Genomic DNA, 144,179 nt, shown 5'->3' on the forward strand with positions numbered 1-144,179 from the left:
GCAGCTCTCAGATTCCTGACCTTCAGAAATTATGTAAGGTATTAAATGTTTATCATATAAGCTGCTAAATTTTCAGGTAATCTGTTACTTAGCAACCAATAACTAGTGTAGAGTCTAAGACTAAATCACCCACTTCTCCTTGCCCCTTCAAAAGCATTATTCTGTCATCTTTTCACCCTATATTTCCAGCTTTTCTATTCTGCCTCCTACCCTGTATGAGATTGCTCCAAGTCTCCGTTTTCTCAAAAAAAAAAAAAAAAAAACAACCACTCCTTGGGAATTCCCTGGTAGTCCAGTGGTTGGGACTCCAAGCTCTCACTGTTGTGGTCCAGATTCAGTTCCTGGTCAGGGAACTCAGATCCCACGAGCTGTGCAGTGTGGCCAAGGGAAAAAAGAAGAAAAAAAAATCACTCTTCTATCCCTTATGCTGTCTTTTGTTGCCCCCTTACCTCTCCCCTCACCTTCATATCAAAATTCCCAAAATGATGACTGGCTAGCCACAATTTCTAAACTGCCACTGGCTCCTCCACCCTCAGTAGACTGCTATTCACAGGCACAGTTTCCCTTAAGTTTCTCACTGAAGCTGTTAATGCGCTCAGTGTTGCCAAGGGCAATCGCTATGGTAAGGAGTTTGGATTTTATTCTAAGGGCAGAAAGAAGCAGACAAGAGGCTGCCAACTGCCGTGGTTAGAAGCACACACCTCATTGCCAAAACGCCTGGGAAGCAGAAACAGCAGTTAGAGCAAGGGCTATAGTAGCAGCCAGGAGGGAAGAGATGATGACTTACTCCAAGGTTGTGGCAGAGGGACTGGAAAGAAAGACTGTGTTTTTGGAGACTGAAACAATAGAACTTGCTGATGGATTGCTCATGGGAGGAAAGAGAAAAGAAGAAATTGAAAATGACTTCCAAGTTTGGGGCTGGAGTGACTGGTGACAACTGATGATTTTATTAAGATATAAGGCTGGGGGAAAATACGTTGGGGAAGAAGAGGTAAGTGAGAAGACTTTTGGCATTATGTTTGAGATGCCTAGCAGACATCCAGAAATAAAAACATGTGGAATAGTATCCTGACCACTAATAACTCCTGACCATTTTTAAAATATGACAAGTGAATTCAAAAACATCTATCAGAACCAGCTCATTATTTGTATATTTTAGCAACTGTAAAGAAACTACTTTCCATAGGTTCAGCAGTACTTGAAATTTTTGTTTGGTTCACATTTCTTGAAATTAAGGCTCAACTAGGGTTTAATATTACATGAGCAATCAAACACAGAGACAGAGTTCAAAATTGGTGACTTTCAGAATCAAACTCTGCAGGGATTTTAGGCTTCTGATTAAAATATATTGACAGCACATAATTTAGGGTTAAATTTATCTCAGTTCTAGTACTGTAACTTTAGTCCCAGAGGAGAAATAAGACCTAGCATATTAAGCATCCATCAGGGAGTCTGAAAACCAAGATCTAATTTGAGTAAGTCTTTTATTGGATCACCATGTCCTGCTGCTGCTGCTAAGTCACTTCAGTCATGTCCAATTCTGTGCTACCCCATAGACCGCAGCCCACCAGGCTCCCCCATCCCTGGGATTCCCCAGGCAAGAACACTGGAGTGGGTTGCCATTTCCTTCTCCAATGCATGAAAGTGAAAAGTGAAAGTGAAGTTGCTCAGTTGTGTCCAACTCTTCGTGACCCCATGGACTGCAGCCTACCAGGACACCACAAAAAGAAGAAAACTAGAGGCCAGTGATTAACATAGACACAAAAATCCTCCGTAAAATGTTAGCAAATCAAGCTTAACAATACATTAAAAGAATCATAAACTATTATCAAATGGAATTAGCCCCAGAGATCCAAAGATAGTACATCTGCAAATCAATCAATTTGATATACATGATTAACAAATTAAAGAACAAAAATCATTTGATCATCTCTAGATACAGAAAAAGTATTTGACAAAATTCAACATTCATTTGTGATAAGAACTCTCAGAAAGATGTATATAGAGGGAACACACTGCAATACAATAAAGGCCATTTATGATCAACTCATAGCTAACATCATACCCAATGGTAAAAAGCTGAAACTTTTCCTCTAAGATCAGGAACAAGACAAAGATGCCCACTCTCATCACTTTTATTCAACATAGTATTAGAAGTCCTAGCCACAGCAGTTAGGCCAGAAAAAGAAAAAAAATAGAGGCATCTAAATCGGAAAAAGAGCAGTAAAATTGTCACTCTTTGCAAATGCATATTATATACAGAAAATTCTGAAGATGTCACCAAAATCTATTAGAACTAATAAATTAATTCTGTAATGTAGGACACAAAGTTAGTATATAGAAATCTGTTCCACTAACAATGAACTATCAGAAAGAGAACTGAAGAAAACAATCCCATGTATGACTACATCAAAAAAGAATAAAATAACTGGAACTAAATCTAACAAAGGAGGAAAAGATATACACTCAGAAAATTCTAAGACATTGAAATAAAGAATTGAAGATGACACAAATACATGGAAAGATATATATCATGTTGGGTCTTCCTTGGTGGTCCAGTGGCTAAGACTCCATGTTCCCAGTGTAGGAGGTCAGGGTTCGATCCCTGGTCAGGGAACTAGATTCCCACATGCCACAACTAGAGATCCAGCATGCCTTAACTAAGACCTGGTACAGCCAAATAAATAATTTTTTTAAAAAAACAAAACAGATATACCATATTTATGGGCTGGAAGAACTAATGTTGTTAAAGTGACCATACAACCCAAAGCAATCTACAAATTTATACAAGTTCTGTCAAAATACCAGTGGAATTTTTCACAGAATAAATCTAAACTTTGTGTGAAAATCCAAAAACGTCTCAACTAGCCAAAACAATCTTAAGAAAGAAAAACAAATTTGGAAGTACCACACACTCTCTGATTTCAAACTATACTACAAAGCTACAGTAGTATAATCAAAGCAGTATGGTATGGGCACAAACTAATCAAACCAGTATGGTATCAGAACAAAAACAGACACGTGGATCAACAGAAAAGAATACAGAGCTCGGAAATGAACCATACTTGTTGTTTTTGTTCAGTGGCTAAGTCGTGTCTGATTCTTTGCGATCCCGTGGACTGCAGCACGCCAGGCTCCTCTGTCTTCCACTATCTCCCAGAGTTTGCTCAAATTCATGTCCATTGAGTCAGCGATGTTATCTAACCTTCTCATCCTCTGCCACCTCCCTCTCCTTTTGCCTTCAGTCTTTCCCAGCATCAGGGTCTTTTCCAATGAGTTGGCTCTTCGCATCAGGTAGCCCAAGTATCGGACCTTCAGCTTCAGCATCAGTCATTCCAATGAATATTCAGGGTTAATTTCTTCTCGGATTGACTGGTTTGATCTCCTTGCAGTCCAAGACTCTGAAGAGTCTTATCCAGCACCACAATTCAAAAGCATCAGTTCTTTGGTGCTCAGCCTTCTTTATGGTACAACTCTAACATGGCCAATTAAACTATAACAAACGAGGCAAGAACATACAACAGGAAAAAAAGAGCCTCTTCACTAAATAATGCTGGGAAAACTAGACAACTACATACAGAAGAATCATACTGGACTGCTTTCTCACATCATACATAACACACACACACACACACACACACACACACACACAATCCTTTTTATGGACAAAGACTTGAATGTTAAACCAGAAAGCATAAAACTTCTAGAAGAAAACATAGGCAGCACACTTCTTTGACTTCAGTCTTAGCAATATTTTTTTGGATGTGTCTCCTTGGGGAAGGAAAACAAAAGCAAAAATAAACAAATGGGAGCAAATGAAACCAAAAATTTTACACAGTGAAGAAAACTATCAACAAAATGCAAAGGCAGTTAACTGAATGGGAGAAAATATTTGCAACTAATATATCTGATAAGAGATTAATATCTAAAATACACAAAGAGTTCATAAACTCAACATCAAAAAACCAAACAACTTTATTTAAAATGGGTTGAAGATCTGAATGGACATTTTTCCAAAGAAAACATGGTTAACTGACACACAAAAAGCTGCTCAATATAACAAATAACAGGGCTTTCCCAGTGGCTCAGCAGGTAAAGAATCTGCCTACAATACAGGAGATTTGCAGGAGACATAGGTTCAATCCCTAGGTCAAGAAGATGCCCTGGAGGAGGAAATGTCAACCTACTCCAATATTCTTGCCTGTAAAATCCCATGGACATAGGAGCCTGGTACACTACAGTTCAAAGGGTAGCAAAGAGTCAGACATGACTAAGCATGCACAGAGGCACAAATCACTAATAATCAGGGACATGTAAATCAAAGCCACAGTTAAATTTCACTTCACACCTGTCAGAATGGCTATTATCAAAAAGACAAGAAATAACAAGTGTTGGCAAGGTTGGAGAGAAAGGAGAACCCTGGTAGTGTTGGTAGTATTATAAATTGGTACAGCCACTGTGGAAAACAGTATGGAAATTCCTCAGAAAATTAAAAATAGAACTACCATCAGATTCAGCAATTCCATTTCTAGGTATTTACATGAAGAAAAAAATTCTAATTCTAAATTCTAAAAAAAAAAAAAACCCACTAATTCAAAAAGATACATGTACCCCTATGTTCATCAGGTCGTTATATACAATAGCCAAGACATGGAAACAACTTGTGTCCACTGATAAATCAACAGTTAAAGAAGGTATGGTGAATATAATATACATACCGTACCTATACTACATATATATATACACATGAGTATGTGTGTATGATAGAGTATTACTTAGCCATAAAAAATAAAATCTTGCCATTTTCAAAAGCATAGATGAACCTAGAAGATATTATGCTAAGTGAAATAAGTCAGATAACAGACAGATACTGTTTAATCTCACTTACATGCGGTATCTAAAAGCGAAACAAGCAAGCATCTTATAGAAATAAAATAGAAATAGAGTCATAGATTCAAAGTACAAACTGGTAGATGTCAAAGGGGAAATAGTAGGGAAATGGTTAAGGAAGATTAAGAAGTCTGAACTTACAATTATAAAATATATAAATCACAGAAATGTAATGTAGAGCCTGTGGAACGTAGTCAAATAATATTGTAATAACTGTATGATGACAGATGGCAACTAGACTTCTCATGGTGATTATTTTGTAATATATAAAAATATCAAATCACTATGTTGTATATATGGAGAAGGAAATGGCAACCCACTCCAGTGTTCTTGTCTGGAGAATCCCAGGGATGGGGGAACCTCATGGGCTGCCGTCTATGGGGTTGCACAGAGTCGGACACGACTGAAGCGACTTAGCAGCAGCAGCAGCATGTTGTATACATGAAACTACTATAATATTCTAAGTCAATTATACTTTAATAAAAAAGAAAACAAGAATGTCCACAATCAGAATTTTCTTTTTGGCACTGCAGTAGTTGAAAGATATAAACAATCTGTTAAGCGTAATCTAAGGAAAAGACTTATAAAATGATAAATTAGACTGAGAATCTGTAACAATAGATGCTGGAGATAATATTGCAAAAGCACTCATGGAAAATAGTTCAACTTAATGTGCTATTTCCATCTGAATTAAGATAGAGGAATTCATGCAAAATAAAAACATCTTTAGAACATCAGAGACTGAGAGATTTACACTCATAGAGCCTCTCTGAGAGAACTACTAAAGAACATACTTTAGCAAAAATGAAATTAAGCCCAGGAGGAAGGAAAAAAGAATATGAAGTAACAGTGAGGAAAAAAAATTATATATATATATGTGGGTAAATATAAGTAAGCAATGACTTATTTATAATAATAATTGACTAATTTGGCCAGGGTATGAAAAACAAGTTTTAACTAACTTAACAGACAAAATTTAAATTGAACAAGGTTGCCACTTTATGGCAAATAGATGTGGGGAAAATGGAAATAGTGACAGGCTTTATTTTCTTGGGTTCCAAAATCACAGCAGACAGTGACTGCATCCATGAAATTAAAAGAAGCTTGCTCCTTGGAAGAAAAGATATAACAAATCTAGACAGCATATTAAAAAGTAGAGACATTACTTTGCTGACAAAGGTCCATCTAGTCAAAGTTATGGTTTTTCCAGTAGTCATGTATGGATGTGAGAGTTAAACCATAAAGAACACTGAGCATTGAAGAATTGATGTTTCCTAACTGTGGTCCTGGAGAAGATTCTTGAGAGTTCTTTGTACAGCAAGGAGATCAAACTGGTCAATTCTAAAGGAAATCAACCCTGAATATTCTTTGGAAGGACTGATGCTGAAGCTGAAGCTGCAATAGTTTGGCCACCTAGTTCAAAGAGCCAACTTATTGGAAAAGAGCTTGCTGCTGGGAAAGACTGAGGGCAGAAGGAGAAGGGGGCAACAGAGGATGAAATAGTTGGATGGTATCATTGGCTCAATGGACACAAGTTTGAGCGAGCTCCGGGAGATAGTGAAGGACAGGGAAGACTGATGTGCTGCAGTGCATGGGTCGCAAAGAGTCAGATACAACTAATCAGCTGAACAACAAGCTTGTTGGAAGAGGCTGAGGAGCGGAGTTAAAACTTTCTAAACCCCTCCCCCAAAACTGTTCCAGAGGAAAATAAAGAGACTGATAAACTTTAAATATTATAAAGTTTAGGATAAATGTTAATTTTAGGGGAAATAGGTAAGAAAATAAAATGTATAGCTTCCAAAACAGCAAATGGATAAAAAGGAATAAAGAAATCTGCATCAAGCTACAGAAGGGGAAAGGGAAAGTGAAAGTTGCTCAGTCATGTCCACTCTGCAACCGCATGGAGAAGTCCATGGAATTCTCCAGGCCAGAACATTGGAGTGGGTAGCCTTTCCTTTCTCCAGGGGATCTTCCCAATCCAGGTCTCCCATGTTGCAGGCAGATTCTTTACCAGCTGAGCCACAAGGGACGCCCAAAAATACTGGAGTGGGTAGCCTATCCCTTCTCCAGGGGATCTTCCCCACCCAGGAATCGAACCCGGGTCTCCTGCATTTCATGCAGATTCTTTACCAACTGAGCTATCAGGGGAGCCTTACTGAAGGGAAAGGGAGTAAGCAAGGAAAAAGCAAAGTAAAATCTATGTAATAAATAAGTATAAATATAGCATTAATAAAAACTAACGCAATTGGGTTAAATTATCTATTAAAAGGTAATCAATTTGAAACAGAAACCAAGCCAGTCATAAACTTCTCAAAGATATTTTTAAAGTAAAATTAACAGAAAAGGGATAGTTACATACCAGGCAAATACTAACAGCCAAAGAAATATAGACTAGAATGTTAATATTAACAAGGGGGAAAAAAAGCACTAATAAGAAAAAGAAGGGACACTATAATGATAAAAGGTAACAACTGTGAACCAATAAGTACCTAACAGCATATCTTTTTCATATACTCCTTATAGAAAGCAACAGAGTAAGCAGAAAAAGTTAAGGAAATATAGAAACAACACAGTAAACTACTTGAACTAACATCTATAAAGAATCTTTTCTCCACAGATACCAAATATGTATTCTTTTCAGGGATGCATTTACATAAATTGACAAGGTAATAAAAATTGAAAGAAGTATTAATAAAGTTTAAAGAACTGATGATAGGAAAAAAAATTGATCAGAACACAGGGCTATTAAAGTAGAAACAAATATTTAACAGGATGTATTGTAAATGCATCTTTACAATGTCCTAAAATTTGCAAACAAAAGTCCAAAATAGAAGAATAAATAAATAAAATGTGGTGTGTGTATATATATATAATAAAATATATGGAAATATGACAGGTCTCCAAAATACAATAATGAGTAACAAAAGCAAGAGGATGAATGGTAAGGTAAGTATGGTAAATTTATGTTTATTTATGTAAATATTGAAAACACATGAGAAAACGTCACAGTTGGATATATACGCCTTAAAATATCAAAACATAAATTGAAAGGATACTTGCCAAAATAATGATAATGGTGGCCTCAGAATGAAGGGAGGTGTTGGGGACTGCAAAGAGGCTTTATAAGTATGTTCTATTTCTAGAAAGGCAGTAATGGATCATGATTAAGAGTGCAGGTTCAGGGGCTGGGCTGCCTGGGCTCAAATCCTAATTATGACACTTTCTGTGTCCCAGTGTCCTCACCTGCTAATTTTAGTTAATAATATTCCCTACCTAGTAGGGCTGTTTGGGTTTAGATAAGCTAATGTATGTAAAACACTAGAACAGTGTTCGGTACATTGTAGCCACTCAAGAAATAAATGTTAATTTTTCTTTTGGTTGAGAATTTGTAAAGATGAGAAATTGGAGAGAGAGCTCAGAAAAAACTCTTTGGAGAAGTCTGGCTACAAAAAGCAAAAAAGTATAGCTTTGCAGCTAAAGCAGTATATAGAGTCCAGAAGAGTTTATCTAAAATGGGAGATAATTGAGTGTGTTTGTAAACAAATGAAAATGAATCAAATGAAGGGGAAAGACTGATGGCACTGAGGAAAGACTGAGGAAAGAGCCTAAGTGACTGTCTTTAAGAAGGATACGGCTTTGATAAGGAATAAAGGTTCACAGCACATGTGGAAAAATAATTCCTTGTGGGAAGGAGAAACAAACTTCTATTATTTCAGGAAAGGAGAAAATGATACAGACATAGAAGTTTGAGAGGAAAGGCTGATGACAGTCCCTTTTGATGATTTTTGTTTTCTCAGTGAATTTGAGAAGCAGTCTTCAGTGGAAGTCTAAAAAATTGGAAGTTGTAAATCCATGCAGCATATTAAAGATTGAGCTTACTAGAGAGAAGCAGCAAGAGAGTATACAAAATTGAACTGGCACTGTTGGGGTCCTTTAATGGACCGGGACCTGGCGGTCCCGAGGCAAAGATAAGAAAGTGACAGAGAGAAAGAGGCTGATACTCCCTGGTTTACGCAGAAAACCAATAAAGTCCTTGAGGGACTTTGAGTCTCTCATGAAGGCACCAGGCGTCCTCTCAAGGTGGGTGAAGGCACAGGGCGCCTTCTCCAGAGACTCTTAGACGTCCGGGCAAGAGAGTGAGCAAGACGGTCTCTGCGCTCCAAGGAATCAGTCAAGGAGAGTAGGAGAGAGAGAGAAAGAAAGAAAGAAAGACACGGGGACCCAAGCTCTCATGGAGCAAAGGTGTTTTAATGATTTTTCTGTGAGTATATATAGGCTGTAGTACAAGAATTTTCTTTCATCAATGATAAACATCAGAAAACCAAACGTATAGTAATCGTTACCAAGGGAACTAGGGATGATGATGGTCAAAAAGTCAGGAGACAATCCATATCTCAAGAAAGGGGATCAAGACTAAGCAGTTGTGTCATAAAGAGAATGTTTACTAAAGGAGATTCAAGCCAGTCTCACACAATAACCCCAGTTCCTGGGAGCAGCGTGCTGTTCTGCTTAAAAAGAAACAAAGGACTTGTGAGAAACAGCAGGTAGGAATCCTCCTGTTAAACATTCCCTGACATGGCACTGAAGGTAGTGGTCATGAAGTGACACTTTTTCCAACCTGCCTGTCCGGAAGCAACACTTGGCTGTGTGGGGCATATGCATGGAGATAGTAGAAGGCTGGATCTACATGGAGTGTAGATTTTGTCAGGAGCTGCTTTATTGACTATGCCAAAGCCTTTGACTGTGTGGATCACAATAAACTGTGGAAAATTCTGAGAGAGATGGGAATACCAGACCATCTGACCTGCCTCTTGAGAAATCTGTATGCAGGTCAGGAAGCACCAGTTAGAACTGGACATAAAACAACAGACTGGTTCCAAATAGGAAAAGGAGTACATCAAGGCTGTATATTGTCACCCTGCTTATTTAACTTCTATGCACAGTACATCACGAGAAACGCTGGGCTGGAAGACACACAAGCTGGAATCAAGATTTCTGGGAGAAATATCAATCACCTCAGATATGCAGATGACACCACCCTTATGGCAGAAAGTGAAGAGGAGCTTAAAAGCCTCTTGATGAAAGTGAAAGTGGAGAGTGAAAAAGTTGGCTTAAAGCTCAAGATTCAGAAAACGAAGATCATGGCATCCGGTCCCATCACTCCATGGGAAATAGATGGGAAAACAGTGGAAACAGTGTCAGACTTTATTTTGGGGGGCTCCAATATCACAGCAGATGGTGATTGCAGCCATGAAATTAAAAGACACTTACTCCTTGGAAGAAAAGTTATGACCAACCTAGATAGTATGTTCAAAAGCAGAGACATTACTTTGCTGACTAAGGTCCATCTAGTCAAGGCTATGGTTTTTCCAGTAGTCATGTATGGATGTGAGAGTTGGACTGTGAAGAAAGTTGAGCACTGAAGAATTGATGCTTTTGAACTGTGGTGTTGGAGAAGACTCTTGAGAGTCCCTTGGACTGCAAGGAGATCCAACCAGTCCATTCTGAAGGAGATCAGCTCTGGGATTTCTTTGGAAGCAATGATGCTAAAGCTGAAACTCCAGTACTTTGGCCACCTCATCCGAAGAGTTGACTCATTGGAAAAGATTCTGATGCTGGGAGGGATTGGGGGCAGGAAGAGAAGGGGACAACAGAGGATGAGATGGCTGGATGGCATCACTGACTCAATGGACGTGAGTTTGGGTGAACTCTGGGAGTTGGTTATGGACAGGGAGGGCTGGCGTGCTGCGATTCATGGGGTTGCAAAGAGTTGGACATGATTGAGTAACTGAACTGAACTGAACTGAACTGAACTGAAAGTGACAATTCTATTATACTAAATATTATATGATTAAAATTATCATGGATTCAAAGTGGATGAGGAGGAGGGGAACAAAGACAAAAGAGGGCTGAGGGACAGATAGAACATGGGTTAAAGCTCTCAGAGTCTTCTTAGAATTGTTTCTATAGGTGACTAAGGAGGTAAACAGGAAAGACATTACTCAGAGAATGAGATGCATGAATTTACTGTGAAATTTTTACTTTAAAGCAGTGAGAGAATACATAGCTGACTTGGAGTAGAAGGAATAATAACTGGGGATGAGATGGCCAAGACACTGGGTAGTCAAGAGTATTGGTTAAGTCAGCTACAGGACACTGACAGTGCTCAAAACTGAGAAGTGGATAAAACGTCGTGATCAGGTTTGTATTTTATCAGTAGAAACATCCCAGCTACAACAAGGATGGTGGATCTGAAAGGATCAAGACTGGAGAAAGGGAGACCATTCCTGCAAACCTGTAAGATCATGGCGGTTCAGATTAAGATGGTGGGAAAGCGGGAAAGAAATGGATGTTTTCAAGAGATGCTGAGATGGCAGAAGGGCTCTGTGTTTTGTGGCAGGAGGTGGGAGTGAGGAAGGAATCAAGACACCAAGATAAGGCAACTGAAGTGAAGTGAAGTGAAGTCGCTCAGTCGTGTCCTACTCTTTGCGACCCAATGGACTGTAGCCCAGCAGGCTCCTTGGTCCATGGGATTTTCCAGGCATGAATACTGGAGTAGGTTGCCATTTCTTTCTCCAGGGGATCTTCCCAACCCAGGGACTGAACCCAGGTCTCCCACATTGTAGGCAGACGCTTTACTGTATGAGCTACCAGGGAGATGCTAACACCATTCTCTGGAAAGGGGGAAAGAGAACGGTGTTAGCCATCTGCCCCAATTACCTTATCTTACTGCTCTGGGGACCACCTAAACTGGAGATAAATCACCTAATCAGTATGGATATAAAAATAGCACAGCAATCACAACAAATAATATCTAAAGGTCAAAATTCCAGTTAAGGTTTAGAGTTCAAATGTTGATAATACATTTCAGTGGTTTGATACAGTTTCTATATAATAGCAGCATACAGTGAAGTCTTTCAAGTCTAGAAGAAATTTTAAATTATTAATGAATTAGGTCTGGACATAATTGCTTTCCTGAAGATTAAAGAACTCCCAAACATCATAAAGATTAAATATTAAAATAAGTTACTTCCATTTCTTGATAGATGGGTCAATATCTGGTTTTTAAATTTGCATTTTAGAAATCAGTTAAGAAGCATAACATCAGTGCAACTTGATTGGACTAATATTTTGAAACTCTCACTAATCAAATTAACATGGTTCCCCACAATACATACCTTAAATATTTTTAAAATGAATATATAACTTTGTTACATGCTGTATTTTCTCAGTGACAAGTTGATGTTGTGAGCACAGGTTTTAGAAAGAGCTGTGTTTCTAAAAATTTACTTTCATACATCTTTCATTTGCTTAATCTTAACCTTCTGAATATAATGGAAAAGTCAACCTGCATAGTAAGAATTTCTGGTTCATTCAAATAATAACCCAATATCCATGTTAATTATGGTGATTTAATTATGGCATCTTCCCCCTTTCCAGAATATTTATGAATTATTCTTTGTGTAATCCCAAGGTATGTTATTAATGCAAATGAAAGGACAGTTTAGTTATAAATATTAATGACCTGGGTAAAGTAACTTTGGCCCTGGAATTTTATAACACAGTTAACTTCTGTCTTTAATTTCTCATATTGCTTGATTATAGATGTTTCAATCAGGCATAGATTTTTGTTTTATTCTATTTAATGGAAAGTTAGAAATAATAGTATTATAATAATCAAATTTTTTTAAATACAGCATAATGTAATCTGTGGTAGTTTTTGAAATTTCCATTTGGTTGTAAAATATGTTCTCCTGTAATAATTAAGTACATAATGAATTTAAGGGCTAAAGAACAGCTGCTTTATAACATTTACAAGAAGTAATTTACATCTCTGAGAGGAAGTAAGAAATTTTTAACATAAACGTAATTAGAATCTGCTGGACCCCTTTTCTATTAGTCTTTTAAAGACAGATTTCTCTGATACACATTTTTCAACAGCTATTAAAGAAATTCAGTACTTTCCTTCTCCACATGTAATATAAGTGTTTAAGGGCATATGAAATTCTTCAGGCACTTTACTTTGAGGTTTACATGACAAATTATCAGGGTGACTATAACTACTATAGCTTCAATAATTCATAGCTAATTCTCAATTATTGTTGTATGCAGGTTTAAACACAGAAGTGTATTCCAGGAAAGCCTGCAAATAAATATTCCATTTACCATTGGGAGTCCTAAAATGTAATAAAGATGTCAAAGACTTGAAGAGCTCTCTATTTGAGGCTAGAAATAACTAATATTTAGTAAGTATTTTGGGTAAACAAGATTGCCAGATTCTGAATCAATTTCTTCCCCAAATAATTAGAAAGTTGTTAATAACAGTAACAGTACTTGAAATTGTATTAAAATTGTAAACCATCTGTATCATTCTTACCATAACAGAGTATGAGAAATGGGTAAAAGCCAATTATAATAGCAGTGTTCATTCAGTTCAGTTCAGTCGTTCAGTCTTATCTGACTCTTTGCAACCCCTTGCGCTGCAGCACGCCAGGCCTCTCTGTCCATCACCAACTCCTGGAGCTTGCTCAAACTCATGTCCACTGAGTTGGTGATGCCATCCAACCAACTCATCCTCTGTCATCCCCTCCTCCTGCCTTCAGTCTTTCCCATCATCAGGGTCTTTTCCAATGAGTCAGTTCTTCACATCAAGTAGCCAAAGTGTTGGAGCTTCAGCTTCAGCATCAGTCCTTCCAATGAATATTCAGGACTGATTTCCTTTAGGATGAACTGGTTGGATCTCCTTGCAGTCCAAGAGATTCTCAAGAGTCTTCTCCAACACCATAGTTCAAAAGCATCAATTCTTCAGTGCTCAGGTTCTTTATAGTCCAACTCTCATATCCATGCAGGCTGCTGCTGCCTAGTTGCTTCAGTAGTGTCTGACTCTGTGCGACCCCATAGACTGCAGCCCACCAGGCTCCCCTGTCCCTGGGATTCTCTAGGCAAGAACACTGGAGTGGGTTGCCATTTCCTTCTCCAATGCATGAAAGTGAAAGTGAAGTCACTCCGTCGTGTCCGACTCTTCACGACCCCATGGACTGCAGCCTACCAGGCTCCTCCACCCATGGGATTTTCCAGGCAAGAGTACTGGAATGGGTTGCCATTGCCTTCTCCATCCATACATGACCACTGGAAAAACCATAGCCTTGACTATTTGAGGCTAGAAATAACTAATATTTAGTAAATATTTTGGGTAAACAAGATTGCCAGATTCTGAATTAATTTGGACCTTTGTTGGCAAAGTAATGTCTCTGCTTTTTAATATGCTGTCTAGGCTGATCATAACTTTCCTTCCAAGGAGTAAGCATCTTTTAATTTCATGGCTACAATCACCATCTGCAGTGATTTTGGAGCCGAGAAAAATAAAGCCAGCCACTGTTTCCACTGTTTCCCCATCTATTTGCCATGAAGTGAGGGGACCGATGCCATGATCTTCGTTTTCTGAATGTTAAGCTTTAAGCCAACTTTTTCACTCTCCTCTTTCACTGTCATCAAGAGGCTCTTCAGTTCTTCTTCACTTTCTTCCATAAGGGTGGTGTCATCTGCATATCTGAGGTTATTGATATTTCTCCCGGCAATCTTGATTCCAGCTTATGCGTCATCCAGCCCAGCGTTTCTCATGATGTACTCTGCATAGAAGTTAAATAAGCAAGGCGACAATATACAGCCTTGACGTACTCCTTTTCCTATTTGGGACCAGTCTGTTGTTTCACGTCCAGTTCTAACTGTTGCTTCCTGACTTGCATACAAGTTTCTCAAGAGGTCATTTTTAAAAACACGGTCTGCCTCATGGTGGTTAAGAAATCTAGGGAATTGCTTAAGTAAACTACACAGGGTCCCTTCCAAGTCTGATACTGAGAAACTTGATCCTAACATCGTGAATTCTCTTCACTTTAGAAGTCAATAGTAACAAAAGCAGATTGACAATCAAGAGGATGCAAAGAGAAAAGTGTAGCCACTTTTTCACATGCACCTTTATTCTACTTTGAGCCCCTGATGCTCAGAGCCTCTAACTGTCCAGTCATATCTTTCCACAACTGGATACAGGGACATTGACTCCTGAGATCCAAGGAAAGCAGGCCCTTTTTTCCCATTATGCTTAAGAAGCACTAAGGATTCCTCTGGCTTCATGGCAGCTATTTTTTATTTCCACCCTTGAAGAATATTAAATGTTAGAGTCAAAATGCTATAATAGAACTTTCCTGGTGGTCCAGTGGTTAAAAATCCACCTGCCAATGTAGGGTACATGGGTTTGATCCCTGGTCTGGGAAGATTTCACAGGCTGTGAGGCACCAAAGCTCAAGGGCCACCTAAACCCATGTGACACAACTACTGAGCCCATGCTTCAGAGTTTGAGAGCTACAACTACTAAAGCCCAAGAGTCTAGACCCTGTGCTTGAAAAGACGAGAAGCCACCACAAGAAACCTCTGTACCACAACTACAGAAAGCCCATGTGCAGCAATAATGACCCAGTGCAGCCATAAATAAATAAAAATCTGGAACAGTCTTCCAAGGTTTTCTGATTAATAGCTTTAAGTTCAGGTAAAAATATCCTCCTCTGGTCAGCGTGTCCAGCCTATGTGTGAATCTTCCAGGAACCAAATCAGCTTAGGAAGAGGACCATCCAAACATAGAAAAGTTCTAATTATTAGCCTCTTTATTCTGAGCCATCATCTGCTTCCATTTTATTTCCATCCTCTGCACTCAGGCAAATCTCTTTCACGATCAGCCTTTCAACTTTTGAAGACAGCAATCAAATCTCCTTTTAGCCTCAAATGCTCCAACTCATCCCCAAATCCTTTGAACATTTATCATTTGGCATGGATAGCCAGACCCTCTACCAATTCCATCAACCTATTCCATTGGTGGCCCTCTTAAAATGTGTTCCACCCCCAGAACTGCACAGAATGCCACAGACATTATCAAATGAGAATCAAATATAATGGTGACAATACCTCCAAATAGTCAGGATGTCATGATTTCATGGATGCAACCTGAGATTATATTGAGTTTGGAGCAGAAAAATCGCATAGGTCAGACATTGAGTTCACACAGTGCTGACCATGAATTCATGGTATCATGTTTACAATTACTTCATTATGTATGCCGTGTGTATTATCAATAACCTAAGCACCTTCCAGTTCTACAGCCAAAGCTTTACTCAAAATTTACTTTCCCATTAATTTCCCCTATGAATAACTAGATACTCGCCCTTTTTTAAAATTTATATCTAACATATATTGAGTTTTTCCTACATGCAAGAGTTGTGCCTGTGACATAAATGCCTCATCTTCTGGTACTTCCCCACAGGATAGAGACTTTCTCATCACATCCGTTTTTCAGACGAGGAAAGTAAGGTTCAGAGGGATTGAGTGAGTTTTCCAAGGTCACAGTGCTAAGCAAACAGCAAAGTCAGAATTTAAACCCAGTTGTGTTGAAGCCCCAGAGGCTCCACAAATCTTGTTCTTTTTATGTCACAACCATGATGTCCTCAAACATATTCTGTTTTGCGGTTGCAGCTGCTTGTTTTCTTCCTGCCCATTAAGTTACAGTGCAGAGTCCTCTGGGTCCATTTGGAGATCTGCCAAGCTCTTCTCTGATCCTCCAGGAGTTATCTGGAAATAGCAGGATGCCTGATCTACCACTGTAGAATGAAAACCTCAAACTGTTTACTACACAGTTAATTCATGCAAAATTAAATACAATAAATTATAAACAATATAAAGAGAGATGCTAGTATAATTAATGCCTATTTCTCAGTCCACAATAATTCTGATCTAGCTGCCTGAGATAAACTGTCTCCATGAGGAAATATTCTGGTTTTCTCCTCTTTCCTTTTTGCTTGGGTTTTGCTAAACCTCTTCTGCTCTTGCCATTTGCCAACCTGTTCTGGGACATTCCCATCATAATGCCTGGGCCTTGATCACCATCTGTACAAAATTACTAGTATTTACATCTGCAATTGTAAATACATGATATTTATCAACAATATTGCTAAGGAGGTTTTCCTTCTTTCCCATATGCTCTGCAAAACAGACCTGACATTAATTACTACTCCTTGCTGGAGATGTGTATCTCTTCAGTTTGTGAGGACTGTGGCTCTTCTGCCTGGGGGTCCCTTGTTCATTATGTTTGTGTTCTGTCCCTTCCCTTGACACAGAGGGAGATTATGTTAACTTCTCTATTTGGTAAAAAAGAATATCTTAAAACCCAGATGCCAGCTAAGACAAAGTTCCCCATTAGGCAAAAAGTCAAGGCCGCGATACTTCCTATGGATTAAAACTCAACATCTTTACTGATGGCAGATTAGAGTTTTGAGTTTAACCATTTATACCTGGTGCTCATGTGAACTACTTATACCTCTTCAGGTTGTATAGTATGCAATGATAAGAGTACTTCCCATTCTCTTCCTACATGCTCCCTTTCTTCTGACAAACTATATAGACAAAGAGCTAAAAGCCACAGAAAATATGGCATAAAATCAATAGCACGTTACACTGTGCAGTGGACAATTATGTCTTTGGGCAGATAAACATGAATTATTCCCTTCTTTTAATAACAGCATTGTGGTGTTCTTTTAAGGAATTATCCCTCCTCCATTGGATACAGTGGGATAAGATCATTCAGTAAGAAACCCTGTTGGCACCAATCATGGGAGGAAAGGAGTAGAGAGTTATGACCCTGCTGATCCAGTAAGATCTTCCCACAAATCTGACCCTAAGCCCCCATTCATTCTAGCAGCAGCACTCTGATGAGCCCATGGATTCCTGAAGCCCCCTCAGTCCTTTTCCTGCTCTGAATCTAGTTTTCCAGTCCTGCTGCTCCTCTATAGCCTTCCAATAAATTCTCCTTTTACCAAGAGTCAGTTTCTGTAGCTTTTATCCAAATATCCTTGACTGGTACACATCTCTTTTTAATGCCACCTCTTATGGACATAGCCTGTGTCTTAAATAGCATCATGGATACTAGATCATATCATCATCTGGGGAAAGAAAATGAAAACTAAACTGATTATTTCCATCAGCTTTAGCATTTTCCCCAAATGAAACTGTTATGCAAAATTTGCCAGCAGCTCTCACAGGGTTTTTCTTAAGTATGGCACTATTTTGTGTTTTGTGTCAATTTATGCAGACAGTCCACCACTTAGGGGTCCTCTTGGAAAGGGAAACCTCCTTTCATTGACTTACATTCCTATCAGAACCACTCATATTTGAGTTCTGAGCTTGTGGCTTATTCACCTTTCGTTCTAGAGAGGGAAGGGGTGGCATGAGGAAAAGAAATGAGTTTATGGTCTATTCCCATTTTAAGTAAGAGCACAGATTAGAATATTCCTATTAAAATACTAAAATATGAGGAGTGAAAGGTAAAAACACCTTATTACCTCTTGTTGTTTTAATTCATTTCAAACAACCTAAAATTAGTACATATTTCCAGGCAGGCTGAATTTTTTTCTATCCAGACAACCAGTGACTAGTTATGGAGCCCAAACAAGCCTGTAAGGACAGCCTTCTAGAGGTCTTCCTACTGCATCTACCTCCGAGTCTGGAGACTTCACCCCAAGTTCACCCTGAATTAGGCAAGAATTTGTGTTAGGTATGAGGGTCAGAGGCCAGGAAGTCCCAGAGACTGGTGGAAGTGAGAATTTAGCCAGCACTGTACACCTTATTTTGTGTGTGTCAGAATGTTTATATTCATTCAGTACTGTTTCCTTCCTGTCTGGGAAGTGTCAAAGCCAAGAATTCAGTTTATTAACTCAGTGTGATCTGTTTTTCATCTTTTTCCTCACGCCTGAAACATCTGCTGTCAGTTTATATCTTTACTGCCATATATGGAGAACTCTTGCCATTTATAGAATCCGAGGAAGCCATATCCATAATCTTATAAAATAAACCTCATTTTTAGCCACTTGAATATTTTTTTCTGCCTCACTCATGTGACTTTGGCAGAAATACAACATAAGGGTATTGCACTATAATAAAGCAATTAATACTACTCGAGGCCAACAAAAGATGTAATGGAATGGTTCTTTCACCTCTGATACATTAGGTGTGGGCTGTAGAATATGAACTATGGTTGCCTTCATTTTTATACTACCAAAGAAAATCATAAAGAATGACAGCATCTGAGAAACTGTTAGCATTTCCAAACCTACCTGTCATTCAAAATGGCAGATGAAATGGAGAAACAGACTAGAATGGAAGCCAGCAGACAGAAGAAAGGAATTGGGAAGGAAAAAAAACACTCTTGATGTCCCTCATTTCTTAAAAAGAATGGTTTTAATATCGTATGGTCTCATGTTCATTACAAAGGAAATTAGAACAATATGCCTTCACGCACCAAAAGGGAAGAAGGAGGGAAAGGGGCAAAGCGGGGGTGGAAGAGACTGGAAAGGAAATCTGGAAAGATAGGTCACAGACATTTCCTGAAACAGAGGATGAAAACTGGGCTTCTGAGCCATGATAATTTCTCAGCACCCTGTGCTGTTGTCACGTGAACTGCTGTGATTTGTGAAGCTATTTACTTAGGCCTTATTTTTGAGCAGTCTTGGCCTATGAAATTTTCCATTTTAAAGACCTGGAATAAAATCTGAGTTTGGAACCCATCAAGAGACACAGCACATTGTATTAATATATTCTTTCCCATTATATCATTAAAAATTAGAGAAACCAGCAGCTGCTTGTTCTATTCTCCAAAATGGCAACTAACAGAGCCTAAATCAGCAAGCAAATGAAATATATATATTTATAAATATATCTATGCCAGATTCTTATGGCAAAAGGGACAATATTTAGTGGGAATTTGATTTATGCAGATCAAATTCCTTCTCATTCTTGTTTTTTAAAGAAAACAAGAAACACTTCATATGGAATAGTTGGATACAGCTTCGCAAACATATGGTAGTTCTTAGAAAAATAAGCATCTTTCACCTCTGCTCATTCCTTTCTAATGAGATCTTCCCCGTCTATATTCAAACCATGGTCATCTAATATCTTCTTTCTGTTGTGCATAACATTTATTTTAGAAGTTATAGTCTAATTATTGTGGCAAGGCTAACTCAATATTTTCTATCAAAATGTGTACTCTAGAAAATAGAATCAATATGTTCATATTTTACAGCTTCACTTCTTTTAACTCTTTAGTAGCTAAACTTATTATAACAGGCAATTTTAATAATTCTTTGCATTTTACACCCCCTTCTTGTATAAGATGTCACTTTATAAAAACTGATTACTCCAGAAATTAAAGTTATTTCTAGATGTATTTTTTTCACTGAAATAAAATATGTAAAATGTGTAATCCAACATCTTAGGTTTAGAGATACATAAAAACACATTGGGCTTCCCAAGGGTCTCAGTGGTAAGAATCCATCTGCCAAGTAGGAGACCTGGGTTCAATTCCTGGCTCTGGAAAATCCCCCAAAGAAGGAAAAGGCAACCCACACCAGTATTCCTGCCTGGGAAATCCCATGAACAGAGGAGCCTGGTGGGCTACAGTCCATGAGGTCACCAAGAGTCAGACACGACTTAGCAACTAAACAACGACAACAAAATCACATTAGCAAGACCATGTAGGCCAGTAGGAAAAGGCCCAGATTTGGAGTTGAATAGAATGAGCATCACAAGGTCTATGAACACTATGTGATGTTACTAAACTTCTCTAAGGCTTTGTTTGCTAATAATTAACAGCGGCCAGGAGGACACACCCCGCGTCCAAGGTCAGGGGTGGCAGCCGAGAGGAGCTATCTGGTGCCCGAGGTCAAGGGCAACCGGGAGGAGACACCCTGCATCCGAAGTCAGGGGAGGTGGCTGGGAGGAGCCACCCACGCCCAAGGCCAGGGCCGTCAGCCAGGAGGAGCAACCCGAGGAGCGGTTGCTCCTCGGTTCCCACCTTGAAGGTCAGGAACGGAGTTGGTAAGGAGATACCCCTTGTTCAAGGTAAGGAGCAGTGGCTGTGTATCGCTGGAGCAGCCGTAAAGAGATACCCCACGACCAAAGTAAGAGAAACCCAAGTAAGATGGTAGGTGTGGCAAGAGGGCATCAGAGGGCAGACACACTGAAACCATACTCACAGAAATCTAGTCAATCTAATCACACTAGGACCACAGCCTTGTCTAACTCAATGAAACCAAGCCATGCCTGCAGGGCAACCCAAGACAGGCAGGTCACGGTGGAGAGATCTGACAGAATGTGGTCCACTGGAGAAGGGAATGGCAAACCACTTCAGTATTCTTGCCTTGAGAACCCTATGAACAGAATGAAAAAGCAAAATGATAGGATACTGAAAGAGGAACTCCCCAGGTCATTAGGTGCCCAATATGCTACTGGAGATCAGTGGAGAAATAACTCCAGAAAGAATGAAGGGATGGAGCCAAAGCAAAAACAATACCCAGCTATGGATGTGACTGATGATAGAAGCAAGGTGCGATGCTGTAAAAAGCAATATTGCATAGGAATGTGGAATGTCAGGTCCATGAATCAAGGCAAATTGGTAGTGGTCAAACAAGAGATGGCAAGAGTGAATGTCGACATTCTAGGAATCACTGAACTAAAATGGACTGGAATGGGTGAATTTAACTCAGATGACCATTATATCTACTACTGCAGGCAGGAATCCCTCAGAAGAAATGGAGTAGCCATCATGGTCAACAAAAGAGTCCGAAATGCAGTACTTGGATGCAATCTCAAAAACGACAGAATGATCTCTGTTCACCTCCAAGGCAAACCATTCAATATCACAGTTATCCAAGTCTATGCCCCAACCAGCAACGTGGAAGAAGCTGAAGTTGAATGGTTCTATGAAGACCTACAAGACCTTTTAGAACTAACACCCAAAAAAGATGTCCTTTTCATTATAGGGGACTGGAATGCAAAAGTAGGAAGTCAAGAAACACCTGGAGTAACAGGCAAATTTGGCCTTGGAATGCAGAATGAAGCAGGGCAAAGACTAATAGAGTTTTGCCAAGAAAATGCACTGGTCATAGCAAACACCCACTTCCAACAACACAAGAGAATACTCTACACATGGACATCACCAGATGGTCAACACCAAAATCAGATTGATTATATTCTTTGCAGCCAAAGATGGAGAAGCTCTATACAGTCAACAAAAACAAGACCAGGCTGTGGCTCAGATCATGAACTCCTTATTACCAAATTCAGACTGAAATTGAAGAAAGTAGGGAAAACCGCTAGACATTCAGGTATGACCTAAATCAAATCCCATATGATTATACAGTGGAAGTGAGAAATAGATTTAAGGGACTAGATCTGATAGATAGAGTGCCTGATGAACTATGGAATGAGGTTCGTGACATTGTACAGGAGACAGGGATCAAGACCATCCCCAAGGAAAAGAAATGCAAAAAAGCAAAATGGCTGTCTGGGGAGGCCTTACAAATAGCTGTGAAAAGAAGAGAGGTGAATAGCAAAGGAGAAAAGGAAAGATATAAGCATCTGAATGCAGAGTTCCAAAGAATAGCAAGAAGAGATAAGAAAGCCTTCTTCAGCGATCAATGCAAAGAAATAGAGGAAAACAACAGAATGGGAAAGACTAGAGATCTCTTCAAGATAATTAGAGATACCAAGGGAACATTTCATGCAAAGATGGGCTCGATAAAGGACAGAAATGGTCTGGACCTAACAGAAGCAGAAGATATTAAGAAGAGGTGGCAAGAATACACAGAAGAACTGTACAAAAAAAGATCTTCATGACCTGGATAAACACGAGGGTGTGATCACTCACCTAGAGCCAGACATCTTGGAATGTGAAGTCAAGTGGGCCTTAGAAAGCATCTCTATGAACAAAGCTAGTGGAGGTGATGGAATTCCAGGTGAGCTGTTTCAAATCCTGAAAGATGATGCTGTGAAAGTGCTACACTCAATATGCCAGCAAATTTGGAAAACTTAGCAGTGGCCACAGGACTGGAAAAGGTCAGTTTTCATTCCAATTCCAAAGAAGGGCAATGCCAAAGAATGCTCAAACTACAGCACAATTGCACTCATCTCACACACTAGGAAAGTAATGCTCAAAATTCTCCAAGCCAGGCTTCAGCAATATGTGAACTGTGAACTTCCAGATGTTCAAGCTGGTTTTAGAAAAGGCAGAGGAACCAGAGATCAAATTGTCAACATCCGCTGGATTATGGAAAAAGCAAGAGAGTTCCAGGAAAACATCTATTTCTGCTTTATTGACTATGCCAAAGCCTTTGACTGTGTGGATCACAAGAAACTGTGGAAAATTCTGAAAGAGATGGGAATACCAGACCACCTAACCTGCCTCTTGAGAAATCTGTATGCAGGTCAGGAAGCAACAGTTAGAACTGGACAGGGAACAACAGACTGGTTCCAAATAGGAAAAGGAGTATGTCAAGGCTGTATATTGTCACCCTGCTTATTTAACTTAAATGCATAGTACATCATGAGAAACACTGGACTGGAAGAAACACAAGCTGGAATCAGATTTCCGGGAGAAATATCAATAACCTCAGATATGCAGATGACACCACCCTTATGGCAGAAAGTGAAGAGGAACTAAAAAGCCTCTTGATGAAAGTGAAAGAGGAAAGCGAAAAGTTGGCTTAAAGCTCAACATTCAGAAAACGAAGATCATGGCATCTGGTCCCATCACTTCACAGCAAATAGATGGGGTAACAGTGTCAGACTTTATTTTTGGGGGCTCCAAAATCACTGCAGATGGTGACTGCAGACATGAAATTAAAAGACACTTACTCCTTGGAAGAAAAGTTATGACCAACCTATATAGCATATTCAAAAGCAGAGACATTACTTTGCCGACTAAGTTCCGTCTAGTCAAGGCTATGGTTTTTCCTGTGGTCATGTATGGATGTGAGAGTTGGACTGTGAAGAAGGCTGAGCACCGAAGAACTGATGCTTTTGAACTGTGGTGTTGGAGAAGACTCTTGAGAGTCCCTTGGCCTGCAAGATCCAACCAGTCCATTCTGAAGGAGATCAACCCTGGGATTTCTTTGGAAGGAATGATGCTAAAGCTGAAGCTCCAGTACTTTGGCCACCTCATGCGAAGAGTTGACTCATTGGAAAAGACTCTGATGCTGGGAGGGATTGGGGGCAGGAGGAGAAGGGGACGACCGACGATGAGATGGCTGGATGGCATCACTGACTTGATGGATGTGAATCTGAGTGAACTCTGGGAGTTGGTGCTGGACAGGCAGGCCTGGCATGCTGCGATTCATGGGGTCGCAAATAGTCGGACACGACTGAGTGACTGAACTGAACTGAACTGAACTGAAAATAGGCAGGATAATGCTTATATCTGAAGATACTGTAAAGTGTAAATGAGAAAATATACAGTGCCTAGCAGAGTACTTTTTCAATAAATATTATTGGATGAGCAAATCTCACACCCAGTTATAAACCCAAGAGAAAGAGTGCACAAAATATTTCCACAAGAATGTACTTAACACTTTATTCAGAATAACTAAAACCTGGAATCAACCTAAATGTCCATCAACAGGAGAACATATAAACTATTTGGATTTTTAAGCATTAGAGTAACATTCTGTGTATGATACGCAGGCAAATAACAGCATTTAAACTAAGTATGTAGCACACAGTACCGAATTCCTTCACTTCAGTCTGCATGCTTTCCTGTACAAACATTTACCCGTACAGCAAATCTCCTTTGTTAGATGAAACAAAGGAAACAAAGTGGGATACCCTCCCCATGTCCTCTGCCTGCCTTTTGTCTGTAGAAAAAACATTAGTCAAAGAATAGATTTAATCAGAGAAGTGAGAAAATGTAGAAGCAAAGGATAAGAGTCAAACACGACAAAATAATAATAATTTAGTCATTAAGCAAAGGTTCCTTGAGGAGGAACCTTTAAAGGCTATAGAAAACATTCTGAGCTGTCTCCTTTGAGCTATCTTGTAGATACTGAAACCCTCACCAGGTGGAAGAAGTTAACTGGCTTCTTCTGACCAGTCTGTAGCCATAACATAAGTTGCCACACTTCTGAGAACTGGACTCAAAGGAATGGGAACAAATCAACCCTAGAATTAAAGATTATCTATACTCAACACAATCAGGATGATTCTGATCAGACCACTGCACAACCAATTTCAAGATGACTGTCAGAACTGACTGTGCTATTTCTGCATATAGCCCCCTCCTGCCTGTAGCCTACACATCCCTGAAACTCCCCTTTATAAGTTCTTGCTCACTGACTGTCAGTGGGGAGTTGGCCTCTGGACATGAGTCCACTTTCTCCCCCAAATTGCCAGTCTAAGAAATAGAGAAAACTTTCCTTTCTATCAACCTTGCCTCTCAAGTATGACTTTCAGTGGTGAGAAGCCAGACCCCACTTTCAGTAACAAGATCCTAGAATGGGCTTGATGAAGCTTCAGCAACATTTTCTCCAAACCCCTCATCAACATGAAGTAACATGCTCAGCAGACATGGGGATAAGCAGAGTCAAGGCAAGTACCCAGGTAACCTGACTCCTAATTCAGTGCCCCTTCTGCTGCTCCACGAGACAATACAACATGGTGTAAAGCACTCTGGAATCACTGACCAGCTATTTCATCTCCATGTGGCTTCGATCTCTCTTAGCCTGTGTACTCCCTATGTTGTAGAGATGCTAACAGAACTGTGTCAAAGATTTGCTGTACGGGTAAATGAAACAATACAAGTCACTGGTACAGTAATTAATCAATGAAAATAAAGTGTGCTTTACCCTTTAAAGCAAAATTCCACCTGTTATCAAGTAAGATGAGAGCTGAGTCACAGCCACTTCATGAAAGCTTGTCATCATATCCCCAACCAGAAAATTCCATCACACTCTACTTGAAAGTTGAATGTATTTAAATATGAATTCTCACTGGCCCTTTCCAAGAAAATAGCCCAGGTTCTTCTAAAAGCAAATGTCTTTGAATAAGTTTGTAAATATTATATTTTATATTCTAACCGAAGAGGTTGATTTATTTCTTTCATCAAGGAATATATTTGCATCTCAAAAAGCATACTAGATTACCTAGTATCAAACCATGGTTTGATTCCTAGTGTGGAATTTATACTTTTATCAAGTTATTGAGCTTAAATGTTTTGAAAACTGAAGGGATACATGCAATTAGTAGGAGGGTGGAAAGCACTTTGAAAATACCACCCAAATAAACAATATATATATATATATAGTTGTCATCTAAAACCATAAATAGAAGCTGAAAGCAATGCCTCACCTTACAAAATGCAGTTTTTCATAAAATCAGAGATCCTACAAATGGTCCCATTTCTTTGCAGACTCTGGAGTTGTCCTTTGTTTTTACTAAACAAGACCTAAAGCTGATTGGTGCACAGGCCACTCCCTGATGCTGAAACATCAGAAATGGTATTGCTTTATTATATAACACTTTCGGAGTCTATAATGGGTGGTGGAAGGCAGCAGTCAAAGTCCCTAAAGGGCATCACCAGACATGTGTGGTCCTCTGAATGGACCACGTCAGTCCATTAAGAACCAAGTACCTGTCCTTGTCAGAGTACAATTTGATGGAGGTAAAGGCTTTATACATCCTTTGTTGTTTCCGAAAAGAAGTAGGAAATATACTATTTAGATTCTAAGGCAACTAAAATAGAAGCATTTTGTGGCAGATGGGATTTTTATGAGCTGTTTGTCACCATATACCAGTCTTGTTAAGAAGCAATCGTTTTCTGCTTCATTACACTAAGATAGCTCTGTTTAGGGTTCCACTCAGCTGTGAAATGATTTTAAAACTTCTGTGAGAAGTAGAGATGGGTTTTTTTTTATATAATAAAAGATTGTTGACAAAAATGTACTAAAACACAAAAAAGTGGTCAAATGCACTATTTTTGTGTCAGGGAAATAGAGATATGCTGAATCTCCTACTTATGTTTAATCTACTCATTTATGCCAACAGAGAAAACTACATAATACCTTTATTTTCTTCGCCTAAGAAAGGTAAGCGTTCCTTTTATGATTTTACATAGTCTTCATGGCATATATCATATAAACAGAAAGGAAAGAGTATTTGAGGAGCAGTTTCAGCTTACAATATGTAAAAAGAAAAAAATTAGTAAATACATTAAAACATATTTTAATGGCTTTATTTTCCTGAAAACTAATCTACTTCTAGGTTTCTTTCCTATTTGGCCATATGTTTAAAGAATAACCATCGGGGCGGGAGGAGGGGGGTAGTGCAGAGGATAACCATTGGGACCAGGAGGAGACAGAGCTTGTTATTCAAAGATGATAAATTTATCATATCACCTTTTCTGGCTCTAATCCCGATTCAGTGTAATTTGCGGGAGTCAGGAAGGCTTAGATTACATTCTGACCCAGTCACTTACTTATGTAACCTTAGGTACATCAATTAACCCTTCTGAGCTTCAGCTCCCTTATGAATAAAAAGGTGATTGGCAATACAAACCTGGCAGTATCAGTGATTTATTGCCCCAATAATGCTGCTTCCCAAGTGGCGCAATGTAATAAATCCGCCTGCCAATGCAGGAGACGCAGGTTTGATTCCTGGATCGGGAAGATTCCATGGAGAAGGAAATGGCAACCTACTTCAGTATTCTTGCCTGGAAAATTCCATGGACAGAGAAGCCTGGCGGGCTACAGTCCATGGTGTCACAAAAAGTCAAAGACAACTGAGCAACTGAGCACACACACAGCACAAAGCTATACAAGAAATAACCACAAAATCTCAGTGGTAGACAATGGTCAACAGTTATTTAGCTGGTAAGTCTGCTGGGCTTGGTTGGTTTAGGCTGAGTGCAACCAGGCTCAGCTCTGCACACTCACGTGTCTGCAGCAGGGCTGGCCTGTGCATGTCTGTAGGTTGGCTCTGCTAGGGCTTGGCTTGCAGTTGGCTGATCTAGGATGGCCTCAGCTTATCCAGTTAGGGCAGTCTCGCCCTGCTTCACGTGTTTCCCATCCTCCAGCCAGCTAAGCTAGCCTCATTCTCATGACATGGTAAAGGTGCTAAGAGAGAACAAACCCAATCACACAAGTTCCTTTTAATCCTTGCTTGCATCACATTGGCTTACCTCAAATGGCCAAGGCAAGCCACACACCATAGTATAGAATCAGGTTGGAACAGTTTTACAAAGTGGCAAGGCAAAAAGTGAAGAATTGGACCATTAACACCATCAATCTGCACAGTTGTTGATGTCTGTAAAAACTGAGGCATCTTGTGAATGTTTACAAAGCCGTAAGAAGAGCACTCGGTACACAGCAAACTGAAAGTGTTAGTCACTCAGTCGCATCCAACTCTTTGCTACTCCATGGACTGTAGCCTGCCAGACTCCTCTGTCCATGGAACTCTCCAAACAAGAATATTGGAGTGGGTAGCCATTCCCTTCTCCAGGGGATCTTCCCAACCCAAGGATCATCCCAGGTCTCCTGCATTGCAGGCCAGATTCTTTACCATCTGAGCCACCAGGGTACCCAACAGGGCCTCAGTAAATGCTTGTTTCCCTCCCTCCTAAATGCTCCCAGGCTCTTGAAGCCCCATCTCAATTAATCTCCTGAGATTTTTGTCTCTTCAAAAGACCAAATGAAAACAAAAGTTACTATATACAATTCTTGTAGTTTTCTTTCCTTCTCAAACCAGGGCACTTAGCCTCAGGGAGATAACAAACTATGCGATACATCTTTATTGGATATTTATGCAAATCTGGGGAAATGAAATATTTTTATGCTGAAGTAGCTGCAGATATTGTATGGACTGCTTTGGGCTCCACTGGAAGTGGGCAGCATGTAACATGTTCTCTCTGCTCTGCCCTCTGGAGAAAATAATGTGACAATCTAGAAAGCTGAACTGCTAAATTTGAGCCCGTTCTGCAGTAGCCAATGCTCCCTATAAACCTTCTGCTTCTGAAACTTTTCCTAAAATCCAAGGCTTAAACCCAGTAAAAGAAGCTCTGAAACAAAGTCAAATAGTAAGAGAGGAAAAGCACACCGTCTTCACCTTGCAAGCAAATAAAGTTTGGATAAGCAAAGGGTAGGATTCTGGGGAGAGCCTATTTAGAGGAAAGCTGCTGTTGCTGTTGCTGCTAAGTCACTCAGTCACTTCAGTCATCTCCGACTCTGTGCAACCCCATAGATGGCAGCCCACCAGGCTTCCCCATCCTGGGATTCTCCAGGCAAGAACACTAGAGTGGGTTGCCATTTCCTTCTCCAATGAATGACAGTGAAAAGTCAAAGTGAAGTCTCTCGGTCATGTCCGACTCTTAGCGACCCCATGGATTGCAGCCTACCAGGCTCCTCCGTCCACGGGATTTTCCAGGCAAGAGTCCTGGAGTGGGGTGCCATTGCCTTCTCCATTAGAGGAGAGCAGGAGTGCTTTTTTCTCAGAAAGAAGGAGCAAGCACACTGAAGGAGAGACGATGGATTCTCTAGTCCTTGGTGGTTCTGTGGGAGCTTCCACAGTCCCCAGAAAGCTCCATAAATCAGTCTCTACCCATCCTACCTCACACACACCACTCAGGCTAGTCCTTAGCAGGACTAGACCATCTACTCTGGCAGAGAAATGCTATGGCTTCAAGTGCTTTGATGTATGGACCAAAAAGGCCACAGAGACAGAGGTGAGCAATAACCAAGCCCTTCCAGAGATGAGATACAGCCCCAAGCAGCTGTTCCTCATTCACCAACCTCCCAACTCACTTCAAGACTCTCTCCCATCATGAACATACTTGTAAATTCTGAACTTTACTTCATAACGTCCCCTGCAAGTTTCAGTCAAGTAAATATTTTTTCTCTCCAGAACAGATGCACTGGGAAAAAGCACCAAATAACTTTGCCTGTGTTTTGCCCAGATGCCAGAATTGAGCACTAAACTCCAAAGCTAGAACAAAAGAACAAAATAAACCTGGAGAAAGCAGGATGGAATTAAATGGTAAAAGTATTTAATGGTAAACTGACTAATTAGAAAACTGGAAGACAACAAAATTTATAGCATTTGCATCTAAAAGCTACTCATCAAAAACACACATAGAATAGAAAAATCTACACAATCAAGGAGAAGATCCAGCTTGCTGCCTATGCTAATAAATCCAGTTTATCAAGCATTAAATATCAGAGCTCAATAGATTGGGAGCACCAAAAAGAAACAACTTAGGGAAGAGGAGAAATTTAGTATTTATTAGTGCCTGGAGAATCCCAGGGACGGAGGAGCCTGGTGGGCTGCCGTCTATGGGGTCACACAGAGTCGGACACAACTGAAGCGACTTAGCAGCAGCAGCAGCAGTAGTAGAAGTATAATCAGTATCCTCAAAGTTATTAGTATTTTCAACTGATTGTGAAGAAAAATGAACAATCAGAGACAAGAAAGAGTTTTCAGAGATGAAAAATGTGATTGCCAAAATTTTAAAATTCAGTTTGTATGGCATAATCTGATTTTGTTAGTAGTATATATGTTTGCATTCAAGGAAATCTGAAGTTTATAACCCAGACCATTGACAGAAAAGTGTCTCTGAAAACTGAAATCGGATTGGTGACCTGAGCAGGGGATAAACTTTTACTATTTCATTCAGTGTTTAAGAACAGATGCATGCATGCATGCTTAGTCACTGAGTCGTGCCCGATTCTTTGAAATCCCATGGACTGTAGCCCACCAGGCTCCTCTGTCCATGGGATTCTCCAGGCAAGAATACTGGAGTGGGTTGCCATTTCCTCCTCCAGGGGATCTTCCCCACCCCGGGATCGAATCCATGTCTCCTATGTCTCCTATATTGCAGGTGGATTCTTCACCCACCCTACAAACTCGAAAGAAGCAGATATCCCGCTTAACTCTGAGCAAGCTACTTAACACACGTAAACACACACACACACAATGGAATATTATGCAGCCATAAGAGGAGAACACTGCCATTGGCAACAACACGGACGGAACTTGAGGACATTGTGCTGTGTAATATGTCACACAGAGAAAGCCAAATACCTACGTCTTCACTTATATATGGAATCTAAAAAACTCCAAACTCCTAGAAATAGAAACCAGAATGATGGTTTCCAGAAGCTGGCAGTTGGGGGAGATAGATGTTGGTCAAAAGGTACAAACTTCTAATTATGAGTAAGTTCTGGAGATTTAATGTACAGCATGGTGATCACAGTTAACAATCTTACATTATTTACTTGAAGGTTATATACTAAGAGAATAGATCTTAAATGTTCTCACCACACACACACCCACACACAACGGTAGTTATGAGGCTTGAGAAAAGTATTAGCTAATGCTATGCTGGTAATCATTTTGAGATATATGAGTGTATCAAATCAACACTTTGTACACCTTCAATTTATGCAATAGTACATGTCAATTATATCTCAATAAACCTGGGGAGGGGGATAAGTGTAGCTCTCAAACACATTAATTTATATAGTTATGCCTCTAAGAAACTGAGCATTTCTGAAACTTGGCTTAAACCGATGGCCCAATGGGAAAGAAAGAGCAGCTGTAGATGCCCTTCATTCAGATCATTCTTACACAGAAGCAAGTTCAGACCAAGCTCATACTGCTACTGAGAGATCCTCCTCACCCTGCACAAAATTCTGATCATTCTGGGTAGGTACAATTATGTAAATCTAGCACATCTGAAGTATGCTAGGGGAGTGTGAATTTTAAATAATCTTATGGTGAATCTTTCTGTAAAGCAAATTATTAACTCTTAATTTTCTTGTTTTGTAAAATCAGATCTTGATATGTGACATGTTAACAGTTGGATAAATCTATAAGTCTGCTTCATAAAGTGTGTAATCTTCTGCAACTGCAGGCATCAACATTCATGGTTCCATGAGATATGCAACCTCATGCGTTGGATTAAGCAAATGCCGTTCTGCATGCCTAATTAAGGGCAGGGATGGTGGCCTGCTGTTTCCCTTCTTCAGCCCCATTCCATCTAGAGACTCTCGATCACCTGAGGAAATTATACAGACATCCCTGTTTCTGTGCCTCGTGTACTCAAAATCAAGCCCTATAACCGAATTAGCTTCACTCTGCTCAGAACTCCGCATCTTCTCTGCTCAGAACTCTGCATCTTCTGGCTTTTTAAAAACTGGCTCTCTTACTACTCTCATTTGTATTTTCAATTATTAAAGAAGAGACATTCCTTATCAAAACCACAACTCCTCTCATTAAAAAAAGGAAAGAAAGAAACCTATGTCTCTCTCTTTTAGGCACAAAGCCAACACTTTTAGAGGCCTGTCAGTTTGAGTTAGGTGTGGGGCTGAGTTGCTGAAACATATTGCATTCACGTGTACCATATCCTTAAAATGAAAACGCAATAACACTGACTTAACTCAGAAGCCCTAATCAGGACTTCCCTGGTGGTCCAACGGTTCAGAATCCACCTGCCAGTGCAGGGGAAATGGGTTCGATCTCTGGTCTGGGAAGATTCCACCTGCTGCAGGGCAACAAAGCCCACGGACCACAACTACCAAAGCCCATGCACATAGGGCCTGTGCTCCCAACAGGAGAAGCCACTGCAGTGAGAAGTCACAGACCGCAACTAGAGAGCAAGCCCATTTGCTCCAACTAGAGGGCAAGCCCATTTGCTGCAACTAGAGAGTAAGCCCCATTTGCTGCAACTAGAGAGTAAGCCCATTTGCTGCAACTAGAGAAAGCCTGTGCAACAACAAAGACCCAGTGCAGCCAAAAATATAAACATTTTTTAAAGCCCTAATCAATATAACTCAATATTTTAATTCGCCAAAACAAACATGTTTTAAAAGCTCATTTGAGCTAGAGAGTCCAATAAAGAAGCAAACGTTAGTGAAGCAAAGGGGACCGAGGTGGCAAAGGAGAAAAAAGTTACATATTATAAAGCCACAAGATGGCATTTTGATGGTCAAGAAATTCCTTCTATTGTGCCAGATGCCTTAAAACCACCATTTCAGATATCTATGGGTGCTTTTTTGGAAAAAATAAATGTCACTAGGCCACTTTGTATTATAAGATATGCATTGTAATTTTTAAATTACATTAACTAGCTTTTAGTTTTTACATGAAAAACATTTTAAACCTCAGAATCACACTGGCTTAAAATCTCTATCTGGCATATGACAAATGATGCGTTTGTGAGCTGACCTTGATTTTGAGAATTGCCTTTAAAAAATCATTATGAGAAGGAGAAGACCTGAAGGAATTTCTTCCAATATATTAATAGCTCTCACCAAGACAATTAGGTCATGGCTGAATCAAGTCAGAAGCACTTTCATCTCTGGAATATATTGAATTTTTTAAAGAATTTTTCAGTCATGCATTTTGCAGAACACGTTCAAATGCAAAGCATGACTCTCTCCTTAGAAACTGGGTTCTTTGGGACCTTTCAGAGAGTCAGAGGCCAGAGACAATTTCTATTCTATTGCGTCTCTGCTAAGCACTTCAGATGGGAAATAACATGGCCATGGGTGTTTCAGGGAATAATTCAAATGACAATGTAGAAATAATGAGGTTCTGAACTAGGGCAGTATCCATGGGAATGGCAAAGAGGGAATGAGTCAAGAAATCCTGAAGATGCAAAATGAATGTGGTTTAACTAACTAGATGCAGGATATAAGGGGCATGACAAAATGTCTAGGTTGAGTGAATAAAAGAGGAGGAAAATCACACTTAAGGAAGGAAATGAATTCTACCTAGACACGTTGAGTTTTAAAAGCTTTTATTGCACAAAACAAACAATTGTAAATACAGATCTGAAGTTCAAGAAAGAGAAACACATCCTAAAGAATAAGATCTGGGGATGTATAATAAAGTTCAACCCAGGAAGGAATAGGAGATTCCCTGAGGAAAGGAGTGGGAAAGACAGCTTAGAGTAGAAGTTTGGAAATGGCTAAGTGCAATTAGCAGGCAGGAGAAGATAAGCCATTCCTTCATTCAATAAACAGTTTGAATTAAACAACCTCTCTCTTCCACTTTGTAAAGAGAATTTGTTTGTTGGGTAGGTGGGTTGGGAGGAGATGCTACAAAGTTCTCTGTCCTGCTGTAAGACTGGTGTAGGATGGTAAACAGCCAAAGGTGGATGAACTCAATGAGCACAGCAAGCGCTGCGAGGGCTACAGCGGAAGTCTCTGCACAGGGTCAAGCAGAAACAACTCCAATCACAAAGTCGAAGGAAGGGGGTGAAGTTAGTGCGCCACCTCGCCTCTCCACACCGCCCCACCATTGCTAAACACCACCACCTCTCACCCTCTTCTCACGCTTCAGGGCTTTCTTCCAAAAGTCGACAAAGCTTAGATCAAAACTTCAGGTATCTTTCAGGTAAAGGGGAGTATCTACCTGTTTAGGATGGTAAAATCACTCAGAGTAAAGGACCATGGCTTCCTGCAGTAAATGCACACAGGAAACACACATAAACACACACCTCTGCAAGTATATTCACAGCTTCCTTCCTGGCCTCATAGAAGTTTCCAGAATTTCTTTACGCTACCACCTCCTTCTCCCACTGCTCCACTCTCTCTCTCTTCCATCACTGTAGCTTAATTCTAATGTATCCCATGCTTTTTGTTTCTTCATGTATCTGAATGGTCATCTCCAGATAAGCTGCTCTGCACTTGTCTCTGGCTCTCTGTCCCTCGATTCACACTCAGCTCCTGCTCTTGTTTCTTCTTCCATACATATGATGACCCTAAAAAGCACAGAAGGTCTTGGCATACCATTAACACTTAAAACCTACACAAATCAGCCAGCCAAGTCTGTCAGGCAGTGTTCCTCCTAAACCAGCTGCAAGGAGGGTACATAGAGTAGTTAATGTGGATATAAACTCTCATATTAAAAATTCAGAGTGCAGTTGTGGCCCAAGCCAAGGAACCTCCAAAAACACATCAGAGATAAGCAGCCTTCAGAGAGTCATACTGCTCTGAAGATATACATAATTATCTGAAGTAGAATCTTCCTTTTATGAGCTAAAGCATAAATCCCCATTTTTGCCAATTGTTCAGAATTATCAGGTCAGAATAACTACTTTAAGTAAACATTCATAATATTTTCATTATTTTATGTGTAAAGAGCTGTTCTGATTCAAATATATACCCTATAACTTTGCAAATCGTTGTTTTCATCATTACTGTTCATACGCTTTTACTACAAAAGCTCACTGTTGCTGATCTATGGTATTTTTCTTGCCATCAGGTTATTTGCTAAATCTATCTAATCCTTTTGCCCTCTGTATAATATTTCAATTTAGAAAGAAATATCAATATGTTGACTCCTGTGCTGAGAATACTTTTTATAGTGAAAAATCTAATGGCATATTCAGTCACCCTATTATTGTTATCAGTATATCTGGATCCAGTGGTAAATGTCTTGAGAAAGCTAAAGTCTTGAGGAAAAAAAGTGAGGTCATCCACAGGGGACACATATATAGTGATTATTCCTGGGCTCATGTTTTCAATTTAATCACTCCCTATGATCCATTTGCCCTAAGGATATGACTGTTGAAACAAAATTATTTCACTTATACTCCTGTTAATGGGAACTGTAATTCTAGTCAGCAGCCCTTTGTGTTACAAAAGACTAAACTTCTTCCTAATCATTCACAAGGTTTAGGAATGAATTAAAATTCAAATAAAATTTCTTCCATAAGGTAATAGAGCACGTGATGCTTTTATGATAAACTATAACGCTGGGGTGCATAATACAATTGCTCCATCATTTGCTATTCCCAGAAGTAAAACATACAGTAATAGTAATATATGCTGCTCTATGTATTTCATACAACACTACCTAATAACACATCCTTTTATTTTCTCGACAGTGATTTAAAAGTATTACAAACTTCTATATTCAAGAAAGAATATTTTCATAGTCTTAATCTTCTTTCAATCTCTCTAGCATAATATTCCTTAGATTATTCTTTATCACAAGACAAAATAGGTCCCAAAAAAAGTTCAAGTAGTCATCTGTTTCTTTTATTCTTCTATTTACTTTGTTTCAACAAAGCAAACACCATAGGATCAGAACTGAGTAAAATGAGACATCTTTGAAGTGGCTTTCTTGTTGTCTCAGCCCACCAGTCAGAACAAAAACACTTTTCCACTAGCTGTGGGTCCAAAAGACAAAATTCTGAGTGCCTAAATCCAAGAGCATCTATCTGTCATGATAGCCCACAGCAGCCACTTCCTCCAGCACCATGCCCAGTTCACTTCCATATTTCCCTGAAGATACAAGCAAGAAGACACTCCAGGAAAACGTGTGTAGTGGCTGGCCACCTGACCTTGCCTCCTCCCACCTGTGGTGAGTTGGGCCAGGCCAGGCATGAGCCTCAGACTCTCTCTCGTCTTTGGCACAGGTCTGGATGATGAGCTGCTTCCTCCACCTCCACCTCTCCTGCCATCTGGGTCCCACTGTGGTCCCGCTTCTTCCCTGGGGGAAGAAGGGACCTCCAGGTTAGAGGCAATCCTAGCACCAGCTTCCCAAGAGAAAAACAGGCAGAAATACAGATAAGCGAATGCCTTCGAGCAAGTCCCTGATCAAAGCAGGATCAAATTGTCCACTTCCTGGTTCCTTTCCTTGCGTTGATCTCCAATCCCCACTCAAACCAGGCCTGGCCTGGCCTTCCAAATCTCTGATGACCTGCCAATGAGAAATATTCCTGGCATATCTTATCACAGTTTTACCTCACCATAACTGCTTGTGGAAGGGAAGAGAGGAAGGGGGAGGGAAGAAATGAAAGGATAGAAGATAGCAAGGAAGGAAATGGGGGTTGGGAGAGAAAGCAAAGGAGGGAAGGAGGGAAATGAGAGTATATGCTGAAAACACTCCCAGCTCAGCAGCCTCAGATAAAACCAGCCCTTGTCCTCAAGCGTCTTTCACTAGATGGGATGAGGCTGTTCGTAGCTGTTGATAACTCCAACAGAGCCATCTTTTCTGGGGTGGGTCTATGGTTAGTTTCGCTGCTCACTGAATATGTTCAAAATTTTCAAACTATTTTTCTTTCATGAAAATAAAAGAGAAAACAAAAAGCAATAAATGATAAAATGGAAAACATTAGAAATTTTAAAAAGCAAACATTGACCTCCCAAGGTAACACTAGTTTGTCAAAACCAAACTATTTTATATATTTATTAAAATTATATTTCAACTGGAATCCATTTTAGACCTTGATGATTCCAGGAATCATTCAACCAGGATGTCTAGTTGAGAACTAAATTTAATGAGTGTCACTGGGGATAAAAGAGGAGGAATCAGATACCCACTCAATCATTCAAAGTTTAATAAAGGAAGAAGAACCAGCAAAAATTGTGTGTGTACGTTAACAAGGAATTGGTTTATGCAATTGTGAGGACCAGTTAAATAACTCCATAGGGTCGACATTCAAAAAAGAGAAGAAATGAAAAAGCTGCTACCTGTGAGCACAGGCTGAAGCTCCTATCCACAGGCAATCACAAGGAAAGATTACAAGCAGGATGAAGCCGCCAAGGCACAAGCCGAAGTTTACCACCCCCAGGCCATTAAGAAAGGGAAAGTATAAGCAGGCTGCACTCCTAAGATCCAGTGTGTGTTAGTTGTTAAGTCGTGTTCGACTCTATGACCCCATCAACTGTAGCCCGCCACACTCCTCTATCCATGGGATTTGCAAGGCAAGAATACTAGAGTGGGTGGCCATTTCTCCATGGGATCTTCCCAACCCAGGGATCAAACGTGCATCTCCTGCATTGCAGATTCTTTACTATCTGAGCCACCAGGGAAGCAAAATCCAGTGAAGAAGAGCAAATGCAGACCCAGCAGCTGCTGGGGTCTTGAGTCCAGGGAGGGCCTCTTTGAAAGGGCTCACTTGACTAAGCCAGGCCCACCAAGGGTAGTCTTCCTTTTGATTAACTTCAAGTCAACTGATTAAGGACTTCAAACTTCAAACTCCTTTGTTGTAGCATCTAAATTAGTGTTTGATTGAATAGCTAAGGACTATTGTTCAGTACAGCCAAGCTGACACATCAAGAAGATATCATACCCGCTGTCTCCTAAAACTAATTGGGGAACTCTACTAGTCTACATTTATTCAATGCATAAGCATTTACTTTATGCAAAGCCCCATGCTATGCACAAAGGTTCATATAGTCAAAGCTATGGTTTTTCCAGTAGTCACGTATGAATGTGAGAGTTGGACCATAATGAAGGCTGAGTGCCAAAGAATTGATGCTTTTGAACTGTGGTGTTGGAGAAGACTCTTAAGAGTCCCTAGGACTGCAAGGAGATCAAATCAGTCAATCCTAAAAGAAATCAATCCTGAATATTCATTAGAAGGGCTGATGCTAAAGCTGAAACTCCAATACTTTGGCCACCTGATGTGAAGAGCTGATTCATTAGAAAAGACCCTGCTGCTGGGAAAGACTAAAGGCAGGAGAAGGGGACAAGAGAGGACAAGATGGTTGGATGGCATTGCCAACTCAACAGACATGAGTTTGAGCAAACTTTGGGAGATGGTAAAGGACAAGGAAGCCTGGCTTGGTGCAGTCCATGGGGTCACAAAGAGTCGGACACAACTGAGCCACTGAACAACAATCATGCTATGCACTAGAAGAAAGTGACTTTATTATACAGAATCCTACAAAAAGCCTTCTGAAAATGAGGTACCAGCAAGAGCAGAAATATTTAATGAATCACTTTGCTATACAGCAGATATTAACACGACATTGTAAAGCCACTATACTCCAGTAAAAATTAATTTAAAAAATAATTTTTTAAATTAATTTTTAAAAACAGAATTAATGACAAGGAGCAAAAGATTTAAAAATAAGATACATACAGATTTTTAAAATTATATTAGGAACCAGTGCAAAAAAAAAAAAAAACCCACCTGATTTCCATTAAAATAAAAAGAAAGGAAAAGACATTCACATTGGTATGGTATCAAAGTCATGTTTACATTGGCATGTAATAACATTCTCAGAGTACAGACTATGGCTTAGTTTTGCTTTTCCCAATGAAGTTTTCTCAAGTCTTAAAAATTTATAAATACTTAAAATATGTTAAAGAGAAAAGCATACTTAAGAGTTTGTGAGAGGAACCACTCCAATTCCAGACTATAAAAATTAAATTAACCCTCAATAGAACTGCATATTATAAAAACAACATGTCTATCATTGCTATTCTGGTTGTGCTCAAGAGAATGAGAGATAATGCAAAACCACAGCACAGAAAAGAAGTGAGGAAAGAACAAAGTCATGAAGATTTTGCATATAATTAGTTGTGAGAACTGTCACCCTTAGGAATACTGATCCCTCTGTGTTTAACAATGTAACCTTCACAAGAGTGGGCTTCCTGGAGTCCAGCCTGAGCACAGGGTACATCCTATGTCTGTCTCTCCCCTCCCAGCTCCTCTTCATCATAATCCCAGATTTATACACTCTTATTGTCTGTCTGTCTGTCTGTCTGTCTCCCTCTCCCTCCCCCTCCACTCTCTCTCTTCTTCCCTCCCTGCTTCTGCCCTTGAATCTCCTTGTCCTCTCCTCTCCTTTCTAACAGAGTATGGGCTAAGTTGTTTCAGTCGTGTCTGACTCTTCGCAACCCCATGTTCTGTAGCCCACCAGGTTCCTTTGTCCGTGGAATCCTCCAGGTAAAAATGCTAGAGTGGATTGCCATTCCCTTCTCCAGGGTATCTTTCCAATCCAGGGATCAAACCCACATCTCTGACATCTCCTGCTTTGGCAGGCAGGTTCTTTACAGCTAGGGCCACCTGGGAAGCCGTTGACATAGACTAACCGAGATTATTCCTAACTCTGCCTTTGTCCTCCCCACCCCCCACCCTACACCTCAGTCAGCACAACAGAGGCCCTGTCTCAGGCCAAGAGACCAAAGAACCATTCCTCCATGGAAGGTAAGGGGAGCAAACAGTTGCAAATACCCATTACTTTATATAATTTTTTCCTGACAGAGCAGTAAATCTCCAATGAATTTGCAAGTAATGAATCAGAACAAGTTCTTTCATTTCTCAGACACGGTGTGGGGGGGGGGGGGGGATAAAAATACCAGGAAAAAAAAAGATAAATATACCCATCCCAGGTGTCACACTGAAATTTTAAAGAATATATGTTTTATTTGCACATTTGCTGAACTGCTGTTAAGATTTTTATTTCTCTAGATGAAATACCAGGTATTGGGGACCAAAAAAGATACAGGTTTATTCTTTATTGGATTATGTTTAAAGTAATAGAAAAGGAATCTTAAGGCTGGGAATGGTTCTGAGATGGAAAAAAATAAAAATACAGAGTTGATGCCCAGCATTATTCGTGCCTGAGATGAAAACCAGATTTGTTACAGCTGACTCTCAATTATTTCAGGAGCTGACTGGGCAATTTGTGAATTAACTGGAATCTCTGCTTCTCTTTATGCCTCCCCTTCAGGGCTCTTGGCCACTGCACTGCAGGTCGGGACTTTTGCAGGAAGGTGAATACAGAGGAGAGAAGCCATCAGTCCATTCTGCTCGCCTGCTACTTGCTAAAAAGCTTAGTGAGATTGAAAAAACAATAAAATTAGATGTGTAGATGCGGGGGGGAGGGCACTTCAATTACCTCTGCTATTCCTGTCCCTCGTTATTTTTCACATTCAAGCATAGATTTCTTATTCAGATGTAATTTCATCATCCAAATTCATTACCCAGGCTGAATTAAAGCAAAACTTTCACTTATATCAACAAGTTAATATTTAGTGTAATAATTTCAACATTATAAGTCAAAGGATTAAGGTTCAATAAAAATATTTAACATTTTTATACTAGAATTAAGATGGCCCATCCTGCTTATTCATTCAAGATTTTCTCTTGAGATGTTTATTTCTTGAGGTGCAAAACCTTCACTGTTCATTCAAAAAATTGTATTTAAAATTTTTTAAATCTTTGTCAAAACCTTTAATGCCTGCCTTATTCAAGCACAAAATAATATATACACAGTAATGAAACACAAGAAATGGAAAGTCTTGAGAACTCAGTTTAGAAATGTGTAAGGAAAAGAGACTGAAAAGAAAGACAAAAGTTTCTTTGCATGAGATAAATTGGTGTCAGAGTTCCATAATGCTGGATGCTTCCCTGACCTTATCAATGTGCGTACAGGTGATACGTCTCACTCCTGTATTCATTCATTCATTCATTTAGTAAGCATTTCTTGACTATCAACCCTATACCAGGCATTGTGCTAGATACTGAGGATACAAATATGAGATAAGATACATGGGAAGAATGTGAAGGGCTACAAATAGGAAGAATGGTAGCTGTGAGGGTTTTGAACAGCATGTTGACAGAGGCTGGTTCCGGAAAATACCCAAGGACCTCAATAAGCAGTGTTTTGTTGAGTTGGTTATGAAAGAAAGGGGACTCGTGTACCTGCAGCAGGGAGACTGTGTGCATGCAGACTCTGAGCTTCTGTGAAACGCCAAAGCACATAGTGAGCCCTATCCAGAAACAAGCTGACAGGAAGAGAGAAAAACAGTGAGAGCCGGCCTGCCTTGGACCTCTGCTCTCAGCAATGGTCCACATTTTCCTCGCAGCAATGGTCCACAGTCCTCCTGACTGTGTTTTTGCTATTATATATATATGTAATAGCTCCCTGCTGAATCTACCCACAAGCAGTTGCTTCTCTATCACTAACCCAGACCATGAAGGAAGCAGCAAGTCTATCTGGGGCCTCCATGCCACCATCCAATGGGGACAGTTGTGGTTCCTGTGGCTCTTAGCCGACCCAGCACCTGGTGTGTGAGAACCGAGCCTAAATATCTGAGTGGCCCTGCTCTGACCTCCCACTCCACAGTCTGCCCAATACCACTGCCTTCTCCTATTCAATAGTCATTAATTCAGGTCTTCCTTCTATACATATTTACTGAGCACTTCAGTTCAGTTCAGTTCAGTCGCTCAGTCGTGTCCAACTCTTTGTGACCCCATGAATCGCAGCACACCAGGCCTCCCTGTCCATCAACAACTCCCGGAGTTCACTCAGACTCCCATCCATCGAGTCAGTGATGCCATCCAGCCATCTCATCCTCTGTCGTCCCCTTCTCCTCCTGCCCCCAATCCCTCCTAGCATCAAAGTCTTTTCCAATGAGTCAACTCTTCGCATGAGGTGGCCAAAGTACTGGAGTTTCAGCTTTAGCATCATTCCTTCCAAAGAAATCCCAAGGTTGATCTACTTCAGAATGGACTGGTTGGATCTCCTTGCAGTCCAAGGGACTCTCAAGAGTCTTCTCCAACACCACAGTTCAAAAGCATCAATTCTTTGGCGCTCATGTGCCAAACACCATACTGGTGCTGGGGGTCTAGAGATAAACAGAACTGAAGCGGTCCTGTCTTCCTGGAACATTCATTCAGGAAGACAGTTTCTAGAACTGGAGCTCCTATCCTCAACTCGAAGTCATTTGGCTCAACTCTGAAACCACACTCTCACTAGCATTCTGCCCTAGGAGGTGCCATGCTCCCTTATACAGTCATGCTGTTGCTGTTTAGTTGCTAAGTCGTGTCTGACTCTTTGTAACCTCATGAACTGTAGCCAACGAGGCTCCTCTGCCCATGGGATTTCCCGGCAGGAATACTAGAGTGGGTTACCATTTCCTCCTCCAGGGTATCTTCCTGACCCAAGGGTCAAACCTGAGTCTCCTGCTTAGCAGGTGTATTCTTTAGTACAGAGGCACCTGGGAAGTATACAGTCATGGTCAGGCAATAATATTGAGCTGTGGGAGGAGAGAGGGGGAAATGGTGATATGAAATGAAATATTTTCTGCTCTTCACTCTACTAGTAAACAAGCCTTTTCCAAATGCAAATTTCTAGCCCAGGTGAAACAAAGCCAGCTATTTGGAGGCTATCAGCTACTTCTTCCCTGGTAAGCTCTAAGGAGCTAGGCAGGGACAGGAGAGGTGGCCATGTGCCCTGTCACCATCTCTTATGGTAAACAAGGAATGAGTAGATGAACAATAAAGAAAGCAGGATTGGCCTCAGACAGCTAGATGCATATGAAAGAAATGATTTCAGCAAGGCTGGATGCTTGCATCTTCCCAGACATAGAAGATTGCTAAATCTCTTCATGTGAGAGATTTAGTTCTCTCTTAATTAACAGTGGGCTTCCCTGGTGTCTCAACCGGTAAAGAATCCACCTGCAATGTGGGAGACCCAGGTTTGATCCCTGGGTTGGGAAGATCCCCTGGAGAAGGGAAGAGCTATCCACTCCACTATTCTGGCCTGGAGAATTCCATGGACTATATAGTCCATAGGGTAGCAAAGAGTCAGACACTACTGAGTGACTTTCACTTTTACTAATTAACAATAATCTCTTCATATTCAGATTGACTGCCCCTTGAGGCAAACTTGTACATAGTCTGGCCCCTCCCCTCCTTCCTCGGAATCAGCTCTCTCAAGGTCATCTGAGGTCTTTTGGGCTCCAGTCCTAACATTCCCGGTGAATAAAACCTAACTCTCAACTTTTAGGTTGCATGTATTTTTTTAGTTGACAGAGTCATTTTCACTTTTAGCTATGGAGAAGGCTGTATCACCAAGCCAGGAGAATGATCTGAAAACAAATCTGAATGTACTTGGGACACACGGGCCATGATACTCAGTCATCTACATCACCAAATCAGAGAAGAGTTTCTGATAACAGCTCAGGAAGCCACTGGGCTAAAGGTTAGAGATAGGTCCAGCAGACAGGTGGGAGAGGAAATGGAAGAAGTCTAACCCAGCATAGCGGAATAGCCAGGTGCTCTGACCTGCTATGTACCACAGCTTATCCATTTGTAAAATGGAAACAAAAATACAGGCATAGTTGGGAGATATTGCGGGTTCAGTTCCAGACCACCATAATAAACTGAATATCGCAATGAAGCAGTCACATTTTTTTTTTTGCTTTTCAACGCATATACATGTCATGTTTATACTATATTAAGTCTATTAAGTATGCAATGAGCGTACCTCATGGCTCAGATGGTAAAGAATCCTCCTGCAGTGTGGGAGACCTGGGTTTGATCCCAGGTTTAATTAATATAGCTTAATTAACTTTCTTGTTAAAAAATGCTAACCATCATCTGGGTCTTAAGCAAATCACAATCTTTTTCTGATAGAGGGTTTGAAATATGGCAAGAATTACCAAAATGTAACACAGAGATATGAAGTGAGCAAATGCTGTTAGTAAAATGCTTGATGCAAGGTGGTCACAAACCTTCCATTTGTTTTTAAAAATACAATACCTGCAAAGTGCAATAAAAGGAGGTCTGCCTGTAGTATACTCATGAGGGTGTTGTAAGGATTCAATGACTTAATGCATTTAAATTATGGTGCCTGAAACACAATAAGCTCCCTAATAAATGTTAACTATTACTGTTCCTCTCCCTGGGGAGGTCAGAGAAACCAACGAAGAAGGCTTCTTTGAGCTCAGTTTCAAGGGACCTTTCTCTTCTGCTCCACAGACTACATGCTGCATGACATAGTCATAAGAAAACAATTGAGGTGTGATAGCTTCCCTTGGTGGATAACAAGGCTGACAAGCAGTCAGAATCTTCAGGCAAAGTGACATGGAAAGTTCTTTGATAAACTATAAGATATTAGGAATGCTGAGTGTAAGATGGGCAGGAGGACCTCTCATGGAGCCAGGCAGAGGGGCTGGTGGTAGGAAACCCAGCCAGCTTCTCACTTCACAGACCCAGCCTTGGCCTTCCTGGAATGGAGTTGCTAGTAGCTCATCTTCCTGAAGAAAACCCTTTCTTTCTAACTGCCCACCATTTAAAGGGATCAATCTGTTTTAAAATTTGAGTAACACCAACTTACACTTCCAAGTTTTTGCTTGGCACAGGCTTCTATATCTTGCTTCTTTCAACTCTGTAAAATGTTTTCCTTCCATGAAGCATTTTCAGGCACTTCAGTTTGTTTGCCCTGTATATCTCTGACTTCTTTGTCTGCTCCTCAGTCACCTGCTTTGTTATGGATCCAATTTTGTGGCTCACAAACAAAATCTGCTCCGAAATGTCCTGTGAAGCAGCCCCCACAGAGCTGCCTGGAACTTGAGAGCTTTCATTTCCACCCCCGTAGAGAGCGGCAATGACGCAGCATGGAGACCAGAAATGAGGGAAGAGGGGGAGGGGCGCACTTGGTGTCAGGCTTATACCTGCGGTTTGCCCTTTTAGCTGCAGTGATTCCTTCGCTCTTTTCTGGGGTTCTGAAATACATTTTTGACCTCATATCTTAATTGGCATATCAACATAAATTTACTAGAAAGTAAGGCATCTTCCAAGGGGCAGTTTGAATTTTTGCTTAATTCATTATACCTATTTATATTATTTAAGGTGATTCTGTTCAACTGTGGTTTTGCAAATAGATGGAATCATTTCTGGAAAAGTAATAATAACAAATCAATGTCTTATTTCGGAATTATAAAAGCATAAGCCTCTTTTTAAATAACTATAGTTGCACATCAAGAAATCTAAACAAATGTGTAGTTAAGAATGATTGCTATACCTTGGGGACTTCGCTTCTACAAGACAGATTAGCAAGATAGGAGCCTCATTATGCATGAAAGTCATTTGTTTTTCCATGAATCCAGCACAGCACAAGTTCTGGGGTTGCAATTCATAAAGAGAGTAAATGTGAAGACTGAGAGCTGCTATGACATTAATCTTCATGAATATGGAAACAAGCGAATTATTATCTTTCTCTTTACAAGATGAAAAGCATTGTCGCAACAAATTTGAATCTTGGTGTTTGTTGGAAGGTGAGAGCTGAAGGGCCTTAGTTAGTCTAGCCCTTCTTCTCTTAAGAGATTCACCCGCCTTTAAATGGTCAGTCTGTGGCAAAACTCCCCAAATCAGGGATCTTTTCGTTGACCCAAAATGAGCCAATTTTCTCCTAATCTCATTTTTTCTAATCAAGAGGCCTCTTGGGATATCTCTGGTGGTCCAGGGGTGAAGATTTCACCTTCCAGTGCAGGGGGTTCAGGTTCAATCCCTGGTCAGGGAGCTAAGATTCCACATTCCTCATGGCCATAAAACCAAAACACAAAATAGAAGCAATATTGTAACAAATTCAATAAAGACTAAAAATGATCCACATCAAAAAACAAATCTTTAAAAAAAGCAGATCTCGTCAACATACTTAATATGGGATCTTAAACTACATATAAGTAATCAATTTTTGACTGCTTGTCTTGAGCTAACCCACTTTTTGGTATTTATCTTCATTTTGCCTATATTTATGCTACACAAATTCCACTGTCAATAAACTCTCAATTCTGTTAATGTCCAGAATTATGAATCTGAACCTTTCTGTTCAGGAGCTCAGCACCATGCTTAGTAAGGAAGGATTCCAGGCAGCTCAGCTTTGGCTGTGCCCTAACACATTCACATTTGAGATTTTAAAATTCCACTGAAAATCCACTGATATTCCATTAAGTGTAAAAAATTGTTATTTCTGGGGAGCTGTTAATGTCTTTTTGGAGAAGCAAGATTCCTTTAAAAAGAACTAAAAAATATATTTTTTAAAGTAAAGCAGGCAAACAAATGGTTCAGAGTCCTTCAAAATGCCTTAGAGTCCTCTCTCATTGGAACTATTACTAATTATCCACATGTATTCTATTAATTTATGTGAGCTCTATTAACCTGTTAAAAGGATTAGCAGAAGAAAGGCATTTAGAAACTAGACTAGAAATCAAAAGACTTCAAATATGAGCATGATATTTCCTTGCCAGGGAATACAGTGAAAGGAAAATGGTATAATGATGAGAAACCAGTCTGCCTCCCAAGTCTTATTTGACCACCTACCGCTTGTGTGCACTTGAACATGTTTTAATCCCTGGGCCTCAGTTGCATCCTTGTTAGTAAAAGTAAGCATAATTCCTACATCAAGGGTGGATGTAAGAAACTGGATAACATATGTGAAGGCAACAGAAAGCCAGAATCATAATAGGGGCTCCATGAATGCTAGTCATCTCTTTCAGGGCATCCCTACTTTCATTCTCCCTAATCTTTCTGTTCCTAATCCAGATAACCTATGTTACAAGAGAACTATAAGGACTGATTTTAGGATGATGCACAGAAAATATATAGAGCATCTATGTTGCAAAAATCATATATAGAGCATTTATATTGCAAAAATCCTTCCATAGACAAAAGAATTGCTTAAAGAAAAATACACAACAAAAAGATCTCCTTCCAAGACAAGACACATGGAGGAGGCACAGGAAATAGAACTAACTGGTAACTGCAAGGTGAGAAGAACTGGTTGAGGGGAGAGAGAGCCTTCTTCTGGCTTAAGCAATGGAGTGACCAAAGATGCATTGAACTGAGGTGGGCAAGGTAGAGGATAGGACAAGCAGAGGCTGTGACGAGGGATGATAATGGGTTTAACTTTGGATGGTAATGAATTGAGTTCTAGACCTGGCTATGGTCTAAATATCTGTGTCCCCCTCAAATTCCTATGTTGAAATCCTAATCCCCAGGTTGATGGCATTAGGAGGTGGGTCCTTTGGCAGGTGATTAGGTCATGAGGGCAGACCCTCCTGATTTAGATTAGTGCTCTTATAAAAGAGACTCCTGCAGAGCTGCTTGGGTCCTTCCACCATGTGCTGTGTGCTCAGTTGTGTCCAACTCTTTGCGATCCCACAGACCATAGCCCACCAGGGTCCCCTGTCCATGGAATTCTCCAGGCAAGAATACTGGAGTGGGTTACCGTTTCCTTCTTCATCTACCATGTGAGGACACAGCAAAAAGACACCAAAAAGGAACCAGAAGTTGGGTTCTCACCAGAACCTGACATGCTGGCACCCTGGCCTTGGACTTCCAGCCTCCAGAATTGTGAGCAATAAATTGCTGCTGCTTGTAAGCCACCCAGTCTATGATCTTTTGTTACAACTACCCAAACAAACTAAGACAGACATGTTGGGTCTGAGCTTTATGATTCTCTAATCAGCCCCCTAAATAGACAGTCTCTAAACAAATGTTTCAAGCATGTGCATGCCCTTAAAATAGCCTAATTTACAAGAAACCCTTTTTATACAAAGAGTCATTTGATAAAGCATCTCCTTGACATATCTGTTTTGTCAATTCCAGTCTCAGTATATCAGGTTTTCCTCCAAGAAAACAAAACCTGCACATATGCTAATTATGGTCTTTAAGAATAGATTTTCTAATTTATCACTCCAGGAATGATAACTGCCAATTCAGAAACCTGAGTCATATATCACAACTTCTATTTCATCCTGTTTATCATTTCAAAATTAAGTTGGTGTCTTTGTCCAGAAGGAAAGAACTAGGTTTTTAAGAAGCACTTTTGAAGTCACTTATGTGGTGGCTGTGCGGGCGCAGGAGGGCCTAGAGGAGCCATCCCACGTTGAAGGTCAGGAAGGGCAACAGGAGGAGATACCCCTCATCCAAGGTAAGGAGCAGCGGCTGTGCTTTGCTGGAGCAGCCGTGAAGAGACAGCCCACGCCCAAGGTAAGAGAAACCCAAGTAAGATGGTACATGTTGTAAGAGGGCATCAGAGGGCAGACACACTGAAACCATACTCACAGAAATCTAGTCAATCTAATCACACTAGGACCACAGCCTTGTCTAACTCAATGAAACCAAGCCATGCCTGCGGGGCAACCCAAGATGGGTGGGTCACGGTGGAGAGGTCTAACAGATTGTGGCCCACTGGAGAAGGGAATGGCAAACCACTTCAGTAGTCTTGCCTTGAGAACCCCATGAACAGTATGAAAAGGCAAAGTGATAGGATACTGAAAGAGGTACTCCCCAGGTCATTAGGTGCCCAATATGCTACTGGGGATCAATGGAGAAATAACTCCATAAAGAATGAAGGGTTGGAGCCAAAGCAAAAACAATACCCAGCTGTGGATGTGACTGGTAATAGAAACAAGATCCAATGCTGTAAAGAGCAATATTGTGTAGGTACCTGGAATATCAGGTCCATGAATCAAGGCAAATTGGAAGTGGTCAAACAGAAGATGGCAAGAGTGAACGTCAACATTCTAGGAATCACTGAACTAAAATGGGCTGGAATGGGTGAATTTAACTTAGATGACCATTATATCTACTACTGTGGGCAGGAATCCCTCAGAAGAAATGGAGTAGCCATCACGGTCAACAGAAGAGTCCGAAAAGCAGTACTTGGATGCAGTCTCAAAAACAACAGAATGATCTCTGTTCACCTCCAAGGCAAACCATTCAATATCACAGTAATCCAAGTCTATGACCGAACCAGTAATGCTGAAGAAGCTGAAGTTGAACAGTTCTATGAAGACCTACAAGACCTTTTAGAACTAACACCCAAAAAAGATGTCCTTTTCATTATAGGGGACTGGAATGCAAAAGTAGGAAGTCAAGAAACACCTGGAGTAACAGGCAAACTTGGCCTTGGAATGCTGAATGAAGCAGGGCAAAGACTAATAGAGTTTTGCCAAGAAAATGCACTGGTCATAGCAAACACCCTCTTCCAACAACACAAGAGAAGACTCTACACATGGACATCACCAGATGGTCATCACCAAAATCAGATTGATTATATTCTATGCAGCCAAAGATGGAGAAGCTCTATATAGTCAACAAAAACAAGACCAGGAGCTGACTGTGGCTCAGATCATGAACTCCTTATTACCAAATTCAGACTGAAATTGAAGAAAGCAGGGAAAACCACTAGACCATTCAGGTATGACCTCAATCAAATCGCTTATGATTATACAGTGGAAGTGAGAAATAGATTTAAGGGACTAGATCTGATAGATAGAGTGCCTGATGAACTATGGAATGAGGTTCGTGACATTGTACAGGAGACAGGGATCAAGACCATCCCCATGGAAAACAAATGCAAAAAAGCAAAATGGCTGTCTGGCGAAGCCTTACAAATAGCTGTGAAAAGAAGAGAGGCGAAAGCAAAGGAGAAAAGGAAAGATATAAGCATCTGAATGCAGAGTTCCAAAGAATAGCAAGAAGAGATAAGAAAGCCTTCTTCAGCGATCAGTGCAAAGAAGTAGAGGAAAACAACAGAATGGGAAAGACTAGAGATCTCTGCAAGAAAATTAGAGATACCAAGGGAACATTTCATGCAAAGATGGGCTCGATAAAGGACAGAAATGGTCTGGACCTAACAGAAGCAGAAGATATTAAGAAGGGATGGCAAGAATACACAGAAGAACTGTACAAAAAGGATCTTCACTACCTGGATAATCACAATGGTGTGATCACTCATCTAGAGCCAGACATCTTGGAATGTAAAATCAAGTGGGCCTTAGAAAGCGTCACTACGAACAAATCTAGCGGAGGTGATGGAATTCCAGTAGAGCTATTTCGAATCCTGAAAGATGATGCTGTGAAAGTGCTACACTCAATATGCCAGCAAATTTGGAAAACTCAGCAGTGGCCACAGGACTGGAAAAGGTCAGTTTTCATTCCAATCCCAAAGAAAGGCAATGCCAAAGAATGCTCAAACTACCACACAATTTCACTAATCTCACATTCTAGTAAAGTAATGCTCAAAATTCTCCAAGCCAGGCTTCAGCAATATGTGAACCATGAACTTCCAGATGTTCAAGCTGGTTTTAGAAAAGGCAGAGGAACCAGAGATCAAATTGCCAACATTTGCTGAATCATGGAAAAAGCAAGAGAGTTCCAGGAAAACATCTATTTCTGCTTTATTGACTATACCAAAGCCTTTGACTGTGTGGATCACAAGAAACTGTGGAAAAGAGATGGGAATACCAGACCACCTAACCTGCCTCTTGAGAACTCTGTATGCAGGTCAGGAAGCAACAGTTAGAACTGGACATGGAACAACAGACTGGTTCCAAATAGAAAAAGGAGTACATCAAGGCTGTATATTTTCACCCTGCTTATTTAACTTCTATGCAGAGTACATCATGAGAAACGCTGGACTGGAAGAAACACAAGTTGGAATCAAGATTTCTGGGAGAAATATCAATAAACTCAGATATGCAGATGACACCACCCTTATGGCAGAAAGTGAAGAGGAACTAAAAAGCCTCTTGATGAAAGTGAAAGAGGAGAGAGAAAAAGTTGGCCTAAAGCTCAACATTCAGAAAATGAAGATCATGGCATTTGGTCCCATCACTCCATGGGAAATAGATGGGGAAACAGTGGAAACAGTGTCAGACTTTATTTTGGGGGGCTCCAAAATCACTGCAGATGGTGATTGCAGTCATGAAATTAAAAGACGCTTACTCCTTGGAAGGAAAGTTATGAGAAACCTAGATAGCATATTCAAAAGCAGAGACATTACTTTGCCGACTAAGGTCCGCCTAGTCAAGGCTATGGTTTATCCTGTGGTCATGTATGGATGTGAGAGTTGGACTGTGAAGAAGGCCGAGCACCAAAGAATTGATGCTTTTTAACTGTGGTGTTGAAGAAGACTCTTGAGAGTCCCTTGGCCTGCAAGGAGATCCAACCAGTCCATTCTGAAGGAGATCAGCCCTGGGATTGCTTTGGAGGAATGATGCTAAAGCTGAAACTCCAGTACTTTGGCCACCTCATGCGAACAGCTTACTCATTGGAAAAGACTTTGATGCTGGGAGGGATTGGGGGCAGGAGGAGAAGGGGATGACAGAGGATGAGATGGCTGGATGGCATCACTAACTCGATGGATGCCAGTCTGAGTGAACTCCAGGAGTTGGTGCTGGACAGGGAGGCCTGGCGTGCTGCAATTCATGGGGTCACAAAGAGTCGGACACAACTGAGCGACTGAACTGAACTGGTGATTTTCTCATAAATTATCACATTTAACACCATGGCTTTTAACTTGGGTCATAGTTTTCAAGAAATTTTCCTTCTGTCCAAAACCTCATCCCTTCCTTTCACCTTACGCCACCCTCATTCCCACCTATCCTCCACCACCATTGCCATCAAAAACCCTTGAAAAGTCTAGGAGTTCTTACTTCAGAGGTACTACCACCTTTTCAAACATACTAAAATGAGTCATTCAAATCACTTATAACCTGACTGGTTGAGTTGCAGAAGACTAGATGATATAATGTTATATTCTAGACATATTTAAATTAAAGTGTTCACATTTTTTTTTCTTTATTTTTTAAGCACAAGCCACTTGTTGTCCATACTTGGCCGGGCAACAAAATCTTCTCTCCTCAAAAAAAAAAAATATATATATATATATATTTAAATGTTAATTAATATCAATTTTATCAAATTGAGCTTTTTAAATTTGGAAAAAAGAGAGAAACTTCAAACATTGTTGTCGGGCATTGAAAAGTGTGTTGTCATTAAGCTCTTTTTCAATAGCTGATGGATAAAACAGTCCCACAACAAAGCCTTCTCAGAGAAGTACAAGGCACTAGCATTTTCTGAATATTTTTGCTGAACTTTTCCCCCTCACATATAAAGGACTTTTATTATTTTAAGTGTTTCTTATCATGGGCTCTTCTGTCCTCAGGTAAGAGATGGCATGAAGCACAGTGAGGATTGGGAATTATTACCTCACTTGTCCTGGGGATGGGAGGCCACCTCTTCCTGGCCCTGGAGTCTCTACTGTACTCAGGCATGATGTGGCATGAGAGCACACCTGGCCATGTATGGACACCTCCATCCTGTTACAAGACCTCTCAGCAAATACCGCAGGGCCTTCTACATGATCCAAGTGAGGCCTAATGTAGAGTGAGCATGGTCTTCTATGAGATTCCACTCCAAGTATTCTGAATTTTGAAAGATATTCACAGGACAGGTGTTAGCAAAAGCAAAATGTGATTATTTAAAAGACTTATCTCTTCAAAGTATCAAATATGCCATAGGTATCTGCCTTGGCAGAAATCAGTAGCAGAAACGTACTGAAAACAAAGCTTCTCTAAGTTCACAGCTGACTTCAGAAGCTACTTTGTCAGATTCCTCCCGAAGCTGAAAAGCCAAGGATAGGAAGGACCAAGGATAAGAAGGACCCCTGTTGCTCCTTCCCTGCCAACTGCAGTCACTCTGCTAACCCTGGTCACCCTTGGGAAAAAAGAGAACAGGAGGCAAGCAAGGGAGAGGGATAAATGGCAGGGGCTGCAAGCTGTGCAAAGACTGCGTCTCCTCCACCTTACGCTCAAACCTATATGCCTCTCTGTGACGACAATCTGAGTTGAGAGAGCAGGGGACAAAGGCCTGTTTAGCCAATAATTTGATAATATTTTTTGGACACCCCTTATCTCTAATTAGATAGCCACTTTCTTTTGACAAGGAAAGAAAAAGTAGTTCTTACAATATTAACTTCTCAAATAGCAAGGTTGTGTTGATTTACTGTGCTCATTTAAGCTGCACATTTCACTCCATGAGAGACAGCGTTGAGAGAATTGATTTTATAAAAAACTGTAGCACATGATAATTGCAACTTATTGATGGTATTAATTATCTCAATTCCTGTTTTGTCATTTGGTATACAATTTAAAGGCTTGAGAACTTAAATGTAAAAGGGGGAATTGATTTTAAAATAAAGCTAGTTAGTTATTTATTTTGACAAAAGAGAAAATCAAAGGGTTTTTTTTCTTATTTATGAACAGAAATTCTGTGTAATGTTATCACTAATAGAGTATTGATTTCCCCCTTTTGATTTTTGCAATGTGCTTTGGATCTGCCTTTTATGTATTTTAAATATACGGGTTTTGTGTTACATTTGGGAAAACATGCAAATACAGAGAATATATTTTCCCAAATAGGTCTAGATATTTCGGTTGTCAGAAATCAATTTCACACACATTAATCTAGCATCAGACCAACTGTGACACGTAAAAGAAAAATAAGTTGAAATTGAAAAACTCAGCAATAACTGCTCAATGAAAAAAGATTGATTGCAAACCAGGAATAATTTCAACCTGATTATAATTTTTTTAATTTTATTTCATTTTAATTGGAGGATAATTATTTTACAATATTGTGTTGGTTTTCTGCCATACATCAACATGAATCGGCCATAAGTATACATATGTCTCCTCCCTCCTGAAACTTTCTCCCACCTCCTTCCCCTTCCCACCCTTCTATCAACCTGGTTTTAAGTTAAAGGCAAAAAATATATATGTGGAAATGATTGTGAATACTTATACTTCCTGAAAAGCTTCCCCTCTTCTCTCCACACTCCCGCCCACCCCAATCACATTATTTGCACACTGAAAAATAATTAACTTTGGTAGCAGAACTGGCAGCCCCTTAAACCAACACTCATCTTCAATCTTCTTACCAATCCCTTCTCTGAGGACAAAAATGTGAGATGCAAAAAAAATAAAATTAAATTAAGAAGAAACTGTTACATATTTGAATGAGACTTTGTAACATACCCCTTACCCTACTGCTCTCCACCCGGGTGCCCTTTCCCATCCACCCAGGTGCCCTTTCCCATCCACCCGGGTGCCCTTTCCCAATAAAATCTCTTGCTTTGTCAGCACATGTGTCTCCTCAGACAGTTCATTTCCAAGTGTTAGACAAGAGCCCAGTTTTGGGGCCCTGGAAGGGGTCCCTCTTCCTGCAACAAATGGCAACTCTGGTGGGACTCTTCTTCGCTGAGACTGACAGCCTGACCACTCGGAGTACTCAGGGGCCAGCTTGCCTGCCAATGGACCAGACAGAGCAGCCGCAACTGGGACCCTTTTGTCCCTGGTCTCCTCCTGACGTGGACAACTGGCCAGAGTGCCCCGACTGGTAAGGAACAAGAGATTTTATTGACCTCTCTCCCCTTCCCCCTCTCTTTCCTCTCCTTCCCTCCTATCCTTCCCTGTTTTTCTAGTCCCCTGGTCCTGAATGCAGGAATCGGGTAGAAGGGCCCTCAGCCTGAACTGAGGATTGGAGACTGATCACCTCCTCTTGACAGAGAACTCGAATTCTGGTTCTGGTCTGGTCTGATTTCTGGTAGGGCTGAGTTCCAGTCCTCCCTTCTCTGGAGGCCCAGGGGAAAGTCCCAAACGCCTGGGTATCTGTAGGTGGCAGGAGACGTCTGTAAGTCCACCCCTTTCGCCCCCCCTCTCCCACCTCCTCCCCCTTCTTCTTTCAACCTGGCTTCCTTTCCTCCCTTGAAATCTTTGATGTTAATACTTGGATCTGAAGTTCTGTGTCACTATAGGAGGTTTTCTGAGAGACTGTATTTCTGCCTGCAATGTGGGAGACCTGGGTTCGATCCCTGGGTCACGAAGATCCCCTGGAGAAGGAAATGGCAACCCACTCCAGTATTCTTGCCTGGAGAACCCCATGGGTGGAGGAGCTTGGTGGGCTACAGTCCACGGGTCACAAAGAGTCGGACACGACTGAGCGACTTCACTTTCACTTGGTAACATACAAAAGTCAACATGATCTCTTTGTATTAACTCAGTCCAGAGTCCCCAACTTCTAACAATTTTGGGCATGGCGAAATCCTCAAGGGAAGTCAGTGATTTACATCTGCCTGTGAATCTGAAGGATGAATTTGGAAGCAGTTCCCTGGTGGCTCAGATGGTAAAGAATCCACCTGCAATGCGGGAGAGCTGGGTTCGATATCTGGGTTGGGAAGATCCCCCGGAGGGAGGGCATGGCAACCCACTCCAGTATTCTTGCCTGGAGAATCCCCATGGACAGAGGAGCCTGGTGGGCTAGGAGTCCATGGGGTCGCAAAGAGTTGGACACAGCTAAGCCACTAACATTTTCTTTTTCAAAATCAGGAAAAACAGCTTATTTAGAAAGCAGAAAAGCCTCAGACTTGGAATCAGATGTCTTTGGCTTGGTATCTAATTAGCTGTGTTGCCTTGGGCATGTCGCTAAGCCTTTCTGAGTATTTTCCTCCCCAGTGGTGTGGATGAATTGGACAGGATGATAGCCACATTCTCTTCTAGTTAACTGTCAGCCAAAAAGCACTGATTGAGCAACTGCCTTGATTCCAACTCAGTGCAGAATAAAGTAGAAGGCTATGAAAATACTCTGTGTGTGTGTGTCTACCTCCCCTATCGGTCGTCTTTAACTTAAAGGCAAATCTGTGCCCAGTTCTTCTTTCTTTCTCCTAGCATTTTTCACAATGCCCTACAAAATAAAAGCACCCAACAATTTCTTTGGTGAGTAAATGAACACGTGAAGGTGTTCATAGTAGTTTTATGGTCTCCCTGGGAAAATACCAAAAATATATTCTGTCTTTGGCAGGGATGGGGGAGGGTAGTAAAGGTTACAACTAGTAGAACTGAGAAATACATTGAACAGAGCAATTTCGTTTATCCCACTCAGAAGCAATAAATTAAAATAGGATATTACAGTACTCTCCTGAATTTAAGACCATGAGCCCATTTTATAACTGGAAAAGCATCCACATGAATAGGTAACATTGCTCACCTCTCCAGCCACACCTAAAATGACTGATGCTTTAAAAGAAAATTTCTTGCTAATAATCATGAACTCAGTTGATGCCTCAAAAAGCTTTCCACAAAGATTGCTACCTTGGTGAATGAAGTTTCCTTACAAAATGGGAGATTTTAATCCCCAGTGAAGTCGTCATACAATTGCAAACATCGGAATTTATTTCAGGAGTCTTGAAAATCATCTTTCTCTAAAATAACAAGCTTAACTTTTAAGGAGAAAGGACATTTAAATAGAAGGGAGGAAATCTTTTCCAAACACAATTTTTCAGTTCTCACAGTTAAATAACTGAAACTAAAGCTCCACTTGACTTAAAAGTAAGCAGTATTCTAAACCTAAGCCACAGCCACTGCAACACACAGTTTACTCCCCCAAGAGCTCTTTGGCGAGGAGATGGGGAGGCCTCTTATTTGTCAGTCAGGGCGAAAGACAGAAAACCAAGGTGTCAGTTAAAGAAACAGATCCATGCTTCTCTAATGCCTTCTAAAAGTCCCCTGTCAAAAAATCTCCACACATTGTAGCCTTGCTCATTTCATCTCCTTAGACATCACATATCATTAATCATCTCAGTCTGTCAAGACAAAGAGCTGAAAAACATTTATATTCCAAAATCTCTCAAACATCAAATAGTTCTCAAACACAAAGTGCACTCTGGTTATCAATTATGATTGGGTACTTAAGGTGACAAGTTCTGTTTCAGGCTCTTAGCTTTCCCCTCCCACCATCAGGCTCAGAGAATTGCACATGAGAGGCACAAAATATAACCACACTCAGAAGCGTGATAAACTTCTCCCTAAGGAATGAACAGTCTCATTCCTATGACATGGAAAGGCAAGCAGCACCCACTGTGACCAGACTTCCTCCTAACATTCCCCTCAGTGTATTACTGGTTCCAAGATGGTGTCCTGTGAGGAATGGGAAAGCCCACCTGCCCCTCCCTACCAGCCAAAGCTGCCACCTGCAGTAGCCTGCCACACGGGGGTCAATCTTTGAGTGACAGTATTTGCTCATAACCAAACATCCAAGACACAGTAATGCTATTAAGGACAAAGTTGAGTGGACAAACCAGAGAGAAGGTCTGTATAGTTACCACGGAAGAGTGGGTGTCTATGAGAAGGAGAGAGAAAAAGGAAGGCTCTGGAAAGAAAAGACATGGGGTTGACTCAAGACAGTCTTAACCTACCTTTACAACTTTGACTTCTTTACAGCTCTGAGACCTGGAACAAGAGCCTTAGGGTGATGAGAAAACATCAGGAGTCATTGGGTGTGGAGGCAGCAAGCAGGGAACCCCTCCTTTCCTTGTACCTGTTTCAGGACTCGTAAACACCACCCCAACACAAGGTTTCTAAATGTTTGACCCTACATACGTTTTCACCCTCAACTCGCAAGTTCAAACCTGCAGGCTGCTTATTTTATGAAACTGTAGCTTTTTCATTTATAAATACATTTTGCTCCAAAGATTCAAGTGTGTGCCCATCTTAACTTTATCAATTTTGTTACCTCTGCGAGAAAACCCTCCCACCATAATGGTTTAACTAAATAGCATCCATCATTCAAAACTCAACTCCTATCTCATCCCCTCTGAAAAGAACCTCGTTAAAGGGTGATATTTCCCCCTTCAAAGCCTCTACAATATTTTCACATAAATCACACAGTCAGAGAGAGAGTGTGTGTCTGTGTGTGTGTAACAGCATATCAACACTGCACAGAGTTCTTACCTAACTTCTGGGTGTCCAGGTTGGCTGGGCAGACAGAGTACAGGGTACTCCCATCCCAGTTCCAAGGACAACCCAGGATAGGGCACTCAGTGCATTTTAGTACAGGTCTCCAGTCTAACCAATCCCCCTCAGGAATGATTTCCCAGCATCCAAACACTGTACAGTTCTAAAGAAAATTACTCTAGCCTGAAACTAATGACAGCAAATAATTTTTCCCAACATTGAAACAACGCTGCTTCCTCATAACTGGGAAATGAGTCTTCTCATTGTTGCACGTCTGCGTGTTCTACTGTTTCACTTAGCTTTTATACGAGTTTTTCCATTTTGCCTTCATTACTGTACTATCAAATCTTTCAAATGAAAGAGCTAAAGTAGATTTTCTTTTTCTAAATTTTTCCTTAAAAATTTATTTCAGACTTAGAAAATATATGCAGTTATCAAGTGAAAGTAAGTAATATCATTTCTGTATTAGACTATTTTTCAAACAGTAAGATGACTAATTTTTAAATGTTTCTAATTTGGTTTAGTTCTAAGAAATTAGATTTCCCTTATCTATAATCTATTATGTGACTAATGTGTGTAGTGTTCACTTTTGAAAGAATCCAAAATAAGGAAATTAGAATATTAGTTCATTATTTATATTCACATTAACCAACCATTTAAATTGACTTTGTTTATCTTTTTAAAAATTTTTTCAAGTCTTTGATTCCTACCATTATGCTTCATTTTTTTTTCCAGGCTTCAGTGATATTTAATAAAAAAGAGTTTTCCAAAGATTCTTAAGGAAATGATATATCTTCATGCCCTCCACTAAAATTGCTTATTTCCTCTGAGCTTAGATTTCAGGATGAGTATTGTAAAACAAACTTAACAGAAAACAAACAATTTAAAGACAAGTACTCCTCCAACTAACACATAGATAAATTACATAAAGGGTAAAAAAAAAAGTCCATGGCAAAAATACTCTTTAAGGGTAGAAATGTACGTGAGAGTCATGGAATAGGCATTTGGTAGATTTATTTTGTTCACTGAGAGTTTTCTTTCCCAGCTTTTTTCTTTTTTTTTATTGAAGGATAATTGCTTTACAGAATTTAGTTCCTTTCTGTCAAACCTTAACATGAATCAGCCATAGATAAACATATATCCCCTCCCTTTTAAACCTCCCTCCCTTCTCCCACTCGATCCCACCCCTCTAGGTTGATACAGAGCCCCTGTTTGAGTTTCCTCAAACAGCAAATTCCCATTGGCTATTTATTTTACATATGAAAATATAAGTTTCCAGATCACTCCACATCTCATCCTCTCCTTCCCTCTCCCCATGTCCATAAGTCTATTCTCTATGTCTGTTTCTCCATTGCTGCCCTGTAGATAAACTCTTCAGAACCTTTTTTCTAGATTCCGTGTATGTGTGTTAGAATACGATATTTATCTTTCTCTTTCTGACTCACTTCACTCTATATAATAGGCTCTAGGTTCATCCACCTCATCAGAACTGACTCAAATGTGTTCCTTTTTATGGCTGGGTAATAGAACTGGAAATGGAACAACAGACTGGTTCCAAATAGGAAAAGGAGTACGTCAAGGCTGTATATTGTCACCCTGCTTATTTGACTTCTATGCAGAGTCCATCATGAGAAACGCTGGACTGGAAGAAACACAAGCTGGAATCAAGATTTCTGGGAGAAATATCAATAACCTCAGATATGCAGATGACACCACTCTTATGGCAGAAAGTGAAGAGGAACTAAAAAGCCTCTTGATGAAAGTGAAAGAGGAGAGTGAAAAAGTTGGCTTAAAGCTCAACATTCAGAAAACAACGATCATAGCATCTGGTCCCATCATTCCATGGGAAATAGATGGGGAAACAGTGGAAACAGTGCCAGACTTTATTTTTTTGGGCTCCAAAATCACTGCAGATGGTGACTGCAGCCATGAAATTAAAAGACACTTACTCCTTGGAAGAAAAATTATGACCAGCCTAGATAGTATATTCAAAAGCAGAGACATTACTTTGCCAACTAAGGTCTGTCTAGTCAAGGCTATGGTTTTTCCTGTGGTCAGGTATGGATGTGAGAGTTGGACTGTGAAGAAGGCTGAGCACCGAAGAATTGATGCCTTTGAACTGTGGTGTTGAAGAAGACTCTTGAGAGTCCCTTGGACTGCAAGGAGATCCAACCAGTCCATTCTGAAGGAGATCAACCCTGGGATTTCTTTGGAAGGAATGATGTTAAAGCTGAAGCTCCAATACTTTGGCCACCTCATGCGAAGAGTTGACTCATTGGAAAAGACTCTGATGCTGGGAGGGATTGGGGGCAGGAGGAGAAGGGGACGACAGAGGATGAGATGGCTGGATGGCATCACAGACTCGATGGACGTGAGTCTGAGTGAACTCCGGGAGATGGTGATGGACAGGGAGGCCTGGCGTGCTGCAATTCGTGGGGTCGCAAAGAGTCGGACATGACTGATCAATTGAACTGAACTGAATATTCCATTGTGTATATGTACCACAATCTTTATCCATTCATCTGTCGAAGGACAACTAGGTTGCTTCCTTGTTCTAGCTATTATAAATAGTATTTCAGTGAACAAAGGGATACATGTGTCTTTTTCAATTTTTGGTTTCCTCAGGGTATATGCCTAAGAGTGGTATTCCTGGGTCATATGGTGGTTTTATTCCTAGATTTTTAGGGAATCTCCATACTGTCTTCTATGGTGGCTGTATCAATTGACATTCGCACCAACAGTGCAAGAGCATTCCCTTTTCTCCACACCCTTTCCAGCATTTATTGTTTGTAGACCTTTGATGATGGCCATTCTGACCAGTGTGAGGTGATATCTCATTGTGGTTTTGATTTGCATTTCTCTAATAATGAGAGATGTTGAGCACCTTTTCCTGTATTTATTAGCCATCTGTAAGTCTTCTTTGGAAAAATGTCTGTTAAGCTGACTCATTTGAAAAGACCCTGATGCTGGGAAAGATTGAGGGCAGGAGGAGAAGGGGACAACAGAGGATGAGATGGTTGGATGGCATCACCAACTCAATGGACATGAGTTTGGGTACTCTGGGAGTTGGTGATGGACAGGAAGGCCTGGCATGATGCAGTCCATGGGGTTGCAAAGAGTCAGACACAACTGAGCAACTGAATTGAACTGAACTGAGGTCTTTTTCCCAATTTTTGATTGGGTTGTTTGGTTTCCTGGTATTGAGTTGTATGAGCTGCTTGTATATTTTGGAAATTAATCCTTTGTCAGTTGTTTCATTTGCTATTATTTTCTCCCAATCTGAGGGTTGTCTTTTCACCTTGCTTATAGTTTCCTTTGCTGTGCAAAAGCTTTTAAGTTTAATCAGGTTCCATTTGTTTACTTTTGTTTTTATTTCCGTTACTCTAGGAGGTGGGTCATAGAGGATCTTGCTTTGATTTATGTCACTGAGTGTTCTCCCTATGTTTTCCTGTAAGAGTTTTATAGTTTCAGGTCTTACATTTAGGTCTTTAATCCATTTTGAGTCTATCTTTGTGTATGGTGTTAGGAAGTGTTCTAATTTCATTCTTTCACACGTAGCTGTCCAGTTTTCCCAGCACCATTTCTGAAGAGGCTGTCTTTGCCCCATTGTATATTCTTGCCTCCTTTGTCAAAAATAAAGGACCCATGGGTGCATGGGTTTATTTCTAGGCTTTCTATCTTGTTCCATTTGTCTATATTTCTGTTTTTGTGCCAATACCATACTGTCTTGATGACTGTAGTTTTGTAGTATAATCTGAAGTCAGGAAGGTTGATTCCTCCAGCTCCTTCTTCTTTCTCATAACTTCTTTGGCTATTTGGGGTCATTTGTGTTTCCATATGAATTGTGAACATTTTTTATCTAGTTCTGTGACTAATGCCATGGGTAATTTGATAGGGATCACATTGAATCTGTAGATTGCATTTGGTAGTGTAGTCATTTTCACAATATTGATTCTTCCTACCCAGGAACATGGAATATCTCTCCATCTGTTTATGTCATCTTTGGTTTCTTTCATTAATGTCTTATAATTTTCTGTGTACCGTTCTTTTGTCTCCTTAGATAAGTCTATTCCTATTTAATTCTTTTTGTTGCAATGGTGAATGGGATTGATTCCTTAATTTCTCTGAATTTTCATTGTTAGTATATAGAAATGCAAGTTATTTCTCTGTATTGATTTTGTATCCTGCAACTTTGCTAAATTCACTGATTAGCTCTAGTAATTTCCTCATACTATCTTTAGGGTTTTCTATATACTGTATCATGTCATCTGCAAACAGTGAGAGGTTTACTTCTTTTTCAATCTGGATTCCTTTTATTTCTTTTTCTTCTCTGATTGCTATAACTAGGACTTCCAGAACTATGTTGAATAATAGTGGTGAAAGTGGATACCTTTGTCTTGTTCCTGATCTTAGGGGGAATGCTTTCAGTTTTCCACCAGTGAGAATAATGTTTGCTTTGGGTTTATCATGTATGGCCTTTACTCTGTTGAGGTAGGTCCCTTCCATGTCCATTTTTTGAAGAGTTTTAATCATTAATGGGTACTGAATTTTGTCAAAGGCTTTTTCTGCATCTATTGAGATTATCATACGATTTTTATCTTTTAGTTTGTTACTATGGTGTATCACATTGATTGATTTTCATATATTGAAGAATCCTTGCATCCCTGGAATAAAGCCAACTTGATCATGGTGTATGAGCTTTTTGATGTGTTGCTAAATTCTGTTTGCTAAAATTTTGTTGAGGATTTTTGCATCTATGTTCATCAGTGATATTGGCCTGTAGTTTTCTTTTTGTGTGTTGTCTTTGTCTGGTTTTGGTATCAGAGTGATGATGGCCTCGTAGAATGAGTTGGGAAGTGTTCCTTCCTCTGCAATTTTTTTGAAAGAGTTTTAGAAGAATAGGCACTAACTCATCTCTAAATGTTTGATAGAATTCTCCTGTACAGCTTTCTGGTCCTGGGCTTTTGATTTTGGGGGAGATTTTTTAACACAGCTTCAATTTCAGTGCTTGTAACTGGGTTGTTCATAATTTCTATTTCTTCCTGGTTCAGTCTTGGAAGATTGAACTTTTCTAAGAATCTGTCCATTTCTTCCAGGTTATCCATTTTATTGCCATATAGTTGTTCTTAGTAGTCTCTTATAATCCTTTGTATTTCTGCATTGTGTGTTGTAACCACTCCTTTTCCACTTCTAATTTTGTTGATTTGATTCTTCTCTTTTTTTCTTGATGAGTCTGGCTAAAGGACTGTCAATTTTGTTTATCTTCCAAAGAACCAGCTTTTAGTAGTGTTTCTTTCTTTTTCAATTATTTCTGCTCTTATCTTTATTATTTCTTTCCCTCTACTAATTTTGGGGATTTTTGTCCTTCTTTTTCCAGTTGTTTTAGGTGTAGAATTAGGCTGTCTATTCAATGTTTTTCTTGTTTCTTGAGGTAGGATTGTATTGCTATAAGCTTCCCTCTTAGGACTGCTTTTGTTGCATCCCATAGTTTTTCAGTTGTCATGTTTTCATTGTCATTTGTTTCTAGAAATATTTTTATTTCCCTTTTGATTTCTTCAGTAACCTGTTGGTTACTTAGAAACCTGCTGTTTAATCTCCACATGTTTGTGTTTCTTAGTTTTTTTCTTGTAATTGATATCTAGTCTCATAGCATTGTGGTAGAAGAAGATGCTTGATATGATTTCAATTTTCTTACATTTACTGAGGTTTGATTTGTGACCCAAGATGTGGTCCATCCTGGAGAATGTTCCATGTGCCCTTGAGAAAGTGTATTCTTCTGCATTTGGATGGAATGTCCTGAAAATATCAATGAGATCTATTTCATCTAATGTATCATTGAAGACTTGTGTTTTCTTATTAATTTTCTGTTTTAATGATTTGCCCATTGGTGTGAGTGGGGTGTTAAAGTCTCCTTCTATTATTGTGTTATTGTCAATTTCTCCTTTTATGTCTGTTAGTGTTTCTTTTATGTATTGAGGTGTTCCTATGTTGGGTGCATAGATATTTACAATTGTTATGTCTTCCTCTTGGATCTATTCCTTGATCATTATGTAGTGTCCTTCCTTACCTCTTGCAGTCTTCTTTATTTTAAGGTCTATTTTGTCTGATATGAGGATTGCTACTCCAGCTTTCTTTTGCTTCCCATTGGCATGAAATATATTTTTCCATCCTCTCACTTTCAGTCTATATGTGTCTTGATATCTAAAGTGGGTTTCTTATAGACAGTATATGTATTGGTCTTGTTTTAGTATCCATTCAGCCAGTCTGCGATTTTTGGCTGGAGCATTTAATCCATTTACATTTAAAGTAATTATTCATATATATGTTCCTATTTAAATTTTCTTCATTGTTTGGGGTTGATTTGTAGCTCTTTTTTCTTCTCTTGTATTTCTTGACTATATAAATCCATTTAATATTTGTTGTAAAGCTGGTTTGGTGGTACTGAATTCTCTTAACTTTTGCTTGTCTGGAAAGCTTTTGATTTCTCCATCAATTTTGAATGAGATCTTTGCTGGGTACAGTAATCTTGGTTGAAGATTTTTCCCTTTCAGCACTTTAAATATATCCTGCCATTCCCTTCTGGCCTGCAGATTTTCTGCAGAAATTTCAGCTGTTAAGTGAATGGGTTTTCCTTTACGTATTACTTGTTGCTTCTAGCGCGATACTTTTAATATTCTTTCTTTGTGTTTAGTCTTTGTTAGTTTGATTAGTATGTGCCCTGGCATGTTTCTCCTTGAATTTATCCTGTATGGGACTCTTTGTGCCTCTTGGACTTAATTGGCAATTTCCTGTTCCATGTTGGGGAAATTTTCAACTATCATCGCTTCAAAAACTTTCTCATACCCTTTCTTTATTTCTTCTTCTTCTAGGACCCCTATGATTCTAATGTTGGTGCATTTGATATTGTCCCAGAAGTCTCTGAGACTATCCTGAGTTCTTCTCATTCTTTTTACTTTTTCTGCACTTCAGAAGTTATTTCCACCATTTTATCTTCCAGCTCACTGATTCATTCTTTTGCTTCAGATATTCTGCTATTGATTCCTTCTAGAGTATTTTTTAATTTCAGTAATTCTGTTGTTTGTCTCTTCATGTTTATTTTTTAACTCTTCTAGGTCTTTGTTAATTGATTCTTGCATTTTCTTCATTTTGCTTTCAAGGTTTTTGATCATCTTTACTATCATTATTCTGAATTCTTTTTCAGGTAGTTTGCTTATTTCCTCTTCATTTATTTGGACTTCTGTATTTCTAGTTTGTTTATTAATTTGTGCAGTATTTCTCTGCCTTTTTTTTTTTAAACTTCTTGTGTTTGAGATCTCCATTTCCTGGGCTTCAAGGTTTAATTCTTTCTTCCTTTTGGTTTTTGCCCTCCTAAGGTATTCTGAAAGAGATGGGAATACCAGACTACCTGACCTGCCTCTTGAGAAACCTATATGCAGGTCAGGAAGCAACAGTTAGAACTGGACATGGAACAACAGACTGGTTCAAAATAGGAAAAGGAGTACATCAAGGCTGTATATTGCCACCATGCTTATTTAACTTATATGCAGAGTACATCATGAGAAACCCTGGGCTGGAAGAAGCATAAGCTGGAATCAAGATTGCCAGGAGAAATATCAATCACCTCAGATATGCAGATGACACCACCCTTATGGCAGAAAGTGAAGAGGAACTAAAAAGCCTCTTGATGAAAGTGAAAGAGGAGAGTGAAAAAGTTGGCTTAAAGCTCAACATTCAGAAAACTAAGATCATGGCATCCGGTCCCATCACTTCATGGCAAATAGATGGGGAAGCAGTGAGGAAAGTGTCAGACTTTATTTTGGGGAGCTCCAAAATCACTGCAGATGGTGACTGCAGCCATGAAATTAAAAGACGCTTACTCTTTGGAAGAAAATTTATGACCAACCTAGACAGCATATTAAAAAGCAGAGACATTACTTTGTCAACAAAGGTCCATCTAGCCAAGGTTATGGTTTTTCCGGTAATCATGTATGGATGTGAGAGTTGAACAATAAGGAAAGCTGAGCACTGAAGAACTAATGCTTTTGAACTGTGGTGTTGGAAAAGATTCTTGAGAGTCCCTTGAACTGCAAGGAGATCCAAACAGACCATCCTAAAGGAGATCAGTCCTGGGTGTTTATTGGAAGGACTGATGTTGAAGCTGAAACTCCAATACTTTGGCCACCTGATGTGAAGAGCTGATTTATTCAAAAAGACCCTGATGCTGGGAAAGATTGATGGTGGGAGGAGAAGGGGACAACAGAGGATGAGAGGGTTTGATGACATCACCAACTCAATGGACATGGATTTTGTAGACTCCAGGAGTTGGTGATGGACACGGAAGCCTGTCGTGCTGCAGTTCATGGGGTCACAAAGAGTTGGACACGACTGAGCAACTGAACTGACGGGAACTGAAGGTTGGTCCAGTGGCTTGTGTAAGCTTCTCATAGGGTGAGATTCATGCTGAGTTTTTGTTTGTCTGTTTGTTTGTTTTCCTCTGATGGGCAAGGCTGAGTGAGGTGGTAATGCTGTCTGCTGAAGATTGGGTTTCTTTTTTTTTTAATTGTTGTTTAGATGAGGCATACTGCACAGGGTGCTACTGGTGTTTGAGTGGTGCTGGGTCTTGTATTCAAGTGGTTTCCTCTGTGGGAGTTCTCACTATTTGATACTGCCTAGGGTTAGTTCTCTGATAATGCAGGGTCTTGAAGTCAGTGCTCCCACTCCAAAGGCTCAGGGCTTGATCTCTGGTTAGAAACAAAGATTCCACAAGTGGTTGATTATGGCATTAACTGAGATTAAAACAAATATACAAAAACAAGAAATCAAAGATGAACCCCAGACAAATGTCAGCTACAAAATCAGGCAAATAATAACTAAAATAATGGAATATACACATATACATATACACCCCTGAGCAAAGTCAAAACAGTCCATCAAAAATAAAGTACAATAGATTGACCTGGTGAACAAAGGAAATCAAAAATTATATTTACCAGGTAAGAGCGATGCTAACTAAGCACAAACTGGAAAACAAAGCTAAAGCAAGTTGCCAAGTGAGGAATAAAGCAATGAAAACAAAACTAACAATATGTTAAGAGGAAAGGAAAGAAAGAAAAGAAGGAAAGGATAGATATGCAAAGTTAAATAAAGGTAGATGAAGAAGATTTATATACATTGAAGATTAACTGCAAGGGGAAAGAACAGTAGGAAAGGCAAACAAAGGAATAAATGTAGAAAAAATATAATAGGTTTAAGAAAATTCAAATTATAAAATAGAGAAAAGGAAAAAAAAGAAGAAGAAAGAGAAAAGGAAAACTCCACAGAATTGCAAATGCCCAAAGTAGAGGCAGAGGTTTATAACAACAATAAAAAGTGTGACTGAATATACACATATACATATACACCCATAAGCAAAATCAAAACAGTCCAACAAACTAAAGTACAATAGTTGACCTAGTGAATAAAAGGAACCAAAAAATTATGTCTACCAGAACAAACCTAACTAAAGCACAAGCTGGAAAACAAAACTAAAACAAGGTGCCAATTAGCGTTTAAAGCAATGAAACAAAACTAACAAATATGTTGAGACTAAAGTAAAGAAAGAAAATAAATAAAGAATAGATAAGCAAAGTTAAATAGAGGTAGATAGAGAATATTTTTATATATATATATTAAGGATTAGCTGCAAGAGGAAAAGCAAAGGAATAAATGTAGAAAAATAATAATAGGTTTAAAATTTAAAATTAAAAAATGAGGGAGAGAAGGCGGGGGGGAACTCCACAGAACTACAAAAGCCCAATATAGAGGCAGAGGTTTATAACAACAATAAAAAATGTGACTGGGGAAAAAAAAGCTCAAAAGCTTAGTTAGATTTCATACTGCCAATAAAATTGACAACTACAAATGGAGGAGTGGGGTGGGGGGATAAAAAATGTTCCCCAAAAAGATAAAACAGAACAAGTTAAAACATAAGAATAATAAGCATTTCTGTTGAGTCACTGCTGTCAGAGTCCTTTTCTCTGAGGGAATCATAGCCCACTTCACCTCCCTAGGATGCCCTCTAACACTGTTGATCTCTGGACCTGCCATGAGGGCAGCTCAGATCCTAATCTGCTCTTACTACTGTGTGTTCTTGCCTCCAATGTCCACAGCTGTCAGAACTAGTGGGTTTTCTCTCGTGGGAGCTTTCAATGTCCTTTATATATTCCAAAGACATAGAGTCTGCTAGTTGATCATGTGGATTTAATCTGCAGCTTGTACAGCCAGTGAGAGGATTTGGGGTCTTTTTCCTTAATCACACTGCCCCTGCATTTCAACTATAGTTTTATTTCCACCTCTGGATATGGATTGTTGACTGGGGTTTGTTCCTGAGGCTGCCCTGGAGGATTTGAGTTTGCCCCTATGAGGGCCAGGTGTGGAGGTGGTGCAATTGCTTGGGTCACAGGGGTTCTGGCAGAACCAGGTACTCAGGGGAGTTGGTGGCTAGGGCAGCAGGAAATATAGCGCTCTGGAAAGGTATGGCAATCAGTATTGACCAATACGCTCCAGTATTCTTGCCTGAAGAACTCCCCTCCCTGACAGAGAAGCCTGGCAGGCCACAGTCTTCAGGGTACAAAGAGTTGGACATGACTGAAGTGATCCTGTGTGCAAAGATAGATGCAAGATTTTTTTGCCTGTGGCAGCTCCGCCCCAGTGAGAGTTGAGAGTGAAGGTGGCCCTGCTGCTTGGCTTGTGGGGACCCTGGTGGTGCCAAGGGTGCAGGGACACAGGACTACCTCTGCCGCAGGAGTTATGGCCCTATCAGAGTCTTTTATCAAGCCTCTTGTAGCTGGTGGTCAGAAGGCCTCTTTGGCCAGTCTTTCTCCATAGCTCCACCCATTCAGGCCCTTAGAGGGCTCCCTTGCCTGGGATCCTTCTCTGTTGTTTGGCATGTCAGGCGCATAGAGAGGCCCCCATGGCTGGGATCCTACTTTGTAGATCTGTGTTTCAGGCACTTAAAGGGGCACCCTGGGTGGGGTCCTACTCTGTAGTTCAGTAGGTCAGGCATTTGATAGGCCAGCCTCTCTATTGTTCAGCAGCTGGCATGTGTGGGGAAGCGGGCTGTGGAGAGAGGCTTGGTGATGGCTCCACCCCCTATGCATGACTCAGCAGCATCGCCTTGCTTCTATGGCTGCCCAGCTTTCCCACCACAACCTCCTCCCTCACCTCCCCGCAATTTGTCTCTCCACTGTCAACAGCAGCCCTCGCCCTGGGATTGCTCCACAATCTCTTAACTACAGCTCCCGACCACTGCACTGTCTAGAGTACATATGGCTGCCGCAAGGACCGTCTGATTTCATTCCATTTAGGCTGCCACAGATCAGCTGTTTCCCTCTCAGCCTTAAATGTTTCTCTTCTGACTCAGATGCCCTGATGCATGAATTGGACCCCTGCTTCAGGTCCCCTATCCACCAAGGGCAGGCTCAGTCCTACTAACACTCCAGTTTTTCCTTTGTGCTACCAAGTTTTGTGGGGGTCTATATATTCTTTTCTGCTTGTCAGGTACTCCTGTCCTCTTTCAGCTGGTGCTCTGCATGCACTTCTGTGTCTGAAGGTGTTTTCCTGATGTATCCATGGAGGAAGATGTATTCCATGTCCACCTACTCCTCTGCCATCTTGTTCCTCCCGATTCCTACCATTATGCTTCCTAATGGTTATAGATGTTGACTGACAATCTGAAAAAGGAGTTTAAAATGATAAATCTTTACAAAATAAACAATTGTAGTTTTTAAAATATAATCTATACTAAAAGACAAGCAACTCATGGCACTCCACACTTTCTATAGGAAAGAACAGCACATTCATGGGTGTGTGTGCACCCATTGAAAGTCCATCAAACATTTAAACACTACCTTCATAAGATTTTGTTGTTCAGTCACCAAGTGGTGTCTGATTCTTTGCAACCCCATGGACTAATGCATACCAGGCTCCTCTGTCCTTCACTATCTCCCAGAGTTTACTCAGATTCATGTCCATTGAGTCCATGATGTCATCCAACCATCTCATCCACTGTCATCCCCTTCTCCTGCCTACAATCTTTCCCAGCATCAGGGTCTTTTCTAATGAGTCAGGTCGTTACATCAGGTGGCCAAACCATTGGAGCTTCAGCTTCAGCATCAGTCCTTCCAATGAATATTCAGGACTGATTTCCTTTATGATTGGCTGGTTTGACCTCCATGCAAAAGCCATGAGTCACACAGTTACTTATAGTACTTGTTCAACTATATGATGATGTGTAGGGTATTTTCCAGAACAACTATCTACTGAAAACAACTGTTCTTAGTTACTCAGTTGTGTCCAACTCTTTGTGACTCCATGCACTGTAGCCCATCAGGCTCCTCTGTTCTTGGGGATTCTCCAGGCAAGAATTCTTGAGTGGGTTGCCATGCTCTCCTCCAGGGAATCTTCCCAACATAGGGATCAAACCCAGGTCTCCTGTATTACAGGCAGATTCTTTACCGTCTGAACCACTGGGGAAACACACTGAAAACAACTAGCAAGAGCAATATATTAAAAAAAAAAAAAAACAGAAAGAAAGAAAGAAAAACACAGAATAAAATAAGTCTCTCTTGAGGGTGATATAGTGCCACATTCTCTGTGACACTAAAATTTAGAGACATAGTAAAGGCATCAGTCCTATACCTGCCTGCCTACCTGTTCTATACCTAAAATAGCAGGAAGGGGAAATAAAGAGAATGAAGGAGTGTGGTCCCAGTATACAAGGCACAATCAGACACTCTTTTTTTTTTTAATATTCTAAAGTAATCTAATTTATTTATTTTTATTATTATTTTTTAGTTTTTTATTTTTAAAATTTTAAAATCTTTAATTCTGACATGCATTCCCAAACATGAACCCCCCTCCCACCTCCCTCCCCACAACATCTCTCTGGGTCATCCCCATGCACCAGCCCCAAGCATGCTGCACCCTGCGTCAGACATAGACTGGCAATTCAATTCTTACATGATAGTATACATGTTAGAATTCCCATTCTCCCAAATCATCCCACCCTCTCCCTCTCCCTCTGAGTCCAAAAGTCCGTTATACACATCTGTGTCTCTTTCCCTGTCTTGCATACAGGGTCGTCATTGCCATCTTCCTAAATTACATATATATGTGTTAGTATACTGTATTGGTGTTTTTCTTTCTGGCTTACTTCACTCTGTATAATCGGCTCCAGTTTCATCCATCTCATCAGAACTGATTCAAATGAATTCTTTTTAACAGCTGAGTAATACTCCATTGTGTATATGTACCACAGCTTTCTTATCCATTCATCTGCTGATGGACATCTAGGTTGTTTCCATGTCCTGGCTATTATAAACAGTGCTGTGATGAACATTGGGGTACATGTGTCTCTTTCAATTCTGGTTTCCTCAGTGTGTATGCCCAGGAGTGGGATTGCTGGGTCATAAGGTAGTTCTATTTGCAATTTTTTAAGGAATCTCCACACTGTTCTCCATAGTGGCTGTACTAGTTTGCATTCCCACCAACAGTGTAGGAGGGTTCCCTTTTCTCCACACCCTCTCCAGCATTTATTGCTTGCAGATTTTTGGATCGCAGCCATTCTGACTGGTGTGAAGTGGTACCTCATTGTGGTTTTGATTTGCATTTCTCTAATAATGAGTGATGTTGAGCATCTTTTCATGTGTTTGTTAGCCATCCGTATGTCTTCTTTGGAGAAATATCTATTTAGTTCTTTGGCCCATTTTTTGATTGGGTCGTTTATTTTTCTGGAATTGAGCTGCAGAAGTTGCTTGTATATTTTTGAGATTAGTTGTTTGTCAGTTGCTTCATTTGCTATTATTTTCTCCCATTCAGAAGGCTGTCTTTTCACCTTGCTTATATTTTCCTTTGTTGTGCAGAAGCTTTTAATTTTAATTAGACCCCATTTGTTTATTTTTGCTTTTATTTCCAGAATTCTGGGAGGTGGATCATAGAGGATCCTGCTGTGATTTATGTCTGAGAGTGTTTTGCCTATGTTCTCCTCTAGGAGTTTTATAGTTTCTGATCTTACATTTAGATCTTTAATCCATTTTGAGTTTATTTTTGTGTGTGGTGTTAGAAAGTGATCTAGTTTCATTCTTTTACAAGTGGTTGACCAGTTTTCCCAGCACCACTTGTTAAAGAGAAAAAGAAATTAAGGAAACAATTCCATTCACCATTGCAACGAAAAGAATAAAATACTTAGGAATATATCTACCTAAAGAAACTAAAGACCTATATATAGAAAACTATAAAACACTGATGAAAGAAATCAAAGAGGACACTAATAGATGGAGAAATATACCACGTTCGTGGATCGGAAGAATCAATATAGTGAAAATGAGTATACTACCCAAAGCAATTTACAAATTCAATGCAATCCCTATCAAGCTACCAGCCACATTTTTCACAGAACTAGAACAAATAATTTCAAGATTGGTATGGAAATACAAAAAACCTCGAATAGCCAAAGCAATCTTGAGAAAGAAGAATGGAACTGGAGGAATCAACTTGCCTGACTTCAGGCTCTACTACAAAGCCACAGTCATCAAGACAGTATGGTACTGGCACAAAGACAGACATATAGATCAATGGAACAAAATAGAAAGCCCAGAGATAAATCCACACACATACAGACACTCTTTACAATGTTGCTTTTCCTAATTCAATCCCTGCATCCAAACCATGGAGCCTTGGCATAACTCTGTCCTGTGCCCTAGAAATCTAGAGTTGATTAAGCAATAGTCCTGTCCTTCCAAAAGCTCAAGGTCTAATGAGGAAAACAAGATGGGAGATAGAAGTACACAGATCATTCTACTTGTAAGTGATATGATCCATGTCATAAAGAAAGATTGAGCAGGATTCAAAGACAGCAACCATGACCCTGTGGGTGCCATTTGAGATAGGCTGATGGGTAGGATATCAATAGGTGGAGAGGTAGGGCACAAGCAAAGGCTAACAGGGTGAGTATCTTCCAGAAAAGGCACTTGGTTCCTGGGCTGTTGAGGTCAGGTTGACTGGTACCACGCTGTGGAGGGCCTAGCACACCACAGTGAGGCTTCTGTGTCTAATGGATGACCTTTGGAAGAGCTGTTTCCATGGAGAAGAAATATCTAAAATTAAACCCCAAAGTGTAATTTGCATTTATGAATGCAGTGGTCAGCCCTCCCACTCTTTCCTTTCTTCTTGACAGGCTACTGCCAACATCTGAACCTTGACTCAGTACCTGACAAGTCATTTTCTCACTTTCTATCCTCCTTGGAAGATTTAATTAGTGATACATTCAAAGTAAAATAAACAAAGGGACAAAAAAGATATTGACGTGGTGGCAGAAAGTGTTAATAGCCGGAGATCAGCCTAAGGAGACTATCAAGGGATCTTGTAAGTAGGAAGAAGTCTGCACACCCAGCCATCACGCTCCCCCAACACTCACAATCTGCTGCAAAAGGTGAAGGTCAAGTGGTGAGGAAAGAGGAGGTTCCAGGTTTCTCAGGGGTTCAACAGATCCATAGTCAGTGAGCACTGTAGTTAAACACACAGATCTGGAGTCAGATAGATGCAGTTTGGGTGTACACTTACAGGCGGTGTGAACCTGAGCAGGTTACAACCTCTCTGGTCCTCAGTTTACTTGTCTGTAAAATGGAAATACTGGTAGCATCTGCTTTACAGGGTTCTTGAAGAGAAGAAATGTGGTGCGGCAAGAGAATGAACTTATCCTAGTGAGCCCTGAAAACGACTTCTCTTATCATCACCTAAAACTTTCAATAACTTTACATGGAAGTAGAGTTCAGCTACACTACTTTCTGCTGTGTTCGGAGCAGGGAGTCCCAAACCCTCCCTACCCCAATGTGTGCATGAGAGAGAGAAAATCAGAAAAAAAATTCACTCTCAAATTTTGTGGCTTTTATTAAGAAGAAAGAACCCTCCCCAGAGCCCCATGATGAGTACCTTAATGCCATTCTGGGGAAGAATTAAAAATCAAGGCCCACTTGCAGGGAAAGGGCAGAGTAAAGAGAAATAAGGGTTGAGTTTTGTGGCAATCTGGCATCGAGTGCAGGACTAGAAAAAGCCAAGTTAACTCAAGTGAGATTCTAAGGATGTGAAAAGTACATGTGTGTGTATCAGAAAAGACGAGCTTTGATCTCACACACACATACACATGCTAATTAGAGTAGTTCTGGGAAACACAGCTCACATCTATCCCATTTTATTATTTAGAACATCTAAAAGATGTCAAGGGTTTGAGACAACCAGGATGCACAAAGGCCGAGAATGGAGGGGATGTCTGCAGTCACAGGGTTCCAGTTGGTTCACATCAGGGGCTGCACAGGAGTATTAGGACTAGACAATTTACCTGGAGAAGTTGAGCAACAACGCTGTTTGAAACAAACGAGGACTATGGGACTTGTGCCTGCCCCCATGAGTGGGGCCATAGGCTCCCTAACTCCTCTGACACTGACTCAAGGAATTCAGTACCTAGTGGAGGAATCCTACTGTACCTTGGCTTGTCTGGAAGTGCCCAGAGCTAAAGACTCTAGATAATGAAAAGTCCCCAAGAATGACCACTTACAAAAATTTTAAATGCTTCTTCAGGCTACTCTACAGAAATGATTGCACAAAGAACAAAAATGCAAATGATCACTAACAAGTATTTCACCAGAGTCCAGTGTTTGACTGAATGCCATCTTTTTCAAGAAGTGTGATCTGTGTATAAATAGAGGTTTAGTCTTGTTCACATGAAGCATCCAAACATTTTGACAAATTAACTGTCATCTGCCAAGCCAAAGGCCAGGAGCTTCCTTGGGGAGGAAGTGGAGGACAATTAACAGTTTAGCAAAACACAGCTGCAACACAGAAAAACCGCCATCATTCTAAGCCCCTTCACCTTCCATAAGAAGAGAACAGAATACAGCTAAAAGTGTTCCCAAGACTCCTACCCCTCAGGTCACAAAATTAAAGAACATTTCTAACAGGTCCTGAAACACCCACAGTATCAGAGGAAGACCAACAGCCCACACCCCCATTCAACACCCAGCACTTTGGTGCTCTGAAACCCCAATCTGTGGCTGCAAATTTGGGATTTATTTAGTTAACATCCCTCATGTACCCTTTCCTGGATGAGGTAAATATATCAGTGTAGTTCATCCATGGAAAGGAACTATTGATTTTTATTATGGAAAAGCAGACTGGGTGAATTGTACACTTGGATTTAATTCTTTTGTCAGCAGTCCAATGACTTCAAGGATAAACCTGGAGCAAGCACTTCCAGCAGATAAATGGAAAATCTCCAACAGCTCCGACTTTGTACGGGAGGCTGTGACCTCAATTCAGCTGGAGTCGGATTTTACCTTGGGTAGTGTGTTTATGAGTCTGTGTGAGGAATGAAGAATCAATTATTAAAACAAAAGATCTTAAACTTGGAATGAAAACTCACAAGTTAAGATAGTGGTTTTAGCTTTTATGTACTATAGCTTGTGAGAACTAGAAGAGTCCCTTATCGCCTCATCCCATTCTTTCATTTTACAGATGACGAAGATGGGAGAATTGGTGACTTGTCCAAGGTCACCTCCCTTGTTTGAAATACACTTTCCACTATGTGACAGTGACCTTCAAGTGAAATCTGCCCAGTGAAATGCCACCCCCAGTGCAGCCTCTTGCTACGGGTACTAAAGGATTCCAGGTACTGGAAAATTAGTTTATCCTTTCTCTGCTAAAAAGGATATTGTGCTCAATACCCTGGTTTAACTGATAAGGACCTCTGCATTTACAACCAACCTGTATTCAAAATCTTTGTAAACAGTGGTTTAGAATTTGAACTCTACTTTCCCCATAGAAATAATATTAGAAACCATGGGTTGGTGCCAAGACAACTCATAGAATTGTATTTAAATTAGGATTCAATGCCAGGGGGACTATAGAAAAATGTAATCAATAGCAAATATGTTTGCAATTCTTCCAATTAATGATCTAAAAAAATAGAAAAGCAATCCATTCCAAAGTAAATTATCAGCGCTTATGTTGAATACTGATGCTTTTTTTTAAAAAAAAATAAGCAGTTTTAATAAGTATTCATTTAGGAAGAATATTCTGAGTACCACCAGACTGACTGCCTACCTCTAAAAAGCAACTGAAGCCTGGAAGGGACAAGAAAACAAAGAAAATGAGATTAGAGATATGTCCTAAGGTATAAAGGGAACACAAGTGCCTGGAGAGATTAGGAGGGCCCTTGCAGAGAAGGCAACTTCTGATTCAGTCCTCAAAGGATGAGCAGGAGTTTGACAGGAAGGTGAAGAAAGGAACGTCACGCCAGGAAGCAGGCAGAAATGCGCAGAGGCTATTCAGATGAGAATCTGAGTATTCTCGGGACTGATCAGTTACTTCACTTAAGAATGTGGAGCTTCCCTATTTGCTAAATACAGATATTTCACTAGCATTGCTCACTGAGGAACTGAAGAACACTGCTCATTGTTCCTCAGCCATAATAAAGACTAGATTTAGCTATGAATGAAAGAAAGAAAGAGCAAAGGAAGAAGAGGTTACTGAGCAAGAACTGAAAGTGCAATAGGAAAACCCAGCTCAAATGTCATGTTTGCCATCCCTGTAGGATGCTAGGGTCTTGACTCATTTGCTTTTGAAATCTTCAGAGCACAGTGTGGGGCCTCTATTAGGTACTTAGCAAATGTGTGTTGGAGTCTAAAGTCAAAAATTTGCACAATGAGATACCACTTTATAACCACAAGCGTGGCTGTAACAACAACAACAAAAACAGCTAATAACAAGTGTGAATGTAAAATACAGAGAAATTGAAACTGTTATATACCTCAGTGGGAATGTAGAATGGTTCAAGAACTTTAGGAAACAGCTTGGTAGCTCCTCAAAAGATAGAGCTACGATATTACCTCACAATTCCACTTTGAGGTATGTAATAAAGGGAAACAAAAACACACCACACAACAAGAAATATACATTAGTGTCAACAATAACAGCAACAGTATTCAGAATATCCAGAAAGTGGAAACAACCATCAGCTAATGAATGGATAAATAAAATACGATCAATCCATAAGACAGAACATTCTGCCATAAAAAGAAATGAAGTACTGACATATGTTACAACATGGATAAATTGGCATTTTTTAATAAATTATATTTGACACACAATATTAGTTTCAGGCGTGTGTGTGTGCAAGCTAAGTCACTTCAGTCATGTCTGACTCTTTGTAACCCTATGGACTGTAGCCTGCCAGGCTCCTCTGTCCGTGGGATTCTCCAGGCAAGAATACTGGAGTGAGTTGCCTTGCCCTCTTCCAGGGGCTCTTCCAGACCCTGGGATCCAACCTTCATCTCTTAGGTCTCCTGCAATGGCCCGTGGGTTCTATCCCACTAGCACCACTTGGGAAGCCCAGTTACAGGCATACAACACAGTAATTCTATTTTTTATACATTATGAAATAATCACCACTGTAAATCCAGTTACCATCTACCACCATACAAAGTTATTATAACGTTATTGACTATATTCCCTGCATGTACCTTACAACTCTGTGACTTCTTATTTTATAGCTAGAAGTTTGTACCTCTTAATCTCCTTCACCTGTTCAGTCTGTTCCCCAGCCCCACTCCCCTCTGGCAACCACTAGTTAATTCTGTAAGTCTGTATTTTAAGTCTGTTTCTATTTTCTTTCTTTGGTTCATTTGTTTTGTTTTCTAGATTTCACATGAGTGGAATCACATTATTCATCCACATTGTCACAAATGGCAAGATTTCATTAATTTTATCTAGATAGATAGATAGATAAAAAGAAATAATGCAACCACACACAAAAAAACTGTATGTAAATATATAGTATATCTGAGGTTATTGATATTTCTCCTGGCAATCTTGATTCCAGCTTGTGCTTCTTCCAGTCCAGAGTTTCTCGTGATGTACTCTGCATATAAGTTAAATAAGCAGGGTGACAATATACAGCCTTGAAGTACTCCTTTTCCTATTTGGAACCAGTCTGTTGTTCCATGTCCAGTTCTAACTGGTGCTTCCTGACCTGCATATAGGTTTCTCAAGAGGCAGGTTAGGTGGTCTGGTATTCCCATCTCTTTCAGAATTTTCCACAGTTTATTGTGATCCACACAGTCAAAGGCTTTGGCATAGTCAATGAAGCAAAAATAGATGTTTTTCTGGAACTCTTGCTTTTTCAATGATCCAGCGGATGTTGGCAATTTGATCTCTGGTTCCTCTGCCTTTTCTAAAACCAGCTTGAATATCTGGAAGTTCACGGTTCACATACTGCTGAAGCCTGGCCTAGATAGCATATTAAAATGCAGAGACATTACTTTGCCAACAAAGGTCCATCTAGTCAAAGCTATGGTTTTTCCAGTGGTCATGTATGGATGTAAGAGTTGGACTGTCAAGAAAGCTGAACACCAAAGAATTGATGCTTTTGAACTGTGGTGTTGGAGAAGACTCTTGAGAGTCCCTTGGACTGCAAGGAGATCCAACCAGTCCATTCGGAAGGAAATCAGTCCTGGGTCTTCATTGGAAGGACTGATGCTAAAGCTGAAACTCCAATACTTTGGCCACCTAATGCGAAGAGCTGACTCACTGAAAAAGACTCTGATGCTGGGAGGGATTAAGGGCAGGAGAAGGGGACGACAGAAGATGAGATGGCTGGATGTCATCACGGACTCGATGGACATGAGTTTGAGTAAACTCCGGGAGTTGGTGATGGATGGCATGCTGCGATTCATGGGGTCGCAAAGAGTCGGACACGACGGAGCGACTGAACTGAACTGAACTGAAGTGATATAGTATATACTATATACATGGGCTTTCCAGGTGGTGCTTGTGGTAAAGAACTCACCTGGCAATGCAGGAGATACAAGAGAAGCGGGTTCAATCCCTGAGTCAGGAAGATCCCCTAGAGGAGGGCACGATAACCCACTCCAGTATTCTTGCCTGGAGAATCCCATGGACAGAGGACCCTGATGGGCTCCAGTCTAAAAGGTCACATACAGTCTGACATGACTGAAGCAACTTGGAGTGCACACACACAACATATATACAATCCCAGATATAGATATATAGATATTCCCAGACACAGAATTGCTGGATTTTACAGTAGTCCTATGTTTAGTTTTCTGAGAAACCTCCATACTGTTTTCCATAATGCCTGCACCAGTTTGCATTCCACCAACAGCCCACAAGGATTCCCTCTCTCCACATCCTCATCAACATTGTGGTTTCCTGTCTTTTATGATAAGAGCCATTCTGACAGGTGTGAGGTGACAAAAGTATTGTGGTTTTGATTTGCCTTTCTCTGATGGACCGTGAGCACCTTTTCATGTGCCTCTTGACAATCTGTATATCTTCTTTGGAAAAATGTTTATTCAGGTCCTTTGCAAATGTGTCAATAAAATTCTTTGTTTTTTATGTTGACTTGTATGAGTTTTTTGTATAGTTTTTATATTAATCCTTTATTGGATATACCATTTGCAAATATCTTCTCCCATTTGGTAGGTTGCCTTTTCACTGTTAGTGGTTTCCTTTAAGTTTTTAGTTAGACATAGACCTGTTTGTTTATTTTGGGCTTTTGTGAGTCACTCAGATTCCCTATGCTTCCCCAGCGTTTGATGAGCTTCTTTATAATCGTTTCTTTGAACTCTTTTTTGGGTAAATTACTTATCTCCATTTCATTAAGATTTTGTTGGATTTTATTAATATTTTGTTCTTTTATTTGGAACATATTCTTCCTCTTCAATTTGTATGACTAGATGTACAAGCTGGATTTAGCAAAGGCAGAAGAATCAGAGATCAAATTGCCAACATCAGTTGGATCATAGAAAAAGCAAGAGAATTCCAGGAAAATATCTACTTCTGCTTCATTGACTGTGCTAAAGCCTTTGAGTTGTGGATCATAACAAACTGGAAAATTCTTCAAGAGATGGGAATACCAGACCACCTTACCTGCCTCCTGAGAAATCTGTATGCAGGTCAAGAAGCAACAGTTAGAAATGGACATGGAACAACAGACTGGTTCCAAATTAGGAAAGAAGTACGTCAAGGCAGTATATTGGCACCATACTTATTTAACTTATATGCAGAGTATATCATGTGAAATCCAAGACTGGATGAAGCACAAGCTGGAATCAAGATTGCCAGGAGAAATATCAATAACCTCAGATACGCAGATGACACCACCCTATGGCAGAAAGCAAAGAGGAAAATAAAGAGCCTCTTGATGAAGGTGAAAGAGGGGCATGAAAAAGCCGGCTTAAAACTCAACAGTCAGAAAACTAAGATCATGGCCTCTGGTCCCATCACTTCATGGCAAATAGATGGGGAAACAATGGAAACAATGACAGACTTTATTTTCTTGGGCTCCAAAATCACTGCAGGTGGTGACTGCAGTCAAAAAATTAAAACATGCTTGCCCCTTTGAAGAAAGGCTATGACCAACATAGACAGCATATTAAAAAGCAGAGCCATTATTTTGCCAACAAAGCTCCATACAGTCATAGGTATGGTTTTTCTAATAGTCATGTATGGATGTGAGAGTTGGACCATAAAGACATCTTAGCACCAAAGAATTGATCCCAACATCAGAAAAGACCCTGATGTTGGAAAAGATTCAGGGCAGGAGGAGAAGGGAACGACAGAGGATGAGATGGTTGGATGGCATTACCAACTCAATGGACATGAGTTTGAGCGAGCTCCAGGAGTTGGTGATGGGCAGGGAGAACTGGTGTGCTGCAGTCCATGGAGTCCAAAGAGCTGGACATGACTAAGAGACTGAACTAAACTTCTATGAATTAGGCAAAACAGCTACTTCTCCTGGTCATGAAGGAGTGGCCTTGTGTGGAAGCATCGCTTGTGTAGACTGCTTGGGCCTGGCGGCTTGGTCAGGCTGACTAAAGGTGGAACGGTCCATGTTGTGGGCAGTCCCTGAAGAGCGCTGCCCCTGAGGCTGCCTTGGTGGGAGGCAGGGCTGGAACTAGAGTGGGTGTGGTCTAGGCGGCAGCCCAGGCGGACTCAAAGAATGGCACTCATCAGTGCCCCCTGCCCCAGAGAGGGCGCTCATTTAGCAGAAGCACTAAGGTTAGTAAATGAAATTGTTCTTCCCATATAGTCTAGGTATCATTTAAAATGCCACTTTTTCGCTGTGTCTCAGGGTGGGTGAGTCTGCACTCAGGCCCCTCAACTCTATCCCATGCTATTCCTGGTTGCCATGATAGGGTGAGTTCCCACGGTTACCATGTCTTCTTTCCTACCGTTTCTATGTGGTCCTTCTATGTGCAGTAACTGGCCAATCAGCCCTCAGATCTTCCTCAGGAAGAACTGCTCCATAGGGAGGTGTAGATTCAGTGTACACATGGGAGGAAGTAACCTCAGGGTCTTCCTATGCTGTCGTCTTGCGCAACCCCCACCAACATGGATGAACTCTGAAAAAATTGAGTGAAAGGAGCAAGTTAAGAAAGGCCAAATATGGTCTTTTGCATTTAAATGAAATATCCAGAATATGTAAATCTATAGAGACAGAATGGAGAAGGCAATGGCACCCCACTCCAGTACTCTTGCCTGGAAAATCCCATGGATGGAGGAGCCCGGTAGGCTGCAGTCCATGGGGTTGCTGAGAGTTGGACATGACTCAGTGATTTCACTTTCACTTTTCACTTTCATTCATTGGAGAAGGAAATGGCAACCCACTCCAGTGTTCTTGCTTGGAGAATCCCAGGGACGGCGGAGCCTGGTGGGCTGTCATCTATGGGGTCACACAGAGTCGGACACAACTGAAGCAACTTAGCATAGAGACAGAAAGTGACTAATGATTGCCTAAAGCTGAGGCTAAATTCAACATTCAAAAGGCTAAACTCAACATTCAAACAGCTAAGAACCTGTCTCATGAATTCATTGCAAATAGATGGGAAAACAGTGGAAACAGTGACAGACTTTATTTTCTTGGGCTTCAGAATCACCATGGATGGTGACTGCAGCCATGAAATTAAAAGACATTTGCTCCTTGGAAGAAAGGCTATGACAAACCTAGAAAGTGTGTTAAAAAGCAGAGACATCACTTTGCCAACAAAGGTCTGCATGGTGAAACTACGGTTTTTCCAGTAGTCATGTATGGATGTAATAGTTGGACCATAGAGAAGGCTGAGCACCTAAGAATGGATGCTTTTGAATTGTGGTGTTGGAGAAGATTCTTGAGAGGCCCTTGGACTGCAAAGAGACTAAACCAGTCAATCCTAAAGGAAGTAAACCCTGCACATTCATTAGAAGGACTGATACTGAACCTGAAGCTCCAATACTTTGGCCACCTGATACGAAGAACTGACTCACTGGAAAAGACCCTGATGCTGGGAAAGATTGAAGGCAGAAGAAGGGGGCGACAGTGGATAATATGCTTGGATGGCATCACCAACTAGATGGACATGAGCTTGAACAAACTCAGGGAGATGGTGAGGGACAGGGAAGCCTGGTGTGCTGCAGTCCATGGTCACAAAGAATTGGACATGACTGAGTGACTGAAAAACAATGAAGGCTGAGGCACTTGGGGAAATGGAGAGGGGATTTTAACAGTTACAGGGTTTCTTTGGGGATTATTAAAAATGTTCTAAACTTGATCACGATGATGGTTTCACAATTCTGTGAATATACTAAAAGCCACTGAGCTGTACACTTTTTCTTTTTGGCTGCACCTTGTGGCATGTGGGATCCTAGTCCCCTAACCAGGCATCAAACCCCTGCATTGGAAATGCGGCCTCTTAACCACTGGACCATCACAGAAGTTCCTTTTTTTCTTAGTTTTTCTTTTTTTATGTGGGCCAATTTTTAAACCCTTTCATTGAATTTTTTACAACACTGCTTCTGTTTAATGTTTTGGTTTTGGGCCATGAAGCATGTGGGATCTAGTTCTCCTCAGTTCAGTTCAGTTCAGTCGCTCAGTTGTGTCCGACTCTTTGCAACCCCATGAATCGCAGCATGCCAGGCCTCCCTGTCCATCACCATCTCCCGGAGTTCACCCAGACTCACATCCATCGAGTCAGTGATGCCATCCAGCCATCTCATCCTCTGTCGTCCCCTTCTCCTCCTGCCCTCAATCCCTCCCAGCATCAGAGTCTTTTCCAATGAGTCAACTCTTCGCATGAGGTGGCCAGAGGACTGGAGTTTCAGCTTCAGCATCATTCCCTCCAAAGAAATCCCAGGGCTGATCTCCTTCAGAATGGACTGGTTGGATCTCCTTGCAGTCCAAGGGACTCTCAAGAGTCTTCTCCAATACCACAGTTTAAAAGCATCAATTCTTCAGCACTCAGCTTTCTTCACAGTCCAAATTTCACATCCATACATGACCACTGGGAAAACCATAGCCTTGACTAGATGGACCTTTGTTGGCAAAATAATGTCTCTGTTTTTGAATATGCTATCTAGGTTGGTCATAACTTCTTCCAAGGAGTAAGTGTCTTTTAATTTCATGGCTGCAGTCACCATCTGCAGTGATCTTGGAGCCCCAAAAAATAAAGTCTGGCATTGTTTCCAAAGTTTCCCCTTCTATTTCCTGTGAAGTGATGGGACCAGATGCCATGATCTTCATTTTCTGAATGTTGAGCTTTAAGCCAACTTTTTCACTCTCCTCTTTTACTTTCATCAAGAGGCTTTTTAGTTCCTCTTCACTTTCTTTTTTGTTTTTTGTTTTTTGTTTTTCACTTTATTTAACTTTACAATACTGTATTGGTTTTGCCATACATTGACATGAATCCACCACGGGTGTACATGCATTCCCAAACATGAACCCCCCTCCCACCTCCCTCCCCATAACATCTCTCTGGGTCATCCCAGTGCACCAGCCCCAAGCATGCCGTATCCTGCATCAGACATAGACTGGCGATTCGATTCTTACATGATAGTATACATGTTTCAGTGCCATTCTCCCAAATCATCCCACCCTCTCCCTCTCCCTCTGAGTCCAAAAGTCCGCTATACACATCTGTGTCTTTTTTGCTGTCTTGCATACAGGGTCATCATTGCCATCTTTCTAAATTCCATATATATGTGTTAGTATACTGTATTGGTGTTTTGCCATAAGGGTGGTGTCATCTGCATATCTGAGGTTATTGAGATTTCTCCCGGCAATCTTGATTCCAGCTTGTGCTTCTTCCAGCCCAGCGTTTCTCGTGATATACTCTGCATAGAAGTTAAATAAGCAGGGTGACAATATACAGCCTTGACGTACTCCTTTTCCTATTTGGAACCAGTCCATTGTTCCATGTCCAGTTCTAACTGTTGCTTCCTAGTTCCCCTACCAAGAATCAAAACTTCCAACTCTGCATTGGAAGATGAAGTGTTAACCACTGTTCTGCCAGGGAAGTCCCTGAAATGTACACTTTATTTTTTTAATAATTTTATTTATTTATTTTTGGTTGTGAAGAAAGAAGGAAAGAAAGTAGGGAAAACCACTAGACCATTCAGGTATGACCTAAATCAAATCCCTTATGATTATACAGTGGAAGTGAGAAATAGATTTAAGGGACTAGATCTGATAGAGTGCCTGATGAACTACAGACAGAGGTTCCAGACATTGTACAGGAGACAGGGATCAAGACCATCCCATGGAAAAGAAATGTAAAAAGCAAAATGGCTGTCAGAGGAGGCCTTAAAAATAACTGTGAAAAGAAGAGAAGTGAAAAGCAAAGGAGAAAAGGAAAGATATAAGCATCTGAATGCAGAGTTCCAAAGAATATCAAGGAGAAATAAGAAAGCCTTCCTCAGAGATCAATGCAAAGAAATAGAGGAAAACAACAGAACAGGAAAGACTAGAGATCTCTTCAAGATAATTAGAAATACCAAGGGAACATTTCATCCAAAGATTGGCTCAATAAAGGACAAAAATGGTACGGACCTAACAGAAGCAGAAGATATTAAGAAGAGGTGGCAAGAATACACAGAAGAACTGTACAAAAAAGATATTCATGACCCAGATAATCATGATGCTGTGATCACTCACCTAAAGGCAGACATCCTGGAATGTGAAGTCAAGTGGGCCTTAGAAAGCATCACTACAGACAAAGCTAGTGGAGGTGATGGAATTCCAGTTGAGCTATTTCAAATCCTGAAAGATGATGCTGTGAAAGTGCTGCACTCAATATGCCAGCAAATTTGGAAACCTCAGCAGTGGCCACAGGACTGGAAAGTTCAGTTTTCATTCCAATCCCAAAGAAAGGCAATGCCAAAGAATGCTCAGGCTAATGCACAATTGCACTCATCTCACATGCTAGTAAAGTAATGCTCAAAATTCTCCAAGCCAGGCTTCAACAATAGTTGAACTGTGAACTTCCAGATATTCAAGCTGGTTTTAGAAAAGGCAGAGGAACCAGAGATCAAATTGCCAACATCTGCTGGATCATTGAAAAAGGAAGAGAGTTGCAGAGAAACATCTATTTCTGCTTTATTGACTATGCCAAAGCCTTTAACTGTGTGAATCACAAAAATCTGTGGACCTACCTCACCTGCCTGGCAGGTCCAGACCACCAGACCACCTGACCCGCCTCTTGAGAAATCTGTATGCAGGTCAGGAAGCAACAGATAGAACTGGACATGTAAAAACATTGGTTCCAAATAGGAAAAGGAGTACATCAAGACTGTATATTGTCACCCTGCTTATTTGACTTATATGCAGAGTACATCTTGAGAAACACTGGGCTGGAAGAAGCACAAGCTGGAATCAAGATTGTTGGGAGAAATATCAATAACATCAGATATGCAGATGGCACCACCCTTATGGCAGAAAGTGAAGAGGAGCTAAAGAGCCTCTTGATGAAAGTGAAAGAGGAGAGTGAAAAAGCTGGTTTAAAACTCAGCATTCAGAAAATGAAGATCATGGCATCTGGTCCCATCACTTCATGGGAAGTGGATGGGGAAACAGTGGAAACAGTGCCAGACTTTATTTTTTGGGGCTCCAAAATCACTGCAGATGGTGACTGCAGCCATGAAATTAAAAGGACTCTTACTCCTTGGAAGGAAAGTTATGACCAACTTAGATGGCATATTGAAAAGCAGAGACATTATTTTGCGAACAAAGGTCTGTCTAGTCAAGGCTATGGTTTTTCCAGTGATCATGTATGGATGTGAGAGTTGGACTGTGCAGAAAGCTGATGCTTTTGAACTGTGGTGTTGGAGAAGACTCTTCAGAGCCCCTTGGCCTGCAAGGAGATCCAACCAGTCCATTTCAAAGATCAGTCCTGGGTGTTCTTTGGAAGGAATGATGCTAAAGCTGAAACTCCAGTACTTTGGCCACCTCATGTGAAGAGCTGACTCATTGGAAAAGACTCTAATGCTGGCAGGGATTGGGGGCAGGAGGAGAAGGGGACAACAGAGGATGAGATGGCTGGATGGCATCACCGACTCAATGGACATGAGTTTGAGTGAACTCTGGGAGTTGGTTATGGACAGGGAGGCCTGGCGTGCTGCAATCCATAGGGTCGCAGAGTTGGACACGACTAAGTGACTGAACTGAACTGCACTGAACTGATTTTTGGTTGGTTGAGTCTTCACTGCTGCACAGGCTGTTCTCTCATCTGGCAAGCAGGGGCTACTCCACAGTTGCAGTGCAAAGGTTTCTCACTGTTGGCTTTTCTTGCTGCAGAGCACAAGCTCTAGGGCATGGGGGCTTCAGTAGCTGAGGCACACCAGCTTAGTTGTTCCGAGGTATATGGGATCTTCCTGATCCCGGGATTGAACTCATGTCTCCTGCATTGGCAGATTCTTTACCACTGAGCCACCAGAGCAGTCCCACTGTATACTTTAGATGGGCAAATTATGTGTTATGTGAATTTTATCTCAATAGGGCTTCCGCAATGACTCAGTGGACAAAGAATCTGCCTACAATGCGGGAATTGCAGGCTATGCTGGTTAGATCCCTGGGTCAGGAAGATCCCCTGGAGGAGGAAGTGGCAATCTACTCCAGTATTCTTGCCTGGAAAAATCCATGAACAGAGGAGCCTGGCGGGCTACAGTCCATGGAGTAGCAAAGAGTCAGACACAACTGAGCATGCACAACACGCTTTTTAAATTAGCCATGAGGTAACATATCTATGAAATTTCTTTATCCATTCTTTCAACAAATATTCTTTAAGCCCGCACTTTATGCCAGGCACAGTGAGAGATCTGATACAGAATAGTAAGCAAGACAAAGTCCCTACCCTCAAGGTATTTACGGCGGGGGGAGGAGTGGACAATAAGCAAAAAATTAAGGGATTAGGTAAACACAATTAATTGAAAACAAGCCCTTATATACTCCCCTCTCTCCTACATCCCAGTAAAATGACTACCAAGGACTAAAAAGGTATTAAAAAGCAGAGAAAAAGAGAATAACAAATAACCCCAGACAAAACATGACATGAACTTTTGTAATAAAGAAAGAGGATAGACAAAAGATGTCTTAACATGTCCACTGGGAGTCACTAAAGGTTTTTAAGCAAGTAGAGTGACTCGAATTAATACTGAGCCCATTACTCTGGCTGCTCTGTGTAGAACAGATAATAGAGCAAGAAAATAGAAGGCAGGAGAAAAATTATATACTATTACCATAATCCAAGTAAATGGTGATGCCGTTTGGACAGTGGAGACAGAAAAAGTCGTATTGAATTTGGGACATATCTTGAAGGTAGAACCGATCTGTTCTGTTCTGTTCAGTCGCTCAGTCGTGTCCGACTCTTAGAACCAATAGGACTTGCTAATAGATTGACCACGGGGAAGAAAGAGAAAGAGGAATCAAAAATTACCATTAGATATTTTAGTTGAGCAGCTAGGTAGATGATGCAACATTTACTCAAATGAAGATGGAGAAGGAAAGTTTGGGGGATGGGGAAACTAATTAAGAATCAAGCATTTTGGACAGTTGAAGTCTTAAATGCCTATAAGATAACCAAGTGCCCAAGATGGCTGCCAAATAGATATTTTATGTTTAAGTTAGACTAGAGCTAGAGATTTGGGAGTCATCAGCATATATATACTATGTAAATTCATGGAACTAAGAAGGGAAGAGGGTCCAGATCTGAGCCCTGAAGTTTAAGACGTGAGCCACAGGCTCCAGAATTTTGTTCTTTACATTTGTTTGTGAAATAGTTTATTCTACAGAAATTTTCATTTACCTTCTAATATTTCTGCCTTCCATGACATCCTGGGCTTCCCTGGTGACTCAGATGGTAAAGAATCTGCCTGCAGTGCAGGAGACCCAGGTTCAATTGCTGGGTCAGGAAGATCCCCTGGAGAAGGAAATAGCTACTCACTCCAGTATTCTTGCCTGGAAACTTCTATGGGCAAAGAAGCCTGCCAAGCCATATAGGCCATGGGGTTGCAAAAGAGTCAGACACGACAGTGACTAGCACACACACATACACACACACACGCCACACACACCCCTAAGAAAGGCTTTCTCCATTTGATGTGACAGAATTTTCCTCCTACACATCCTTCTAGTATATGCAGCATTTATATGTATGTCTTTAGTGTAGAGACGGGCTAGAAATCTGAATGGATGCAAAAGGCTGGTCCAATCATAGAATTCACCTCATTTTATTCCTCTCAGGGACCCCAGGCCTTTGCTGTCTGGTGTCCAGCATCTTGAAAACTATCCTACATCTTTTTTTTTCTTTCCACATTAAATATAATGAGGATATGCAAATATATAGAGTAATTTCATTTTTAGTTTTGGTTTTTTATATTTTTTTGGCCATGCCACACTGCATGTGGGATCTTAGTTCCCTGACCAGGCATTGTGTCCCCTTGCACTGGAAGCTCACAGTCTTAACTACTGGACCACCACAGAAGTCTCCACTAGTTTCATTTTTGTACAAATAAAATATGCAAACATAAATACCTACATACTGGTAAATGTGCACACAATTTACAAGTTCATGCAGAATGAACTGGAATGATTTATACCAAACTATTAACAGTAGTAACCCTTACAAGTAAAGGAATAAAGGTAAAATAAGGATCATTTTTATTTTACTTAAACTGCCTTTCAGGGTTTTCATTTTATAGTGATTATATATTATCTTTATAAATTATTACAAAATAAAATATCAATAAGAATATTCTAAATCATTACCCGTCACTACCCTCTTCAATCCAGTGCATTGTGTTGAAGAAGGGGTATCTATGATTGACTAGCTCACACACAGTTCAAATGACATTGTTCCCTTTACTTTGTGATTTCCCATTAAGGCTTCCTAGACTGTATCTGTCTCCCATGTTTTGAAAGGCTAATCATTTAATCCAAATAATATGAGGAGGACAATTTAAATCAATAATTGTATACCTTAAATTCTGCTGGAGAAAAATACCTACATCAAATGTAATTTGAAATATAGCTTTGACTATTACCATCCCCACTGAAACATTCTAGCTAGTAAAAAGGTTGTTTTGTCTCCAGAGAAAATATAGAAGCTGTCAAGCCAATTTCACCACGTGGTACAACCTATCCTCACCATACCCAAAAAGCTGATTTCTTGTTTTGAATACTGTATTTAAGTTAGCTGACAGCTTTTGCATTGCAAATTGTTGGGGAAGATTCTTGTGCAAGCAAATGTCAATCTTGTTCCCAGAGCTTAGGGAATAATATAATATTCCCTTTATAATTATATAATTATAATTATAATTATATATAATTATCCCTATATAATAATATTCCACTTTATATTCTGCTGCTGCTGCTGCTGCTAAGTCATTTCAGTCGTGTCCGACTCTGTGTAACCCCATAGACGTCTGCCCACCAGGCTCCTTTGTCCCTGGGATTCTCCAGGCAATAATACTGGAGTGAGTTGCCATTTCCTTCTCTGAATGCACTTTAAACAAAAGAGTTCAGCAAGAGAGATGGATCTGTATGTGAAGAGATGCTACTTAATGAACGTCTCTAAGTGGCATATCAATTGCTCTAGCATTTTGCAGGGAAAACTGTTTCTCTATTCACAACACCAGGCATGAATGTGTAGGTGGGTGTTCCACATTAAGCAATTCTCCAGTTCTCTGCAGGCACCAACTGAGAGTCCTAAAACGCAATTAAATTCTGACACTAACTACGCAGATTTACCACGGACTCCACAGATTACTGGCTCAGTCCCGTAAGACTGCCCTCCCTTCAGATGCCAGTCTCAAGTACTGGGTTCCCAGCTAACCCACACTTCTGTCTGACTTGGCTACAAATCAGGGGTACCCACAACACCTTCTCAGGTTCAGTAATTTGCTAGAACTGCTCACAGAACTCAGAGAAATGTGCTACTTACGTTTACTTATTTATAACAAATGAGATTACAAAATATACAAACAACCAGTTGAAGAGGGTACCATGGGGCCAGATCTGGAAGAGTGCTGAATGCAGGAAATTCTGTCTCCATGGAGTTGGAATGCACCGCTTTCCCAACACACGGGTACTTTCAGCATCCTGGAAGCTCTCTGAACCCTATAGTTTAGCAATTTTTATAGAGGCTTTATCACATAGCCACAGTCAGTTATTAACTCAATCTCCAGCCCTTTCACTCTCCCCGGAGAATGAGGAGTGTACTGGAGGTCCAAGCTTCTAGTCATGGTGTGGTCTTAGGTAACCAGCTCCATCCTGAAGCCATCCTGGAGCCCACCAAGAGTCACCTCATTAGAGCAAAAGACATTCCTATCACCCAGAAATTTCCAAGTGATTTAGGAGCTCTGTGCAGGATCCACCTATCGCTCCCATCAGTCAGGGAAAGGTTCCAGGGGCTCTGCGTGAGGAACTGCAGGCAGAGACCAAATATTGTGACCAATATCACAAATTGGTCAGCACGTAATATAAAATATATCAAACTTTTTCTTTCTATAGCAGAAAGATGACATGAAGCTCTCTGGAGGTGCCTTCAAGCTTTATGCTTCATTTAAGTCTGCCATGTATTTTGTACTCCTATAAACACACACCCCATGCATGCTCATCTCTATTCTTGAATTTTGATCTTCAAACTACTTTAGATTTTCAGTAGATGATAAACTTCCAAAAGTGCCAGAGCTTTAGCTATCAGGACTGTGGAGACAGTAGAATTCAATACTTTAAGATTCAATTGACTAACATGAAAAAACACCTAAAACCGTGCCCAGAACCTGGTAGAAGCCAGGGACGATATTCAAAATATTTTAGCATCAGTATGATGTGGTCACCCACCAATCACAACAAACACCAGAGGTAAACACCAGTAGGAATATACCACAGCATATTGGCTAAATGATCAGAGCTGATAAAAACTCATCCAACATTTGGATTTTTTTCTTCTGGGCACCTTCATTCACATAGGATTTGTCAAACCAGAATTAATATTTATAAGACATTATTATCACATTATATAAGCTTTCTTAATTGATTTATATAATTACATTTACATTTTGTTCATTAATCTCTTGTTGATACTAAAGGACTATAGAAAACCGTCTCCCATGAGCTTGGAAATGAGAGAAATAAGATCTCCCTTTGACAGTTGGACTGAAAAATGAACTTTTACTGGGAGGAGTTACAGGCATAATGGCTGAAGAAATGTCCTCAAATTAAGTAATCTGAGGGGAACTCGAAGTCAAATTCATTATCATGTTAAAGCTGTGGAATACCTAAATTCCCAAACAGAGAGAAAGAGAAGCAACAGAAAACATTCAGAACAATGGAAAAAGCAAATCAGACAGTGGCCTAGAGCAGGGTACCCTGACCAGCATGCTCAGAGTATACTGGGCCAAGTCAAGGCTGCCCCTAGAGGTAGGGAGGCTCCCGAGAGATTTTATTAAAGGATTTTTCCTGAGATTGACAAAATCCCTTTCATTATGACCTACTCACTGATTTGCTGAGGAATAGGGGAAAATCACCTGCTCATATAGCCCTAAGCAGACAGCTCATTCTGGTTCCTATGAAGTTCTTTCTCACTCTCAATTACTATTTTGATATTGTGGTGCTTAAGTGCTTAAGTCAGCCCCAAGTGCACTTTACTTAGTACAGGTCAGCCACCAGTGCCTGATGACCTCTCAGTACTCATGAGAGAGATAAGTGGTAGGGCCTACTGCTAAAAAAGATTACAAGATGTTAAGTCACTTAGTGAAAGTGAAAGTCGCTCAGTCATGTCCAACTCTTTGCAACTCTATGGACTATAGCCTACCTAGCTCCTCTGTCGATGGAATTCTCCAGGCCAGAATACTGGAGTGGGTAGCCTTTCCCTTCTCCAGAGGATCTTCCCAACCCAGAGATCAAACCCAGGTCTCCCACATTGCAGGTGGATTCTTTACCAGCTGAGCCACCTGGGAAGCCCAAGAATACTGGAATAGTTTTCCAGTGGGTCTTCCCAACCCAGGAATCGAACTGAGGTCTCCTACATTTCAGGAGGATTATTTACCAGCTGAGTTTTACACATTGATGAAAATGTGTATAGTTAATTCTTCCCACATAAGGTTATTGGCAAATTCAGTGTGGCAAAGTTTGTGAACTGCTCTCATAATCTTTAAGAGTGAGTCTCTGGGCTTTCAGAACAGAAGACACAGCCCCATGACCAGCACCCCACACACCCCTGGGAGGCCCATCCACATCACACCTTTATCTGTCATCTTCAAATGTCTATAAACATACTGAGACATATCTGCTTGGGGTCTCCTGGATGGACTCTGAGCTCACATATGTCTTTGTATCCCCAGGGTCTCTCTCGCAATGGGTTTGCTTTGTTCTCTTGAATTGTCTTAAATTGTGGGAAAACAATACTACATCAACTAGGAAGCACATCATTAGAGTTCTGACCACACATTTACTAATACAATTGTTCTCAGCATAGTGACCATTTAGAAATGGAGAGGTGAACAGTATGACAGGTAGCTGTGTTAATATTCATATTTGTCTAATTCTATTTTCATGAGAAACTGTGCTGTATCATTACTCAGTTCAGTTCAGTCACTCAGTCGTGTCCTACACTTTGCGACCCCATGGACTGCAGCACACCAAGCTTCCTTGTCCATCATCAACTCCCAGAACTTGCTCAAACTCATGTTTATTGAGTCGGAAATGCCATCCAACCATCCCATCCTCAGTTGTCCCCTTCTCCTCCTGCCTTCAGTCTCTCCCAGCATCAGGGTATTTTCCAGTGAGTCAGTTCTTCACATCAAGTGGCCCAAGTATTGGAGCTTCAGCTTCAGCATCAGTCCTTCCAATGAATATTCAGGACTGATTTCTTTAGGACTGACTGATTTGAACTCCTTGCAGTTCAAGGGAGTCTCAAGAGTCTTCTCCAACACCACAGTTCAAAAGCATCAATTCTTCGGTGCTCAGCTTTCTTTATAGTCCAACTCTCACATCCATACATGACTGCTGGAAAAACCATAGCTTTGACTAGATGGACCTTTGTTGGCAAAATAATGTCTCTGCTTTTTAATTTGCTGTCTAGGTTGGTCATAGCTTTTCTCCCAACGAGCAATCATCTTTTAATTTCCTGGCTGCAATCACCATCTCCAACGATTCTGGAGCCCAAGAAAATAAAGTGTGTCACTGTTTCCATTGTTTCCCCATCTATTTGCCCTGAAGTGATGGGATCAGATGCCATGATCTTAGTTTTTTGAATGTTGAGTTTTAAGCCAGCTTTTTCACTCTCCTCTTTCACTTTCAAGAGGCTCTTTAGTTCCTCTTCGCTTTCTGCCATAAGGGTGGTATCATCTGTGTATCTCAGGTTATTGTTGTTTCTCCCGGCAATCTTGATTCCAGCCTGTGCTTCATCCAGCCTTCCATTTTGCATGATGTCTCATAACTATTGCCCCTTTATTTCTAGACTTTAAAAAAAAGTAGCACAATGTTGTAAAGCAACCATACTCCAATAAAAATTAATAAATGAAAAGAACCAGAAAAAAGGGGGGGGATTTAAGTAATTTACAAGAAAAGCACAGAGTCAGAGGTGAAACAGAGATCCTAGGATGCTTCCAGTGTGTTTTTGACAATATCACACTCCCACCACAACCATACACACACACACACACACCTCAATTAGTTGCTATAAATCTGAAGCTACTGCTATGAATCTAAACAATATTTGACACAAAAATTCAGTTGGCAAAAAAAGAGAGACAAATATTTAACATAGGAAGAGAATAGAAACTGAGTCAGTTTCTTCCCAATGTTAAGAACCTATACTAGACCAGGGTGACTGCCAGGGGACATTACTCCCTTGTTCTTAATTATTCCATCCACAGGAAGGGTGTTCAAGGGGACGAATCTTGGACCCACTCTGCCCCCAGGGCACTGCAGTGATGGCTCTGATTGGTAATTTGAGGAGATTTAACAAAGTGTGCATGCTCAGCTCTGTCCCATCTCCTTGGGGAATGGGGATATTTGAAGGAGTCTGTGTTTTCTGCTACTCATCCCTCAAACATGGAGGTCTCCCCAGACCCAAGGCTGCCATGAATGCAAGAGCCACTCTCTCTGGTTTGTGTATTCATTTATCAGGCTTTTTGGCCCTCACATCAAGTCATATATTCTAAACAGAACTTTACTGGTAACTGAGGTGATCCTCCACTTGATTCCTTTGTTTTATTCTTAATTTAACCAAAACTCAAACAGATCAGAAGAATGCCATTTATTGAACTATTCAAACACCCCTACATACAAACTCTGATATTAGCAATGTCATCTTGGACAAGTTGGTTATCTACCTGGTAATCTGGGACAAATTACATAATCTCCCTGAAACTCAGTTCCAACATATATAAGGTACACTAAATACTACTCAGATTAAACAGGAACAAGAATACACACACACACATACACACACATGCACACACACACACACACACACACACATATATATATATCTCAAGGGTTCCCAAACTTTCAAACTGAATCAAACATCAGAATCACCTAGATGAATTGTTAAAACTCAGAGTACTAGACTCTTAATTCTCCACTCCTAGTTTCTGACTCAGGAGATGAGGCCTACAATTTGCTGATCTTTCTGAACAGGAAACTACACTTAGGGAAATACTGAGATTACACATACATGCACACTCAAGCATACACACATATATGTGTGTATGTATGTACATATAGAGACAGACAGAGAGAGAGATCTTATGAACACAGCACCTTTTCCACAGGATGCCCTCAATAAAGTAGTACTGCTGCCAGTTTTGTTTTGATACAAAAAGAAAATATGTGAAGGCAGTGATTCTCCATCAGGGGTGATTTTCTGTGCATACACACACACCTGCAAGTATATTTGCTGGGCGCCTTTGTCACAACTGGAGGGTGGAGGGACAGCTACTATCATCCACTAATCCACTGAGTACAGGCCAGAGATTCTGCTAAACATCCTACAGCACACACAGCAGCACCCCCCTCACTTTCCCCAACAAAAAATCATCTGGCTAAAAATGTCAGTATTTCCAAAACTGATAAATCCTGCTCCAAGGCCCTGCCTAAAAAACCCTGTCTATAACTCATCATCAATGCTAACATATTTTTCACACACACAAACGTTCTCACCATCTGATAGATACTTGACCCATTAGAGACCCATTAGGCCAAGAACTGTGGTGTTGAAGACTCTTGAGAGTCCCTTGGACTGCAAGGAGATCCAACCAGTCCATCCTAAAGGAGATCAGCCCTGGGTGTGTTGAGGCCTGATAGAGGCCATGACTAAAATAGGCCAGAGCAAGCATCCCAGAAACAGCTGAGACACTGCCCAGGCGGGATCAAAATTAATTACCCACGACGGGAGGACTCAGCCTGTCAGCATGCTCCCCGTAGCCTGGTCTGTGCCAATCGGGACGAGGATAGAAATCTCCTAAGAAAGCCCGCGTGTGCGAAAATCTAGCAAATTAGTAGATGCAAAGAAACCCTTGTAACCAATCCAACCTTGCCAGTTCCCTGTCTTTGTCCTAAACCTATAAATACTACTGTAATCCAGGGCTCAGGGCTCTGGCTCTATAACACTGTGTTGGATGTGGCTGGGGCCCTGGCTCAAGCTAGCAAAAAAATTCCCTTTTTGTGTTTGTGTTGCCGTGGATATCTTGTTCTCTCAGTTCTGGGGAGTTGGACCTTGGGCATAACAGGTGTACTTTGGAAGGAATAATGCTAAAGCTGAAACTCCAGTACTTTGGCCACCTCATGTGAAGAGCTGACTCATTGGAAAAGACTCTGATGCTGGGAGGGATTGGGGGCAGGAGGAGAAGGGGATGACAGAGGATGAGATGGCTGGATGGCATCACCAACTCGATGGACGTGAGTTTGAGTGAATTCCGGGATATGGTGATGGACAGGGAGGCCTAGCGTGCTGCGATTCATGGGGTCGCAAAGAGTCAGACACGACTGAGCGACTGAACTGAACTGAACTGAGGCCAAGAGGAATAGTCCAAAGACCTTGTGAAATTGTCCAAATGAAACTTAAGATTGTTCTATCAGATTACATTAGATATGTCAACAGAATAAGGACTTTAGTAAAGGAGAAGAAGGAAGGGTAAAGTTCTGAGACCATAGGTATACAGGGGAAGAGGTTTCTTTAAGATTTAACTATAAATTTGTGAATAAAGACATGTATATGCAAGTCAGGTATAAAATCATTGTTTAAATGCAGAAATTTAAAACAAATTATATAAAAGTTGTCTGCTCATTAAATTTTCATGCTTGGCATGTTTAGAAATGTTAAGAGCTAAGGAAAAATCTTTTCTCCCTGAAATTTTCCTGAGTAAATTTTCCTTATCAGCAAATAAACAAGATGTAATTTTAGTAGTCAGCAGTTTTAGGAGTATAGAATAGTTTGTACTTTTTTTCATCTATTTGGGAAAATTAAATGGGCCTTCCAACATAATTCTTTTGAGTGATCTTTTCTTGCTCACAGAAAAATGTGACTGGAAAAAAATCCAATTTTTTTTAAGATCTGGGTTCTGACACATGGGTTTTCCCTCTTTCTCTGTCACGACCTGTCTGGGCCTCAGTTTTCTTCCTATATAGAGCACAAGTTTCAGAAATTACAAAGTGGCAATGCATAGGCAAAGCAAGTCTCATAATTGCCGTTTTTTACCTTACTATCTTTTTGTAAACTTTGCCTCTTTGGGCATATGCATTTCACCCTAGCCTAGTTTCAGTATCCACCAGAAATCCAGAGAAGTCTTTGAGTCAGGCCAAGTCAGGTATTGATTAGCATGAGGCCTCTTTAGCCTGGGAAAGACAGTGACCTGTCAGACTGGACTGACGCTAGCCCGGGTCTCTGATCCACAAGCCATGAAGAAATAATTTCCTGGTTGCTGAACACAAGGGAAAAAGAAGTCACTACAGGAAGAGTCAGTTCAGTGAATAGTCACAGTCTGGAGCTATTGTTTGCTGGGAACTAAAGAACTTTGATAGTAGAAATGCAGACTCAATTTCAAACTGCCTTCTTGTGTGCCCCCAGGAAAATCTTCAGACTCCCCCAGATAAAAGAGCTGTAATAAATTTTTAAAGTGGCCTAAGTTTAAAAAAAAAAAATACTACCAACCAAGATTCAGAAAAAAGGGAGAGACAAATGACCTAATTTCATGGCCCCAAACCAGACTCTAACCAGACTGAGGCCTGGCAAACATAGATGAGGACAGAACTATTTCACATCTACCAAAGGGCCCAAATTTACATTTGTTATGCACTCTCTAAATTAAAGAGGAAAATGAAAAGCTGGCTTAAAACTCAGCACTTAACAAAATCATGGCATCCAGTGCCAGCACTTTTTGGCAAATAGAAGAAAGTGGAAATAGTGGCAGATTTTATCTTCTTGGGCTCCAAAATCACTGGAGATGATGAATGCAGCATGAAAGTTATGCCTGCTTCTTGAAAAGAGAGCTACAACAAACCTGGACAGTGTATTAAAAAGCAGAGACATCACTTTGCTGACAAAGGTCCATATAGTCAAAGCGATGGTTTTTCCAGTAGTCATGCACAGATGTGAGAGTTGGACCATAAAGAAGGCTGAGCACTGAAGAACTGATGCTTTCAGACTGTTGTGCTGGAGAAGATTCTGAGAATCCCTTGGACTGCAAGAAGATCAAACCAGTCAATCCTAAAGGAAATCAACTCTAAATATTCATTGGAAGGACTGATGCTGAAGCTGAAGCTCCAATACTTTGGCCACCTAATGTGAAGAGCCCACTCACTGGAAAAGATCTTGATGGTGGGAAACATTGAGGGCAGGAAGAAAGGGGGCAACAGAGGATGAGATGGTTGGATGGCATTACCAACTCAATGGACACGAGTTTGAATAAACTTGGGGAGATAGTGAGGACAGGGAAGCCTGGAGTGCTGCAGTCCACAGGGTAGCCAAGAGTCAGACAAGACTTAGCAACTGAAGAACAACCCTAAATTAAGTATAAGGTATAATCAGTGTCAGAGTTATATTGAAAGTATTAATTTATCAAAAGTAAATATTTGTAAACAAGCCCAATTTTCTGAGTCTTATTTTGCTATTTCTTCATCTCTTAACACAGAAAGAGCTTTAAAAAATTGTCCTGCGGCCTTTCCCAACCTCTGGAGAAGTATATTCGGAGTTAGATATTGAGGCAAAGCAAAGGAACAGCTAATGGACCAATGTGCTAAACCAGCACATCGGCTGGCTCCAGCCTCCAAAAGCAGCATCTCCTGAGAGAAAGTGGAGAAAACCCTGCAAGCCAAGAGGTGAGGATGGGGTGAAGTGCTGCTTTGATAAGTGCTTATGTGGGAGGCTGGCTTTGTCAGGGGAAGGTAACCTGCACAGCGAGAGAAGATGGAATAGGAAGGAAACTGTGGGAGTCTGGGCCCTGCTTACCCTGCGTTCCTCAGCATTTGTTGTTGCTGTTGTTTAGTCACTTAAGTCATGTTCAACACTTTTGTAACTCCATAGACTGTAGCCTGCTAGGCTCCTCTGTCCATGGGATTTCCCAAGCAAGAATACTGGAGTAGGTTGCCATTTCCTGATTGCCCCCTGATGAACAATGCCTGCCCCGCACCTGGTCCAGCTGTTCTCCAGAGAGAAACCAGGGCAGGATAGGAAGCCTGTGCTTGTGTGAAGAGCTGAAGAAGATAAGTGAGGACTAACCATCTCTGGATGGTTGCTTCTCCACATCCAAGCCCCAGGGCCAGTGAATAAGCATGCAAAGGAGAGCATCTCAGTGTTGCTTCTTCTTGGGAAGGAGGGGCAAAGGATGAAACTCTGACCTGGCAAGCTGTTTCATGGGTGGGAGAAAAGATAAAACCAAGAAGAAATGTGAAATGTAATATATACAAAGAATGTAAGTGGAAGAAATAAATGGCAGAATGGAAACATCCAGGGGACAAATCAGAGATTAGAAAGAATAGATTATGGTAACCTTCCAAACAGAAGAAAGAAACAACAAAGAAATAGATAATATAAAATAGAGGCTAACAAGGGTGGAGGCTAGCAGGAGAAGGGCTAATATCCAGATAAGAGGAATCCTAGACAAAGAAAAATATAAAAATCAAGATTTATTTATTTTTTATTATTTTTGTGTATATTTGAAATTTCACAAATAAAAATTTTAAGGCAATTTAAAATATCTGAAAAAATAATGATGATATATTTCATGACATTAAAAAAAAAGAAAAACCTCAGATTGAAGTGTCACAAGGTTATGTTATTTCTCCAATGGGGAGAAATTAGAAAAACCTTAGTCTCTCTGAAACTCAAGACTGCCAAAAACGAAGAGAAAAATCTTAAATCTTAGAGAAAGAAAGACCAATTAACATAAAATGGAACTCAAAAAACGGGTGACATTAAATACAAGACAACGGAGCAGTATTTTCAATATATACCCCTATTATATATTATAATTTATACCCTTCTTAGAGTTTTTCCAATATACAAGGATGATTTAATATTAGAATATCAGTGAGTATAATTTACAACATTAATGAGTTAAAAGAGAAATGCCACATGACCATGGAATTTAAATGTGCAAAAAAATGTATTTTTTAAAATTCAACATTGATCCACAACTTTATAAAACTCAACATCGATCCGCATTCTTAACCTAAAGGAGATCACAAACCAAGAGTTTCTGTTATCCTAAACGGAGCTGTTACTGGGTGGGAAAGATGTCCCTAGGGCTCCAGCACTAATGGATATTGCTCCAGAAGAGAAAAGGTGTGGGCATCTCTGGGGAAAGTGGGGAGCTTTACATGTGCAAGAGACAGCATGCGAGGATAGGGCAAAGGGGACTCATAAATGCAAACATAAAGATTAATATGGGAAGGGGCCTACTCTAAAATATTCCCTAGGGTAAATGCTGTCGCTTCTCCCCACCTCACCCTTCAGAAACCAGTTCCAACATCATTAAATTTTTTTCCTTTATTGAAGTATACCTGATATACAATATTATATGTTATAGATATGGACAGGGAAGCCTGGCATGCTGCAGTCCGTGGGGTCGCAAAGAGTCAGACACGACTGAGTGACTGAACTGAACTGAACTGAATCCCCTACCCCTGTATTGTCATTAGATCTGGATGGATCTGCCTTCCCTCATATTCATTACCTGCAGTGATGGGTCAGAGACTCTAGGCAAGGGTCAAGAGAGTCTTAACTGAGCAGCCCAGGACCTCTGAGGGGCCACCCCAGGCAACTGAGGGCCTCAATTGAGCATGCACGTCATTTGAAGAAACTTGGTGCTCAAACTTTAGTCTCTGAAGACACTGGAAAGACCTTCAAGTGTCAGGTTTGCTTTTGTCTTTTATGTTTTCAATACTTTTTTCCCTATAACTTAAATCTAAGTGCATAATGTAGAACCATGAGAAAGAAGATGGACTCATTGTGCTTGAGATGGTACTTTGGGTTCCAACTTTGTGAAGAGGTGACTCTTCTCCCCCAGACAGCAGCTAAAGTAGCATAGGTTTGGAAGCTATAGAGCATGCAGTGTAAAATAAAAACTTGAAGGGAAAAATGCTGTCCCAAGGAGCTTATGTGTGTGTGCTAAGTCACTTCAGTCATGTCCAGCTCTCTGCAACTCCATAGACTGCAGCCCACCAGGTTCCTCTGTCCATGGGATTCTCCAAGCAAGAATACTGGAATGGGTTGCCATGCCCTCCTCCAGGGGATCTTCTCAACCCAGGGATCAAACCTACGTTTCCCGTGGTTCCTGAATTGCAGGCGAATTCTTTACCATTGAGCCACCAGGGAAGCCCCAAGGAGCTTATAATCTGTGTTTGTGAATTCATGCACCCAAAAAAAAAAAAAAGGTAGCATAGAAGAGGATGCTTAAATCTTAAAGTCTAGGATCTGCTAAACTATTTCCTTTGTTCATTTTCTTTTCATAACTGTGAGGCTTTTAAGACTGGATAAGATAAAGAAAACTGGGCATTTACCATCTGTTATTAAATACCATGTTTATTTTATAAGAAGAAAATTTCCATGATTGCTCCAGTGTACATTAAGAGAAAGAGAGAGAGAAGGCACTGAGGGCCTCTCTGCAGAGACATCTAGAATTTGGCACTACTTACCACTGGAGTGCTCCAAGTTTTTAATTAAGTTGCATTATATTTTATAGGACATTATTTGCAGATGAAAATTCCTAACTCTGCAAAGGCTGAGTAGGGAAGTTAACAGCACTGTAACAGGATGAGTTGTTATTTCATATATTTGAAAATTTAAAGAAAATAAAGCTCTAGAAGAAAGAAAATAACCATAGATTTCACTCAGGCACACCTGTGGTGGCATTTAGACACTGTAATAGAGAATGAGTAGGTTTTCACCAGATAGACCAGATGGGGAAGAAAATGTTCAGAGAAGAGGAGACTCCTCCATACACAGCACAAAAAGGTAGAACAAACTCAGGGCCCAGCACATGGTGCAGGGCAACAGGAGCACAGGACGTTCCCATAAACACTGAGCAGTGAGGCTGGAGAAATAAAAGGAGGGCCATGTCATCAGGAGCCTCATATGCCCCTTTATCATTCAAGAACCTTCCTAGCACAAGTGAAAAAGGACCCAATTCCAACTAGCTTAAGCAAAAACCACAACAAGAAAGATCCAAGTGTAGGCTTCAGGCACAGCTGGAGTCAAGATTCAAACATCTGTAGGTTCTTCCCAGACTTCTGCTGGGTTGGCTTGATTCTCAGACTCCATGTGGAAATTTCCAGAATCAGCTCCAGAATACATCCAGGGCCCAGACTAGAGTAGAATGAGGGAAGCACTCACCACCTCAGGCACAAAATTTAAGGGGTTACCCTAAAACTCAGTAATCAAGATAAATAACATTCTAATGCAATATTTTAAAATTGAACAGGCAAAGAAATCTGTGATAAATGAAATATCAAAATTTAAAATAAAGATAAGATCTGTATGACTTTTTACTTCTGCCTCAGGCTCCACCATTATGATAAAGACAGAATCATAAAGGTGCTACTTATACTAGAAGAACGAAAGGATGCTGGGGTTGGGGAGGGCGCAACGTGATGACTGTCGCATCACAGTTAGAAGTTTCGTCTTTATCTGTAAGCAGTGAACGATCATGGAAGACTCCAGGCAAGGGGCATAAAGACAATGGATGGAAAGATGTGTTGGGAGGGATGGAAGAGGAAATTCAAGGACAGGAGTTAGGATACTTTTCACCCCCAAAAGTACATGATAAAACACAGACAAAGCAGCACCAGTTGGGGATGGGGGGTGGGGGCGATGGGAGGGAATACGGGGGCGTGGGGGATGGAACCGAGAGCTGGTTAGGAATATCAGTAGAACTTGGAGGGACAAGAAATGTTAAATAGTCAGGGATGGTTCTCAGGTTTTTGGCTCTAGGAGCTGGCTGAATGGTAGCACAATAAACAAGATTAAGATTTCAGGACATGGGTAAGTGGGTGATCAGCCAAAGGGAGGCCAGGGTGAGGAAAAGATGCAGTTCTAGATGAGATGACACTGAGGTGGCAATATCCAGCAGACAACAGGGTCTGAATCTCACAAGAGAGGTCTGGACTAAAGAAGTGGTTTTGGAAGCCACGGTATACAGAAGGGGAAGAGAAGAAGACTGAAGATGGAATTGATATCATTAGGAGTTCTCTCCAGTGAAATTCAAAAAATTAATCCTGGCCCTAAAATATTTTCCTTATTGATCTTATGAAAATTCCTAAAAAAAAAAAAATTAAGTCACCAATAGCATTTTGATGTACTACCAATGCTGTTTATATAGCTTTATACAAGTTAACAGAGCTGGAAGGACCACCTAGAAAACAGCCATAGAGAACATAATTTCCAAAAAGTAGAGGGAAAAAGGAAAGGGAAGACAGGTGCTACCTGCTGGGTTTGTGACCACCTTAAAAAACCTTGGTCTATACTTGATTTCTCAGGTTGGGCCTGAAGGAATTACAGTTATAAAGGTTCCCTGATACACCTTTTGAAACATCTGATTAAACTGGAGAGTTTAAGAGAAACAAAAAATGCAAAGAAAATGAAGGCTCAAAGTGGGGTCTGGGATCTGGGCCTAATGTAGTTTTCTGTATTCTTTTCTTACTCCCTGTAAGTTAGAAGCGAAAGGAAAAAAAAAAATCAGTCATGTCTGGAGGTCCCTTACTGGTGCCAACTGTAGGAGAAACGTTAGAAGTAAGACGGCGTTATTTGACTCTTACCAAAGGGGCAGACTGGTTCCAGATAGGAAAAGGAGTACGTCAAGGCTGTATATTGTTACCCTGCTTATTTAACTTATATGCAGAGTACATCATGAGAAACGCTGGACTGGAAGAAACACAAGCTGGAATCAAGATTGCCAGGAGAAATATCAATAACCTCAGATACGCAGATGACACCACCCTTATGGCAGAAAGTGAAGAGGAACGAAAAAGCCTCTTGATGAAAGTGAAAGAGGAGAGTGAAAAAGTTGGCTTAAAGCTCAACATTCAGAAAACGAAGATCATGGCATCCAGTCTCATCACTTCATGGGAAATAGATGGGGAAACAGTGGAAACAGTGTCAGACTTTATTTTGGGGGGCTCCAAAATCACTGCAGATGGTGATTGCAGCCATGAAATTAAAAGACGCTTACTCCTTGGAAGAAAAGTTATGACCAACCTAGATAGCATATTCAAAAGCAGAGACATTACTTTCCTGACTAAGGTCCGTCTAGTCAAGGCTATGGTTTTTCCTGTGGTCATGTATGGATGTGAGAGTTGGACTATGAAGAAGGCAGAGTGCCGAAGAATTGATGCTTTTGAACTGTGGTGTTGGAGAAGATTCTTGAGAGTCCCTTGGACTGCAAGGAGATCCAACCAGTCCATTCTGAAGATCAGCCCTGGGATTTCTTTGGAAGGAATGATGCTAAAGCTGAAACTCTAGTACTTTGGCCACTTCATGCAAAGAGTTGACTCATTAGAAAAGATTCTGATGCTGGAAGGGGTTGGGGGCAGGAGAAGAAGGGGACGACCGAGGATGAGATGGCTAGATGGCATCACTGACTCGATGGACATGAGTCTGAGTGAACTCTGGGAGTTGGTGATGTACAGGGAGGCCTGGCGTGCTACGATTCATGGGGTCGCAAAGAGTCAGACACGACTGAGTGACTGAACTGAACTGAAAGGAGCAGAGAGACAGGAGATGCACTCATCTCCTGTCTTTGAACCAAGGGGCCTCAGTCAAGTATCTGAAATATTTGAGTATTCCATCAGGAAATACCCAACTCAGTAATAGTCTGCAGTGAAACTTTTTTAAAAGCCCAATAAGATCTACAAGGAGAGAGATTACTTTCATTTGCAGCTAAGGCTGGAGTCATTATTTTTTATAGTGTGAGGTTTGGCGGAATTTAAAAATCTTTTGTTATTCTGCAACTTTAGCCTGTTTTTAATTAAGACACCCATGTCGGTTGAAAAATGTGGCATATTTGCATAGAAATAACTATAGCAAACCAAAACGTTCATTTTAAGCCATTTTAATCACTTTCCCAGACACGCTGGTAATTACTTCTGGTTGACAGCACTGAAGTGCTTTTCAGCAGCTCTGAATATATTCATATCAATTGAAGTTTTCCCTCATGCACAAAGATGAGTGAGGTGCCACGGATAGAGCTGGGAGTGGGCAAATCACATTTTTCATCAGTGCCTAATAATTAGCAGAAATTCATTATTCTGTGTTTGTTTGAGCCTGAACAATATTAGCTTGTAATTACTGGTAGCTTAGGGCAAGGTAAATATTTGATGTGATGCTGGGAAATCAGTTTTTAGTGATACAAAGAGTTGATCCTGTATTTCTTTAGCCTTTAATAAGATTGTGAGCATTAACCATTAAGGTGAGGCTAAACCTCCCCCATCTGTTGTACCTTGATGCTGCAGACAAATAGCAAGAAAGAGACTGCCCATGGAATACCAAGCTAATGAACCCCTGGGGGACTGGGGCTGTCTACTTGGGTTGAAGGTGAAGGTGAAGCCTTGGGTTAAAAACAGGAAATTGCTCTTAGCAAATTCAGTGCAGGAAAAATAGCTTCAGTAGCCTTATTGCTCAGAGAAGGCAATGGCAACCCACGCCAGTAGTACTCTTGCCTGGAAAATCCCATGGATGGAGGAGCCTGGTAGGCTGCAGTCCCAGGCTGAGTCGGGCATGACTGAGCAACTTCACTTTCACTTTTCACTTTCATGCACTGGAGAAGGAAATGGCAACCCACTCCAGTGTTCTTACCTGGAGAATCCCAGGGACAGGGGAGCCCGGTGGGCTGCCATCTATGGGGTCGCACAGAGTCGGACATGACTAAAGCGACTTAGCAGCAGCAGCAGCAGCAGCAGCACAACCTCAGAGAAAATAGGAGCTAGCCAGACCTGATGAATGGTCACTTTGAGAAATACTGCAGAAGTAAATGGTGTTTGCCATTTGGGGTCTTTATATCACTCTTTTCAAGAATGTAAAGCAGCACCAGCAGCCTTATTGCTAACATTCTAAACACTGTTACAGGACTAAGCTTTGGCCTAGTTTTGATTTAAACCTTTAATTTTTTTCTTTTTTGAGTCTGAACACCTGACACTGGAGGTAAATTTAAGCTTTCTTGGTTGGTTTACAAGATTTTTTTTTAAGTCTTAAAATTAAGCAATATTCTTTAGGTAATAAACCACAGCAGGTAAGTTCCAGAAGATCCAGAAGAATCTTCTCCAGCGGTAAATATACAGGAGCTAAAGAAGTGCACAGAACTTTGTAACAATCTAAACATGAATACCAACAGGCAGTTCATTTTTCCCACTACAGCCCAGCAAAGCAGACAGAGCCAGTGATCTTATCTCCACTTTTAGAATGAGGAAATTGAGTCTCAGTGAGGTGAAGGCCCTGACCGCAGGCCACAGCTTTAGTCAGCGGTGGAGTCGGGCTGAGCACAGATCCTCTCTCCAATGGTTTAGAACTCCTTGGCAATTTCATCAGTTACCTGTGGGTCTGTGTCACGCCCAAGCGAGCAGGGATGGGCTCAGAACCAGAGGTGCTGCCTCTGTCAAGGCTCGGGAGCACTGGCAGCAAGTTACACATCATGAGGGAGACCCTAGGCATGTAAATAGTTCCCCAGAGCACCATGTAAATATTCACGTAACTGGATCAAGGACAAACCAGAGGAAAGCACCGGTTTAGAAAGTAGATTTGGTAGACATCCACTGAAGCCTCTTGAGCGCAGAGAGTAGACTTCTCTCTTCTTTATAGCCCACAGCCCCGCACAGTATCCCCCGTCAGAGGCTGAGCAGCTATGTACCATGTCCACGTGCCCAGCTGGGAGGAATGCGGAAGACAGGAGCAGAGGAATAAGACAGGGTGTACCAACCCAGTCTCCAACTGACATCAGATTCTTCCTATACGAAGTTCTATCAAAGCTTTCCTGTGCTCATCAGTCATCAAGGGTTCCATGTTACCTGCCACTGGACTGGCATTCAAAACTCTCATTAATAACTTCTCTCTTTCCTGTGGATACAGCCAAAATGGATGACTGCTGTTTCCCAAACATGCCCAGTGAGTCTCACTTCTGTAGAACTGGCCCCCTTTGATGCTATCTCTCCCTTTGACATCCTATCCACCTGTTCAGACTCATCTCAAAGACTGTCTCCTGTTTAAGACCATTCTGGTCCCTCCAGTTGAATAAGATTCCATTCTCCCCTGAACTCCCATGGATGAACTTTTCCATTTACCCTCTTACTCTGCCTTAAATAGGTTAAACAGATGAAACTGCCAATGTTCATATGTTTCAATCTAACATTATCATTTTCCCCACGTTAGAGAACTTCTAAAAAACTGAAACTATGTGTATTCCTCTTTGTCAGTGTCCTCCAAATGCTTGGACTGAAAAAGATGGACAGTAATTTTCAGCCAACAAAAAAATGTATGGGTTGGTCCTTAAACTCTTTGGGTTTTCTTTTGCATTATATTCATTATGTAAGTATATCAGGACTCAACCCACCACCACCACTCTCATTGCCTCTCTCTCTCTCAACACTGAATCCATTTTAGGAATTCCACCTCCCTAATAGTCCCTGTGCTGAAGACAATTGACTAATATATCTAATTACCTCCTGTAGAAACAAAGATGACCTTCATATTTCATTTGTTCTTCTATTCAGCTAATTTACATTGAGGACTGTCATTTTGCCAAATACTTGGAGCCACCAGACAGACAGCTAAAATACTGTCTTTTCCAATCCCAGCCCAATAGTGAAGATAAGCAAGAAAGCCAGAGATTTCCATAGAATGCAGCTGGTGCCCTGAAAAGGGTACACAGGGTCTTATTGGGGACACAAAGGATGGGCTCCTGATTCATTCCATAGAGGGGAAAAGAAAGTGGAATTCAAAGAAGGCTTCCCCAAAAACCTAACTGGGCCTTGAGAGAAAAGTTTACTGGGTGGGGAAAAAGTAGAAATTTTTTTCCAGGGGGAGAGAATAATGTTAAAAGGCAGAGACCCATGTCAAAACACCCATTTTGATGGATTAATGGGTTTGCTGGGCATTAGAGAAGGGGGTACGGCAAGAGAAGAGACTGGAGAGGTGGGCAAAGGGTAGATGATGGTGGGCCTTGTGTGCCAAGTCAAGGAGCTTCAACTTCATCCTGAAAATGACTGGAAGCTGTTAGAGAGAGGAGAGTGTATGTGTGTGTGTTTATAAATTATAAACCTATATGGAGAGGGATAAGTAGTGATTCTAAAGCACACAGCAGCTAAAGATTATGTATTATGGTTGACAGTATGGAACACTGATTCACAAATTAATATTTGTACACAGAATGATAAACTAGTATAGCATTCATTCTGGAAAGGACAGTTTAGAGATCATCTATCCAATAACCACTTTTTACACATGGAGAGATGGAAGGTCTTGCCTCTGGTCATAGGCCTTGTGAGCACCCAGGTCAATAATTATTGCCAATAATAATCTTTTCTTTTTATAATTAGCATATGTGTCAAAATTGTATTTGAATTAACAAGAATTTTATTTGGCCTGTGTTTAACATCAACAACTGAAGAGGTCAATGTCTCAAATACTTTATATAATAAATTGAATTCAAATATAAGCTATATCCTGATAGGAATAAAATGGATTTTTCACAGCAAAATCAGTGCAGTCTTTTTGGGAGGCCACATACTTAAGTCATTGTCATCAATGTCAATAACATATACAATGTCATTAACATTGATGTTGACAATGCCCACAGCAACTTTGGAATTCATTTTTGGAAAATGCCTTTGAACATAGAGAGGTAGTAAAGAGTAGTGACTGAGTGTTGGCCTCCTGAGCACAAGTGTCTGCAGTCGATTTTGGCTCTGCCCTTCATGAGATGAATAACCTGGGACACTGATTACTGCTTTGTGTCCCAATTGCCCTATGTATGGAAAAAGAAAAAATACTGGTACCTACCTCTAGGGCTGTTATGAGGATTAAATAAGTTACTACTCTAATGGGCTGAGAATAGCCTGGAACATGATAGGTGTTACATGGGCATATGTTAAATACAGTAAAGCCAGATATAAACCCCATGAAACAGTTGGCAAGATGAATTTCTAATTATGCTCTGGTTAAAGCTAACAGAATTCTAAAACCATAGAGAAATATTTCTAAAGCAATTTTATGCTATAGATGTTAAATGGCATTAGACCATCATTAGCTACTATTTGTAAAATATGAATATGTATTCCTCTATTCATTATTCATTATTGTTCATTATTTAATGCTAGCAAATCTTTTACACACCTGTTTACATATTAAAAGCCCTCAAAGGACAAAAGTCATGCCCTTCAAACTTGCCCTCTAAGGTGTCAAATCCAAGTGGGCACTTTCTGGTAATGGGGATTAAGCTGAACAAATAAGTTCCTTTGCACCCTTTGTGTGTCAGCTTTACTTGGCTTTTTGGTGCCTATGTATGTTTTTCCATTTCATTACTTTTTCTTTTGATGAGGAGAGGGATAGTGGATGAGTTTACCACTATCCTCAGGTAGATTTGAGGTATTTGTAGTATCATTTTATTCCCACTAGGTGCAGTCAGCTTTATGACTGCCTTTTTGCTAACACAGTCTTCAGTAAGTCACTGAAGACCTGGGGCAGGTTTAATTTAGAGGCAAGACTGGGAAAGGGAAGAGCAAATGGGAAGAGCAATGATTTCACAGCAGCACAACTGTTTCCCATCTGATTAAAAGGACCTGCTCATTGACTCAGCCCAGAGAGCCTTGAATTCACACTCTAATCAATTCACACTCTGAAGTAAACAATACAAAATAGAATGCTGGCATGAATCTGAGTGATTTCATACTTTGTGAGAAGCAGCAACTCACCAAAGCACACAAAGAAAGGGGAACATGTCAGGAAAAACAATACATAGAGAATTAAAACAACTTTAATGGGTCACCTTCCCCCCAAAAAAGACAAATTGAGCTATTTCAATTCTATTTCTTGTTTATCTACTCCCTAATCAAATGCTTTGTTGGATAAAATCTACATGTACTTTCTGAATAGCAGAACATTATTTGAAGAGAAAGCTGGCAAAGGAAAGAGTTAAATCTCCCTCACAATATTCCTTAGAAATAAGAAAGAGGCAAGATCAACATGCTGAGGATCAACCTACAACATGAGGATCAACATAACATTCATTGAACTGAAAATGAAGTACAGGCTCTGGCTAGAATAAAACCTGAGACAGAAAGGTCCTCCTTAGTACGTCCACATTCACCATAAAATATATTAAATAATAATAAGTTAAATAATATCCTTGTGAGGGACAGTGAAACTGGTGAGAAGCTGGATCTGTTCCAGAATTATAGAAGTATCATCAGAGCCCTCACTAAAACAGCCCAGCCAGGAGGTTCGTGGTCCAGTGAAGATCTGTGGCACAGGTGACAGAGTTCATCGGTAAAAATAGTATAAAAGAAACATTCTCTTGACATGGAAATGCTTCCACACAATCTATTTGAACTATTACCAAAAATGTATTTTTTTCCCAATGAGCTTCCAAGTGTTGAAAACAAGGTCAAAGAACAAGAATTATGCAAGAGATTAATTAAGCCAAGGAGGTGAGACTTTCTCTGCTGTTAGTACTGAGTTAACATACCTGACATGGCAAGTACAAAAGGCATGTTGTCACTGGGTAGCCTCCCCTACAGCATGGGTTTGGTGCTCCAGAACCATCTCTACTGTCTTCATAAGAAAGCCTCAGATTTGTACCAAAGCTGAAGATATTAAGCATAAGATATGCATTTTCACTGTGCCAGAGAAATGTATTAAATCAAATTGCCTAAATTCAAAGATACAAAGAATTTTCCTGATGATGACATTACATCATCTTCTTTTCACACCAGCTGCTACCCACCTTCAAAGGTCACATCTTTGAGGAATTAAGAAACTCACCTGTTTCACATCAAGAAATGAAATGCCAAATGAAATCCTTAAAGAAAAGATCAGCAAATCTATTTTTTTTCCCAAAAAACGTCCCTGCTACCAATTCATCAAAGATGTCCAAAAAGAGTGCTTTGTGATCCAAATCTCTTTCAACAGAAAATATATACATTTCCACTCTGTTTCATGACTGACAGGAATAGCCAATATTAATACATTTAATTATTTATAGTTTGACCTTTACTTTTCACAGAAATTCAAAGAGCAGCTCTCCTTATAAATTCAAGGTAATGACCACACTAACTTTTTGAATATAAATCAACTTTTTAAAATTAATGGTGTACTGACTACCATTTTGATTTCTTGTTGAATAATGAGATGGGAGAAGATCAAAACTGGGATTTCAATATACCAGAAAATCTCTTTAACTTCATTTCTTCAATAAGTGTGTACTCAGTTCCACCTATCAGCAGGGCATTGAACACATATATCATGAGAAAGAAGAGTTAGATAAACTGTAACAAAACTGGGACTTCCCTGGTGGTCCAGTGGTTAAGAATCCACTTGCCAATGCAAGGGACACAGGTTTGATCTCTAGTCTGGGAAGATTCTACATGCCACAAGGCAACGAAGCCCATGAACCACAACTACTGAAGCCTGTACGCTGAGAGCCAGAGGTCCCCAATAAGAAAGGCCACTGCAATGAAAAGGCCGCACACCGCAGCTAGAGCAGCCTCCGCTCAGCGCAACTGGAGAAAAGCATGCGCAACGAGGAAGACCCAGCACAGCCAAAAATAAACCAAAAGTAAAAATATATAGTTATACATGTACAGAATAGTGACTTCCATTTAAGAAGACAAAATTTTATTAAGGAGGCCAAAGCATTTGCCTAAATAGGTAAAATTATTAAATGAGGTTAAAACACCAGGTGGGCTTTCCATGTGGCGCTAGTGGGAAAGAACCTGCCTGCCAATGCAGGAGACTTAAGAGACACAGTTTCGATCCCTGGGTCAAGAATATCCCCTGGAAAAGGAAATGGCAACCCACTCCAGTATTCTTGCCTGGAGAATCCCATGAACAGAGGAGCCTGGTGGGCGATGGTCCATAGGGTCACAAAGAGTCCGACACAACTGCAGGATTTCATGCACACACACATGGAAGGCAAAGTAGTCTAGGCACAAGAGCAAAATCATGGATACAAAGAATGTCTCTAACAGCTGAACGAATGACAAATAAAGGAGTGATTGCTACTGAATTTGGGAGCAGGCAGGCTGTTATCCTGGGGAAGATTTTTGAGCAAGTTAAATTTTGAATAGAGTCTAGTGGGAGGTAGCTTCTCAGAAACTTGCTTTCCTAGAATGACCTTCTTTCTGTTCATCATTCTCTTTAAGCCACAATTGCTCATTCACTACAAAAATAAAGTATCTGAAACCTGTCTTCAGAGAACACAGCAAAAGAGACAGACCACTCCTGGGCATATTTCTGGAAAAATGAAACACTAATTCGGAAAGATAAATGCACCTTAATGTTCAGAGCAGCACAGTCTACAATAGCCAAGATACGGAAGAAATCTAAGTGTCCATCAACAGATGAGTGGATGTGGTACAAAATATACCAAATAATATACCGAAAAATATTACTCAACCATAAAAAAGAAAGAAATTTAGCAGTAAAATTGATGGAGTTAGAGCATATTATGCTTAGTGAAATAAGTCAAAGAGAAAGACAAATACTGTTTTATATCACTTATATATAAAATCTAAAAAATAATACAAGTGAATGTATAAGGCAAAACACAAGAAGACTCACAGACAGAGAACAAACAAGCGTAGGAACAAACTACAGTGAGAAGAGATAGGACGGGGGCGCATTAGTGATATGGGATTAAGAGATATAAACTACTATGTATAAAATAGATAAGCAACAAGGATATGTTGTACAGTACAGGGAATTCTAGCCATTATCTTGTAATAACTTTAAATGGAGTATAAACAGTAAAAATACTGAATGCTGTAGGCCTGAAACTAATATAATATTATAACTAAACTATACTTCAATCTAAAAAATTAATATAATGAAAGTGGTAACAGTGTAGTCAGTTTATAAAAGAAAAATAGTTCTACCTGACAAGTGAGAGACGTTTTCAAAATGCAGAAACTAAATGGAGTGTTGAGAGAGGAACAGAAGTTTCCATAAAAAGAGTGGGGTAAGAAAGCCATACCAGAAATAACAATCATGCAAAGTTTGCAGGACTCCACTGAGGGCAGGAGGAAAGGGGGGCGACAGAGGATAAGATGATTGGATGGCATCACCGACTCAGTGGACATGAGTCTGGGCAAGCTCCAGGAGACGGTGAAGGACAGGGAAGCCTGGCATGCTGCAGTCCATGGGGTCGCAAAGAGTCAGACATGACTGAGTGACTGAACAACAACAAGTGAAAAAGACCCTGATGCTGAGAAAGACTGAGGGCAGGAGAAGAAGGGGGTGGCAGAGGACGAGATGGTTGGATGGCATCACCGACTCAATGGACATGAGAAGACAAGGAAGCCTGGCGTAATTCGGTCCACAAAGAGACACGACTTATTTTCAACTGAAAAATGGTAGAGAAGAGCATGGATTTCCAGAGCCTGAGAGCAGGAAGTCAGGGACTATGGAAGATCTGATGGAAAGCCGACCTGGGCCAAAATGTAAAGGTCTTTCCTCCTCAGCACTAAACACATTTTGAGAACAATAACAATTTTTTTTTTTTTTACATTTTTTACCCCCAGCATTTTTATTCAGTTGGTCTCTGGGGAGCCAAGAAGGAAAGAACTATCAGATTTTCACAATTTATTGTTTGGTATTATTCTAAAATTACTCCTTGTGACAGCGAAAGAAGCATGAAAGAAATAAATGTGTTTTGTGTTAGATGTTGACTTCTAGCACTAATTTCAGTTCTTAAATAGGACAATTTTTATTATTCAGAAAAGACTAAATGTATGATATGGGATAGAGATTGCATTTATTACCAAGCATTTCGCTTAATCAGCCAGATAGTTACCACTGTCCAGACAAGTGCTTATGAATTATGGCATTGCTTTTGGCAAAACTATTTATCTGCTTGACATGATATGTCACTTTTGAACTTCAACTTGACATCCATAAAATTACATTTTCATCAAACTGAAAGATCAAGCTTTCTATGCTGACTCACTTGGGTCAACATTTTGCAAATGCCTGGATTTACCACTTGAACCATAAACCCTTTGTGAATAATTCTGTGCACTGATGTTTGATAGCCTAGGGCACAGATCATCATTTCTGAGCAGAAGAAGGGGCATTAAAGCAAAATGCATTTCCTTTCTGCATGCCCAATGACTTCCTCCAAAGAGTATTCTCATCAGGTCATTTTGAAATCACTGAATAAACACTAACTTTGTGGAGCCCTGAAAGAAAGCAAAGAGCATCCATGGTGCATCGTTTACTTCTCAGGATTAGGAGAGAGCATCACCACCACTGCCAGAGGATATTCACTAATGTACCAGGCACTTGCCACAATTTGGTGAACATGCGTGCTAAGTCAATCGAGTCATATCCAACTCTTTGAGACCCTATGGACTGTAGTCTGCCAGGCTTCTTCTGCCCATGAGATTCTCCAGGCAAGAATATTGGAATGGGTTGCCATGTGCTCCTCCAGAATATCTTCCCAAACCAAAGATCAAACCCACATCTCTTAACATCTCCTGCACTGACAGATAGGTTCTTTACTACCGAGCCACCAAAGTCCCTAGTGGGGCTTCTTAAAGTTTCCTTCTTGAGGTTAGACTTAATTTTAGGTTCTTTAAAAATATGCAATGAGGAGAAAACCTCAAAACTGATCAAAAGACCTAGAAAGAGTCATCAGTTATTCTGCCCTTAATTCTCTACTCAAAACAAACAAACAAACATAAAGACATCCCATGCAACATTCAGTTGCTACTTCTCTTTTCTGAACCCTGTTTATGAGGTGGATTCTTTTTTCCCTGTGAACACAGATTTGAACTTCTCGCCCTGGCAAGTAAATATAGTGGTTTGGCCCTCAGGTGACTGCTTAAAAGAGGAAATGACCCAATGCCCCTGTAATCTTTTTGGACAGAAATGACTGGCTGTGATGAAATTCAGTCATCACTCAAATACCCCATTTGAGAATTATTAAATGAACAGGTTCCCCACTAACCTTTACTAACCACATTAAAGAAAATTCTGGCTCCATTTTTGAAACAAGATTTTTCACATCAATTTTGTAAGAACAAATAACCCATTTGGTACAATAATGTAACCTTTGTCTTCCAAGAAAGGTGCACACTAGTTTTGGTACTATGTACACAAGAACAAACTGTTAGCTCCAAATATTGCTCAAGGCAAAGGAAGAGAAACATTAAACATGGTGATTGTTATGGTGACTTCACTAAAGGCTGGAAGAAATGATGACAAAAGTTCTTGCCATCTTCTCTTGCAGGTAGCAAGTTTGAAAGCAAATCTTTGGGAAGTGCTCTGACCCACGTATCATGTAAAACTGGAATGCTATTGACAGAGTTGACTGGGCTAACCACAACCATAAAGGTGGAAGAGAAGTGCCTGGGGTTTTAGAGATGTCTGCAAGGACCACACAGATTTTAACTAAGATGGTACTGAATTCTTGGGAGAAGGTTGGACTTAGTGTTAGGTACTCAGCACTTACATGAATCTCTTTTTGGCAAGACTTGTCATAAACCAGTTTCAATAATATTGGTATAGACTCCAGAGTCTCAAAAGTTAAAAGGCCAAGCCACTAAATCAGATGACTGCGAAAAAGATATATCACTTCTACTTTCTGTTGCAATTGAAAGAAAATTCCATCTCAGTTCAGTTCAGTTCAGTCGCTCAGTCATGTCTGACTCTCTGCGACCTCATGAATCGCAGCACACCAGGTCTCCCTGTCCATCACCAACTCCCAGAGTTCACTCAGACTCACGTCCATCGAGTCAGTGATGCCATCCAGCCATCTCATCCTCGGTCATCCCCTTCTCCTCCTGCCCACAATCCCTCCCAGCATCAGAGTCTTTTCCAATGAGTCAACTCATCGCATGAGGTGTCCAAAGTACTGGAGTTTCAGCTTTAGCATCATTCCTTCCAAAGAAATCCCAGGGCTGATCTCCTTCAGAATGGACTGGTTGCATCTCCTTGCAGTCCAAGGGACTCTCAAGAGTCTTCTCCAACACCAGTTCAAAAGCATCAATTCTTCGGCACTCTGCCTTCTTCACAATCCAACTCTCACATCCATACATGACCACCGGAAAAACCATAGCCTTGACTAGATGGACCTTAGTCAGCAAAGTAATGTCTCTGCTTTTGACTATGCTATCTAGGTTGGTCATAACTTTTCTTCCAAGGAGTAAGCGTCTTTTAATTTCATGGCTGCAATCACCATCTGCAGTGATTTTGGAGCCCAAAAAAAATAAAGTCTGACACTGTTTCCACTGTTTCCCCTGTTTCCCCATCTCTTTCCCATGAAGTGATGGGACCGGATGCCATGATCTTTGTTGTCTGAATGTTGAGCTTTAAGCCAACTTTTTCACTCTCCTCTTTCACTTTCATCAAGAGGCTCTTTAGTTCCTCTTCACTTTCTGCCATAAGAGTGGTGTCATCTGCATATCTGAGGTTATTGATATTTCTCCCGGAAATCTTGATTCCAGCTTGTGTTTCTTCCAGTCCAGCGTTTCTCATGATGTACTCTGCATAGAAGTTAAATAAGCAGGGTGACAATATACAGCCTTGATGTACTCCTTTTCCTATTTGGAACCAGTCTGTTGTTCCATGTCCAGTTCTAACTGTTGCTTCCTGACCTGCATATAGGTTTCTCAAGAGGCAGGTCAGGTGGTCTGGTATTCCCATCTCTTTCAGAATTTTCCACAGTTTATTGTGATCCATAGAGTGAAAGGCTTTGGCATAGTCAATAAAGCAGAAATAGATGTTTTTCTGGAACTCTCTTGCTTTCTCCATGATCCATCAGATGTTGGCAATTTGATCTCTGGTTCCTCTGCCTTTTCTAAACCCAGCTTGAACATCAGGGAGTTCACAGTTCACGTATTGCTGAAGCCTGGCTTAGAGAATTTTGAGCATTACTTTACTAGCATGTGAGATGGGTGCTAGCCTAGATTAAATAGCAAAACAGACTTATTAGCTCTCTTAACTAAAAAGTCCAAAGATAAAGAGACTTTAGGTTAGACTTGATGTACCTCTCAACCATATGAGAAAAAGAAATTTCCTTCCATCTCTCTTCTCTGCCTCCCATAGGGTCAAGTTTATTCTAGCCCCAGCTCTCTTATAGTCACAGGGAGCTCCCAGGGTTCCATGCTTCCTTATTCAAGCTCAGGACAATTGGCAGTTTTCTGGCACCACCCAAGGAACCTCAGGAAAGCCCTCTTTCCAGAAGATTCTAGAAATACCTCCTTAACTCTCAGTGGCATGAATCCTGTGCTTATCCCTGAACTAATCAATGAGACTAGTAACCAAGGCATATATTTTGTGATGTCCTAGACTTTTAAGTCCAAGACTAAGAATTTTTTTCATCTAATGATCTGCCCTTAATTTAGGGGCCTTCACCCTGGGCCAATTCCAAGCAGATTGTGCAAGGAAGCCTCCACAAAGAGACTTCTCTCCAAGGGCCCCTTCCAGCTTCATCCTCCTAAGGGCAATGACTGCTTCTGCTCTCCAGCAGGGAGCACACAGCAGGAGGTGCCTGGGAGGAGTCTGAGGAGCCTGCTTCTCTCAGCTCTGACCTTCCTTGTGTTTGCTTGCACTAACTTTAGCCTGGGAAAGAGACTTTTGAACTCTGCTTAAACCATTTTGGATTACAGACTATTGCATCAAAGGCCTCCCTGCATAGTTGTGGGGTTTTTCTCTCTCTCTTTTCAACTTCAGGCTAAGCAAACCCCTTTCAGTAAGACCTTAAACTAAAGCTTACAAGGAGTCAAAATCCACCAACATCCTCAATTTTCTCTACCAAGTTTCTTAATGCTCTGCCTTTGTAGGCAAAAGATCTAAGAACCAAATTATAGGTCAGGTCTTAGGTCAACGAGCTGTTCCAGTACTAAGAGTAAGAACAGATAATTTTCCAGGCTTGGATAATAAGACCTCAGTGCTCTCTGCTCAACTCCCCAGGATCAGTCAATTCCACATTTTCAGGTGTATCTATCTAAAATGCTCCTATTAACAGTAGCAAAAAGCAAAAATAGATTTGACAACTCTTAACAAAAGGGAATTTGTTAGAAAGTATTGAGGGCCTATGAAATAACAGGAGGTTGGAGGACTAGGCTTAGAAACCAAGTGAAGTGAAGTAAATTTGCTCAGTCGTGTTTGACTTTTTGTGACCCCATGCACTCTAGCCCTCCAGGCTCCTCTGTGCATGAGATTCTCCAAGCAAGAATACTATAGTGGGTTGCCATTTCCTTCTCCAAGAGGATCTTCCTGACCCAGGGATCAAACCCACATCTCCTGTGTCTCCTGCATTTCAGGTGGATTCTCTATCATCTGAGCCACCAGGAAAGCCCAGAAAATGGATAGTCTATCTACTAATTAGGATATGGATCTCGCTTCTTTAACAGCGACTTAACCAACACAGAAAATTTGTTTTTTCCTGTGTGGGGAGCAGGGAACAAGACTGTAGGCTGTTCTACCCAATCTTCTTCCACTTGGTTTTCCATTCTCTAAGATGTCATCTTCATCTATCAGGTGGCATCACCAGGACCACACCCAGGCTCCAGCCAAATAGAAGAAATAAATAGACATGGAGGAATAAAGGGTAAATAGCTTCTTTTTAAAGATTTGACCTGAAAGTTGTACACATCACTCCTACCTACTGCTAACTGGCCAAAATTAGTCACCTGGTCATATCTAGCTGCAACGGAAGCTTGAAAAATCTGTAACCAATATTTAGGATGTAGGATGTCTTTTTCTTAAAAGAGAGAAAGGGTATTGAAGATCTGATAATCTCTACCACAGTAATCCAGTATTATGACTTGAATGGTTATGTCCCCACCTCCAGAAATTCATATCTTCAAGCCCTAATGCCCAGTGTGATGATGGTATTAGGGGGCAGGGTCTTTGAGGGAGATTAGGTCATAATGGTGGGGGTCCTCCTGAATTGGATTAACGCTTTTACAAAAAAAGACCCACAGAGGACCCTAGCCCCTTCTACCATGTGAGGATACAAGAACCTGTGGCCCAGAACCAGGCCCACACCCAAACTTGCTGGCTCCCTGATCTCAGACTACCATTTTCCAGAACTGTGAGAAAGGTTGCTATTGTTTATAAGCCACCCAGTCTATGATATTTAGTTATAGCAGCCTGAACAGAGTAAGATCCCAGGAAGCTCTAGAGATCAAGAAGCAGGATAGACACCATCTCCAAACAAGAACAGCCACCTAGACTACAAGCAGCCCTCCTGCAGAACACTGCCACCACCACCACTAGGCTGCGCTTCCTACTGCCAGGAATAAACTCCAGCTGACCTTTCATCTTTGAGTTACCCACTTGAGAACCAAGGTCCGGGTCAAAGCACCTGATTGTTCAGGCCAAACCTGTGTTCATGTCCTGGCAGCTAAGAAGTGGTGAGATGGAAATCCTGCCTCCCACCGAGAACATACCTGATCAAGGATTCCTCAGGAATGAGAAGGAAATTTAGATATTGGGCAACCAAACAAAAATGACACCTGTCCACTACACATGAGGATACTGTTTCTCTTAGATATCATTTATCAAAATATTTTGTTAGTCTGCTCAAAATCAATGGATATTGAAGGGGTGTGCCCTTGGCTCATGTTTACTAGAAAACAAGTAAACACAACCTCAGTAACAACTGAACTATTGTTATGCTAAGATATTAAGAACTATCATCTTCTTTAGGAGGTATATAGAAATATTTGAGGGGAGGGTTTCATGAGTCAAGGAAGGAGTTTCGGTATCCCTATAGACTCAAGCTTCCACATATGTGTGGGGAGAAGCTTTCTATTTGCTTCAGCAAACATAATCTTTTTCATCTAAGTCAGCCTTAGAAATCATCATATTCCATGTCTCCATGAATGAATCTCTCTGAAAATCTCACTTAAAGTTTCTGGTTAATCAAGAGAACATCATTGTTACAGAAAAGCAATGCTTTCAATGAGTAGGATATCAGGCTCGATAAAGATACAGAGAGCTTATTAAAAGAAAGATCTTTACCCTTACATCCACTTGCAGCAATGTTTCTGGATGAGGACACTATTGTCATTTGGGTGAGACAATGCTCAACTGTGCAGAACTATTTCATACATATCCCGTAACACTGTACAATATTTAAAATCTCAGGCCACTAGGCATTAATGCCAGTGCACCTCATCATAACATACATCGCCATCATTGTATACTGCCATTATAATAACAAAGATGTCATATCCTTTTCAAATGTTCCCTAAAAGTTCCTACTGCTAGCTGGTTAGAATTCAGCTGGTGAGACAACATATACAAAAAAGACCTAACACTCAGGAAGCAGTCAACAAAAGTTGGGAAATAATCCACAGTGGCACCCAGAACAGGACCTGGAAATAAAGGTCAAATGAATTGAATGGATGAACAAATGAAGATGGGACTTAACTGGCTCCCATGGAGTGGAACAGTAGTACACAGAATGCTGACAGAGAGTTTAAGGAACAGTAAATAGACCTATAGTTACTATTTCTATTAAGAAACATGCAAGAAAATATGGTCTGGATGGAAGAAGGCCTTCAGTGTCAGGTGGGAATTTGATTTTCCCAGTCTGCCACTTAACATGCAGTTTTGGACAAGATAATCAATTCCTTGCATTTCATATTTTTTAATCTGCGAGATGAGGGTACATGCCTCATACAGTTGTGAGGATGGAATGTTACAAAACCCAACATGGTGTTTAGTACACAGGTGGCTAATAATAAATGGTAACTGTTACTATTCCTATTATGCCATGATAGCAAGCCAGATTTAAACTTAAAATGTTTATTTGGGAGTCAGTGCAGTAAGGAAAACAATATGAACAAAGTGGTGTGAAGAAAAGGGTACCAGAGAACAGAAAAGCTAGAACTGGAGACTTGTTAATCCAGAGTGTTCCATTTCAGCACTTTTCATTTAAAACAATAGTTTCATTACAATAATTTCCTAGTCATGAGGCTATGCTTTTTTAAAGGCCTTATAATAAGATAGATATACCATGATATTAATAGGATTTATAAATCAATTTGTGATTCTGGGTCTTTTTTACCTTTTGTGTTTATAATATTTTCTATTTTTTTACTCTATTTTTTTCAATTTATTTTCTATTGAAGTACAGTTGATGTATAATACTATATGGTATAGGTGTATAATATAGTATTGTACTAATCATTAATTTTCTAATTTTTCACTATAAATCATTTTAATCTGTTTTATTTTGAATAGTTCTTATGCAAATATTTTTCTATAAAAAGTTACAGAGAAGTCAAGTCTGAAAGCTAGGAACTCTTTAATAAAGTCTTCTGATCATTAGCTGACATTTATTGAACAGCCTAGATGGATTGAGCAAAATCTTGCTGTTAATGTCTGTCTCAAACCACCAGCAATCCACACGGAGTCATTAAGAGTGAACAGGTGGTACTTCCAAGAAGCTGATGTATCTTCCAGGACAGGAATCAATGGTACCCAGAGAAGCAAGAGAGAGGAGAGGGCCATGGCTGTGTTCACAGGCTCAGGAACTCAATTACTTTCTCCATCACATTTCAGTTCATGTCCCATCAGAGAGAATTTCTTTCACTCTTGGGTAATTATGAGAACTGGGTTAAAATAAAAAGCCATTTATTTAAGACAAGTTTTTAAAGCATGGCTTTAAGCTTCTCTGTTTCTCTTTAAGTTTCATGCTCCTTTGCTTATAAAATGCAATAAATATTTGTTGATGTGATATGTTATCCAAAATACAAAGTGAAAGTGAAAGTCACTGAGTCATGTCCAGCTCTTTGCAACCCCATGGAATATTGGAGTGAGTAGTCTTTCCCTTCTTCAGGGGATCTTCCCAACCCAGGGATTGAACCCAGGTCTCCTGCACTGCAGGCAGATTTTTTAGCAGCTGAGCCACAAGGGAAGCCCAAACTATAAGGTGACTAATAACCAACAGTGACTGTTAAATCTTAAAAGCAGCTGTATTCAACACTATTCATATAATTATGCTCCAGAGTAATAGTTACAACTGTATCATACAATATTGGAGGCAAGTTATCAACAATAGTGATTTTTGCATTTAAATGTTTAATTTGTCCTTCTCTTATATTAATAATATGTCAGAAAAACAACTGCTTGAAGAGCTTTAAAATTCCATAAAATGGTAACTTAGATGAATGTAGGTTTTTAATTGTATGCACATAGACACAGCCCTACACTGAAATTTTAGTATGTTCTATGATTTGGAAAGTTCATGTTCTTATACTTCAGCTGTAATGTGGTCTCATTTATCAAAAGATTTCCCACCTATCTTGAACAACTGGATTTAACTAGCCAATATGCAGCTAACATCAGTAGCATTTGGAGACCTTTTTTCAGCAAAGGATTTTTTAATCTTCAGTTTAGTCACTCAGTCATGACTGACTCTTTGAGATCCTGTGGACTGCAGCAAGCCAAACTTCCCTGTCAATCACCAACTCCAGGAGCTTGCTCAAACTCATGTCCATCAAGTCCATGATGCCATCCAACCATCTCATCCTCTGTCATCCATTTCTCCTTCTGCCTTCAATCTTTCCCAGCATTCAGGGTCTTTTTCTAATGAGTAAGTTCTTTGCATCAGGTGGCCAAAGTATAGGAGTTTCAGCTTCAGTCCTTCCAACAATATTCGGGACTCTTTTCTTTTAGGATGGACTGGTTGGATCTCCTTGCTGTCCAAGGGACTCTCAAGAATCTCTTCCAACACCACAGTTCAAAAGCATTCTCTTCAGCTTTCTTTATGGTCCAACTCTCACATCCACACATGACTACTGGAAAAACCATGGCTTTGACTAGATGGACCTTTGTCAGCAAGATAATGTCTCTGCTTTTTAATACACTGTCTAGGTAGATCGTAGCTATTCTTTCAAGTAACAAGGATATTGATTTCATGACTGCAGTCAGTCACCATCTGCAGTGATGTTTGGAGCCCCCCAAAATAAAGTCTTTCACTGTTTCCCCATCTATTCACCATGAAGTGATGGGACTGGATGCTATGATCTTAATTATATGAACGTTGAGTTTGAAGACAACTTTTACACTCTCCTCTTTCACTTTCATCAAGAAGCTGGTTAGTTCCTCTTCGCTTTCTGTTGTATGTCATCTGCATATGTGAGGTTATCAATATTTCTGCCTCAATCTTGATTCCATCTTGTGCTTCATCCAGCCCAGCATAATTTATATGCAGCCCAGACTCTGCACATAAGTTAAATAAGCAGGGTGACAATATACAGCCTTGACGTACTCCTTTTCCTATTTGGAACCTGTTGTTTCCTATTTGGAGTCTGTTGTTCCATGTCCAGTTCTAACTGTTGCTTCCTGACCTGCATACAGATTTCTCAGGAGGCAGGTAAGGTAGTCTAGTATTCCCATCTCTTTAAGAATTTTCCACAGTTTGTTGTGATCCACAAAAATCAAAGGCTTTAGCGTAGTCAATAAAGCAGAAGTAGATATTTTTCTAGAATTCTCTTGCTTTTTTGATGATTCAACAGATGTTGGCAATTTGATCTCTGTTTCCTCTACCTTTTCTAAATCCAGCTTGAACATCTGGAAGTTCACGGTTCACATACTGTTGAAGACTGGCTTGAAGAATTTTGAGCATTACTTTGCTAACATGTGAAATGAGAACAATTGTTCGGTAGTTTGAATATTCTTTGGTATAGACTTTCTTTGGGATAGGAATGAAAACTGACCTTTTCCTGTCCTGTGGCCACTGCTGAGTTTTCCAAATTTGCTGGCATATTGAGTGCAGCACTTTCACAGCATCATCTTTTAAGATTTGAAGTCATTCAACTGGAATTCCATCACCTCCCCTAGCTTTGTTCATAGTGATGCTTCCTAAAGCCCACTTGACTTCCCACTCCAGGATGTCTGGCTTTAGGTGAGTGATCACACCTTTGTGGTTATCTGGGTCATGAAGATCTTTTTTGTACAGTTCTTCTGTGTATTCTTGCCACCTCTTCTTAATATCTTCTGCTTCAGTTAGGCCCAAACCATTTCTGTCCTTTATCAAGCCCATCTTTGCATGAAATGTTCCCTTGGTATCTCTAATTCTCTTGAAGAGACCTCTGGTCTTTCCTATTCTATTGTTTTCTTCTATTTCTTTCCACTGATCACTGAAGAAGGCGTCCTTATCTCTTCTTGCTATTCTTTGGAACTCTGCATTCAGATGGATACAGCTTTCCTTTTCTCAAACTTTGCCTTTCACTTCTCTTCTTTTCTCAACTATTTGTAAGGCCTCCTCAGACAACCATTTTGCCTTTTTGCATTTCTTTTTCTTGGAGATGGTTTTAATCACTGCCTCCTGTACAATGTTACGAACTTCCATCCATAATTCTTCAAGCAATCCCTTGAATCTATTTGTCACTTCCACTGTATAATTGTAAGGGATTTGATTTAGGTCATACCTGAATGGTCTAATGGTTTTTTCTACTTTCTTCAATTTAAGTCTGAATTTGGCAGTAAAGAGTTCATGATCTGAGCAACAGTCAGCTCCCGGTCTTGTTTTTGCTGACTATATAGAGCTTCTCCATCTTTGGCTGCAAATAATATAATTTCAATATGATTTCCATATTGACCATCTGGTGATGTCCATGTATAGAGTCATCTCTTGTGTTGTTGCAAGAGGTTTGCTATGACCCATGTGTTCTCTTGGCAAAACTCTGTTAGCCTTTGCCCTGCTTCATTTTGTACTCGAAGGCCAAACTTCCTGTTATGCCAGATATCTCTTGACTTCCTACTTTTGCATTCCATTTTTCAATCTCACACCCAGGGAAAATAAAGATGTAAAGGGAGAAAATGTTTCAACCTTCCCTAATTTAAGCTTTTGGATTGTCTCCCTCTGGGACTTAATCACAATTATTTTTTTAAAAAAGAAAAAACTAGCTTTTATTGAGTTCTTAGCTCAATATCGCTAATCATCAAGGAAATGTCAATCAAAACCACAATGAGATATCTCCTCACACCTATCAGAATAGCCATTGTCAAAAAGTCTACAAATAACAAATGTTGGCAAGGATGTAAAGAAAAGTGAACCCTTATACACTGTTGCTGGGAATGCAAATTGGTGCAGCCACTGTGGAAAACAGTATGGAGGTTTCTCAAAAAACTAAAAATAGAACTACCATATGACCCAGCAATTCCACTCCTGGGTATATATCCCCCAAAAAACATAAACACTAATTTGAAAAGATACATACATTCCAATGGAGAAGGCAATGTCAACCCACTCCAGGGGTTGACACTGGAAAGTCCCCACTTTCCCACTTTCCACTCTTGCCTGGAAAATCTCATGGATGGAGGAGCCTGGAAGGCTGCAGTCCATGGGATCGTTGAGGGTCGGACATGACTGAGCGACTTCACTTTCACTTTTCACTTTCATGCATTGGAGAAGGAAATGGCAACCCACTCCAGGGTTCTTGCCTGGAGAATCCCAGGGACAGGGTAGCCTGGTGGGCTGCCGTCTATGGGGTCGCACAGAGCTGGACACGACTGAAGTGACTTAGTATACATTCCAATTTCCATAGCACCATTATTTACAATTGCAAGACATGGAAACAACCTACATGTCCATTAACAGACGGATAGATAAAGAAGATGTGGTAAACATACACAATGGAACACTGCTCAGCCATAAAAAATAATGAAATTTTGTCACCTGCAGCAACATGAATGGACTTGGAAAGCATTACACCAAGTGAAATAAGTCAGACAGAGAAAGACAAATACAGTATGATATCACTTACATGTGGAATCTAAAAAAAATAGAATGAAGTAGTGAATGAAATAAAAAAGGAAGCAGACATACAGCTAGAGAAGAAACACTAGTGGGTACCAGTGAAAGTGGGAATGGCAATATAGGGGTTAGGGACTGGGTGGCACAAACTACTGGGTGTAAGGTTGGCTCAAAGATGTATTGCACAGCACAGGAAATATAACCAATATTTTGTAATAATTCTATATGGAAAAATAACCTTTAAAACTGTATAAAAATAAAGAATGTAAAATAAATTTTTTAAATAAAATATTAAAGTTTTAAAAAACTAGCTTTTATTGAGCACTTACCATGGACCAACCAGGTACTATGAAAAGTGCTTTCCATACTGTGACTTAAATCCCTCCCCAGTGATCCTTTACAGGTGAAGAAACTATGGCTCAGAAGGAAGGGACCTGCCTGAGGTCGCTTTTCTACAAGTGGCAGAACCAAAATTTAATCCCTACCTGTTCAACTCCAAAAGCCTTTGTTCATGACAATTCCTCTCTGGCCCCAACTCATGTGAGCCTGAGCCATCCTGAGAGATAAGTGGCCCAATCAGCAACTTCAACAGGCCAGTGCTGCTGTGTATCTTTCAGGCTATCCTGGGGATGCTGTATGTCTCCTATGAATGTTCATGTCCAATAAAAATCACTTCTTAGAGAAACAGATTAAATGATTATACTATACAGTTTATGTAGTACTTATTGTGTCAGGCACTGTATAAATATAATGCATGTTTATTTTTAATCCTCAAAAGCCTACACACTAGGTATCATTACCGTCAGCTCTAATTTACAGGTAGTAATTTAAAACAGAGAAATTAAGTAAACTGTCTAGGGTGACACAGCTGGCAAGTAGAAAATCTAAGATTCAAAGGCAGACAGGCTAGTGCCAACGGCCAGGTGCCAACCGCCTACACGTCCTCTCACAGAGACCAGGCTATTGTTTTCACATCTCCCGCTGACTCTGGATAAAGCAAGGACCAAGGCTTTTGGAAGCAGATTTACTATTTGAGGTTTGGAAATACACTTCTTGGCAAAGTGTTTGGGGATGTAGAGATAAATTATTCAATTCGAAAAACATTCTGTTTGTATGCTCATGTACCTTTTTGTACAAAACACTCTAGACTTGTATTTTCTTTGGTAAGACCTAAAGGGGAAATAAAAATGTTATGACCATAATAAAAGGGCTTTTTAAATATATATAGACTCCAAGACCTTTCTTCTAGTCAGAAAATATCTAGCTGACTATAAGAAGGTTAACAAGTGAAAGACAATGCATTTGAATTGCAGAAAATTAATATTTAATTTGGTGTCTATGGTATATTCTTGGGCATAGGACAGGGTGATTTTTAAAAGCAAAATAAGGATATAGTGCAGTTCACAAAACACTCAATTGTTGTGAGCTCCCTCTAGAGCCAGATTAACATGAGTTAATCAGCCTATTAATTAAATAATTCAATCACCCATATGAACTTTTTCCTAATATGATCTCATAACCTTTGGCCCTATAGAAATGGAACTCATTCAAACTAATTAAGCTGCTGCACATTGGCTATGTCAGGCAGAAAAAAAAAGGAAATTTCTCATCCAGCAATGTTCTAGTGCAGAAGAGAGATGCTAGAGACTGGGAATGAAGCCATTTAACTGAATGCCCCCTCTCTCCTGATTTAATTGTACTGCACTGAATTGACTAACAAGACCAAAATGAGAAAACCAATCCAATTATTAAGAATTGGGTGTATCCATTGCCCTTCATACACCATTGGCTTGATTCATTTTGGAAACCAATGCAGGTAAAAGAAATTCAAATATTTAAGTAGACTCTTTTCCCTGGGAGAGAAAATGGTCTTGTCACAGGGCTGAAATCATCCTGAAGTACAAGAAATGGTGCTTGATGCTGAAAACTGCAACCCTGGGAACTAAAAGGCAGCGTAGGGCTTCCCTGGTAGCTCAGTGGTAAAGAACCTGCCTGCCAATGCAGGAAATGTGTGTTCAAACCCTGGGTCAGGAAGATTTCCCTGGACAAGAAAATGGCAACCATTCCAGTATGCTTCCCTGGGAAACCCCATGGACACAGGAGCCTGAGGGGCTACAATCCTTGTGGAGTCAGACATGACTGAGCAACTGAGCATGTATACATGCATGCACTTGGCAATGAAAATTTAGCCTGAAAACAATGGCAAAAGCTAGTAGTAGTAAAAGGTGGGAACTTCGGGAGATGGCGATGGACAGGGAGGCCTGGCGTGCTGCGATTCATGGGGTCGCAAAGAGTCGGACACAACTGAGCGACTGAACTGACTGAATGACAAATAGATTGAAAAGATTGGATCTGATAGACAGAGTGCCTGAAGAATTATGGACGGAGGTTCATGACATTGTGCAGGAGGCAGTGATCAAGACCTTCCCCAAGAAAAAGAAATGCAAAAAGGCAAAATGGCTGTCTGAAGAGGCCTTACAAATAGCTGTGAAAGGAAGAGAGGCGAAAAGCAAAGGAGAAAAGGAAAGATATACCCAGTTGAATGCAGAGTTCCAAAAAATAGCAAGAAGAGATAAGGACGCCTTCTTCAGTGTCCAATGCAAAGAAATAGAGGAAACAATGGAATGGGAAAGATTAGAGATCTCTTCAAGAAAATTAGAGATACCAAGGGAACATTTCATGCAAAGATGGGCTCAATAAAGGACAGAAATGGTATGGACTTAACAGAAGCTGAAGATATTAAGAAAAGGTGGCAAGAATACACAGAAGAACTGTACAAAAAAGATCTTCATGACCCAGATAACCACGACGTTATGATCACTCACCTAGAGCCAGACATCCTGGAATGTGAAGTCAAGTGGGCCTTAGGAAGCATCACTACAAACAAAGCTAGGGGAGGTGATGGAATTCCAGTTGAGCTATTTCAAATCCTGAAAGATGATGCTGTGAAAGTGCTGCACTCAATATGCCAGCAAATTTGGAAAACTCAGCAGTGGCCACAGGACTGGAAAAGGTCAGTTTTCATTCCAATCCCAAAGAAAGTCTATACCAAAGAATATTCAAACTACCGAACAATTGTTCTCATCTCACATGTTAGCAAAGTAATGCTCAAAATTCTTCAAGCCAGGCTTCAATAATATGTGAACCGTGAACTTCCAGATGTTCAAGCTGGATTTAGAAAAGGCAAAGGAGCCAGAGATCAAATTGCCAACATCCGTTGGATCATAGAAAAACCAAGAGATTCCCAGTAAAACATCTACTTTTGCTTTATTGACTATGCCAAAGCCTTTGACTGTGTGGATCACAACAAACTGTGGAAAATTCTTAAAGAGACAGGAATACCAGACCACCTGACCTGCCTTCTAACAAATCTGTATGCAGGTCAAGAAGCAACAGTTAGAACTGGGCATGGAACAACAGACTGGTTCCAAATAGGAAAAGGAGTACATCAAGGGTGTATATTGTCACCCTGCTTATTTAACTTATACATCACGAGAAATGCTGGACTGGATGGCACACAAGCTGGAATCAAGATTGCCAGGAGAAATATTAATAATCTCAGATATGCAGATGACAGCATCCTTATGGCAGAAAGCAAAGAAGAACTAAAGAGCCTCTTGATGAAAGTGAAAGAGGAGAGTGAAAAAGCTGGCTTAAAACTCAACGTTCAGAAAACTAAGATCATGGCATCTGGTCACATCACTTCATGGCAAATAGATGGGGAAACAATGGAAACAGTGAGACTTTATTTTTTGGGGCTCCAAAATCACTGCAGAGGGTAACTGTAACCATGAAATTAAAAGTTAACTTCCTTGGAAGAAAGGTTATGACCAACCTAGACAGCATATTAAAAAGCAGAGACATTCCTTTGCCAACACTCCATCTAGTCAAAGCTATGGTTTTTCCAGTAGTCATGTATGGATGTGAGAGTTGGACTATAAAGAAAGCTGAGCAGTGAAGAATTGATGCTTTCTTACTGTGGTGCTGGAGAAGAGTCTTGTCTTGTCAACTTGGACAGCAAGGAGATCCAACTGGTCCACCCTGAAGGAAATCAGTACTGAATATTCATTGAAAGGACTGATGCTAAAGCTGAAACTCCAATACTTTGGCCACCTGATGCGAAGAATTGACTCATTTGAAAAGACCCTGATGCTGGGAAAGATTGAAGGTAGGAGGAGAAGAGGCTGACAGAGGATGAGATGGGTTTGATGGCATCACTGACTTTATGGACATGAGTTTGATCAAGCTCCAAGAGTTTGTGATGGACAGGGAGGCCTGACACGCTGTAGTCCGTGAGGTTGCAAAGAGTAGGACACAACTGAGTGACTGAACTGAACTGAATAATAATCCAAAGAATAGCAGTGCTCGAGCGCCGAAGAATTGATGCTTTTGAACTGCGGTGTTGGAGAAGAATTTTGAGAGTCCCTTGGACTGCAGGGAGATCCAACCAGTCCATTCTAAAGGAAATCAGTCCTGGGTGTTCTTTGGAAGGAATGATGCTAAAGCTGAAACTCCAGTACTTTGGCCACCTCATGCAAAGAGTTGACTCATTGGAAAAGACTGATACTGGGAGGGATTGGGGGCAGGAGGAGAAGGGGATGACAGAGGGTGAGATGGCTGGATGGTATCACTGACTCGATGGACGTGAGTCTGAGTGAACTCCGAGAGTTGGTGATGGACAGGGAGGCCTGGCGTGCTGCAATTCATGGGGTCGCAAAGGGTCGGACACGACTGAGTGACTGAAATGAACTGAACTGAACTGAACTGAAAGTGTACTATGTATGGTTGCAGAAATAGAAATAACTGTCACTTACTGAGAGTGAAGTACTTGCTAAACTTGGGGCAGGGGGCGGGATGTAACATATTGAAACAGACACAATATTAGTAATCAGACAGCCTGGGATCTGGTTTTGACACCTCCACCTGTGTGACATTTTGAGGTTTATTTCTCTTTGTAAGGCGGGGTCAATGACACCCATCTGACTAAGTCACTGTAAGGATCAGGTAAGATAATGTATATGTGGCAGAGACTGCTATATAGACTCCCAACTTTTAGCTAGATGCTTGGCTCCTTGGAATAAACACTATTTCCCAGACTCCCTTGCAGTTGAGTGTGGGTGTAGACTACATTACGGCCAATGGGAAGCAGATACCTGTGTATGTGGTAGTTTTCATTCACCCCCTCTAACTCAGTCATCCTCATGGCAACCTGGTGATCTAGCTTGCAGGAGAAAGGGATAAATCATACACTCCTGAGGATGCCTGATACCCCTTATTCACACTCCCGGCTAACACCCAGGATGTGAGTATGAGAGGATAGCTGAGGATAACTGTCTCTTCCCTGGAGGAAGAGACAAAGGCAAGATTGTCCTTATGGAGAGCAATGATCTCAAAAAAGGAGACCTTTTGCTTGAGTCCACAGTGTGCCCAGAGAACATAAGGTTTCTTGACACCTTGGGTAATCCAAAGTGATGCGATGGTTGATCAAAAGTCAGGATTTGTAAAGGGTTCTCTTTACCAGGGCAGCCAACAGTAATTTATGATACTGTTTTCATTTGATAAAATCACTGTGTCTTTAATCATGAGTTCAAAGAGCTTACAAAACCTCTCATGATCCAACTTTTGCCCACCTTCAGAGGTTGGTACCAGTCATTCAAATGTGCAGTTCCCCTCATGTTTCAAGCTATATGTTCCCATCCCTTGCAATGGCTCACATCCCTGCCACCTGCTGAACCTCTACACATCCTTCAGAACTAAGCTCGAATGTCTTCCCTTTGTAAAGCTTCTTATGATTTCCACAGGTGGAGAGAAGTGTCCCTCCAACACACTAGACATTGCAGCATTTTGTTCACATGACTCTTCCCCACCTGACCATGAGCTCTTGCAGAGTAGGGACCACACGTCTTTGTATCCCCAGCATTCGGGACTTAGATATCTTAGACTCAAGTTACAGATAAATATATTAACTAGCACTCAATCAAAAATTAACTGGCTGTCCAGCTAAAAGGATTCTTCATGATCTGAATGGATTCAAAGTTAATCCCCCCTCAAAATAAATCAGATCCTGGATATCAGTAACATCATACCCCAGAGATATATATATATATATTAGCAAATCTCTCAAATGAATTTTAGTAGGGAGGACCAGGATACAAACGTTTGAGGATAGTTAAATACATACATACCCTGCTGCTGTTGCTTCTCAGTCACTTCAGTCGTGTCCAACTCTGTGCAATCCCATGAACTGTAGCTCACCAGGCTCCTCTGTCCATGGGATTCTCCAGGCAAGAATACTAGAGTGGGTTGCTGTGCCCTCCTCCAGGGGATCTTCCCAACCCAGGGATGGAACCCGTGTCTCTTACATCTAACCTATATTAGCAGGTGGGTTCTTTACCACTAACATCACCTGGGAAGCCAACATACATACACCACAACCCAACAATTTCACTCCGAGGTTTATACCCAGAAGAAATGAACATGCATGTCCACACAAACAGTTGTACATGAATATTTGTAGTAAAACTGGAAACAATCCAAATATCTACCAACAAGCAAGTAAATAAACAAACTGTGGTATGCTCATATAACATATGAATATTGCAAATAAAAAGCAGAAAGCTATGAATACATGCAACAACATGGATGAATCTCAAAACAATATGTTGACTAATTATTCCACTCACATGAAGCCAAACAATACACCGAAAGAATGTATCTACAGTGGTTGTCTTGGGTGGGAGGATTTGCGCCCTCCTTTTTAAAGGGGGCACATGGGAATTTTCAAAAATTAAAAAATGTTTCGTATCTCAATTTGAATGATGATAATCCGGTGAATATATTTATCAGAAATTGTTGAACTAAAGATCTATGCACTTTACTACATGTAAACTATTCTTCAATGAAGAAAACAGTTTGCGGACTACTGCTTTATAAAAATCATACACTTCAAGAAGTAATGCTATAGACATTTTCCCTTGGGAGGTGGGAAATCTGGAGTATAACTCTATTTGAAACATCAGCTCATAGGAGGGAATATACGGTGCTATCGCCAGCATTACGACAATGCAAAATATAAACCCTATTAAAAATGACAAACTGTCAGTCTACTGAGGCATCAAAGAGGAAAAACTGTTGTTCAGAAGCCTTCATTAAAATTTCATTTTTGCCTGCCTGTCCATAATAGATCTCAAATCAATTCTTTCATGATGAATTGACTATTATAATATTGCCTATTATATTTAGCCTCTTTTTTATGAAAGTGGAGAAAAATATTTTAACTTGTGGAGGCAATCAGGGAAATGTGACTGCAAATGACAGCAAACAAAGGCATTTTATGAAGCTGGAGTGATTAGCAGTGCTTTGAGATCTGTGAGCTAAGAGATATGCAGCCTGAGCCTGGTCGCTGAATAAGAAAATGTTTTTATTTTCAATAATCTGCACAACTGATACCAGTGGTCAACACATTTACCCCCAAAACTATACTTTATATTTACTCCTCAGATGCAATTCAGTGTTTCTAAGTGAAGAGGAACTAAAAAGCCTCTTGATGAAAGTAAAAGAGGAGAGTGAAAAAGTTGGCTTAAAGCTCAACATTGAGAAAACGAAGATCACGGCATCCGGTCCCATCACTCCATGGGAAATAGATGGAGAAACAGTGGAAACAGTGTCAGACTTTATTTTGGGGGGCTCCAATATCACTGCAGATGGTGATTGCAGCCATGAAATTAAAAGACGCTTACTCCTTGGAAGGAAAGTTGTGACCAACCTAGATAGCATAGTCGAAAGCAGAGACATTACTTTGCCGACTAAGGTCTGTCTAGTCAAGGCTATGGTTTTTCCAGTAGTCATGATAGATGTGAGAGTTGGACTGTGAAGAAGGCTGAGCTCCGAAGAATTGATGCTTTTGAATTGTGGTGTTGGAGAAGACTCTTGAGAGTCCCTTGGACTGCAAGGAGATCCAACCAGTCCATTCTGAAGGAGATCAACCCTGGGATTTCTTTGGAAGGAATGATGCTAAAGCTGAAACTCCAGTACTTTGGCCACCTCATGCGAAGAGTTGACTCATTGGAAAAGACTCTGATGCTGGGAGGGATTGGGGGCAGGAGGAGAAGGGGACGACCGAGGATGAGATGGCTGGATGGCATCACTGACTCGATGGGCGTGAGTCTGAGTGAACTCCAGGAGTTGGTGATGGACAGGGAGGCCTGGCATGCTGCGATTCATGGGGTCACAAAGAGTCGGACACGACTGAGTGACTGAACTGAACTGAACTGAAGAGTTGCCATCCATCATGATGCCTATAGCAATATCACTGACCACACGGAAACCTGAAGACCTGAACCTCTAAAAAGCATCAGCTTCTACTTCAAAAGTTATTTTCAGAAGACTGTGACCCAAAATAAAGATTTAACACTTTCAGTTGCACAAGGTCTATTTTTATATTACTCTATGAGGCACGAATTTTGATCTAGACTAGATCAAAATGACTGATCTATAAATGACTGTTCTAAATTAATTTTGCTTATTTTATATTCCAAATGTTTCTGTGAAGATACCAAAAATAAACAGAAAGCTGTATGGATTGCCTTTGTAAGCAGAAACTGTCAGTTTTATATCAGTGTCAGCACCGAAGTTTCAAAGAGAAAAAATAATTGGTTAATTCCAAAAATAGATCTAATGTTTTCAATATTTCCACCCATCTCATAAAAAAGTTCAACAGTGAATATTAAAATTCCTATGGTGGAAATATAATTTCTGGAATACAATATAATGGTTAATGCAATATTCTTACTAAATTAAGGAACACATGGGGAGAGCAGTTGAAAAGAAAAGCTTGATTAAAATCCGTGTGTTCTAGAAGACATACAGATGGCTAACAAACACATGAAAAGATGCTCAACATCACTCATTATCAGAGAAATGCAAATCAAAACCACAATGAGGTACCATCTCACACCAGTCAGAATGGCTGCTATTAAAAAGTCTACAAGCAATAAATGCTGGAGAGGATGCGGAGAAAAGGGAACCCTCTTACACAGCCACTATGGAGAACAGGGTGGAGATTCCTTAAAAAACTGGAAATAGAACTGCCATACGACCCAGCAATCCCACTGCTGGGCATACACACCGAGGAAACCAGAATTGAGAGAGACATGTGTACCCGTGTTCATCGCAGCACTGTTTACCACAGTTAGGACATGGAAGCAACCTAGATGTTCATTGGCAGACAAATGGATAAGAAAGCTGTGGTACATATACACATGGAATATTACTCAGCTATTAAAAAGAATGCATTTGAATTAGTTCTAATGAGGTGGATGAAACTGGAGCCTATTATACAGAGTGAAATAAGTCAGAAAGAAAAACACCAATACAGTATATTAACGCATTATATGGAATTTAGAAAGATGGTAACAATGACCCTATATGTGAGACAGCAAAAGTGACACAAATATAAAGAACAGACTTTTGGACTCTGTGGGAAAAGGCAAGGGTGGGATGATTTGAGAGAATAGCATTGAAACATGTGTATTACTATATGTGAAATAAATCACCAGTTCAAGTTTGATGCATGAAAAGGGGACTCAAAGCCGGTGCACTGGGACATCCCTGAGGGATGGGATGGGGAGGAAGGCGGGAGGAGTGTTCAGGATGGGGGACACATGTACACCCATGGCTGATTCGTGTCAATGTATGGCAAAAATCACTACAATATTGTAAAGTAATAAGCCTCCAATTAAAATAAATTAATTAATTTTAAAAAATAAAATAAAATCCATGTGTTCTAAACATGCTATGTCAATGGCTCTTCTGACAAGTCTGATGTATTTCTTAACACAAATAAACAACAACAAATGTAAGTACAACCTATGGAGCAGAAATGACTTGGCATTGGTTAAGATACAACATAATTTATAATTATGTCCAAATAAGTTGCAACATTCCACCAATAAAAATTAAATATAAAGGTAAATTTTTACTAATTTTTTATTCATATAATGGTTATAGTAATTGAACCTGAAAACATTTTAGCGAAGTTGATGTAAAATGCAGAAAGAACAATTTGCCCATGAATTAGAAAATACTTCAGAAAACTATGCATTTTAATTATTTGTAGCTCCTTTCACTTTCAGAAGTCTTAGTTTTTCTCCGAAGTGCTCTGAAGGGCACTCCATCTAAAACTCAGGAGAACAAAATGAACACAATCAGAAGGCGGCAGTAAGAGGCAGATTTCAATTCAAGGTAAGAAAGCTTTCATCTAATCAGACACATTTGACAAGAGGGAGCATGGTGTGGGAGGAAGATCACCAGACACAATGTCCAGCGAGGCAGCTGATTTCATTATTGACAATGGAATGGGCTACTGTGAGAGGCCCTGGGCTCACCATCACTGAAAATGTTTAAAAACTATCAGCAAAGGGACCTACCTCAGTTGGAGAAGGATCCAGAATATCTCTGAGCTTCCTTTAAACCCTGTGATTGATTCATTCAACAAATGATCATTGCTCTCTCTTGCACTGTTCACCCTGGAAGTAGCTAGTTGGCCACTGTGTCATGAGGCATGTTACACACAAGTCGTGCGAGATGATAAATGTTAGAAAAAGACTGAGTGCCCATTACTTGTGAGGTGGAGAAGGAAATGGCAACCCACTCCAGTATTCTTGCCTGGAAAATCCCATGGATGGAGGAGCCTGGTAGGCTACAGTCCATGGGGTCGCAAAGAGTCGGACACGACTGAGCGATTTCACTTCACTTCGCTTACATGTGAGGCATGGTTCTAGCGGTGGTGAACAACTGTATGAAGTGCCAATAAGTGCTTGATATCTGGCTACCAGAAAAATAGGCCAATAAATCAAGTAGTGAAAAATGTGAAAAAGGACTGAAAACTATCAAGTACAACACAGATGCGAGCTATAATTGTTGTTAAATTGAACTATGTATTTTTGTCTTTAATTTATTCTTTGTTTGATAATTAGTCATACACAGAGCTGTTTTATATACATGATTCTAGTCTTCCAGGTTCAGGTTTTCAGATTTCTGTTTTCAGTTGGGTACCCCTTAATTGGTGTTAACTTGTATTTAATTTTGTGAAGCCGTCCTTTCATGTAAGCATGCTCTACTTCCAGAATAGCTTGTGTGAGTCTCAAGGTCAAGGTCCGATCTTGCACTCAGCACTCACAGTGTTTAGATCAAGGTTGGGTACTCATAGCAATCTCAGGACACAAGATTGGCTCCACAAAGATGCTTTCTTCCCCATTTGGTGGGAGTTAAGTCTCAAATTTTTCCCACCTTTTTTTTTTCCATAAGAAAAACATTTATTTCAGGAAATAAGAAAATCTGTGGTAAGAAGAAGCCATTAGCACACAGAGGATGTTCCAATAAGAGAAAAAAATATTTTATCTGAATGATATACATTTTTCTTTTGGAGCAGACTTTACCTACCAGGAAAGCTGTGACAAGCATGTTCTGATTGAGAAGAGGCATATTTCTGAAGGATACAGTGCCTTGGACAGTGGAAGGAATGACCTGCAACAGTTGTCAGTCTTGATCCATGCTGGCAGGCTCTGCCTGGAGGGGGACCTGACTCCCTGCACAGGAAGGTCCACATGCTGTCCCTGGGACTGTGCCACTCACCATTTTTATGACAGCTCTGGCCCATGGGAGTAACTCACTGATGGCAGGCTGTTTGTCTCATCACTCTCCTTTGTTCTTAATAGGAGAGAAACCTATGGTAGCAGTAAGGTGGACCTAATGGGGCCTGGAGTTCTGCTTTGTACCCATTTAATACTGAGGAATGAAGTCCATGGTGAAGCTCCATTTTCTCTTCTAACATCTGTCCAACAACTGTCATGAAAGCCTGAGCCTCAATAGCATTGCTGTCTGTAATCAGACTTCTTTTGACAGTTTCGTGGCTCTGAGCAGTCCCTGCTGCAGTCTTGCCTTTGTGGTGGGGCTGTTCTGGTCTTTTGCCTTTCTGGGGAAAAATCCACTGCAAAAAGTGCTTAATTCTTTCTCTGAAATGGTTTTTTAAACCTTCCCCTTCTTCAGGATTAGCTGGTGAGACTTGCTTTGTAGGGACTCTGCTGATTCCTTTCTCTGGCCAGGGTGGCTCATCTTTCAGGCCTGGTGGGACCTCCATACTGCCAACCCCTTTTTTATTTTTATTTTTAATTGAAGGATAATTGCTTTACAGAATTTTGTTGTTTTCTGTCAAACCTCAGCATGAATCAGCCATAGGTATACATATATCCCCTCCCTTTTGAACCTCCCTCCCATCTCCCTTCCCATCCCACCCCTCTAGGTTGATACAGAGCCCCTGTTTGAGTTTCCTGAGACATACAGCAAATTCCCGTTGGCTATCTATTTTACATATGGTAATGTAAGTTTCCATGTTGCTCTTTCCATACATCTCACCCTCTCCGCCCCTCTCCCCATGTCCATAAGTTTATTCTCTATGTCTGTTTCTCCATAAATTCTCAATAAATTCTTCAGTACCATTTTTTTAGATTCCCAATATATGTGTTAGAATACAATATTTATCTTTCACTTTCTGACTTACTTCACTCTGTTTAATAGGTTCTAGGTTCATCCACCTCATTAGAAATGACTAAAAGGCATTCCTTTTTCTAGCTGAGTAATATTCTATTGTGTATATGTACCACAACTTTTTTATCCATTCATCTATCAACGGACATCTAGGTTGCTTTCATGTTCTAGCTGTTGTAAATAGTGCTGCAATGAGCAATGGGATACATGTGTCTTTTTCAGTTTTGGTTTCCTCAGGGTATATGCCTAGGAGTGGGATTGGTGGGTCATATGGTGGTTTTATTCCTAATTTTTTAAAGAATCTCCATACCGTCTTCCATAGTGGCTGTATCAGTTTACATTCCCAACAGTGCAAGAGCATTCCCTTTTCTCCACACCCTCTCCAGTATTTATTGTTTGTAGGCTTTAATGATGGCCATTCTGACTGGTATGAGGTGAAATTTCATTGTAGTTTTGATTTGCATTTCTCTAATAATGAGCGATGTTGAGTATTTTTTCATGTGTTTCTTAGCTATCTGTGTGTCTTCTTTGGAGAAATGTCTGTTTGGGTCTTTTTCCCACTTTTTGAATGGATTGTTTGTTTTTCTGGTATTGAGTTGTATCAACTGCTTATGTATTTTGGAAGTTAACCCTTTGTCAATTGTTTCATTTGCTATTATTTTCTCCCAATCTGAGGGTTGTCTTTTCACCTTGCTTATAGTTTCCATTGCTGTGCAAAAGATTTTAAGTTTAATCAGGTCCCACTTGTTTACTTTTGTTTTTATTTCCATTACTCTAAGAGGTGGGTCATAGAGGATCTTGCTTTGATTTATGTCACTGAGTATTCTGCCTTTCTTTTCCTCTAAGAGTTTTATAGTTCTGCCCTTACATTTAGATCTTTCATCCATGTTGAGTTTATCTTTGTGTACGGTGTTATGAAGTGTTCTAATTTCATTCTTTTACATGTAGCTGTTGAGTTTTCCCAGCACCACTTATTGAAGAGGCTGTCTTTACCCCCATTGTATATTCTTGCCTCTTTAGCCAAAAAAAAAAAAAAAGGTACACATAGGTGCATGGGTTTATTTCTGAACTTTCTATCTTGTTCCATTGTTCTATATTTCTGCTCTTGTGCCATTCCCATACTGTCTTGATGATTATAGCTTTGTAGTATAATCTGAAGTTAGGAAGATTGATTCCTCTAGCTCCATTCTTCTTTCTCAAGACTGCTTTGGCTATTCAAGGTCTTTTGTGTTTTCATATGAATTGTGAAAAATTTTTATCTAGTTCTGTGAAAAATGTCATGGGTAATTTCATAGGGATCACAATGAATCTGTAGATTGTGTTTGGTAGTATAGTCATTTTCACAATATTAATTCTTCCTACCCCAAAACATGGAATATCTCTCCATCTGTTTATGTCATCTTTTATTTCTTTCATTAGTTCAATTCAGCCTCCCAGTTGTATCCAACTCTTTGCAAACCCATGGACTACAGCACACCAGGTCTCCCTATCCATCACCAACTCCCGGAATTTACTCAAACTCATATCCGTTAATTGGTGATGCCATCCGACCATCTCATCCTCCATCATCACCTTTTCCTCCCACCTTCAATATTTCCCAGCATCAGGGCTCTTTTCAAATGAGTCAGTTCTTCACATCAGATGGCAAAGTATTGATGTTTCAGCTTGAACATCAGTCTTTCCAATGAATATTCAGGACTGATTTCCTTTAGGATGAACTGGTTGGATCTCCTTGCAGTCCAAGGGACTCTCAAGAGTCTTCTCCAACACCACAGTGTAAAAGCATCAATTCTTCAGCATTCAGCTTTCTTTATAGTCCAACTCTCACATCCATACATGACTACTGGGAAAACCATAGCTTTGACTAGATGGACCTTTGTTAGCAAAGTAATGTCTTTGCTTTTTAATATGCTATCTAAGTTGGTCATAACTTTTCTTCAAAGCATCTTTTAATTTCATGGCTGCAGTCACCATCTATAGTGATTCTGGAGCCCAAAAAAATGTCACTGTTTCCCCATCTATTTGCCAGAAAGTGCTGGGACTGGGTGCCATGATCTTAGTTTTCTGAATGTTGAGTTTTAAACCAGCTTTTTCACTCTCCTCTTTCACTTTCATCAAGAGGCTGTTTAGTTCTTCTTCACTTTCTGCCATAACGGTGGTGTCATCTGCATATCTGAGGTTATTGCTATTTCTCCCAGCAATCTTGATTCCAGCTTGTGCTTCCTCCAGTCCAGCGTTTCTCATGATGTACTCTGCAAATAAGTTAAATAAGCAGTGTGACAATATACAGCCTTGACATACTCCTTTTCCAATTTGGAACCCAGTCTGTAGTTCCATGTCCAGCTCTAACTGTTGCTTCCTGAGCTGCATGCAAATTTCTCAAGAGGCAAGTCAGGTAATCTGGTATTCCCATCTCTTTCATAATTTTCCACAGTTTACTGTGATCCACACAGTCAATGGCTTTGGCATAATCAATAAAGCAGAAGTAGATGTTTCTCTGGAACTCTCTTGCTTTTTCGATGATCCAGCAGATGTTGGCAATTTGATCTCTGGTTCCTCTGCCTTTTCTAAAACCAGCTTGAATATCTGGAAGTTCACATACTGTTGAAGCCTGGCTTGGAGAATTTTGAGCATTACTTTACTAGCGTGTCAGAGGAGTGCAATTGTGCGGTAATTTGGGCATTCTTTGGCATAGACTTTCTTTCAGATTGGAATGAAAACAGACCTTTTCCACTCCTATGGCCACTGCCAAGATTTCCAAATTTGCTGGCATACTGAGTCCAGCAGTTTCACAGCATCATATTTTAGGATTTGAAATACCTCAACTGGAATTCCATCACTTCCACTAGCTTTGTTTGTAGTGATGCTTCCTAACACCCACTTGACTTTGCATTCCAGGATGTCTGGCTCTAAGTGAGTGATCACACCATTGTGATTATCTGGGTCATGATCTTTTTTGAATAGTTCTTCTGTGCATTCTTGCCACCTCTTCTTAGTATCTTCTGCTTCTGTTAGGTCTATACCATTTCTGTCCTTCCCATCTTTGCATGAAATATTCCCTTGTTATCTCTATTTTCTTGAAAAGATCTCATCTCTCCCATGCTATTGTGTCCTATTTCTTTGCATTGATCACTGAGGAAGGCTTTCTTATCTCTCCTTGCTATTCTTTGGAACTCTGCATTCAAATGGGTATATCGTTCCTTTTCTCCTTTGCCTTTCACTTCTATTCTATTCACACATATTGGTAAGGCCTCCTCAGACAACCATTTGGGATTTTTGTATTTATTTTCCATGGGGATAACCTTGATCCCTGACTCCTTTACAATGTCACAAACCTCCGTCCATAGTTCTTCAGGCACTCTGTGTATCAGATCTAATCCCTTGAACCTATTTGTCATTTCCACTGTATAATTGTAAGGGATTTGATTTAGATCATACCTGAATGGTCTAGTGGTTTTCCCTACTTTCTTCAATTTAAGTCTGAATTTGGCAATAAGGAGTTCATAATCCGAGCCACAGTCGGTTCCTGGTCTTGTTTTTGCTGACTGTATGGAACTTCTCCATCTTTGGCTGCGAAGAATATAATCAATCTGATTTCAGTATTGACCATCTGATGATGTCCTTGTGTAGAGTCTTCTCTTGTATTGTTAGAAGAGAGTGTTTGCTATGACCAGCGCATTCTCTTGGCAGAACTCTATTAGCTTTTGCCCTGCTTCATTCTGTACTCCAAGGCCAAATTTACCTGTTACTCCAAGTATTTCTTGACTTCCTACTTTTGCATTTAGTCCCCTATAATGAAAAGGACATCCTTTGGGGGTGTTAATTCTAGAAGGTCTTGTAGGTCTTCATAGAAATGTTCAACTTCAGCTTCTTCAACATTACTGGTCGGGGCATAGACTTGAATTACTGTGATATTGAATGGTTTGCCTTGGAAACGAACAGAGATCATTCTGTCGTTTTTGAGACTGCATCCAAGTACTGCATTTCAGACTCTTTTGCTGACTATGATGACCACTCCATTTCTTCTAAGGGATTCTAGCCCACAGTAGTAGATATAATGGGCGTCTGAGTTAAATTCACCCATTCCAGTCCATTTTAGTTCTCTGATTCCTAAAATGTCGATGTTCACTCTTGCCATCTTCTGTTTCAACACTTCCAATTTGCCTTTATTCATGGACCTAACATTCCAAGTTCCTATGCAACATTGTTCTTTACAGCATTGGACTTTAAACTATTTCATTCATGTCTTATAATTTTCTGTGTACAGTTCTTTTGTCTCCTTAAGTAAGTCTATTCCTAGATAGTTAATTCTTTTTGTTGCAATGGTGAATAGGATTGATTCTTTAATTGCTCTTTCTGAATTTTCATTGTTAGTATATAGAAAATGCAATATATTGCATTCTTTATTTATTTTGTATCCTGCAACTTTGCTAAATTCACTGATTAGCTCTAGTAATTTTCTAATGCTACCTTTAGGGTTTTCTATGTACAGTATCATGTCATCTGCAGACAGTGAGAGCTTTACTTCTTTTCTGATCTGGATCCCTTTTATTTCTTTTTCTTCTCTGATTGTTATAACCAGGACTCCCAGAACTATGTTGAATAATAGTGGTGAAAGTGGATACCCTTGTCTTTTTCCTGATCTTAGGGAGAATGCTTTCAGTTTTTCACCATTGAGAAAAATATTTGCTGTTGACTTATCATATATGGCCTTTACTATGTTAAGGTAAAGGTGCATGATCAAGGTGCATGAGCTTTTAGATGTGTTGCTGAATTCTGTTTGCTAAAATTTTATTGTGGATTTTTGCATCTATGTTCATCAGTGATATTGGCCTGTAGTTTTCCTTTTTTGTGTTGCTTTTGGTTTTGGTATCAAGATGATGGTATCCTTGTAGAATGAGTTGGGAAGTGTTCCTTTCTCTGCAATTTTTTTGAAAGAGTTTTAGAAGGATAGGCACTTCAGTTCAGTTCAGTTCATTTCAGTCGCTCAGTCATGTCCGACTCTTTGCTACCCCATGAATCACACCACACCAGGCCTCCCTGTCCATCACCAACTCCCAGAGTTCACTCAGACTCACGTCCATCGAGTCCGTGATGCCATCCAGCCATCTCATCCTCTGTCGGCCCCTTCTCCTCCTGCCCCCAATCCCTCCCAGCATCAGAGTCTTTTCCAATGAGTCAACTCTTCGCATAAAATGGCCAAAGTACTGGAGTTTCAGCTTTAGCATCATTCCTCCAAAGAAATCCCAGGGCTGATCTCCTTCAGAATGGACTGGTTGGATCTCCTTGCAGGCCAAGGGACTCTCAAGAGTCATCTCCAACACCACAGTTCAAAAGCATCAATTCTTCGGCGCTCAGCTTTCTTCACAGTCCAACTCTCACATCCATACATGACCACTGGAAAAACCATAGCCTTGACTAGACGGACCTTAGTCGGCAAAGTAATGTCTCAGCTTTTGACTATGCTATCTAGGTTGGTCATAACTTTTCTTCCAAGGAGTAAGCGTCTTTTAATTTCACGGCTGCAATCACCATCTGCAGTGATTTTGGAACCCCCCAAAATAAAGTCTGACACTGTTTCTACTGTTTCCCCATCTATTTCCCATGAAGTGATGGGATAGGCACTAGCTCATCTCTAAATGTTTGATAGAATTCTCCTGTGAAGCCATCTGGTCCTGGGCTTTTGATTTGGGGGGAGATTTTTTAACACAGCTTCAATGTCAGTGCTTGTAACTGGGTTGTTCATAATTGCTATTTCTTCCTGGTTCAGTCTTGGAAGATTGAACTTTTCTATGAATCTGTCCATTTCTTCCAGGTTATCCATTTTATTGCCATATAGTTGTTCATAATAGTCTCTTATAATCCTTTGTATTTCTGCATTGTCTGTTGTAACCTCTCCTTTTTCATTTCTAATTTTGTTGATTTGATTCTTCTCTCTTTTTTTCTTGATAAGTCTGGCTAAAGGATTGTCAATGTTGTTTATCTTC

This window comes from Ovis canadensis, chromosome 3 (genome assembly GCF_042477335.2).
Source record: "Ovis canadensis isolate MfBH-ARS-UI-01 breed Bighorn chromosome 3, ARS-UI_OviCan_v2, whole genome shotgun sequence".
Classification (NCBI taxonomy): Eukaryota; Metazoa; Chordata; class Mammalia; order Artiodactyla; family Bovidae; genus Ovis; species Ovis canadensis.